We start from the raw sequence: 133,409 nt of genomic DNA, 5'->3' as shown, positions 1-133,409 counted from the left end.
ATTCGATGGAGACCGTATTGGTTTATAAAATGCGTATCATTTTAGATGCACAATTTTAGTGCATCATTTTTAGATTATTCAAGTGACCCTTGAACGTGACCTTTTCATTCTACAAAGATATCTATTAACCTGACAATGTTAATTATGTAAGTCTATGAATTCTATGACTTGGCAAGATTAGGCGACTGGCAAAAGTAGATGCGTTGTACAAATAGATGGAAGAATTGTTTGGAAGTAGAAAAGAAAAATCAAACTCCAGATAAGAAAGATAAGATAAAAAGGATATGAATGGAACTGCAAAAGATTGAAGGGAAGTGGAACTGTATGGTGGAATTATTAGGCCAGTAAGGCTGTAATAAAAAGGACGTACGGTGTGAGTGAGGACAACTTGAGTCAAGAATAAATAATAAGCGAGTTAAAGAAATTGCAAAAAAACAAATGTGACCACTGCAATCGTAGTGGCACCAATGAACTGCTCCATTATTTAGAAAAAAAATAGAAGGAATTTTTTTATAAAAGTTTTGAAGCAAACATCGTTAGGTTGAAATGAATTCTCACTCCGAAAAGAGAAAAGCATCTGTTTAATGATTTTAGAACTACTATTTTAATTTCTCAAACAGTAAATTTAGTAATAATAATTAGAAAACGACGTTAAAGAGAACAAAGCACTAAGAGTACCATCACTTAAGTTTTAATAAGGGAAGTGGAAAACGTAATGCCGTAGTAATAATGAGACTATTGATTAGAAAAATATATGAAAATTGTCAATATGTTTTGGTTGCCATCGTATGCTTCGTGAGGACGTTCTTTAAGGTAAGGGGAAAAAAGTCAATGACATTTTTGGAATATATAGCATTCCGAAATAAGAGGTGACTTGTTCAAAATGTCCATTTAAATCTAATTTATGTAGGCAAGGATAGCGGATGGAGGGAGAACCAAAATGGCAATCAATAAGACATGGTTGTATGTTATCACCTGTGCCACCTTACCTGTATACAATAAATATATTTAGAGAAATAGTCATTCCAAGGGCTGGGGTTAGGGATGAGAGTAGGAAGAAGAGTCTTAGAAAGTACGAAAGGTTAGGAAAGGACTAAAGTATGAGTAAATAAAGTAGAGTAGATGAAACACGTTCATGTGCATTACAGCAAATGAAATTCCGCATAAGGGGCGTTTCCTGATTGTGATTGAATATGGTAAGGTTCTTAGGGAAGAAGGGTGGATGAACTGTATGTGAATTTGGCACGTTAGAGAAGTGAGTGAGTAGGTGGGCCATATTCGAAAAAGCAAGAAAAAGTCGACGGTGGAGATGTTGAAGGTATATATGATGAAGTATGAAGGTACAAGGGAGATCTTTTGAAGAGAGAGTAAAGGAATAAGAATGTTGAATGGCATGAACGAGGGTAGAATTTATGATTAAGTGAAGAAGGATGCAGTGTAAACCATAGTGCAACTCAGCGAGAGCCCATAGTACAGGACTCGTATTAATAATTTTAAGTTAAATTGATAATTTTCGATTTCATTTGAAGCGTAGGCTTTTTCGCCCCTCTTGGGAATACATTTTTAATTTCCCACTGTATAGCGTCGCATGCAACAGGTTAATTGCAAGCATGTACATATAAAATAGAAACGTAGAATTATGGAATTGGTACTGAGTGCACTTATGTATGCTGAGACACTCCGTTGCTATACCAAACGTGAGTGTTATTTTTTAGGCAGATAAATGAAAAATTGAGTCCTAATAGTGTCCCCGTCAAAGGCTTATTTCCCTTACAAAAGATTCTTGAGGAATGTTCATTGAGTAAACTTTCAATGAATTTGCGTGAGACGACATTGTTATGTTTTGGCGTAGAGATTTTTCCTGAGGTAAAAATGTTGATACGCTTCATAAATTAATGAGGAAACAGTATTCTTAAGTGGATTTTCTGTAGTGTGCTGCCCACCGAAAAATTATAACATATTCTCTAAAAATACTGCTATAATAGGCAACTGTTGAAGTCTTCGTTAAATGAAATTTAATTTTCATTTTACTGGAAATCGTTCAGCCATATTTTCCGATGAAATTCAAAAGAATATCATATCCCCAAGTGATATCTTCATTATTTGGCAGATGTAAAGAATAAGCTGACTTTAGTGCCCGCGTCAGATATTTGGAATGATCAAACAGATTTGCATCGGGAGATGGATGAGGGTAAAACTTTTTTCGTTTCTCCATCCTAAAAAATGACAATGGAAAGTCAAGAAATAAAGATGAAAATCCTGTGCCTAAAACTTCTCCTGGTCATGACACTTCATGAAGACTAGAGAAGTGTTTCTTCTAAATCGGCGTGGAATCCCGTCTTTGCCTCCCATTCCACCCTTCTCTCTGCCACTCCCCACCATCCCCCCGACTCTGTCCTGCCCCTCCTGTTCCTTCGCCGCACTTCGAGGGTGCCACTGACATTTAATTGGGATGCTCGGACGTCTTGGACATCATGAGACTGAAATGGTGCAACTTCCGAACGAATCCTTCTCGAAATGTGTTCTCCGACTGCCACTTTCGGGACTCTCAAGCCCGAGGAGGAACCTGCTCCTCGAGCGGGAGCCTCCCACCCCCGGAGACCACTTCGCTACCATCACATCCTCCGTCCGTTAATGCCACCCATACGCCCCCGCCTCGCCTCTGCCGTGTCCTGTCCCCGGCATTATTCTGGCCATCAAAAATGTACTCTCCCTCCACCCAAATCCTGCCACTCCCCTCGGAAGCCTCTAACTCCTCGGTTGCCCTCGTCACTTCTTTGACTCTGGTGTCATCTCTTATCAGAAACCACTCTCAAACATCGTGTCCCTTTCTCCCGTTCCATTTCCACTGTTCTGCCATTCTACTCACTCGCTTGGCTCTCCAGCGCCCTCATTACCTCCCTCCCTGTCTTTTCTCCCCAACTTGATTACCCTTTCTCCCCTCCTTCCACTTTGTCAACCACACTATCATCCCTGCCTATAAGGTTAGAAATGTTACACGTCATTGCGCAGTACTTTCTGTTCTCTTCGCCTTTCTCATCTCTTCGTATATCTGGATATAAATAAATAAATATAAATAAATACATATATATATATAATTATAAATAAATATATGTTTATATAAATAAATATAGTACGAGTATATATATACGAGTGTGTATATATATATATATATATATATATATATATATATATATATATATATATATATATATATATAAAGTGTATTATATAATGCACTTCTTCGAATGCCGTCCTCGATTCGGGCGTCGTCACCTCTTGCGTTTTTACTCTTCTTTCCCCTCCTTCCCACAAACCCATCTGCTATCCCCTATCTTTCTTTCTCCTTTTCCACACCCAAAGCTCTCGTATCCGTGGTGAGGGGACACGCGGAACATATTTAAGCGTTATTATTTTTCGCGTCTGCTACCAGATAATAGTGATGGATTGCCTTGCCTGGGAAAGTTTTCTAATATCCATCAGCTGCGTAGGAGGAGAGGTGGGAAGACGGGAGAAGGGAGGAGAGGGAGATTTTTGGAGGGAGAATAAGAGACAATGAGAGAGACAGTTGGGGTGGGGGGGTAGCGGAAAAGGAGAGATATATATATACAGAGTGAGTGGATGGGCAGATGAGATGTTGGGGGTGAGGGCCGGAGCAGAGAGGAGCGTGTAGGCGCCGTCCGTATTGGTTAGGGGAGGAGGCGAGGAAGAGCTTGAGTGGAAAGATGGAGGGCGGGGAGAGGTGGTCAAGGTGTCGAACGGGTCGTCGAAAGGGGTTGATGTTAGCGTGTACGTATGAATGTGAAATGAAGGAGGAAGTTGAGAAAGGGTGAGGACGGGAGTGAAGATGAAAAAGGAATAAATATAATAATAATCTAATCATAGGTGATTGGAAAAGAGAATGAGGATGAACGTAGAACTAATATTTTCGGTTTCGTAATTATCGTAGAACTCAAATAGCATGTGACATTAGAAGTAGTGTTACGCTCTAATATTTTCGGGAACATTATTCCCATTACATATTATGATATTGTTAATTATCGCGGCGTCTAGACTTTCTTGCCTCCAACCGCGAGTATCCTTGTTCGATCCCTGCATTTTAGTGTTTTTTCAAGTGTCCTAATTCGAGGTTACTATCGAAAACGCTGTCGAATAAGAAGACTAACTTTGAACTTCCTGACCTCTACTACAGAGGTTATTATTCTCCCGTACTTTTTGTGATCAGATTCCATAATAGTAGTGGCAGTAATATATGATGCTAAGTAATGGTTCACTATGAGGTTAGAAAAAGGAGATTTAAATGAAGGTTCTTGATTGTATTTGTGGTTGAAAATTTTCAGTTGAACAATAAGTTTATTAAGGATTTCATAAATGAAAAATCCTACCCATAAAAACTGCCTGGTTTAATAATAAGCTTTTTCAAATCGATTGGCCTGGAAGATTTTAACGTCATACCAACTCGGCGATTCCGTTGGGCAGGGGGGCGACGTTTTAACCCCGCGTACCACCTGAATGCAATGCCGGGTTTGGGGTCAATAAGGTTGCCGATTTTCTTTAGCTAATGATGTGTCCCAGCCTACTAAAAACCCAATTAATAACAGAATTTTGAGACTTCAACTAGACCAGATGTCGTCTTTCAGTTTTTTCGATTTTGAGTTCACCTCTTTTCTTCATCTCCAGTTGAGTTTTCATATTTTATTGTTGTATTATTCCAGTTGATATATCATATTTTTTCTACGCATCTACGCTGGATGGTAATCGTTAAAATATTGAGAGGACAGGATGAAAACATTTTAACATCAAAACTTTCTTAATCCAAGCACAGAATGTGGAAAAAGAAAGATTTTTAACATTTCCAGTGTTGTATGAAATATGGGTATTTCGTTAATGTTTATATTCGCACGTTTTTGTAATTCCTGTTCTCTAAGGGTTTCGGTAGCCACATTTACTTGGCTCTTGGTTCTTCAGCAGCGGAATTATCGTAGCTTACATATATCTCGTGCTCTAAACTGAACTTAAACCCGCGATATTTACGTTAGTAGGCAGACCAATTAGACTTAATGGTTTTCGAAATAGTTGACATTTTAATAAATAATAATCCATAGATTTGTATTCTTCATTATGCGTATAACGTTTATTACGATCTCTGATTCGTCCAACTATTATCTTTATGTAAGAAATGACATAAATTCATGAAAACTGAATAAAATTATATTTAATCCCATCATATTGAATACTGCGTTGATGCAACGCCGTTCCAGAGGATTTGATGAAAGATAATGGAATTATTTAGTTTTCTATCTAGTTTTCCATCTCACCTAGCAAGATTGCTTAGGTTGATGAAGATGTTAAGTCACTGTAGGGAAATTGATGGGAATCAAAGGAAGAGCCAGAAATAAGGTGGGAAAATAAGTAGAGAAGTGAATTAAGGTAGAATATTTTAAAATTTGATATTTTGTAAAGGAGATGGCAGAAAGAGAACGTACAATAGAAAAAAGAAGGTCAAACCAGAGGCGATGCTAAACTAGAGTGTAAAAAAAATGAAAATTGTTAGGTTCGGAACAATAAAATAAATGATAATCGGTTTAAAAACATTGCGTAAGATATAGAAAAAAACAGCAAATCTTATCATCTCTTTTCTCGAGCATTAAAACTCGGTTGAATGCTCTGGTTATCAATTATCAGGTAATATAGAGCAAATTCATTCGGTGTACGAAATGTACTACTCCAATCTGCTTGTTAATAAATTAACGACATAAGTTGACGTGAAGTGGTCATTCTATTTTCAATATTGCAATTCCTGGCTACTGACCACATTAACTCACCTGCTACAGTCCCTTAAACTGTTAAGGGGCTATACAATTTGTACAGGCCAAATAACGTAAGTCTGAGAGACTGATAAGACTGAGAGTTGTGAAACAGCATCTATAAACTCTGTTGCTATACTCATATAAGTAACTTATATGAAGAGTTTGAAATGAATGTTTCTCTCAAGAAATAGGATGGTGTTATCAAAGTTTGGGATTTTACATAATGGATTAACTGTAAACTTTTGAGAGTCCAGTTTTCGAATATTTTTATATTGGTTCATTATAAAATTAACAATGCACTAGCGTTTTTAATCACTAAAGTTTTTGCATCCTTTACACCCACATACTATTAAGCTGACTCGTATCCGCTAGTGAGTTATATAATTAGTTGCTAATTATGTGATTCGCCTACCTTATAGAAAATTACCAAGCATAAAATCTGTCATGCATAAAGTAAAGTAATTTTGTTTTAATGATATGATTTTTGTGAAATAAGCAGGTGTTGAGGGAGAGACTGAAATTAAAGAAAGATAATATAGGAATGACTATCATTGAAGGAGTGTTACTATTTTAATTATTTCGTCAATATTATTCCTTGCCTTTAAAGGAAGATGCATAAAGGTGATCAGAGGTAAAGTCGAGTTTGTATGAAAAGAAGGCTTTCGAGGAGAAATATAATTTTTTACGTCAAACCCTCAAGCATTTATTAGGTTACGTTTCCTTCAAAATCACCAGTGGATCTCAAATTAGCATGTATAAAACCGAAAATTTTGGTTTGGAAAGGAATAAACGAAGATAACGGCTGAGATTTTCCAAATTAATTTTCTTAGCAAGTTAAAGGATGGAGACCTTGAGAAAAAAAGCAATTTAATGTAGAATCCAATGTTCAATGTTTTCTTGGGAAACAAATGTGATTGTAACTGAGATGATTACAAGTGCTTGTGTCATTTCAATTGAGTAGGTTAAAATACGATGAATTTATTATGCAAATAAAGTTAATAAAAGTAATTACTTCAGTAATCACCTAAAAGTTGAATTTATACGCAATCATCAAGCATACATTCATTTTGAATGTATTCTTGATATTATTAGGCTTCATATATCCATTTGAACATTTTTTAAGTTGTTAGTGTTATCTAATTTTAGTTTTTTTTATATGGGATGAATTAGGTATCTTAAGTTATATCTATAGCCATATTGCAAAAAATATTTTGTCTGTATATTAATATCAATCTACTCATCACTTTGAAAGTCTCCATTTACAATGTAACTCTCTCTCATTCTCCATTTTCGAAGTTGATTTTTAAATTTTGCGGAATGTTACGGTTTCGCGTTGGCGCGTGCTGTGTCTCATAAAAATATAGCATTTGAAAATTTTATCTTACTCCCAGCTTAGAAACGGTATCGCAACTCTTGCGAACAAGATACGAATTACGCCTATATTATGTGAGAGACTTTTAAGAGGATGAATTTAATCTCCTTGTCTGATGAATATCTTCCTTAAGTGCTCCTTGTTTCCTTGCCTCGGTATCTTTTCTTTTAGCCGCCGTCTTAGGGCGGATTACTGTATGCAGATATTTTTTGAGGAAGAAAAATTTTCCATTTCACTAAATAGAAATACATTGCGCCTTGCTTCGTATCTCTCTGTCTAATCGCCTCACCTTCTGGTCGCACGCATTTTTCACTAAAGTGCACGACTTATCGCGTGTCTCATCTCAGTCCAGCTATGATCGGGCGGCTTCGCTTGTTCTTGGTTGCTGGCACGTTTTGAGCCTTTGGAATTTTCTGGTTCCTATTAATGCTATAGTCATGATATATAAATTATAGAAATGTATTTTTACATATGTGCGTTGCCAATCTGATTAATAAGTGTTTTCATGGAATACTTATTTTTAACGTTTTTCATGGAAATATTATGCCATACATTTATAGACGAAAAGAGCAATGTGAAAGCGTAATACTTTAACTGGCATCCAAAGGAACCTACTTTGTGATTAACATTTAAATTAAAACACATGAATGAGTGAGATTAGTTTAATTTTAATTTTTAAATTTTAATTGAAATGATCATTATTTCATATTTTTGAGGTGCAACTATAGGAGTAGCAAATTTATATATTATCTGGAGTGACATAGTATGATGGTGCCGAGTCCACTCTTTGAGGAGGGGTATTATCAGATGTTTATCAAAGTGAAACGTATTGTCTAAGTGAATTGGGTCGGTAAATCGTTTCATATCATTTCTCGTTTTTAACGTTTAGCAGTAACCGAGTGATGTTTTAAAGCTTGATCGCGCACTGGCATTTTAATTTAAAAGGAATAATGCCTACTGCTGCAACAGCTATACCTTCCTATTTCTAAAACTAACCTCTTATATTTATTTTTTCCAAATTTTTTCAGTAATCTCTAGATTCAGCATTGCACTGCGGTACATAAACTCACAAAATATCAACTATATTCACCTTTTCCATTAAATTAAATTTGGTTTGTTTTGTGATCGTCACAAATGTTGAAACCATATTCATAGATTCGGACGTTTTACTTGCCTTTATGCACCACGGGACTCAATGCAGGGCCTCTAAGCTCTCAGGATCGCGTGGTTTTATCCATCGGCCTTGCCACCCGCCGTGAGGGAGGTTAGTAGGTGGGTGGTCCATAGATGGCGGTGGCAGATACGATTGATCCGAGATGTCTGCGGCGGGGGACCGTGTTGTATGTACGTGTCTTGCTCCACAACACGTTGTCCAAGACGGAGCTTTGTCCAAGACCTCAAAGGAATTTGCCCCTCTCTTGGTCTCTTTGTGTTTCCCATTCCTCTTGCCGCACAGAATCGCCGCTTCTTACGGCCGTGTCTCCGTCAAAAATACTTTTGAATCTTGCCATTCAAATCGAGGCGTCTAGATTTCAATAGGATAGCAAATCGCTCATTCGATGTGAAATTTCCAAACTTGTGGAAGTTACAATATCAATACCTACATCCAAGGTGATTGAAATACAAATGGATGCTCGTGTCGCGTGTGGATATATAAAAAAGTAGGTAAGTGTGCAACGGTTATTAATTTCGAATCACTTACTTCTGGATATTTTACGTTCCAGTTGCCCTATCGAACCATCTCTTGGACACCAATTATCTCAGGCTACGGTGAAAGACAAAAATAAATGAAGTCCTTTGAACTTTCAATTATGATTTGGTTTTTACTGTATTTTTTATTTCTTAGGTAATGATGTTAATTGGTAACATATTAACTCGCGAATTAGTGGTTGCGCCTAGACTGTAAATGTTGGCTTTCTAAAGTTGTTCGTGTGTATTTACAACTAGCGCATCCATTTCATCGGAACATCATACATTTGCGTATTTTATTAGCTTATATCATCATCTGTAACGAAAAGTATTAATATTAAATACCTCCAAGTGTTAAATGAAACGAATGAAAATACTATATGAGTTATTAGGGGAGCCGACCGACAGCTAAGGTTATTTGCGCCTGTAGGGATAGTTGGGCCAATCTGTTGGGGTACGTTGATCAACAAAGGGAGGAAGAGTGGAGAGAAACGATCGGTATTAGCCTATTCCTTAGCGAAAGGCGGTCGAAGTAGTAGTAGTTTTTACGAGAGGCGACCGACAGCTGAGGTCATTTGCCCCATTATGGATGGACAGGAAAGGGTGAAGGGTGGAGAGAAACCCGGCGTCAGCATTAGCCTACTCTTAACCAAAGGCGCCAAGGGGTCCGCAGCTTAACGTTCCATCCGACGGAAGGCGTGATCGCTCAAATGGCTCTCCGCAAGCACCTCAAGTAGGGATCGGGATACCCCGGAAAAAAATATCTGCCGCCTCCGGGACTCGAACCCGGGCCCTCTGGGGAGTGAGAAGCAAGCACGTTGGCTACCGCACCATCCCAATCCCCCACAATATGCAATAATAATAAAGTTCTTCTCAATTGAAAGGCAATTATCTGGATTACATTTTCCAATATTTTCCCTTAACATTGCACATAATTATTTTATCATGAAAATTTCCAATTGGTACAACTCAACTTAAAAAAAGTAAATGTAGAGAGTGAAATAGGTTAAAAAAGAATCTATAATATGATAGTGACGTCAGCATTCTACCATGAAGATGTATAGATGATGAACATTCAATTCTTTCTATCTGTGCAGGATTTCTACATTTATTGCTACGCATTACTCCGAGATCCTCGACGTGGGCGTATGATGGGCAGTGCTAGAAAACCAATCATGCTTACACAAGTATGTAGGAAGAAGTCTGTAAATGAGAGATAAATAATCATTGGTAGATATTTATTGCCTGATTTTATTCTATCTAACTGTCGGAGTCTAGAGAATCGGAGCAAAATGATGAGTGTATTATATTAGGGGTTCTTTGTATATTGGTATGCTACTTTGAAATTATAAAACTTAATACTTCATATACATATTTCAAATTAGTCGATGGTTTATTTATCGTTGTACGGCTTTTTGAAAACTGCGGCTTAGGTAAAAAGCTTAGTCTCAGATCTAAAACGAATACTACTCAGAATAATAAAAAAATATGTAGCAATATTGTTCCGATATAGTTTAAATCATTTAATTTAAACTAAAAGTTGTATAATGGTTACTCAATCAACCATATAACACATTGCCATTGGAAGTTACGACGCCTTTCGGGCACATTATGGACCACTCGTTAATTTCAGTTGCTACTTTTGCAAATATCCCCTCCGTTACAAGGTGGATAATCAGCCCTAATAATTCACCGAAACAGTAATGTTATAGACACAGCATCACTGGAATTCTACAGTTAGCCGCTGCCAACTCTAGGAAAACCTACGATGGAAGTCATATGTATACACTAGACCAATGGAAAGAATCATAGCTGCTAATTATTTATATTGATAAAATAACGATACGACTAAAATTTATCTAGATAATTTTCTTATCAATGTCAACATAATGCTTAATCAAGATGCTAACCTCATGCTAAAGCACTCGGGTGACACAATTTTTTACGTATAACTTTTAGAAATACTTTCTTAGAACTAAGCCGAGGTAAATTTATAATATTCAATTTATCACTCTTAAGTAATTATTTTTAATAATTTTTTGGGTTTTGAACTTCTAAGTTTACTTGGAATATATTGAGATAAATGTGAAAGGCTGAGAAATATATTTTAATTCATGCATTTAATAAATAAAACACTTCTCTTGATACATATTTTCATAGTTTCACTCAGACTCGGAAAGGGACACACACACATTCTTCCTACACTACTTTATTCCTCACACATTCTAATATAATTACGGAATCATGTTATTTCACAACAGTCCTTGACTGTGAGTTTTTTTTACACATTTCACTCACAGGATCCGAAATGTCACAAACCCAAATAAAAAATTGGCCTTTTGCTCGAATTAAGGAACGTAATTTATGAGCGCATTAATTTTATCTGGAACATTCATCTCAAAATCAGTCCAATGATTTCATTTTATCACATAAAAACCAACAGTGTGTATAGGAACATTTACGATTACTTACTCCGTTACCATCAGCCATTTCACATCAGTGCAAAGAGTACATTTCCACCAAATGACTTTTTCTCACGGAAAGTTTATTTTGTCGATCATAGTTACTAATTACAAGAAGATCAATCAATTACAGAAGAATTGGTGGTGAACTTTTCCTTGAAACTATTCAGCGAGTTTCTCAGTCACTTTAGGTATTGATGCTTGTCTAAAGATCAAAGATCTCATTTGTTTATTTATTCACTGAGAATTCCCTGAGATTAATAATACAGTCTACAAGTCTTGTATTTCCAACATCGTCAATGTAGTATGGTAAGGCGAAGAAAAACAAATGCCATATTTAACGTCGTAGATTTTTGGCTTACATTTTTTGCACCAATGAATTTTCATACTAAAATTGACAAAGCGGCAAATACTCCTGAGATGCACTACTAAATATTTTACTCAAACTAAACTGAAAATGTATATTATTCAAAGAGATCATCCATGGGGTGATTCTATTTCGGAATCTAGACCAGAGATCATCTAGGAACACTTGGTTCACACACACACAAATATCATCGTAGATAACGATAAACACTATATTAATCCTGGCGTGAGGAAAGACGAATTAATAGTACACGCTTCACTCACTTAAATTTGCTTGAATAAAGCATCTCATCGACTGATGGGAAAATTGGCGTCCATTCATGCTGGACGATAATCTTTCCTCCGCATAGGTCACGTCTGCCCCATTCTCGGCGAGCCCCTTACATCATTCCCCCCCGTGGACTGCATACTCCCATCCGCCGTCTCCGCAAATCCCGCCTCCAACTCCACCCCTCGGCTGCCCTCCACGTGTCGGCCCCCACACCCTGCCGGGGAACTGCTCGTGCTGCTCGCGCCGCTCACGCTGCCTCCTCCCCCACCCCCTCCCGCTGTGGAGGAGGATGTTATGGACGTGGGAGAAAGGGCTGGCAGCGTCCCGGGGCCGGATAGAGGTGGTTCCGGTGGTATCAAACCCTCCTTCATGCGTTTCTTCTGCTTCATCCTCCTGTTCTGGAACCAGATTTTCACTTGAGTCTCGTTCAGTTGCAGGGCGGAGGCTATTTCTATCCTCCTCGCCCGCGTTAGGTACTTGTTAAAGTGGAACTCTTTCTCAAGCTCGGTGAGCTGCTTGTTTGTGAAGTTGGTGCGGCCCGCGCCCGGTGGCAGTCCTGCTGCCCCCAGGACGCCGCCTCCGCACATGCTGCCACTCCCAGTCACCGCGTTCCCTCCCCCCGAGCTCCCGAGGCCGTTTCCAGTGGTGCACGTGGGCCCGGCTCCGCCGAGGGGACCCATACCGCCGCCGGCGATGACCATCCCGGAGCTCCCGTTGCTCGACGGAGGTTGACCCAATGTTCCGCCGCTTCCGGTTCCATAGCCGTAATCAACTACAGCCGGCTTAGGAGCTGAAAAAAAACGATTGAAAATTTGATTGTGAAACTTGGAATACTAGTTTCAGTTTATTTGATAAATGGTGTTACATTTAAAAAACATACTCTGATATGTATATTTTTAAATAATGAGGCGTATCCGTGAAATATGGGGGATGTTCTATTATAATAAGAATGAGTGAACGTTCATCAACTCTCTTTGCAACGCCTACAATCAAAAGTCAAGATGCTTCTCTAACTATCGACCATTAAGTTTTCAAGTTCATCATTCTCATTATTTTTCCGGTGTTAATAGGTATTTACTACAGGGTGAAGAAAAAAAAGACCATTTGATAAAATAAGATACTAAATTAATGTTATCCAATGATAATCTAACCTCAATACATGATTTTATTACAAGCAAATTTACGAACAAAAGAGATTTTTGAGATGAATGATGTTCGTAATAAGATTTTTAGAGTAAAGCCTCATCGGATTATCTCAACACAGATTGTCTTTCCTTCTCATTGGAAATTAAGGTATTCGGTGAACACTGGACATTCAAAATGAATGAGGTTGAAATTTTATTATCACGTTTAGATGTAAGATGTTTACAATCCCGAGGTTAAATGGTGAATTTTTTTAACTGAAGGTCTTTTAACTAAAATTGACAAGCGGATCTGCATATATTATTATAACATTTCATGGAACCCGCTACGATTTCCAATTAACTGTGCTAATAAGCATAAATTTCCCTGAGTTTCTCATGCATTGTATGAAATGGTGGCAGTCAATAAAGTAATGCGAAAAAAGTAATGATAATCGCTCAGTGTTATAGATACCGATTTGAAACACTAAATCGCAATTTTAAAAATCAAACCGGATGTACTAGAAGGCACTCGCAGGTTGGACGATATTTTAACTCAATGGAAGAATATTCACGGAAGGGAAGATATTAATGGCTATCAGCTAATGTGAATCCCGAAATATCAAAGAACCGAGTTATAGCCAAATGTAATTTTGAAAGTGATATTTATCGTAAATACAGAACTATGAAAACCATTATTGCTGTATTAATATAATTATTTATATGAAGTTTTAGATTTATTGGAAACAAAATACAACACAAATATGTTATAAACAAACAAATGATAACACAGATGAAAATATAAGACTTAATTGCCCAAAAGCCATTTTCACTGGATAACGAACTTCGATACACACTATCGTGCCCAAAAGGTTGGACATATTTTCACTAAAGGAAGACTAAAAATTGGGTATCATATAATAAGCAAGTTGCTAGTTCGCATATCGAAAATGCGTCACGTTGCCTCCAATAATTCTTAAACTTATCCTGGCATTAATCTGACTAGCTATTGACAACTATATCCTAAGCAAATGGAAAAGCTAAGTAAGGAAGAGTTATAAAAAGGTAAAATCAACAGAACTGATAAAAGTTCCTTCAAAATGAATAACATACTTATTTTGGTAAACTTTCACTCATGGATAAAGCACCGGAAAAAACATTTGAAAGGCCAGCCGAAAATAAGAAATCTCATGCAATCCACTCTTCGCAACTTCAAATTAGCATTTAGTCTTGTATAAATGCTTCGGAAACTACCCGATGTCTTATTGATACAACAATAATGGGTAGAGTTTAAGAATTTAACTGTTGAAATGCTTATGTAGTGGTGAACGGCACACAAAAAGCGATGGTTGTAAAACATTGTATTCCAAAGATTTAAAAATGCCGACCGATGAAAATTAGTGAAGGGCTCCTAGCATAAAATCACTCTTACGTCACCTTAATAGGTCATTCAGCCTTCAACTATAGTTTTTTTGAGCAAGCAAAAATCGATGACGGCTCAAAACACGTCCAAGCAAAACAGCTGTCAACAATTAAATGAACATTGAAAATGGCCGAAATTTTCGGCATGAGTGAGAGACATAAGTACCAACATAACGCCACAAAAAAATCGTAAATCAAATATACGTAACCCGCGAAAATTCAAAATTCACGATATTTTTTGAACAGACCTCGTGGGTATTATATATATACACAAATATACATATATAAATTCACATGGAAATAGATAAATCTATTTCCATGTGAATGAATATTTTTCGCCATATGGGGAGATTTAGTGTTTGAATGTATGTATATATATATATATATATATATATATATATATATATATATATATATATATATATATATATATAAACATTGGTTAAGAGTTTTAAAACACAGAAACATAAAGAAAGGACATATGTAGTTTTGACGTTTCCATGGCACGGCCATCATTATCAGAGTCTTGAAAGAACTTTGGGGTATTTCCGGGATTTATTCATTAGCCAAGATATAATAATTTCATCCTTTTTCTCTGGCAAATATTATCATAGGTATGACTTTTACTATATTCATCAAAAATTGAGAAGAAAAGTATTTGTGTGGGCCTGAAAATGTATTTCGGCAGGAAGCTGGGGAAACAGAAATTTTCAATCATTTATCGACTGAGTGAAAATAAAGTAGAGGAAGAAATAGCCGTTTTATATGGAGGCATATTTCCTTATTCGCTAATGAATTTCCAAATAAATCCCTTTATTTTAACCAGAAATATCGACGAAGATATAAATGATCAATAGCCTAAAATTTCAGCGCGCCCTTCAGGCCTCAACGTAACGTAACATGTGAGGTAACAGTACTATAGAAAAGGTACAACAATCCAAACTACAAGTTCAATCACAAAATCAAAACAAAAAGTTGATTTTCTCGTAATTAATGACTTCGCGTAATAGTAATAGCAAACCTTACTACACAGGGAATAAAATATAGTTTTAAGTTGTATTGGTAAACCTGAGGGACTCATTGGGTTAAGGATTTAATGGTTCTCTTGACTTTAGTTGCTCAATGGAACTACAGTGCAATCATCATTCACATCAAGTGGTCACCTTTAGCGGCGCAATACTTTACGTGTTTATCGCAGGTACACCAAATCCACATTATTTCATGAACTAACCATTACAAAATATTCCATCTACTCCCAAAAACCATTCTGTCGTCATTTGTATGTCTTTTCTCTCATTTGATCTACTTTTCCCGGAATCGTGCCTACACTGTTTCAGTCATTCGTTCGAAATTTCATACCAAAATCCATACCGCCTTCCTGGTCCATGTACATGAGTATCGCACAAATCGCCGTTTCCTTCTGGGCTCTCTCAATGTCGTCATCATCTAGTGGAAGACAAACTGCAATTTAACATTTTCAAATGTCAATATTCATATGATTCCAGAAAAATACAGGAGACACTCGAATTTCCTTACATCTTAACCCTCATATTCAGAATATAGTGTGCGAGACCCTTTACACCCTGGCTGCCGTTTGCACTACTGTGAACTCGAAAGTATTTTATCAATTTCAACAACATAAAAACCCTTGGCCTTTGTTTCCCATGTACAGGGCATCCATTCGTATTGCACTAAATATTATTCTCCAACTCACATATCTCACATTCTAGACCAGTAATATGGCAGTTAGATGAACTAGCATTATTATAGTATCGATCTCGAATTAAAATAGTCGTATCTTTATGTAATGAATATACCTTATACGACCCAAGCCATCCATCATAGCTGCAGACGTCGGAGGCATTATTTTTACTTTTGTGAGTAATGGGAGAAAGGATATGTAAGATTACCAACTATTTCAGGTCCCGTGCCTCGTGCAACACTTCCTCATAACAAACACGGCCATCTGCTGGTCGGTTTTGGCCCATTTTCACCAGCAACCTCCGAGTGAAATCAAAGCTTAGTAATACCCCAGCCACGCTTCCATTATTTTGAAGCTTTTATCCCATCTTAATAATCAACATACCATTGGCTGAGAATCCCCTCTAGGAGGTATATGCAGGGTGCTGACAAATCAGGACGCACGTGGTCAAGCAAGGATAATCGTTATTACCATTGATCTTTCATTTGTATACCGAAAAAGCAATAATAAAGCATACATCTCCAACTAAAAGATCCCTTTGGCGATATTGAACCCAATTGACCGTATTAAAAATGCTATTTTACGGTTGTCTTACTTTTCTTCTTTCAAGATATTATATGTGGACTTAACCGTCCTTACATAGATCATTTTACTAAAATGAACAATAGTTTTATTATGTTATTTTACTAAACATTACATTTTTTCGGTATTATTTTAGTTAAAATCCCTTAGCTTAGTCAAAATGATAGTCAATAAAATATGCATTTTTTCTTCCCAAACTAACTTCCTAAGTTTAATATAACAGTGTTCGTTTCCGATAGGGCACAAGGAAATTTCAGTAAACGATATCATATTACAATATTGGATGCGACCTATAGTTTATGGATAGCGATTTTAATTACTGAAAAAATGCTATTATATTTTTGATTTCAATAGATTTTCTGGGTAATTTCTGTTGCATTACTCCATTATTCTATTTCGAAGATTACACGATCTGCAGAATAAATTATATTCGTTGTTGGTGCAATAAACAACAAGTTATTGGTCCACAATCTGTCAATTACTATTAACTAGGTAAATGTATTACAGAGATATTCTCGGTTTTACAGAGAGCTCAGAAATTTGATACTGTTATTTGTAAGTATGCTCAATCATTTATTCGCCACATGTAATGGGGATGAATACGGGACGCAAATTTCCATTCATGTATTTAAAAATACACATGAGTTTATTATTTAATAGCTCAAATTTTCCTATTATCATAGAACTTTTGCAAGTTTCCTTTACACTGTAGTGAGGTGTGATAATCTCCATAGACTTCATCATACTGAATTTTATAATAGCATTAGGTATCTTGTGCTGGCCCAAAGTAGGTTTTCGCATTCTTCCTATCTTTAATCAAGGGGAGAAGGCATTTCGGAGCGTAGAACGTATCAGAGACCGTGTCCTACGCCACCACTCCCTCTCAAATCTACCTTATTTAAACACCCATCAGCTTCCTCCTCCCACCCCATTCCCCCATCCACTCCAGCAGAGAAGCACGACAATGCACACACACACACTCTCAACTCATCCCACAGAGCTTCCTTCTTCGGAAGATGGATGGCGTCACACGAGGTGAAAAAACAGATTCATCCCGATCCGTCTTCCTCGGAGCTTCATTTAGGGAAGGCCATCGCAACCCGAGGGATATCAATATAAGGGAGGAGGGAGGCGTGTGGACAGGGGGTGGGCACGCGAACTTAATTGGCAACGTCCTGCGGGAGAGAGTTGCGTCCAACTCCGCCGGCCCCGAGGAAAAGATGGGGAGTCGAGAGGAAAGGGGGGAGTGCTCGGAGTGGGAGAAGGAAGAGGAGATGGAAAGAGCCAAAGCTGAACAAAATAACCTCCGGACTATAAAGCAGAAAAAGTGCTAATTTTGGGTTCGTTGTGATGATCCATATATACACCATACATATTTTTCTACTAAGAATTTAATATTGAATAATATTCCCTTGATAAGTACTCCAGGTAAGAATAATATATTTCAGTTAGGACAGTGAGTTAAGGTAATTCATTACAAGTAGGGAGATCGGAATTTGGAGTACCATTTTAAATTTGCCATAAATAAGAAGTTAAAAAAAATTCGGGTAAGCAATCCGCCTGAGGGCAAACATAACGTAATTTTGTTTCGTTAACATTTAAAATATCATAGTCATCCCAAAGTTCCCATCAAAGAAATTATAAATACAAATTCAATGAAATGATTTTGATAATCAGATCCATTTTGATCAGTGGTGTCGGATAAATATATTTACCGTAGAAATGATATTTTTGTAAGTAATTATGCTTCCCTATGCCATTTAATTGAAACGTTTTGATCCATTTCACACCCTGGAATTTCATCAAATTATTAGATAGATTTTTATTCACACTCATAAATACTGATGAAAAAATGGAAATTCAAAATAAATCTGATATAACGGATCGTTAGTTTTTCAATTAATTCAACTTGAAACTGCGACAGAATTAGGAAAGGTTTGAACTTTTTTGAACGTATTTTTTAGCCCAATATGAACTCAGTAAGAAGTGAAATTCCTAATTTCGTCGTCGCTCACTCTGTTTGTTTGTATCACACACTTCGGGAATCTTGTGTTTAATTTTCTAAAAAAGAGGTTACAATTTTTTTTATGACCATGCGCATGAAATGCGCTTACCTATAAGGCTCTAGAGCCATGATCAGGGAACAGATATATGCCTAATTCATAAATATTTAGGACAAGTAGATTTTAGTACATGAAATTATTAGTACATTTTCCCCGCTAGCACATAGACGCACGTAGGTAGTGTATTTTTACATCTAACCTGATAAAGATGATGGAAGTTCATTTACGAAATATGTGATTAAATGCTGGAAATATAATTTCTAGAATACCTTTAAAGAAACTTTTGTTAATCACTGTATTAAATGAAGCTAACGGTTATAAGTCTGGCATCATTTAAAGGATTCTCGAGAAAACATGATGCAACTGTTTTATACTTTCAATGTTGCTATGAGTATACTATACTGCTGGGTAATCTCAGTAATTATGGAAACATTTTTTTTCACGCTGAAATCTCACCAATCAGAGGTTAAGCATTAAGTCCTAACATTATATTTCGCTAAGGTTTAGACCAATCTTCAAAATAGCATGGAATCTAGTCATAATTCAACCTCGAATTCAGACTTAAATGGTGTAAAAATGGTAAATATTAATTCATATAATTGCAATGTACCAGAAGAAATTAGCAAAGAAAGCTCAAGAAATATCTCTCTGGTGTCATTTTGACATCAGGCCAATTTGATTATACCGACAGTGCGAAGGGACAGAGTGAGAACGCTTCTCCAAATTTTGTGACCTTCTTTGAAAATGTCCATTGATATAGATCTGCGCGGTGGGAAGTGAATGAAATCTCTTGTAGTTGGAATCAGTAAGTATCTGAAATAGTTCAGTCATAAAATTATTGAGTAGATATTTATACCCACTCAATAGGATTTTTATTTTATTATCACCAAAATTAAACAAAGTTTTCTTATCCAAGGGATTATCTAGAGTTGGATTTATTTTCCATAGCATAACTTCTTAGAGGATGGTGCAAAATCCTTTAGAGGAAAAACCATTAGTTTTCCCATTTTCCCTACATAGTTTTTCGAGGAGCATAAGCTTCATTTATTATTAAAAAATAGTTGACGAATAATGCGGATTTACGTTGAGTCATGGTTCATTAAGCACAGGTTGTATTAGATTTTGAATTGACAAGATTGGTTCTAGATATATGTACTTCACTATTCTATTCTAGGTCTACCAGACCCGGTAAACCTTAAATGGGAATCACAATAAAATCATGTAACGTTCAAAAGAAAAATATACACAACTTTGATTTTATCGATGAAATATAAAAACTTTATACTTTTAACTTTTATTCATTTGATTTCATAGGATTTCTCCATTCAAACCATAGTAGAGAAGAGTTAAATTTGCTGAGTTAAGAACTTCATTCTGTTCAATGGCAGTGTAGACAAATACTTTAGCTCAAATGAAAAGATTTAGGCTCGAGAAACCCCTTAAGCGACTAAAGATAAAGCAATTCTGATTCCATGCTTGAAGATTCAATGACGTGGTTATGATTCCGGTAGACCTTGCGATACGGCTAAAAAAATGAATAACGCTTCTTACCACTATGAGAGGAATACAAGTATGGAAGGTTTGGAAGGTCCGGGCGGCGCCCGGAATGCTGCTAAGCTCCCTCGTCACGGCCTGTTGTAACACTTCCACCGAGTCGTGGTGACGTCCTTTCAGCACGGATTTGAGGCGGGAGAAGAGGAAGAAGTCTGGTGGGGCATTGTCTAAAAAATTTGGATCCTCACTCACAGAGTCAAGAAGCTCCTGGCAGGGCTGTGTATGATTTTCCTTTTCTTTGTCCAAGAGCACTCGCGGCACCAACTTCGCCCACACCTTTCTTATGCCTATGTTTTCGGTCAAAAGTCTATTTATATCATTTTTAAGGATGCCAAGTTCATCAGAAACCATGCAAACACTTAATCTGCGATACCTGTCCAACAAAGCCAGCACTCTTGCAAGATTTTCGTCACCTTTTGAGGTCTAAGGGCCTCCTGAACGTCCAGCGTCTTCAACATTTTCTCTACCCTCCGGAAAAAACTTGCGTCACTCAAAATCATCCGATCTACCAATAGCGTTATCACCATAAACTGCCTTGAGCATGTCATGAGTCTCTTTCACGGTTTTGCCCAGTTTCCAGCAAAATTTGATGGTGCAGCGTTGTTCCATGAACCGGATCATGAAGGACCATAATGAGGTCATGTAATTGAGGTTTGCAAAAGAACGATCCGCACTCCGCAAAAGCTGGGAGTCCACTGTCCTCGGCTTTCGGTCATTCCTGAGACTCCCCTCCCTCGAACTCAGCCAGAGAAACCGCTGCCGTCTGTCTATCCAGGAAAAAGTAAGTCCTGCTACTTTTGGGACAGACCTTGTATTTCTGGAGTTGCATGATTATCCTAGGCTAAAATTCAAGGCAACGGTAGAAAATTAGACTAATAGTTATCGTATCAATATTGAACCTCTTTATTTATTTTTTAAGCGATAAATGAATACATTAAAACAATAAAATCCAAGCGTTGGTTTAGAGAATCGCTAAATAAAATGTCACACAAGCACTGATGTCCCCAGGCTTAAGAAGCCATCATGAGAATGAATTGCATAATGTCGGTATTTTTAAGAAATGAAAAGAAATGTGTTGAGTGAAATAAAAGGTTTACTCCCGCACCCACTATCTTGTAAAATACTCTAAATTTATTTGTAGACTAGAAAACTGTTTTAAATTTGGTTCTTAAAGGTGTACTACATGCTACATTTGTTAATAATCCGACTTCAAGGCCGCTATTAGCGAGTCAATTTTCCCCACCACCGAAGAGGTCATTTTTTTTGCGGCGAGAAAAAACCTGGAAATTGAATAATAAAAAAAATCCTCGCTTTCAATTGATTATCTTCGCTCATAAACTCTAACGCTATAAAGGGAAGGAAGCGAAAGGGTCAGGGAGGGTAGGTGGACGGGAAATAAAAATCTATCGAGGAAGGGACCCGAGTACGTTGCGTGCTTCGTGCCCCGAGATATTACAGCAGCAGTATTCCCGATAGAGAGAGCTACTGTCACCCACACCAACCGCTAACACGGCACTGGCAGCGGCCCCTTAAAGCGGATAAGAATCGGGAGATGCGGAAGAGATAGGCTCTCAGAAATGGCTGACAAGCTGACTTCCTGTTCCCCGACCCCATCAGAAGTTGAAAAAATGGGTCTCCTCCAGCCAGGCAATTCCACCACCATTATCCTCCTCCAGCACGTTCCGAAAAAAAACTCGTCTAACACCCCACTCTCCTACCCTTTCCCACCCCTCCGCCACAATTGCTCCCCCTTGACGACGGCGACGTTTGCATCCGCCTCTTTCGCCCAAAATGCACCTCGGAACGTGGCGTGCCACGTTCCTGCCACTTCATTTGTTCTCACTCCAGGAAGAGTTGAATGAAAATAGGTTCAGGGGCGGAATATTAGCCGCGTCTATCGGTTCGTTTGAGGTGGCCAGTTCATATTTTCTTTTTCTGACCGTGAGAAACGAAATTCAGTTTCTTGCCAGGAAAAGTCATCGTGGAATGCATAGGATTTTTTATCGGATCACATATGACTTCTATTTTCCTTAACCGAAGAATATCCATAGCTAACGCGTTAATTCTTAAATAAAATCACAATTTTGGACGAGATTTTGTGACTTAGTTGTACATTAAAAATAACATTTTAAAAGTCTTATAAGGTTGGAATGCACTTGCAAATGGCGGCATAGAAAGATACGATTATTAAACTAAGATTAATCGTGGATTAATTTTCAAAAATAGCAATACTTATGTGTAAAAAAATATAAGGAAACTAGTAAAGGGAAGTGCACATGGTAGAGCTTTTCTTTCGATAATGATGAAGAAATGCTTCCGCTATGGCGTTTTAGCAGCGGGATTTGAGAACATGCAATCAACAGGAAAATTTAAGTTTTCATGCCTTAATTAGGTCATGCTACTCGGCCATGTCATTGATATTCGTATCATGGCTATGTTTATGAATTGCATTGTGAAAACGTGTTTCTACCATTTCCCTTTTATTATTAATTCCAACTAGTAGTGTCTCAAGGATTGGAACTGACTCAGCCAAGCGTCTAACTAATTAAATACTTCCAGTGTTGACAATGGTTAATTAAAATACCTATAGCGTCTTTACAGGCTAAATGACTGGGTACCTATTAGATAAATTGGTTGGGTAAGCACCAACTCACGCCAGATATTATTGCTATGGGCCAGCTTTCCTCCAACTCTCCGTATCGCGTGAACGTCTTCGCCGCTTGCATGTCTATAAAAAAGCAAGCCATTAAAGGTAGCGGCAGTAGTAGGGGTGGGAGCGTTTTTCGATTTCTTAAGGACTGATTTTAATATTCTCGGAAATCTATATTAAATGAGATCCTTTGATATTAAGGGCAGAGCACGCGGAGCACAAAGGTAACGTAGTAACTAGTATTGAGGATATAATTAACTATGAAATATAAACTGTGGGGCTGTTTTGGTTTATGATGCTAGGATCGAGCTTCACAAATTTTTATTTCCCTATAAAGTTGCCCAGTGAAGTTGGAAGTTCTGAAAGTGGTATTACTGGTAGTCTTCAAAGTTTCTACACTGTCCTGCTTTTATATTGATCCTGTGTGATCAAGATGAACCATTGTTTGGTATTGAGAGGTGGAGGTTATTCAAGCCAACACTCCGTAATATGGAACCTTACACGTTTGGAATGAAAACCTATAACTAATCTGAAGATGCTGATAGAAATACGAAGGATATTTCCAGCATTACTGGTATTAACGGCAATCCTTGATGAGATTTGATATTTACATGATTTATTTTATCGTTTTCCTTCGTTCTGTTACCATCTTGACTAATAGAGCAATACAATCATTTTTTCTGTATGCATCGATTTGCCGCTGCACCCTAAATTTTAGAAACAAATTAATTTTAAAAAATGGAAGCCTACCTTCTGGTTCATATTTAAATTCATTTTGCTACTTGTTTAATGTTTCGAATTTTCTCCATTGCCAAACTGATTTGAGAGATAGTTGAGACCGATACTTTATGGAAATCCATTTTAAAGCACGAAGAAAGAAACAAAGAATTTGCGTTTCCACAGGAAAGAATTGATCACTGTTGACTAGTTTCGTTACATTGTAGCATCACCTGAACTTCTGAACTGAATGATTACCATTAACACAGCAATAAAATTGTCATAAATAAAATTTCGCTTTTTTTAAACACATTTTTCTAATTTATTTTGTATTTTTCTAATTGCATGTATTCATAGTTGGTCTGATTAGAGAGGAAAATGTGACAGGCAGTTGAGGATGCGCTTTGGTAGAAATATGATTGTATGGGAGTTAATATTGTAGTCACTCTAATCTCGGAGGTTACTTGTCATTGTAACAACCGTGTAAATAAATTATCAAGAAACTATAGTTTCAGGTCAGAAATGAATATGGAATCATAATAAATAAGCATAATTTATAATTGGAGTTTAAGGAAACCCTTTAACATTTCAGACTGAGTTTTTTTCTGCTAAGTTGAGAATGAATTTGTCACCAATATTATACGCTGATAATTTGTATGGTGACTTATTCTTGTGTATAAGGGGTAATATATATAAGCGGTAGTATGTAATATGTATGTTATATACATTATCGTCATTGGAGTGTGGAAACGAAGTAAACATAAAATATGAGGAAATATATTGGTCATAAGAGTCAGGTGCCCGTCAGAATCATTGTATAACCAAGATTTCCATTCTTTGAGAGTAAGTACTGAATACGTGACTTCTAGCATCCACAAAGTCTGAGAATTTACCTTTCTCTCTAAATTCTCTCTTAATGCAATATAGTATATATTATTTTTATTATGCTTAAATATTGAAATTAAGGATTGTCAATGCTACAAGGAACTTTTTATATAGCCCACAACAGGAGATCCAAAAATATAATCAGTATGTATGTCAAACTATATCTCTTGAAAATTTTATTGGGCCAACGAAGGAAGTCATTTTGAAAGCGTTAATTCATCGTAACACTCGTTATAAAATTCGTTATACTGTCGGAATATTTTTGGAAATATTGCAATTTGTGATGTTACACTTCTAAATGAATTCAAGGGGAAATGATGACATAATCCGATTTTATTCAGCATCTTATACGCCTCTCCTATCTTGGTCCAGGATTTCTTTCTCGATTTAAAATCACCTGAATAATTTGTAAAAGTAGAAATGTATGTTAAGGTTTTGATTTTCAGTGCATGAGGATACGTGTATTAAGTTCTTCTAAAGAGTGTCGAGGGTCGATAATGTGCTTTCCACGGAATAGAAATTTTTGGCAATCGGTAGAAATGTTCGGATTATGTATTTTCAAATTTCGCGTCTTTTCGTATCCCTCCCGTCCCTCTTTGTTTTGTGCCATCCCATCTTGTGCACACACGGCATGTTGTCCCAACTAAGCCGACTGAGGCGGCGCACTACAACTATTGTTCTGCGGACCTCTCATGGGCAGCTGTTACGGCATCTCTCCCCTTGCTTGTTAAGTCGGCCGAGAAGATCAAATAAAGGAGCAAGGGTTGAGGGAAAGAGTTGAAGGCAAACGGGCGGTGGCGTGGGGTATAGGGAAAACGGAAAGGGGGATTTGGGAGAGAGGAATAGGAGGGGGTGAACGGGGAGAACAGAGGAGGTGGTGTAGTGGTTTCAAGTGGGGTGGAGGGGCCGGCGACTCGAGGGGGAGTTGAAGGGCTCCTGAATGACGTCCGAAAGAGGGAATCTTCGTGCGCAATAATCAAGTTGAATGGGTGTGGGTGCTGTCCGTCAGGGAGGCTAGTGAGTCATCCAGATTCGTTAGCCTTTCGGATCTCTGCGTCCACCTTTGGCTGACCATGCCTCGTGTCCAACCCCTTTCATGTCCCCGTCTCCATCCTCCCTATGTTCGTAATAAGGCATGCTCGGATGTCCGACAAATCGCCCCGTTTGAGGCGGCGGGAACGGAAACCTTTCACAGCACCCTTCTTCGAACCTAACTGTCCGATTTCCTATTATTCTACTTATGACTTTTACTGATCCTAAGATGGTGTTTTCACACAAAGATGTGTCTGACTAGAATCCCTAATTTGGTAATTTCAGAAGAAGGTGATAGTACTCAAAGATTCAGGAGAAAGTATTTCTGTTGAAATACGAGGTTAAGGAAGATAAATTTTCGGCACTACTGACATAACATCCTACGGTGGTATAGCGTGGTGACTACCCACATATTACTTAATAAAATCGGGTGATTTCAATAAATATATTATGACGATTTTCAAGCACTGTTAATGAAATTAAAATCTTAAAGAGTGGATATAAGTTAAAAAAAGTATTATGTGATTTAATTGAGTACATACTAATATTGCTATGGAGTGTAGATAATGGATTGAATAAAAATGAAAATCACGCTTATTAAATTACCCTCGTACGTAAATGATCCAGGTGAAATTTTCATGTTGAAAACGAATCCTGGCCAGTTGCGACACGAAGAGAGGACAATATACATAAGCCTTGGAATTATCAATTTAAATACAAATGAGGCATGGAATTTGGGTGTTGAACATAACTTTGTCACTTTAATGTTTAAAAATACCAAGCGACTTATAAGGTACGCCCGAATATTTATAGTTCTCGTTCTACATTAGATGAAAAAATTTGACCTACATGATCTTACGAACTTTTGTCAGATAATGCTTTTGCGTTAATGATAAAAGTTAATTTCTCACCATTTTTTAAATAGTTTTCTTCTCGCAAACCCACTAAATATACGAACCTTGAGCAGTATACTATCCTAATTATAGTGAATGGTTTCAAAAACTTGTTCAAAAATTATTTACGACCACTGGAAAAATTGGGCTATTTTTGTTCTTGATTTAATTTTTATTGGTATTGTTGCTATTTACCGCTGAACCCTTAGCTCACGAATATTACTGGATGCTTATAACTAAATATATGGGTGATCTCCAATATTCAGTTATTTCAATAATAGCTGTAGGCCCCCAGTAATGAATTAAAACACGCCAGTTACGGTATTACGGGAACAGTTCCTAACCCAGAGTTTAACAGACCTCTTGGGAATGCGATATATTTTCGGTGTCAGGTACTAGCACTATCTTCATATTGTACTCTTTTTCATCCACCTTCTTACCTCTTAACGATATGGCCATGGTTGCGATAGAGTATTTTTAGAACCAAAAGGAAACCGGTTGGGTAAGAATCACGTCAACGTGCTGTATTTTACCATGTTTTAAACGTCCACGCATTACATTAATGCTTACTGCATAAATTGTTGACTTAATGATGATATTTAGGCATCCAAAATGAGTATTACTTCTGTATCAAGGTAACTTCGCTTCGAAAGAAAAGCTGATGTTTAAAATAAAGCCTTAGGCGTTTTTGTTTGAGTTTTACATTGCCTTTTAAAAGTGATTTCCCGTTTGGCCCCTCGGACCAGTTATCATTTTCCCTTTCCATTTGGCCGTTTTACCTGCAAACAGAGGCAGCACTAATGCATACATCTTGTTTTCCGTTTCCCCTATATCTAGTTTCAAAACCCTTTCCTTGTTTTGTCTGTCTGGTAAGGCCAGGTCCAAAGATTATTTGGCTTCGAAGGTCACAAACTCTACATCTATTCTTTCCTTCAACGTGTAATTATTTTTCGGTCTCCGAGACTTGCACGTTGGACGTTATCCTTACCGGAGAATAGATTTGTTATTTCAAAAGAATTATTAAAAATGAGGAGGTTTGAATAAGTTTACAAACTATTTCTCTCACCAACTGAAGTATTTTTTGGTCATGGAAATTCTCTCTCTTGGGTCGTGGCTGTATTTGGCGTTTTTGCTGTATTTGGACAGTTTGTTAACTAAAATATAACTTTGTAAGTAAAGAGGTATTCCAATACAAAATAACTTTTCAATGAGGAAGCTTGATGCTAAAGGTCTAAAGATCGCTAGAGAATTTAAGCTCCCTTATTTACCCATAGAATATTAATCCTTCATACATGTTAGACTGTCAACATTTGCCCTCTATGGATATTTGATCCAATTCCTTGCCAGCTCGAAATTTTATCGTAACCATGGTTTGCTAATGAGATTCTTGCTTGCTTTCCGGTTTTGGAGTTTTCCCGAAGAATTTATATTATTTTTATCTAAAACTCAATTTAAGAGAGTGTGACTCAGCCGGTTAATTCTTTTGTTTGCTTTTCATCACATTCTTAGAGGATGTGGCTCATTCTAGAGATTTTCATACTGATGTTTCCATTGAATCCTCCTCGTCTGTGACTTGGACTATGTCCGGGAACTCCGCACAGTGGAATCTTTTCGCAATCGAGATGATCAACCAAATGAGCGTGCTTCGTCACCTCCGGAGGACGTTGATTTTCGTTGTTTTTTTGTTTGAACATTGCGAAATACGTGGTTGGATACCTTTGCGATTGAATCTGAGGGAATGGGGCGTTCTTTCAGTTTTGTCGGCACCCTCCTGAGCAATCTTTCTACTTTTCCCTGTCTCCTGCTCTCTACGGCTTTCCTGGGAGCCTTAGGGATTTCCTCCATTTTTCCTTTCTCAGGGAAGGTTTTGTGGGAAAAATGGGGTTGGTGCGATGAGCCCACGGTCCTGTCCCCTTCCGCACGCCTGCGCTCACTTCCCTTTTTCTCCTCTCCCACGCCAATACAGCAGCCCCCCCCCGTTATCTCTCCTCCTTTCCTCCTCAACCGATTCCTTCTCTTCCTTGTCCTCTTTTTCCGGCTCGATCAGTGACGATCGTTTACTCTCTTTGCACGTCTCTCTTCATTTTTTTTGCCTTCCTTTCCGGAATCAGCTCGGGCTTTAGCAGCCGTACCACTCCTTCCGCGCCCCTATCTTACCACAAATCACCAGAACTTCACTTTCCCGTACCCACCGTCCTAGATTCATGCATAGGTATCACTCAATTGTTCTCATCTAATCTAGTCCTCCCGAACTCGACGGTGGGTTCACCCGTCGAATGTACGATAACTACTCGAACCTTTTTCAGAACAGGACAACCATAATCAAAATTTGATTAAAACAAAACGACTTGCTAGTCAATTGCAATGACTGGACTTGTGTCGTGCAATTTATCATTCGTGGACAAAACTATACCTCAGGACTTGAAAAATCTTATTAAAAATCGCAGTAAGTCTATGACAAAGGTGTCAATATGAGACGTATATTCGTTAATATGCTATTATTTAAGAACGCATCAAAGCAAGTTTAAAAAACACACCAAAATTCTTCTTCCTGTAATATTTTACATGCATGAAAAGTAAGCAATCACCTCACACTACACTTTCAGATAATGCTAACCATATGTTCGAACACCAACGCAGGAGTTTGGAAATTAATTTGAATGAATTAGTTATCTTATTAAGACAAGACAGTCCCTAAAAACGATACTACTGTATTTTGCTTGCAGAACAAAGACAACTGTTTCTTCTAGACAATATCAGGCCTCTTAACTTTCAATCAAGGACTGCGAACAAGTCCTTCTCTAAGACTGCTCATCCAATGCCCATCTGGAAGGAGGTACACTTGAGTTACTGGTTCGTCATTCTATTCACAATCAAAGTTATTATAACATTTTACGATCTCCATGTTATTCGTGAGAGCTGAAGTACAGGTTGAGAATTCGAAAACGAAATCATGTGCGAAGTAGTTTGTCGCAGGGTGTTCTTCTTGCACGCGTTGAAAAAGATAGTAAGTTATAATTATCTTCAATATTATTATTATTAGTAATCTACCGGCTAAGGTAGGTTTTGGTTGGACTCAAGTTATCAAATAGCACAACAAAAATTCCCTTGTCTCTTTTAACATAACACAACTCGACATCTCACTTTACAATAAACCTATCCTCAATTCCGAATAATTCCAGGAAGTGTAATGAAGCGTGAAAATATTGGCATATGAGATACCCATTGCTATTGCAATGGATTATTATTAATTAAAATTGTAGCAATAACGTAGCAAAAGGAAAATGACTCATTCTTCTCAAGGAAAATAATTCTCTTCTCCAAACACTTTTTCTGCTCTTCTACATTCTTGCCGTTTCAGAGTCCCCTTCGAAACTATATTAAAAACACAGGGAGCTATGAATTGCTCTCACTTAAGTAATGCTGAAATTTTTCCCATTATTTTTACCAACACTTCCTAAAATAAAAAGGCGGGGATGTTCTAAAGCTGCTTGATGAATTAAACTTCTGCCAAATTATTGTAAGAGGGCTGCTTAAAATTCAACCTAGTAATTTTCATGGCTAAAAATAGAAAAAAGTTTCCCTATCGCCACAATATCAACATTCATCTGCTTTAAGACTTTTTAGCCCGAAAAAATGTAATAGGTTGGATAAAGCTCCATTGACTAAAATTTACCTGAAGGTGGCATAAACTGATTGATTCACTTTGTTTGCTCATTTCTTAAAAACGCCAACGAATTTTCACTTTAATATGGAAAATATTGATTTAACGATCCCGGAAGAAATTTGTGCTTCCATTTAGTTAAACCACCGTGCTCTATATCTGAATTATAATCTAAGTAAAGATACGAAAAGTGAAGAGTCAGGCGTGATATTGTGGAATCGAGGCATAATGAAAACTTCGTTGCAATTTTCCACAGTTAAAACTTTATTGCCGACCATGGTTTCGATACACTGTATCATCTTCAGGACCTGAAGATGATACAGTGTATCGAAACCATGGTCGGCAATAAAGTTTTAAATGTGGAAAATTGCAACGAAGTTTTCACTAAGTAAAGATGTTTATTTTAAAAATTAATGTTCCCCGACTATTATTCTATTGTTGAAAAATCTTGGGATAATAGTGTAATAAGGGTTATTTCTGAAAATGGCAACCCTATATGCTTAATAGAATGCAACTTATAATAATTTCATTGCATTGAAATACCATATCTGTCACTGTTGAAACATACGTTCCTTATTCCAAGATTATATTTTGTGTACAATCGTTGGCTGTTTCTCTCTGTCAACGTTTACTATGGACGTCGTTTAGGGCATCGCCTTTGGTGTTTCCTGTAGATGTCATTCTTCCCTGCTAAGTTACAATTGAAAAAGAAGTTTGAAATAGCCACAAATTCGAAAATAGTTGCATAGACGGTTTTCTATGACATACGTCATTTGCTCTTCAGAGCACACTTTCCAATTTAGCTGCCGTCTTCTACGTTTCCGTTTGTTATCTTTCCTTTGTTTTCCCTTCCTTCTTCTCCCCCTCTCTTATTCTTCACTCAAAATCTTTCGGTGGCTTGTCTCTGGAGAGTTTCTAAACCCATCCCAAACACTTTCCTGAGCGCCATCTTTGTGATTGCTTCGATCGCCTCTCAATACCAGTTTCAGAACTCCCTTATCCGTCCCTCCCTCCCTTTCAGTCTCACCACCTCCGGAACCGTCAAGCTGCCAGCCCTGCCTTTCAGACTAAGACCTTCATAGCATCTCTCCCCCGCTGTATGCCTGCCTATCTCCATGAGTCTACCTCTCTTCTTCTATACTACTTTCTCATGATATTCCTACTCCAAACTTGATCCCTTCATCCCTTTTCCCCCTTTAAATTTTTAAACCTTAGATAGTTTCGGCGGTAGCGGAATTGCATTGCTGAATTGAGGCAAATACAACTATGGAACATCTTCAAGCAGCAAGCCAAAGCTAGATAACAGGGCGGATTTTCTTTCGGCGAGGATGACATTTTTTCTTTTTAAGTGAATTGAAGAGAATAATCATGTTCCTTATTCCCCATAGCTGATGAAAATGAACCTTTTAGAATATTCCACTTGAGATACCACGGGAAAGTACCAGAGTTAATTAATTATGGGGGTTATGGACTTCTAAAGAATAATGTCAACTTATATATGTTTACTCAGCTTATTCTACGTACTGAAATTGTACTTTCAATGGTTCTTATCAGTGTTGGACTCCATCATCGGAAGATATTTTCTTTATCTGTCTTTGTAGATCTAAAATTTCTCATTGCTGATCTTAGCTCGTCGTTTCTTAGCAGATTCCTAAGTCTTAATATATTTAAACTAAAAAAAGCATTTTATATTTCTTAAAACCCATTTTAGAAGTTAAGTTTGACGAGTTATATTGCTTATAAATCTCTAAAAGACATTCGTTGGTCATTTCTTTACGTGACACTTCTCTGCATTCCATAATATGAGGTACTAACACATCCATTGAAAGTTTTTATCTTCATCAAAACCCAGTTGTACTGAATACTACCAAAGCCATTTAATGACAGTATATTCAGGAGTAATAATCGTGCTTGAAATTTTATGGTTATAAGATTACTGAGATCATATGACACCACAAACTCACATTAATAATTTCCTGCATGAAAATCTGACACAGTATTCGAAACTGTAACCTTGGTTTGAGCATTGGCCACTAAGCTCACGGGATCAGCAGAAAATATATGCGTAATAGTTTCTCGCTTGAAATGTCTGGTGTTGTTACAAGAAGAATGCACTTTAAAAAGGAGTGAAAGGTAGTCAGAAACCACTAAAAAATTATTATTTACTGGAAGAAAAAGAATTCAAACGCTCCGCAAGGCAAGTAAGTTTAAATGAATAACATTCAAACATTTGATGTAGATTTTTTTACCAATGGATATCTTATAGCTGAAAAAATGTTTGATTATATGAAAAAATATGAAATTTAATGATAACCGTGTGGTTAAAAATTTAGTATATAATATTACGGAGGAAATAATGCAAATCCGTCAGTTTTTATGGACAAATATTGAATAAAGTTAGCCTAAAAGATCAAATGCTGCTGCTTACATTTTGGCTCTCAGCGTCGTGACCTCCATATCCAAGACAAAATCTGAATCCATTTTATCCCATTCCATCGTCCTATAGACATTTGAAAGAATGGTTCGAACACAGGTCGACTTTTTTCTCTTTTATTCTTATTCTTGAAGAAATCCCACGAACCAATCCCCTATCGCCACGTGTGGTCCTAACACACGCAACCTTAAACATTCGCTTACCCATCAATCCACCGCTTTTTCACTCCTGGGCCTTTTAGTGGGAGCGACGTCTTTCTTGGCGTACTCCGTTCCTCACTCTCCCTCTGACATACCTTCTCTTCCCCTCGTCATCTCCTCTCTCCTTTCACATCCCCTCTCTGCACGCGTTCCCAGGACTTCTTCATCCTCCTCTATCCGATCTACATTATTCCTTCCTCTTCCTGCCCCTCCTTGGTACCCGAATTCTCCTATCCTCCATTTTCTACCAGACTGCTTTAAATCGCCCAGCCCTTCTATAAAAACAAACCCTCCTCATCTCCCCATATCCATATCTTGGCTGGGTGACTTATCGGCATTTTTTTTGAGGAATATCAGGTTGCATATTAAATTGGGTGTTATGGGGGAGAAGGTATTCGGTGGGCTCCCTTCCTTCCCGGTTTTTCTCTTTCCATTTGACTAATGGAAAAATTGAAAAGCGGATGTGGACTTTTCTCTATCCGAGAGGGCATTCGAAGATAGTGTGTTGAGGAAATTATTTTTAGGAACTAGCTGCGGACTACCACGCTCGCACCTACATTTTTCGCCATTCCTTTGGCAGAGGCTCTGTCAATGGATGTCTTGGAGAATTAATAAGTCTTGCCAAATAACGGAATAATGTATTTTCCTTTTGTTTTCAAAGACATTTGCGCAATTATCATTTAACAAAATAAGGGCTTATATACTTGCTCGTAATCTTTTGCAATGTATTTATGCATATAATTTATTTTTTTGATTGGCTAGTTAGATTAGCCGAGGTAGAGTCTGTAGTTATTCATTTTGATTTGTATTATTCAACGGGCATTTACATTAATGTACATATTGTAATTAAATAAAGTAGAGATACTACAGGATATCTGTATTTTACAATGCAGGTTTACTTTTTTGCGGCATAGCTTAAGTGTCATAGTTAACTTCTCAATCATCGTAGAATTTACAAATTCGTGGAATTTTAATTTGCTTGAATTCGTTGGTAGAAAATTTCAATCTTTTACTTTACAGGTGTTACCTGTATATGGCATCTTTTCACCCCGTTTCGCCGAAGTCCTCACTACGTATTTTGCGTTTTGGGTGAAGATTATGGGATTGAATAAAGGTAACTTGTGCAGCCGTATAATCTAATGAATTTATTGAAGCATTTAGGCATTCAAGTACGTAGTTAGGTTCTGCTACCAAATCCAGTGAGAATTAATTAATACTGTCATAGTCATAATGATGATATACTGCGTGCTGAGCTTTCATTTACCAATTGATTGATTAAACGTTCGTTATTTATTTATGCATTAAAATATGAAGGAAAGGTTTCACAGATTTGCTACTATTATTTGTATAACTTAGTTGGTGATTGTACAGACAGGGACTTAAATATATTGGAGTCTTACTACGTACAATAAGACGTGGTGTAATAGCGAGATAAAAGGGGTTCGGCTATTTCCGACTCCTAGTCTTTTGTTGAGTAAATACCATAAATTAAAATTCATGTACCTCACATTTGTCTGTAAATGTTAATTTAACAAATTTATTGGAATTATTTCCACTGAGGTATTTTTTACGTTGCTAGCATGAGGTCCGTGAACATTCTTCAGTGTCCGTTAATTCACGCTTCCTTTCCAGTAATAACTTATTTTTCATCCCGCAGACATAATAAAATGATTTATCTAAGATAAGCTTCAGAGATAATCGTTGGCGTAAATGTCCGTAGGCTATCTGGGAAATCTCTCATTGCATCTCTACTCGGAATACCCCTTAAAATATTTACCCATGAGAGGTTTCGAACCATGTCATAAGGCTTACTTCTGATTACAATTTGGATACTCATTTAACATATTTAGGGTAAACTTGTTTGCTTATACCTTGACGTGCTGCCATGATCGATAACCTTACTTAATTACGTTTTTTGGCCGCTTATGATGCAGCAGATGGTGCCATGTTTGGTGGCCGCCCAATTTCCTATGCTGTTTTCCATTTTCCTCCTAAATCTAGCCTCAGCATTTTTGGTGGGGGGACATACGGCGCTCATGCTCGATGGATTGATCTTGATATATTGTTTTTTTTTCGCTTCTCACAATTCATTCCGCGTATCCTCACGCAGTCCAAGCTCTTGGGAGAAGAGGGAAAGCAAAAACATGGGATAAAATTCCCAATCACACTCTTCAGTCTCTTTCACCCCACCCTGAACTCCCTTCCGTTGGACGCCCGCGTGTATCCCCAGCCGGTTACCATGACAACACAAAGAAGAAATCTGTGGGCGTCGGCCATCGCTCATCCGAAATTTTCTCCGGTTGTGGCCCGCTTTCGCCCAATCGGCCGCGTCCTTCCCCCTTTCACGTCGCGCGCCCGTCTACCAATCGGTGGAAATGAAGGGAAGGGACAAACCGCCGCCGGTCCCTGCTTCTCTCCGGTGTAAGTGTGAATGTATTTCGTGTTTCCCATGGGAGGGGAGAGGAGGGTCTGCGGTGGGATGCCTTGAGGGGTCCGGACAAGGAACCGTGAATAAAAAATAAAGAAGCCGGACGGAAGGGAACTGCGGAGAGAGAGAGAGGGATGGAAAGGGAGGGATCGGTTGGAGGGGGTGGGGTGAAACTAGTCCGTGGAACGGACAGGGAACTGTGGGTTGAGGGGAAAGTAAAAGGGAGACAGTCAGAATAAGGAATCATGAATGTGTATGCGCGGGACTTAGCGAGGTGGCAGTGTCAAGAGGGAGTCAGAGGGAATAAAGGCCCACTGTGGGAGGAAATTTAGCTGTCTCCCGCCGTAGATTGATGTGTGTATTTGTGCTCTCGCCGAAACCTCTTTTTTTGCCTCTCTCTTCCTCGCCGCCCTCCGCGCCAATGAGCCCACACGGTTTTCCTCTCAATCCGTTTCTTTCCGTGGCTACTGTAAGCACACTACGTAACATCAGAGAATACGCGAAGTACATATGCGTATCTTTACCTTGAGGAGGTTCCGTGTTCCTAAAATGTGACGCGTGGAGATTTGACAGTGACATTACTGACCCCGAAGCTTAAATCACCGACTGCAGATTGGGTAATGAAGATTTTGGGTGAGGGTTTGTTCGCCGGTAGTCTTGGATTATTCTACTCTCGCGTCCATTGCCTACTTCGAGGATAAAAAAAATAAAAACATTTCGTCACTGTTCCTTAGAAATGAGTGGAAGTTGATATTATTTTATAAATTTCCTGATTATTATGCCATGGTTTGATACTCCAAGTTTTCAAGTTCCGTTCCTTCCTAGATCGGCTTCACAGAGACATTGCAGCATCCTCATACTACAGAGTGTTTGGATTCTGGAGTATATTTTAAAAAATAGGCACGTGCCATTGCCATCCAATTAAATGCATCGCAAGTAGGCATAGAGATGAAATAATTAATCGATAAAACCATTTTTTCCTTCGTAAGGTATAAAACACCATTAAATCCCAATATTCCACACTCATATCCATAGAAAAATTGAAAAACCTTTTGCTGCGATATGCTACTTGCTAATTTCGTCAATCCATTCAATTTAATTGCCACTTGGCTTGCAGTATTATCAGGTTTTTTATTTTTCTTTGAGTTCTAGATACAATTCATTTATATTTAGCATTGCTTTAAAGACTAGAAAAAATTAAGTCCTATCCATATTTTTGTAGTTTTCGTTTTAATAAATTAAAAATTTATGTATATTCAATTGCATTGGGAGCGTCTACAAGAAATGTATTCACGTATCCATTCTAAGGTATAAACATATATTAAAATTCATGTATCGTAAATGTTGAAATATTGAATACAGCAAAATAATTGTGAAAAAATGAAGAAAATCACGTTAAAGGATTTTGATTGGCCAACTGAGGTTAAAAAATCTTAATATTTTTAACTTATGATACATATATAGCAAATTCAAAGGTATAGATTGCGGCTATATAGTTAACTTCCAAATATTCATCGTAACCTCATATTGCTCTAATAAGTATCTCATGTCAGAAAATTACAGAGGTCACTAGGGTTTAATCATTAATACTTGGTAAGAAATCCTCAATATTTTCATCTAATAATTTAGTCTCAATTGTATCTAATTTATATATTACTACTATATATTAATTCATGTTAACGATTATTTAAAATTAATCTTTTATCATTATTTATTCTATAGAGAAAGGGGTATTCAATTGAGGTAGAAAATCCTTTTAGTAAATCAAAATGTAGGTGTACTACAATTGTAAACCTTACATTTTTCGCAAACTATAATCACTCCATCGGAGGGTTTAAAATAGTTTTAAACGAGTCATCCTCTAAACTAAAGTTGTTCCATGGGTATCTCCTGACTGGGCTCATATAATCAAATGACACTGCAAAATGAATTTTGAAAACGGCAGTGATTGAAGTTAATTTCTTTTTAATAAATAACTTTATGCAGGTGGCTAATAGGTTCATAAATTAAAATAAAAACAGAGAGAGGCAGATTAATTTATTTAAAAGACTGCTTCCTATATGGTCATAAATTGTGTTTCGAAAACTGTTGTATTACATTATACACATTTGTTCCATTAACCTCCCTTTAGCATTTGCTGGTTTCTTAACCTAATATTGAACTTGTGCCATTGCGGTGAAAATGAAAATGTGTTTAGATTATCCTTCACGCTGTCAAAGGATAAATTGGCATTCGGATTATACGCTAATTTGCGCTTAAAGGAAATATATTTGATGATAGATCTATTTGTATTTTTCCGGTTTTCATCCGAATACCGATTTTTACTAAAAATAGCTATGAGTGGAACTTTAATTGTAGTATTTACATACATAAAAAATACTGTTACTCATGAATAATTGTTACGATATTCGGAGCTGACATTGTTTGCACCGTTCCTTTTTGGGCTAGAAAAAGTCATAAAAGACTAATATTAGGTTACTTCAGAAAATTGATGCTTCCATAATACCCTCTACTTAAAAACATCCTTTCTCATTTGTCGCATTCATAAATTGTTTCTTCCATGCGTTTTCTTTCCTGATAAATCGAATATTCCTCGTCTTGCGCATATTTTCGACCACAATAGCCGACTTTTCTTCCTCTCCAACCGTTTACTTTTCCCTAAGTTTGGTGTTTCGACTCTCATCCATGTTTTCAACATGATCACGCTAGTGTAGCACGCTTTCTTAATACTTGTTTATTACTGGTGTATCAAATACACATTCTTTCACGACCCACTCTTTCCTCAGCCTATCTATAACTTTTTACCACACACTTCTTAAGCACCTACAATATGCCCAGCATCAATATCTAAGTCAATGTATGCTTATGCTGACATATCCTTGTCGCGACTTCATGCATTAATCTTTAGAAGGAGTAAAATTTTGAAAATATTTTCATTGTGTTATTTGTTTTATAATTCTCTACGAACTATGGACTTTTTCTGACAACATTGGAACGTCTTTTTTCCTCTCCATCCATTCTACCAACTATGAAGATTAACAATTTCATCTTCTTGTCCAATTAATTCGTCGTTCGTACTCAAGATGCATTCATTCTTCTCTTCTTCCTTGTAAAACGCAATATTCGCCATTGGGTGCATTTACATTTGATTTCATTATATCTATTATCCCACTGAAGCTATCCAAGGGTGTCGGGGATAGGAGTGGTACGGTGGCTAACGTCCTGGCTTCCCACAAAGAGGGCCTGGGTTCAAATCCCGGAGTTGGCAGATATTTTTCAGTGGAATCCTATTTGAGGTGCTTTGTGGAGGGCTTTCTGAGTGAGTACGCCGTCCGTCGGATGGGACGTTAAGCTGCGGAATACTTGGCGCCTTTCGTTAAGAGTGGGTTAATGCCGACGCCGGGTTTCTCTCCACCCTTCACCGTTTCCTGCCCATACCCTAATGGCGCAAATGACCTTAGCTGTTTGTCGCATCCCATAAAAACTACTACCGTTAATAGTACTTGAAGGGTTTCTAGTGGACTGTCAACCAGCAATACTACATCGTCGGTGTAAAGAATGGGTGCATTTGTATCTCCGAGCATTACACCAACCTACTTTATGCATCCAAATCTCACACATTCACCTTTTTAACTTGGAACAGCCATGGTCACATGGACACATCTTCGTTTTATACAGCCATTTATTTAAAACTAGTCTCCAGGTCCCATTCGATTTTGTACTCCGCGTATTAATTTTATTCATCAATATTTGTAAAATTCGATAACTGCTTATTCGCTTCAATTATATAAAAACCTTTTACAACTTTCCTTAGTTTCTTCTTCCGTAAGTCTTCTTTCAAACAAATATTCGTGCAATAACGTTTCTTTCGATCAGCCATGGATTTCTTAAATATTCTTTAAGGTTCAAACAGATGATCCGTCCACCATCCACTAGGCATATTGCCGTCCCCATATTTTGTTCTATGGTTCCTTTCTTCACTCGTTCACCCTCTTCACGCTCACTTCCTTCGGTATCATCAAACGACTAATTGCTCTACATACAATCTTACTTTCCAACTAATTTCCATTTTAAGGATTAACTTTTAGAACTATTTCAATACTTTGATGCAGATGAAGTTTGAAAATATAAAACAAAAGTTCGTACAAACTAGAAATAAGCCCTACACTTCAACATATTAATTTATTCAAATTTCTCACTTCTGCTAAGATCTCATACACTCACTAATTTCATCATAATTCTCAAAGGGGGAACTAATTTGAAGTCTTATCAACTTATGGCTAACCATGCGACCATTTCGTTTCACAACTAGTGGTCTATTTATATACTCTCTGATCTTAGTTTAGTGAATATTTGTACAACAAGGACGTAATAAATAGATCATGCTTGCTCTACAATATGAATGTTGCAAATTTTTAATCAACATTTGAAATGTTATTTTTACGTGCCAACCTGCTGCGACTATATGACTTTTCCAAATATCTGTAAACTGAATAGTGGGGGAACATTTTCAAGTTTAATAATTTTTCTTCCGCCTTCATCGTTACCATGGAAATGGGACAATTTTGGCCTTTGGAGTAGTATGGGATTTTCTGACAGCGGAATTTTCAGAAAAATGTCGAGCAGCTGTCAAGTAAGTGGGAGGTCGCGTTTACTGCGAGTGTGAGTGAGGTGAAGGGAGAGAGGCGGGGAGTGTAGGGATGGGTTGGCGAAGTGGTGCTGGGGAGGAGTGAAGGGAGTTGAGGAGAGTGGGAGGGGTCTCCATTCTAGAGGAAGCGGGGGAAGAAGGGGGAAAGAGGAATACAGGGTTCGTAGGGGCAGACGTGCGCTGTTCTCCGAGTTGAAGTCAATGCATTGGTGGGGGACAACTAGGCGGAGTTATGCCGCAGAATGCTTCGCCCGAGGAGCGAAACCCTAAGGGTTGATTCTGATGGATGAGGGGGCGGTGGGTGGAAGGTTGGTCATTTCCCGTGCCCAGGGCCCATGCACCCGCCCTACGCCACCGTCTCCTCGTCCCCATTTCAAATCTTCCTGCCTCACCAATACCGCTTCATTCTCTGCCTTCGTCATCCAAAACATTTCTCAACCCCTAAGCCGAACGTGTTTCTTCCAGACTACTCATTCACTCACATTCGTTTCCCGAAAAAAAAATCAAAATTACACACCCTCTTTCTACTCCCATACGACTGCCGTTTGGCCTTCCATTCTCACCTTTTGCCCACCTTCCTGCCTTGCTTAATATCTCTATTTTCCTCTGTCGCCCAAAAATCTTGATTTTTTTTCTTTCTTCTTATTTTAGTTTTTCTTATTCGTGTCATCGTCACGTTTTCACGCTCTTGCAATTGTCTGCAACCACTCTGTGGTTTTGTACTACAGTTAAAAGATATTCAGGTACACAAAAACTCAACGAAAAACTACCATATTTATTAAGGTCGGATAAAATATGCTCTGTCTTACTAGCAGCCTCGTGAAAAGTACTTTTTTTGAAAATTATTGATCATTTTGGCAGAAGAAGACTTAAAAAAATTTCGATTTTGTTTTGGATCATAAAGACGTAAATAGCGAGTTAGAGTAACATGGGTTATGATGAAGTTAATCATAAACTTCGTGAAGCCATTTGGCTGCATTCCTTGTACGTATATTGCTGATAGCACTTCGGAACTATAACCAATCCTTTAATATGCACCAAAATATTTGAATGCCAAGCAAATCCGTATTTTTAGATGCATTAATATATTAAGGGCGTGAATAACTATGCTATCTATAAATAAATACTCATCCAAAATTACAAAGGTGAGTGATGTACTCTACTTATTTTTAAGCGAATAGCTTGACAAAGACATGTATATACAATTACTTTTTATGTCTTTATTACTGGACTTGAATCATGACCTCAATCCGTTAAAGATATATATCAGATTACTGAGCTATGTACCTATTTTTACATCCATCAATTTTTCCTCTCAGACCGCCATCTTTCCGCGAAAAAGGCTCTCACCTCGTCCTTGTATTGCATATCATATTTTTAATTGCTTTGTTGTGCAATGGTGCGCTTGTTGAGCTCATGTGGCAGCGATGATATATAATAGAAACGATCTTCTTTGCATCCCGAACACCTTATAACGTATCCCACAGGGTTCCTTTAATCGGATCTCTTATCTTTATTTCCTTTGGCTGACCCCGTAGGAGGCTCCTTCCACCACTTCCTCTCGCAGCGCCGCGGTCCCGCCTCCTTCATTTCGTTTTAACGAGTGGTCTTTGATCACGCTATCGCGGCTTCATTCGTGGTGACGTGGGACGGGGTTAAAGTGTGCCCAGAATGTGTCGGAGGGTTTAGAGGACTGGAAGAAGGAGAAAGCCGTCGTCGTTGAGAACAGATGAGCGTTGTGAAGACAGTAGAAAGGGTGGGAGAGTTGTGTGGTAACTCATTCCCAGTCAAATAAGATGCATAAACAATCCCAGGCGGCTGCGTCAAGGTCTGCTTGGTAGTGCGGACGGTAACGAGGACACAGATGGCTAATCAGGGAATGAGGTGGTCATGGGACCGATTTTCCAGAGATTTTTCGAAACTTCGTCAGTCTTCTCTTAAAATGAAAATGGTTCCTTTACTTGCCCATCATGCTGCACGCGAGCTTCCACACACAATACAAATTTTAATTAATGACGGGAAGATTAAAAATGTTTATTTGATCATGCAATCATTAGATTATTAATCAGGCAAACTATTTACGTCGGGCCCACACATTTGAGCTCTCACGAGAATTTGACACATTTTCATTAGTCCATCATAGGATTAAGCGGAAGTGGGGAAAGTTAATATGAAAAGATAGGCCGCTAAATGTCTGGAGTGAGTTTCCTGTGTATGTGGGAGTCGCAGTATGCATCCACAGTAAATTTTGAAGATGCAGTTCTTATTTAGGGACGTTAACAAAGCTTTTTTGTTTCTGGTTACTAAATCCAAAATTACACATGGACAATCTTTCAGGGAATTTCAACGATGCTTCGTATTAGTATTCTGAAAACTCTCGGGTTCAACCGAAAGCTTCATTTATTGAAAGAAATGAATATTTAAGGTAAAAAGCGGGATCAAGTTTATACTAGTTCTTGCAGAGTCGTCAGAGTTCAGCTTTGTTGATTGGTTATGATCTAAATGGTGGGTGAAAAATAATTTCTAAATACGAAGCCTTCGTCAACATTTATTTTGGGTCCTTCAACGATACCGAATTTGATATTTATCTTTATGAAAATTTAATGAGCAAAATTTTAGTTTGTGAAATCACAATAGTATTTGGTGATTTTCTTTAGAAACTACATTAGCATATTATGATTTATTAAACTTCATAAGTGATTATAAGCGTATGTAGTAGTATGTACAAATATACGAGTACGTAGTATATATTCCTTTGACGAAAAATTGCCTTGCCATTAACACTGCACTTTGTGGAATCACTTTCGTAAATAAGTAATTTATGCAATGAGTTTCGGCCTCTTATAAGATAGAAAAAATTAATTCATCGGTAGTTCCTGCAAAACCTGATTAATTTTTTGTATCCTATGGGAGGCCGAATCACAGTGATGATATTATCACCATCATCAGGAAAATTACGACTATTTATGGTATAGATCTATGATTCTTTTTGAGAGCTAAATGGTCAGCTTAACCCGTCCACTGATAATAGTGATTCATTGTGCTAGGCTAAGCAAATGAAAATAACTATGAAATTTCAACACTGCTGTGAGATTTTTTACCTGAGAAGCTGCTTCGATAATTTCCTGGAATTCCATTGGCTCTAATAATTTGCCGACTTTGGACTATCAAGCCATGCAATCAAATTAGACTTTCATCCTAGATTTCAAAATGGTCAACGATTGAGAACTGTTCTCCAAAGATAAATAGAGTGTATTTTGAAACATGTCGTGTTTACGCTACCTAAGCTGAAACTTGATTTCTCTTAAATGGGAAATCTATGGAGCGGGCGCGTGCAATTTTCACTGATTTATCTGCTTCCTGCCTTCGAAATTGAATTATTACGGCTTTTATTTACGGTTTCTGCACTTTCTTCAGGGTCGCTCCTGGAATGTGCCTTGGAGGATGATGGATTTTCTTTTATATTCCTGCGGATCAAGCGAGCACTTATTTGCGCGTCCAATGCAATTTAGGATAATTTTCTTCACTTTGCTCCATCGCTCCGGCAGGTACCTCTCATCAATAATCGGACGGTAATTTTGACTAACGCGAGAGTTGGGAGCAAAACTCGATAGAGGTAGGTCAAATCAAGGCACGAACGGAGTGTGTTTTCCTTAGAACAAACAAAACAAAGGAAATATCAGGACCCAAAGACCAACACTTTTTCCATGACAACGAAGTCCCTATATAAAAGTCAATGGCATGGGCAATTCATACGTGTAAGTAAGAATGTTTTCCTGCTAACGCTGAATTTTTCCGCTATTATTTCGATTTATCGAATGATTTTTTCAGTTAATAATTTTCTTTTTACTGTGACTATATGATTTTTCTTGTGTATTCTAAAGAGACTGATTCGTTGGTCTCTTTGTCATCATGGAATTTATTGAGAACGGAATTTATGTAGACTTGGCGTTATAGGAGATAAAATTTGAAAAAAAGATTTTCTTTTTCGTCCCACGAGTCCTGACCAGAAAGTAACTTACGCATAGCATGAAAGTGGGTAGGGTTAGAGCCACCATCTTGGTTCATAAACGTCCCTACTCTCAGTATGCATCCTGAGTATTCAGTATGTCCTGTCACATGCAGTGTGCAGATTGTGGCTTTTATACTTTGCTCACAGCGAACTTTTAAAATGCTCCCTGCAATAGAAAATCCCGCGAGTTGTGAAGGGCGATCTGTGATTAGATTTTACTGGTGAAAACCCACAAGCCAATAACAATTCATAGGCAACTTTGTGAAGTGTACGGAGATGGAATAATGAGTGAAGGCGGAGTGAGGCAGTGGTGTATTCAGTTTAAAAATTGCCAAGCTAATGTTCACCACGAGGACCGCAGTTGTCGGCCTAGCCTTGTGACAGATGAACTGAAGGTGAAAACCAACGAAAAAATTCGTGAAAATCGCCGGTATACGAATGCGAATCTCTTGCTAGACGTGACTTGCAACAGAGCGCTTCGGCGGTGACGCAGAATTGTATGCTGGTGTTAAACAGGTGGTTAAAATATTAGATGGTAGATTTCTTCAGAGACGGAATTTAAAAGATTGTGTATTGTTATGATAAATGACTCCATTTGAATTGCAACTATGTAGAAAAATAGTTTAAGAATGTACCTGCCAAATATAAATAAATAAATATAAATAAATAAATAAATATATATATATATATATATATATATATATATATATATATATATATAGTGACAGAACAAACTTTCATTTTATACATATCGTGTGCATATATATATATATATATATATATATATATATATATATATATATATATATATATATATATATATATATATATGTATATATATGTATATATATATGTCCATTCGCTAGGATTATATTTTATTTCAAAACACTAGTTACTTCCTGGATAGTAATCACTGACAACTCGCGGGATTTTACATTGCAGCGCACATTTTAACAGTTTGTTATGAGAAAAGTATAAAAACCACTGTCTGAACACTACCCCTGCTGGATGCGTACTGAGTATAGGGACGTTTAGACACCAAGATGGTTCTAGAACATTCCCACCCACCGCCACGCCAGGCCGAAACGTAAGTTACTTTCTTGAAAGCCCTCGCATAAAGAAATACACCATTCGAGTTAGGTAGCAAGGCCTTAAACAGAATACATTCAAAAGTACATAGTACAGTGGAACTTATTAAAAGTTTCACAGCTGGTTTCATTTACTATAGGTGTATTCATTAAACTTCTGGTGATGTTTCGTTGGATAACGTATATTTAGCGATTAAAAAGAAAGAGTATTGTAATATATTCCCTTCAGAACTGTTATTTGATTACAATTAATTAATAATTTAAAACCTCTGAGTAAGTACGGCATAAAATATATTACGCTTTTACCCCTTACCTATTTCACGTCAGTCAACTCGCACTGATGACTGCAAGATATATGTATTGTGTCCAACATTTCCACATAGTTTTGGGTCAAGGATTGCATTAAATAGTGCTCGGTTTTGAAATAAATTAATCAGAAAATAATGAGGAGAAAACTTACCCTATACCAATGGACTAATTGGTTTTGTAGCTGTTCAATTCGAATTCTTCAGTCATTTTAATATCAAATCATTTATTTCACTGTCGGTAAGTTTTGTTTTACAGAAACTGCTTTTTAACGGTTATTCAACTTTGAGTAATTATTTCCCTATAAGGACATTTTGCTTAATTTTTATGTTTTAGAATATTTTTTCTCAATTTTCTAACTAACTTAGGAATGTCCCGGCCAGGTGACAAAAACTACTTATGTTTTTAACCTTAATCCATAGTGAAACGAAAACATAGATACAGGCCATACAGATACATGTATAAAGGTCATAGACATTAACTGAAATAATGAGTTTATTATAATATTATCAACCTTTTATACCAAAATATTAAACTTTATATATCGTTTTCACAAAGAAACTGGCTGAAGTTATTCGGGTAGAAAACCATTGGCCTAAAATATTTTCCACATAATCCAAAAACAGTTCTACTGGATAGACACATGGCGTGCAGTATCCCAAAATAGAATAATTGATAGTGAGAGCATTTAATAAGCGTATGTTGGGCAAGTATGTCTATTGAAATTAGAGGGCATTTAGGTAGTTTTGAGTTGACTCAAAAACTAGATTTATCATATAGATGATTGAAACCAACTATCGAGTCAACGTGTGATAGCATGTGTTGGAAAACGTTCTTACTATTGTGAGGCAAAACTAAACATTTTTGCTAATAAGTTGAATGCATTACTAGGCAACATAATTAGGAATAACCTAAGGAGATTCCGGATAAAGTAATTGTAGCTTTACTGCCACTAGATATGAGTTTTGGGAAGCGCGAAAAATCGATTTTACAGAATGTTTTAGACCGGAACTTTATGAAAATGCAAAGAGGAGACTGGTGCCATTTTTTTCCATTTTCTGAATGAATATAGATGTTAAAATTGAAGCATAGGCATGAAAACTTTAAATTGATTGGGAAGGAGGATTGCGAGGCACGGGGTGTGAGCTCTAAGAGTGCGCGCATGGTCTCCACAGGGCGCTTCGGGCGGCACCACTTGTCGGCTAATGCCCCGCTTCCTGCGGCGGAGCGCTGGAGGCAGAGACGGCGGACTCTCAAATGGGCATCGGACATGCAATGAATTTTGCGGAGAGGGAAGAGGTGGTCGAGTGGAGTGGGAAGGTTCAAGAAAAGGGAGAGCAGGAGCCACGTATTCGTATTACCTAACCTTAGCTGCCACTTACAAATAGGACACTCGTAGTTATCAACTTGCCATACTTTTCCCAACTACTATAGCCATATAGTTAAGATCTTAAAATGTAAGAAAAAGTAGTCGTAGTAGTTAATAGGGGAGAAGAACGACATCTAAAGGTATTTGCGTATAAGTTATTGGTGGTTCATTTGGCAAAAATAGGGATTTTCAGGGAGTTGGAGAAGGGTGGAGAGAAACCCGACGTCCGCATCAACCTACTCTTACCGAAAGGCTTCAATGTCTCCACAATTTAACGTCCCATCTGACCAATAGCGTACTCTACTTGAAGTGCTCTCCACATGGCACCATAAATAACGACCGGGATACCACTGAAAAATCAGGCCACCTACAGAATCCGAACCCTGAACCTAAGATTTCGAATTTATTTATGTACCTATACATAAAAATGTTTGTGTATGTATTGTAGTAGGCCTACACGTAGGCACTAATACGATGTAGATGAGAATTTGAACGTAACGTTGATTTGTTAACGAGAGAAATAATAGAAAGAGAAATTACTGAAATGAGCCAAAAACCTCAAAAAAGAACATCAAATACGGTCACCGTGCATCTAGGATACTCTTTTTCCAATCATTAAAAATAGTAAACAGAAGGAATCGTGCGGATGGTCAAGTCTAACACTTCAATAATGATAAATAGAAATGATAAACTACGACGCTAAAATGCAGTAATTAGAAAAATGACAGGCACGACTGCAATATCCTCATGCTTGTTTAGGTATTAAAACTTATTATTGATACTTAATTGTCTCCGTAAGTAGAATACTTACAGAATATTATTTTAAAGTAGATCATGTTGGTGTCACCATTTATTTTACATTGTTATTTTCTTCCATTTCAGACGTTAACTTATCTGTTCCTCGTCGAACTATTGGTACCTGGGAATTTTTTTGGTTCATGAAAAAATTCAGTTCCGCTAGATGATATCTGTGCATAGAAAAAAATCACTATCCTTATAATATTTTGAGCTAAAACTAAGACTTACCCCTAAATTGCATTATTTTGTATTTTTTTAAGAATACTTACTGCTGGTAGCTTATCTGTACTCCGTTCCTTTTCAGCGCCATCTACAAAATCTTTTCTTTCCAATCTTGTCATGCAGGTAATTAACAAGGTTATCCCTCATGTCCTTAATTAATGACTATCTTGAAGCGACCTTTCGTCCCCACCCTCTTTATGCATCCCCTTTTACGGCACACGAACATCTTAACCCCTTCCAAAATTTCTTCCTCATCCCACCCCTTTATGTTTCCACTCATCCACCCTCCATCATCGTCAAATTCTTCCTTGCTGAACGGAGCATCCTCGAAACCAAGTCTAGCTTCCTCTCATAATTCGATCTAAGGTCACCTTTATCCCACCTCAAGGATCTTCCCTAAAGGAAAATACATGGAATAAGCTCTGATGGTGGACGTTAACGTAAGGCGCAAGGGTACGCCCATCTCTGCGACAGGGGTGGAAGATTTTCAAGGAAGTTGTGGGAGAACTTTCCAAGTGTCTAGAATTAAAATGACTGAAGACGAAGCACTTAATTGATGAACGGTATTTCATAATTCGCTGTATCGCAAAGTTACTGAGAGTAAGTGAGAAGTGATGGTTTAGCCCGTAAAACATTTAATCAGACGTTGATGGGCACTACAGAAGATAGGAAATATATGTGTGTGTGTATACACACACATATATATGTGTGAGTGTGTATACACATACACACACATACATGTGTGTGTATGTGTACGTATCTATGCATATCATAGGACATAGACTACACATCACCTGGAATGACCTATGTAGTACAGAAGTAGTTGACGGTCTAGGTAATGGCGGGAGGTTTACGTCCAAGTCTGTTTATGAGGCAGTCACAGGTTTAATGCCCGCATATAAAGATTTTTTTCATCCAATGTGATCTAGGGAGTTAATTATTTCTCTTTTTGTCATTTCTTGTTTTTAAAGCTAATTTTAGGGCCAACATGGTTGTTATTGCATTATTTCTCAATTATATGCTAAAAATATGTTGACAATGGTGGTCGGGTTATTGCCCACCAAAATCTTATTACGTTAGTCAAACAGGATAATATTGAAGAAGTACTGGAACAAATATTTATTTGTAATTGAAAGTTTTCATATTTTTCAGTGCAAATATACGAGCGGTAATCTAGCGGTAGTCTCGTATACATTTCAGCTACAGATAATTTAGCTTTCTTACAAGGATGGATTTGCATTATTTTCTAAGTCAAGTTCAACATATTGCTATGGCAGTTGGGCTGATAATTTTCATTGTTAGATTAACTTGCGTGGCTCTTATGCTCGACGCAAGAGCGATTTGTGAAACTGAGGTACAACTTCTCGTGTTCGGTCTTATTTCTCTCTCTATCGAGGATTAAAATTTTAGATATACGGTATTTGTTTGGGTCGCACTGCAGTACGATACTAGAACGGTTCCACTTTAGTTTGACTTGAGAATAAATATTCGTTTAGTAGGCTGTTTGGGAGCGAAAAAAAATTTATAAGGTCTTTGAAACGGCAAAAATTAATATGGGCTTAGTGAAAAGCAAGTATAACGTCCAAAAGTCGTTCTATTTCCTTTTCTGTGTATGCGTAAATATTTATCTCACCTCCTTTTTTCATTTTCGCATCGATATTTACGAACACACTCAATTTTCTTTGCTAATCATTGGAATCGTCTCTTTTTTCTTCCGACCGAGGCGGACGCGTGGAGACATCTGCGCCTCACCCGAAATCATCCGCCGGCTCGTGCCCCCGGTTCCCCACAGTGAAGCGTTTAAGTGGTCCCGGCTGCTATGCGTGATTAATGACGCGTCTGTTTAACCCCGACGCACTCCTCTGTGGCTGACTCCTCCTGCGAGACGAATTGCCACCATTGAGTCGAATGCTCATGTTGGTCGCTACTTTCCTCACTCCTCCATGCACCCCTTCTTGTCAGCAATTTTGTTTCCTTCCTCCACTTCCCCTTATTATGTCTGTTCTGCTCGTTTACCCCACCTCGCCTTTTGTGTTCTTGGCTTTTTCTCAAATCCTGGTTCACCCTTTAATCTTTTATTTCGATTTCCGTCATTTTCCTCTTTCCTTATTCGCATTTATTCAACTCACCTTTGCCCTTTCATTTTCTTACTTCATGCTTTCGTTTATTAGATATTTTGAGGCTAATGGAAATACATGGCGAAAGTCGGAAAATATTAAAAAAAAGGACGCCATATGATTTTTTATGTGCATTTATAACTAATGCATAAAAGCGTTTATTTTTCATTGCAAGGACATTTCCAAATAAAGTCAAAATATGGCTCCACGTCCTTAAAAAAGAGGACACAAGTCGGGGAAAATTGGACCTGTGGATACAAGTGATGGTTAATTCAACCACCTCACTAACGTGTAGAACTCGCTAGTTCTCTCTAACATGCATACCGCACGTATAAGCCATCGTAGGGTCGAAACGACAAACTGTTCCGGACCTAAATTCCCTTCAGGGCAATTTCCTTTGCTGCGGTTATTTTGCAAAAAACCTTTGGAGATTTCTGTCTCCTTCATTTTCAATGTGGTTCCCTGAATAGATTAATTAATATAGTCCAACAAAAATGTCCAAAAACCAAAACCAGTTGATGAGAAATTCATACACGATGTCAACCTTATGCGGTATTTTTGCTTTAATAACCAATTACTAATACTATGTCACACCCAGAAAAGTTGACACAGATATACAGGCAAATACTTGATAGAGTGGCGGAAAAACACTAAATTCTATTATAACACTTTGTTTTTCACATATTTCTGTAGTTATTGCCTACAAAATATATCACCATTGAATACAGCTAAGAATGAACCATTCATTCAAAACCAATAAACATTATCAGCAATTAAACACAACTGTGAGGCGTTAAACAAAGCCATCCCTGAAAACACTTCGTGCAAAATATGTCTGCTCAGTAATTCAGCATAATATATGTTTAGTATTTCTCTCTGTTTTTTATGATAGTTCACAAAAAAGAACAATTCATTTTTTTGCAAATTTGTCTTATTTTGTCTTTTTTATCCAGCTTGGTTTTATTTTTGTTTGCTCTTAATTAATATTTGATCCCGGCTATTTAGCTGCTGTACCCTTATTTTAGGAATGTGATGCCCGTGAAGCCCTGTGCCTATGCATATTTGAATAGTGCCCTATGCATACTTAATCAATAAATATTCCAATATTTTGATAATATCAGAAATGTAGATGTATTCAGTTTTTATAAAGTGTCAAATATTTTCCATCGGGAAAAGACACTGGAATTTCAACTATTATATTCAATATTGCTTCCTGGTAGTAAGAGCATTTTATAGCTGCATGAACATTATAAATAACTGAGAAGGAAAGGAATGAATTACTAAAACCTAATTGGTAACTAAAGATTAATAGTAGTAGTAGTAGTATTTAGGGGAGGCAACCGACTGCTGAGGTCATTTGCGCCATAGGGGATGGGCAGGAAAGGATGAAGGGTGGAGAGAAACCCGGCGTCGGCATTAGCCTACTCTTTACGAAAGGCGCCAAGGGGTCCGCAGCTTAACGTCCCATCCGACGGACGCCATACTCACTCAAAGTGCCCTCCACAAAGCACCTCAAGTAGGGATCGAGATACCACTGAAAAATATTCAACAACGCCGGGATTTGAACCCGGGCCCTCAGGGTGGGAAGCCAGTACGTTATCCCCCGCACCCTCTCGATCCCCCTAAAGACTAATTGGACCTAATTTTATTACTATTATTTTATCAGAAAATTGGGTGTTGATGTTTGAATCATCCTCATGCTGGAACATATTTTAATGTTATTTCTCATACAGACCAATATTGTTACAAATGCTTCAAGTATTTGGCAAATTGCAGTTCAAATCTTATGTTACTTACTTTTGGACACCCTACTCAACATGGGTTCGAATAATTTCGGGCTCGGTGAGAAAAAGGCAATAAATGCTAATCATAAGTGGCAAACCTAATAGCAATATTCTGTCTCCGCGTGCATTTTAGAGGGCCTGTAGTCAATAGTAAAACAAATAAATGTAATCACCAAGAGTTCGTAGAAAAAAATTTTCATGAGGACGCATTTCATTTCACGAGTATGAAAATAGGATAATTTTCAACCAATGTGTAATGTGCCGTTCAAATTATGGTTGGTATAAGTTAATCAAGTATTTTACCCCAAGAAATTCATATTTACATTTAGCTACAATATCTCAAAGATTGATAATTTATACTACCTATTAAAATTACTTGCACTTGCAAGTCTTATTGATGGCGTCTGTTTTACAGGTATTATATAAAATCGGTATCTATAAACAAAAATATACTAATATCCCTAATCAATTGATACATTTTACTCATTTACTTACACATTCTATTAGAATGGTCATCATTTTCAAACATTACCACAAAAGTACGCATGAGTACCCTGGTCATACACAACCTGAACGTTTAATTCAGGTTGCGCCGCTCATGTCTAAAGTATGAAGATACCTCGGTACAAAACAAGTATCCTCTTAGTTGGTAAAAACTAAAAGTCATCCAAACTTTTTTCCCTCAATTTTCCCTCATTTATTTATAGTCTCTCTTTCTTTCCTTAATGACCTTTCTTCTCTACTTAGCTGCTAGATTCGTCTGGACTGCGGCCACCTTGTCTTGTAATCTCCTGATGGCTCTAAATGTTCCTTCTCCCTCATTCAATTGAGCCGAGAAAGAGAGGGCTGAATGAGCCCTTGAGGCCGCTCAGTGCTCCTACACTTGTATTGATCTTTTGCTCTTTTAACAATTGATGAAGAGACAGAAATATCATCTCGCGCGGCGTAGCCCTGAGAATCAACTCCGTGATTTATCAATTCCAAGGAATGAGAGTGGTTTAACCATTGACTCAGAGTCGCAGTGCCTCTTTCACAATTGTGATCACAGTCTGCAGATGCAGTCACTCATTCTATTCCTCATACAAACAGCAGACTCACAATGGAATTCGTCCTTCCTTTTTTAGCCAGAAAGGCGTCATTCGCTTCAACTTAAAAAAATTATTTATAGAGTGTTATCGACTTTATTATAATATTCCTTTTTTGATTGCTGTAAAAGTGCTTTTTGCATGAAGGGTTTCTTTTCAATTAATTGTATACTAAAAAGCAACATCAAATTCACTAGGCTGAATTCCATGGCTCGGAAAATTTCTAAGAAGAGAGTGGTAAAAATTATTTATAAAACTGGAAATAAAACAACGAATATGGCTTGAAATTAATTTATTTAGACTGCAAGGAGGATGGTATAGTTTTATAAGTCAATTACGTAAATTGGAGGGCATAATTCATGTTGAACTGATTGCTTCCGAAAATAAAGGAAATAAACTATGTTTAGGCCAATGTAAATATTCATTAGGGAACAACCTCAATAAGAGGAATAGAATCAATCCATGGATGAAATTTTCATTCTACCATGAGTATTTAGCCATTTTTATGGCAATGATCTTGATGCAATAGAGGTGATCTACTTTTGGCGCTGGTGCTGGGATTTTATATCTTCATCTGTTTGTTAATTTTACGCTAGAAAGGCTGTCTCTATTTCGCCTTCCTTTTACTCTCCCTCCACTTTGCGGCAAAAGGAGGTCCGAAGCTAAGCCGCCTTCTTTCAAAGTTTGACCTCTCTCTGCTGTGTTGTGTTTGCACTCCCTTCTAATGCTGTAATACTGTTTGCGTTTCCAGCGGTGTCATCTGCTTCCTCCTCCGAATAATATTTGACTTCCATGTAGACGAATTTCGCCGCAGAGGCACGAGAAAAAGTGGGGTCGTGGGGACGAAGAAGACCGGGATTGTAGGTTAAAGGGGCCTCGGATTCTTCTCTCTTCCCCCTCGCTTGAGTGGGTGTGTGGCAGGAGGGCGTTGGGTTGGGGAGAGATGTGTTTACTGTGGTTTAAATTTACCGTGCATTCACCTGGATGCCTGCTGCTGTTGAAGTGGAACCTTTTACTTCGGCTGGCAAAAAGAACAGGAAGCTTCATGGCAAGGCTCTTTCATTTTAATTTTCTTTATTTTTGCGTCAAAGACTCGGCTCATTTTATTTTGGGATGGACGAGTGGAAAGCATCTTGGTGTTTTTTTCTTTGTCGCTCTTTAGTCAAGTGACCTGGGTCCGCCCTGTTTAGGGAGATGGTATTCTTTGAGAGACGGGGATGGAGAGAGCATCTTCGTCATCGCCGTGGGAGAGTTGCCTCCCGAAAGCACTATTTTCCACGGTTTCCACTTTGCGTGGGCGGTCTGGGTTTTTCTGTGCCCTTGTCTTCGCTTTCGGATCACGTTTCTCCCTGTGCTCCGAGTCCGGCGTGAGATAGCGGTGGGCAAACAAATGCGACAGCGACGTTTGAGCAAAGGGATTTGAACCCGGAGATATGACCAACTTTGGCCCTTTAGTAGAAGACTCTCTAAATAAAACGGCTCAACGGTATCAGAAGTACAGTAGGTTATTTTTATTTTAATAGTACCGTAAAATTAAAGTATCTATTTTTAGTGCTTGACTTCACTTGGCTATCAAATAATGAGTTTATAATAAAAACTGTTAAGAAGAATTTTAATGTTTAACTTTTATATTTAGAACAAGCATAATTTGTGACTACACTCTTAGTTTTGAGTTTTATTATGAACAGTAATATGATATGTTAAGTGAAACATTTAAATTTCCTTGAACTTTAACAACTTCGTTTTGGCCAATCAGCACGAAGTTCCTAGTTCATTTCCTGGTTCTGAAGATATTTTTCTGCCCAAATTGACAAGAAAAATATTTTCTAATTCGATTTTGTATTTTTATAAAAATCACCATTTTCATGACTCGGCTTCAGTTAATGTAATAAGTTAAGTGAAGTGGTGACTGAAATAGATTGTATAATAAATTATGTTTTTAGGAATTTTGCGCTTACCTTAATTAATGCAAATCCATTGAGTCTCTATTTAGTGCTTTCATTCTGTATACTTACCATTGACTGGTAGTCAAAATGTTCCTGATCTTATTCGGGATCGAGTATGCAATAAAAATAGCCATGGAGGATCATTGATTATCTTAACAAACTATTTGAAAGAAATCATCTTTAACGAAATGAAAAAGTTCATCCGGCAGTGTCATAGAGATAATGGATGCGGAAAGCTCAAATCTTAAATAAATGTAGTCAACAATACCATAAAATATCATATCAAGTAATTAAACGATATCTCATTATATCATTTATGAGGAAAAACTTACGTATATACTTACAGGTAGATCCTGTTTAGGAATCTCAGGGGCTGGGCCCCATGAGGCTTTCCCTAATCGGTCAAATATTTTAAAATAAACTTCTTCATGTGGCTAAATTATTTTCTGAATATTATAAAATAGTCACTTTTAAACTTCCATTTCTAATGAGCCAACAATATCTTGCATTTTTACCTTCTTTTAATGAGGAAGATAAGGTTTTTAATTCTTAATTTGTAAACTGTGAAGCACTACATATTGTGACTGTAAATAGCAGGTCTATTGTTCATTTGTTAATTTTACGAACCTGTACACAAACTTATTTATCATAAAGAATACATTGGTTTTTCGTTGTTATTGCTCCGCAGTTCGATGAAAGTCTAAGACTACAATTTGAGTACGTAAACAAGGATTTAAAGTATTATTATTTTCATTTTCATCAAATATTATGCAAAGGATATTATATCACAGATTACGATCACGATAAGTGAAATACATTTTTCATTTTAATTCTTCATATGGAAATAATGAAATATACAATACTTTTTTACTAACAGGTTTACCTTTGTGGTGAGAGCGCGTACGGGCTATATTGAGTACCCTGCACACGAGAGTGTATTCGGAGCATATGGCCAACTTGCCCTCTTTCTTCTCTCATTTCTGTTCCCAGATGAGGTGAGTACATTAATAATTATCGACATTTGAGGATGCATATATCCATACTGAAGAAAGCATTTTCTATCTTTCCAAAAAAAAGTAACTTTATTACACTGAAATTTAAGCAACCATTTTTGGGCGCCAAGTTATTCTCTGATTCCTGCAGATTTTGTCTCGTGAAAAATCAATGCGAAAAAAGTAACGATGCTTGTTTTTTGACGCATTCTCTGACTAAATCCATATCAATTCATTTACACGAAGAATTGCGGGAATACGAGCATACAAGCAATGGTGTAGTAATGAGTATATGCTCCTTGCTGCACCATGCAAAGTCTTGAGATATTCCTGAGTTCTGATTGTGACATAAAAAGGGATTTCAGTCACATAGATTGATCTTTGACCAAACCTAATTAAGATTCTGCATCTGGTAAGTGGGAAAGAGCGATATTAACTCATCTGTCTGCTAGTCTAGATTAATCCTTTAAGGACTTCCGGTGAGTAAACAACTCAAAAACAGCTTTATTTAAAAGCTATTTGGGAAGTTCAGGGAGAAAGATATTCAAAATTTTAAACATCATTTTTCTTGAGAGGACTACAAAATGTTACATTTCGTTGGACATTATATGTTCATTTTGTACAGGTTTTGGGGACGACTATAAGTGAAAATCATTCAAAACAAGGATTTCCATCCTCGAGTGACACCATCACCCTTATCACATTTATACAAATAGTTAGGAACAAAATTCCTACCAACATGGAGTAAAAACAAGCCCCAAAACAGAGAAATTAATGAAGGGTTAGAAGTTTTCGTGGGCACCGGGAGGTTGGGAGGTTGGACGAGGGCGTTTGTCGTAAGACTTAGGAAGCCTGGCGTTTGGATTGGGCATTCGGGCTTCTGTGCTGCTGGATTAGACAGGGGTGGAAGATGTGGGTGGGTCTGCCACATCATCAGTGCATTCTCTGTCCAGAGTAACGCCCTCACACTACTCATTTTAACCCCCTTCCAAGCCCCTTATTCTGCCCCCCCATCTCCAACCTCTACAATGCTTTGACTACTTCCACTCTGCCGAAGGCGGGCTTCCCTCGTCTTCCTTAAGGACTGCTTTGCGTGTCTCGCTCCCTTTTTCAGGGATCCAATTCGTACCTTCCCAATTTCCGACCTCAGCGAGGTAGGAAGGGGGCCACACGGGTGGGGGAGCAGGGCGCGAAAGGAGGGTGGGGTTATAAATATGCTCCGCACGAATAGGAAGTGTTGAAAGAAGTTGAGTCCTTCTGAAAAAGAAGGGAAGAACAAGAGTCTCGAGCATTTTTTTCGAGGCTCGAGGTGGGAAGAAGGTGGCAATGCGATGGAAAGAAAGGCTTTGGAGTTGAGCGCCTTGTATGAAAGATGAGGGGTCAGGTGGGAGTGAGGAAAGAGTAATAAAAAGAGATCGAATGTGGGCGATACCGTTTTCGTGAAAAATGGGATTATAATTGGCGGCCCTTCTCTCCCTTCCCCTCCCCGTGCTCAGAATTGTCCACGAGAATTAAACTTAAAGAAAAAATGTGTCTCGTTTAATTGATTGTGATAGTACACGAACTTGGCAGAAAGCGAAAGGTCTTCGGCGCTTGCAGGCTTTGGGCGATGAATCTTGAGAGCTCTCAAGTGCGTGTGTGTCGTATGAACACACCCGAGTACTCACATAGGCGTTAGTTTGTACGTGTGGGTGTGTATATATATATATGCATACATATATAAATATAAATAAATAGACACATATTTTTTTACATACACACATATATGTGTGTGTGTCAGTTGATGATGCCATACGTGTACAGTGGTGGAACCGTGGTAGTCAGTAAATATTAACTTGGAATAGCTGTGTTTCTTTTATCTCTAAATTAGAGTGTGTATACATTATATATATATAATTCTATAAATATGTAAATAATGAGTCAATAAGTACCGCTTAATTATAATTGTAAAAATTGATCCATTTTATGCAAAGAAAAATCGTATTCATACAGGACTATTTGGGCGGGTGTAATTCGATCAGCGACGGTATTTTTCACGTTAATAAAAAATGTGTCAATAGAAAAATTATTGCTCAGTTCTCATGGAGATTGGAAATCATTTATTAGATACTATTCCCTAAAACAAATGGTTGCGAAATATGTGAATTGCTTATGTACATCATAGGTAATATTCACTTGAATGTGTTATGATGTCTCGGAAGAATACACGTGGAGAAATTATTTCCTTCGTGTCATATATAAGTTTCTGTAAACTTGCATTAAATCGGCCATAATAGAAAACCAGTCCCACCTAAGAACACCTAGTTTCTGCATAAGATCGGATAAATTTCGTCGTCGATGCCCTCTAAATAATCTAACGGTAGAATGACACATATACGCTACTAAATCTCTCATATTGGGAGCACAATGCAACGTGCACCTAAGCACCTATTGAGGAAAACCTCCGTCTTCACAGGAGTGGCTACTGTAATGTGGCCTCCTCGAAGGACGACTGAACTCGTGGGTGAGAACGTTGTTGACGCTTGGGGATTCTGTGGGTTTAGCATGCGAGTGGATGCAAATCTTTGCGGGGAAGAAGTGATCGGAGGGAGTATGGTGGGGGCAGAACCGGGGAATATGGTAGAAGGGGCAGAAGGGTAGCGTGGTGTCGTATTCGAAAGACTTGAAAGCAATAGGGCGAGGGTGGGCATGGGGGTGGGCTAATGGAGCGGTAGACAGGATTGACGCCACACGGAGAGAGGCAAATTAGGGTAGGATAGAGAGGGTTACACCCAGCGGAAGGGGGTGACATCGACCGACTGGGGACGGGTGAGTGAGAAGGCGCAATATTAACTCGCAACGACTTTTAGGGAATTTTAAATGTTTATTCGTAAGTAAGGCATGATCATTTAAGAAAACGGAACGTATGGTATGCCAAATACGCTTGTCATGCATATTGAGTACCCAGCCTTAACATGTTTGCTGAAGGTAATGCAATCTAGACCCAGAGTAAATGAAATAAAAGGTACATAATAATGAGGTTTAGGATCTTCTACGAGTGTGGAAAGACTAGGATGATTCAGACCATAATAATTGGTGAGAGAGAAAGTTTGCCTGGAATTGAAAATTAGGAAGTAATCATTGAGTTCACCTTGCTTCCTTGATTAATAAAAACAGATATATTATAAACCATCCCATTGAAAGCTTCAGTCCTAGAATTGATGCAAAGCTGTTAAAATCACGCTTTCAAATCCTTGATAACACTCATTACGTGGAAACGCTATAAAGTGTTATAGATAGTAAAATTTTACGGACGCTTTCTTAATGTATGCACTTAAGTATTATATTAGGATTATAGGTAGGTTTTGGACAGACGAGAACTGAACAGCCATACACATCTTTGCCTCTAACAACCCTTCTTTAACTTCACATATTTCCTTTCTTCCTTTACTCCGTACGGCATGCCAATCCATTTCCTCCCTTCCTCCCTTACTTCTCCTCGTTCAGCGCAGTATTCAAAAATATATCGCATATCAAAGTTCTCTTCATCCATATTTCCTGCCTCCTTTGGATTTCTACCAACAATCCCCACTCCTACTCCACCATGTCTAGCAATTCCTCGCTTGTTTTCTTTCCTGTCCATTTCACCTTCACCATTCTTCTTCACACCCACTTTTCAAAAGCTTCCAATAAAATCTTATCATCTTCATTTAACGGCTTTGTATCCCTTCCGCACAAAATCCGCACTACAGGTATATCAATGCGTTAACGAGTATTTTCTTATCGTCCTGACTAAACATCCCTGTCATCAATTCCCTCCTTGTGCAAGCTTATTTGCCTATCGCAATTCTTCTTCTTGTGTACCAACTTCTTTGACCATATCGGCCAAAACACTTCCCAGATAGGTAAGCTTCTACTTACTCTTAGTTTTTCCCATCAATACGTTTAACTTAGCCTTACTCTTTATCGGCAACCTCATAAACTTTGTTTTGTTTATATTGAATCTCACCCAGTACCTGTCACAGTGCGCCATCACAGTCATCTAATGCGCCAGGCAATGCTTGCCACCCCTTGGCTGACTGAAAAACTAAATCTTGATTATTTACAAACCTAACTGATTCCAATAATTGTCTACCGACTAGCATTCGTATCTCGAGCTCTATCTCTATTCCTCTTTTAACGTTTCAACCAGGCATGCGTTCAAAAGGGAGGTAATAATGGACACCCCTGACTTAGTCCTCTCCAACCATTGCCCATCTCGGCTCTCCTTCCACCATTCGGACCCGAGCAGTCTCATTCATGTACAAGCTGCAAAAAAGTCTCCTATACCTCCAATGTACTCAAATGTTATGCAATGCATTAATGAAAATGGCCCAATTCACTGAATACAACGACTTCTCTTACTCTTCAAGAAACAAACAAATACATCCTGATTGAATCGAATATTCATTTCAATTAGTTACCTCATTATTGCTATGTCATCATGCCGGTCCCTCCCCTTCCTGAACCAAACTGATAATTCCCTAAGTAATTACTTGCCATCCTTGCCATCCTCTTTATTGATGATTATGAGTACCACTGTAGCTACGAAAAAAATCAGACTTTTTGTTTAATAGTTCTCACATACGGACAGCTGCCTTTCCATTTTCTAGGGATGGTAACTAAAAGTGACCTAACGAAATTTTTCGGCCAAATTCCTCCCTCATAAATGCTACGAAATAGTCAAAAAAGCTCTTTCTTCCACGTTTTCCCAAAATCATAAGTAGTTCCGCGGGAATGCCATTAATCCTCAGGGTCAGTTTCATTTCACTTCCTTTAATGCTCTTTCTCGTACATCGCAATCAAGCATACCTGGGCTTAAGCTATCTCTGTCTTCGTTATATTCTCTTTCTATTTCTAAGCTTGCAGTACCAATATCTTTACCATATATGTGTCTGTCTTACTGTCCCAATATCTTTACCTTGATGTATTATCTCTCATGAATCTTTCCTGGCTGAATGAATGATTCTCCTGACTCATTGTTGTTTGCTGGCACAGATTTTCTGATTTTAATTCCTGACAGTGGTTTCACTTTCCTGTGCAGCCAACGAATTTCGTATTTATTTTGTTAACTTTCTATATCCTCGCACTGTGTGTTATACCACGCTTCTTTTCTTCTTTCGCCATATTATTTTCCCTCCTCAGTTTATTATTCAACTCCTCGTGCACTCTTCTACCTATCACTTTGTTTACAGTATTCGATTTCCTTCGCTCGCCTATCCTCATGATCGCCTTTTCTTTATTCTACGGTTTTTGTGTCATTTTCCTCTCTACGGTTCATTTTGGTTTTTTTGCGGCTTTCGATATCTCTTTTTTATATGTTGCCATTTTTCTTCTATTGTATCTTTCTCCGTGTCATTACTTATAATTTTCTCTGCTTCCTGCAACTCTTTTCTTTTCGTTATAGTTAAAACCTTTGCGTTCCATTTCCTCTTATATGTTTTACCCTCTTGAATCTGACTTTAAACTTCATTACTACTAATTATGATCAGAATCCGCATCCTCTCACCGGAAACTGCGAATGAGTAATCACGCTGTTCCTAAATCTGTACCTAACTATAATATAGTCACATTGATATCTCATTGAAACCCCTGATATTTTCCGCGTATACCTATACGCATTGTGGTTTTTTAGCTAACTTCCAAATATGATATAACCCTCTCTCCTAAAGAAGTCTTAACTAATTGCTTTCTCCCCACTATCATTCCTTGTTCCTAAACTGTATTCTATTCCCTCACTCCCCTACCTCCCTTTGCCAACCACCGCGTTCTAATACCTATAAAATTTGAATGACCAAGTTCTTTGGTTTAACCTTTGTCCATGATAATAATATTCTATCAGGTGCTTGCTCAATATGCGCTTCTTACACATATTTTGTTCAATACTTTTGCCACCCCTCGCTGGTTCTCTTCTCCTTTGCTGCATATTATTGTTCAACTATCGCTCCAGCCATCCCAACTATACCTCTATTCTACCTCGTACATCCCTAAAATATGTATCTATATTTCCTCTCTCCATCTCTCACTCTTTATTTTCTAATTTCCCCTTCCTCATAGAACATTGTCCTTACATTGAAATCCCCTATTCTAACTGTTTTGGTCCTCTTCTATGTTCTCTGTGTTGCGTCTGTCTATTTTTCTTTGCAAGGATTTCGTTAGATGACGATCGCGAAAACCTCGCCTATTCCACTGCCGAGAACGACACACAGCTCAGTGGGCCGAGTCCCCAAGTGGCCAGGACCCTTACTGAAAAATGCATATGTCCATCAGTGCTTCGTGAGATAGTCAATTGAGATGGTTACCCGTTGCTTTCCTTTAAAACTGTTTTAACGTGATATCATTCCTCAAATTGCCGCCCATTATGGGTTAGACGCCTTTGCTGCCGCCTCATTGAGAAACAGACGCTGCGCGGACTATCTTTCATCTGAATATTATTCTTTGACTTTTTGGTATTGTAGCCAGTCATTGGTGAACGTACTGGGAGCATTTATTATTGCCCCCCAGTATAGTTGTGTGGGTCATTAGAACGCACAAGCCCTTCCACCATGTCAAGGTCGCAGCTCATGTGGAGGAAGGACAACTCCATCACTTATGTTTCTATGTTCGGTAGTCTTATGATTAATTTGATTTTATAATATATTTTTTCTCAAATAATTTATTATTTACATCCTCGAAGCTAAATGAAATACTGAAGTAGATAGGAATAAATTTTCCAAAAGTTCATGGTGCGTAAAACATAAATGTCTTATAAATAAAAGGGAAGCAAATTTTTGAAAAATTGGAAACGATCTCAAGAAAATCAAATTCCGACATTTTGTAACCCTTCCTTTGACATTCCAGCATTAATGTAATAAAATCCACTGAAAGGAGAAACGAAAATGTTATCCAATACAATCTTCAGAAGTGTATTGCATCATACTCAACCTAAAAATATGTATGGGTGCAACGCTTTACCCTAAATACTTAACCGTAAACCTAAATACTTGAAGAGTTACCAATTGTAATAATTAAACTCGATTTAAAGAGACAATGATTGAAATAAGAAACATCATCATGCCAGAAAAATTAGCTAAAAGTCAGGAAAAGTTAAATAATTCAATAAAAGGTTAGATTATTAATTTTTTATTATTAACAGTAAGATCAACATTCACGTTTGGTCTTTATACAGGTCGCTTAATTTCTTTATCAACAGTATGGCTAAAATATGTTTCCTCTTGCACACAAGGGTTCGATGGTAATGAATTTAGTGCGTTGATTTCTAGTGGAAACGCCTTCGTCGGCAAAGATTATTTTAGCTTAATCTCTTTATACATTCTTTTATTTCGAAAGTTTAAATAATAAATTACGCCCTTATGGAAATGAAATCTTTATTTATATATATTTTTGTAGGATTCCAAGAAACTGCGGGAGATGCCGCAACAGTAACTTTTAACGGAGTCATCCGCTAATATGCATTTCAATGCAACAATTACAAGTTTAAAAATTATTCGCTTTACCGGGATTCGAACCAGGATCCCTTGATGTCCGGCCGAATTCTTTAGCCAGTTAAGCTATCGAGGCGTCCTCTTAAACTCTGATCGACATCAAGGGATCCGGGTTCGAATCCCGGTCAAGGCGAATGCTTTTTACACTATGAAATTGTCGCATTTTTGTAGGAGTTTGCCATGGCCGTTAGGCCATAGTAGTGCAAGGTTGATCTTAAATTTAGCGTTACACCCTTTTTGATGCGTTTTGAATATCAATCTATTATATACTAGAGTTAGCACATAATTACTTAGTTTCCAGTTAATCGGATTAAACCCTGCAGTAAAGCACCCTTAAAAGTGCTGAATATTCGACATTTATGTTATTATTGGGATCAGTTTTTTGGTATAACCACTTCGGAAACGACAGAGTTTTTAGTTCGAATTTCAAGTCAAATATGAGAAATTGAATAAATGAAAAGACTCCAATAGCCGTAAACTGTTTACGGCTATTGCGGCCTTATCATGTATTCAATATTGCTAGCCGAAAGAGCTCAATTCAATCAATATAAATATGAGGAAATCTTAAGAAATCCTCACATGTTATAAATACTCAATGATTTGATGAAAAGGTAATTAGCGATGAACGAATACCGGCCGAAGAAATGTATCATTTCACCCGTGAGTTTTCCCTAATTATACAATACATTCGAAAGCTGAGTGAATCGTCACACGTTGTTACCTATAGCCATTTCTTACCACCTTCCCATTTAGAAACCCCTTCTTTTCCCTTCATGCGCTTCGGAATCCTTTTGGCACGCCTAACATCGACGGCCCTTTCATCTGCGCTCAAGTGGCTAACGCACCAGGCCGTCCCCAGCGATTATCCCCTTCATCGCTGCCGGTCCCTCTCCCTTTTGAACCCCCTTCCGTTTCCTAACACAATCGCCGTCCTACTCCTCCTATTTATTTTCAATAATAATTTTTTCACAACTTTCTTGCAAGGGGTTCTCCCCCTTGGTACGAATGCTTGGGGAAAATGATCAATGGTAGTGATGATCTATGATCTATTCGGGTCCAACCCAATGGTTTGCAAATCGACGATCCGGGAGTGTCATGCCCACCACACATCAAATAGTCGTTATATAAACACGGGTTTTTTAAATCTTTCTTTGTACAGTTTTCGTTCTCTCGAAGAACTCATTTTGCTGAAAGGGTAAGGTTGAATGATCAACCCCTTTGGGCTCCATCCAATTCAAGCTGAATTTATCATATCTATTGAGGAATGAAAATTTTGTTTTAGGTTATTCAAAATATTGAGAGTAAATATAAGTCTTCCAGAACTTGAGGTAACATTCAGTAATACGATTTAGAGTGGTAGAGCATTAGAATGTAAGCTAGAGTAATAGGAGGAAACATACTTTTTTTGAAAAAGAGAAATTAGGATTATTTTGATTTTTTTTAAGTTAACTTGATTTGCTAATGCGTAGAAGACTTGGGTTCGATCACAATGGTAGGTACTTAATTGATCAAATATTGCTGCACATTGAGAACTATGCAGCCTATTAATTTACGCGATATAAATGGGAAGTATATAAATGCTTATATATTCAAAATCATTTAGCAGCCATTTAAATTGGAGTGTGGATTAGAATGCTGTGACAAGGAACTGATCGTAGCATTTTTCCACTTGATGATTTTATTTTATTTTACGACCGGGTTTTGATGTATTACATCATCATCAACCTGATGATGATGTAACACATCGAAACCCGGTCGTAAAATAAAAAAAAATCATCAAGTGGAAAAGTGCTACGATCAGGTATTTGTTATGTTCCACTTCCACCACATCACGCCTGAAGCTACTCAATTTGTTTGTAAGAAGGAGTTTTCATTTTGTAACTATTTGCTGCCTATAGGTTGATTAATTATTTTTTTTGACTCTCAACGTGTTTCGTAGACTACATACTACCAATGGATACCGAAAACTTCGATTTTTATTTAATTATAAATAAATACTGTTTTTTAGTCCTTTAATCATTTACTAACAATGCAAATATTTCAAAATTATTTCCGCAAATCACATTACCCCTGAGGTTTATAGATTTTGCTGATATTAAGAGAGAAACATTTGGAAATTGCCACAAAGTGTAGAGGATGCGGGCTTTGGATGCTGGATATAGTGTAATATACAAATTTTCATGGGCCTGGCATATTTTTAATGAAAGAACATTAATGGTATGTCGCCATTACAATCTAGTTGAGTGAGGAAACTAAATTAATGGCAACTATGATGGACTTCTATCCGACCGGGTAACTTTATTGAAATATTTTAGCACCTTGGCCGATAGGGTTCTGCTATAATTATCACGAGAGAAATGTATTATGACTTTACACTATTGGGAAGACCGGATGTACCTACACTAAATGGAAATATGAATGCCTTTTCTTGTTCGAGAACAAGGTTGCCCAAACTCTCGTTGCTTTGATTGTTGCATATTAAGTGGCAATATTTGCCATTCAACTCTACTAACAGAACAATTCCGAACCGCCGTCGTAATTAATTACCAGTACGAATTTGACTTTATCGAGGCATGGTTTGTGAAAGCACTTGAAATAATGAAGAGTATAGTATGATGTACTAGATGATGGCAGACAGTTGGGGAACGTTTTTTTTTAATATAAATGGAAATTACATCATATAAAAGGAACTAGAGGTAATAGGGACCAAGAGGATTTTGATTAAATATCAACTATGGTGAATACTACTCTATTGAATAGTACTATGTTGGCTAGTATAGCTGCATATTAAAATTATGTAATAGCGAATTGGTTCTGCATTCTTAAGTTATGTTCTGTCAAGACGAGGAAAGAATAATAGTAAATCCTCCTTCATATGAATAAAAGTTTGAGAGTCTATACTGTATTCCTCTAACATTTTCTGTTGATCGGGAATGTAGAAACTATATTTTTTTGCTTCGGACTGAATACTTTTCTTGTAACGTACTGCAAAATTAAACAATATTGTTATCATACGCGTGGATAATTTACTTAAAAGGTTTAGTTTTTATCACGGGGGCACAGCGAAAAACCAGACAAAGAAATAAGACGGTTAATTTAGTTATTTTATCCTTCGAATGAACATGGCCTCCTCTCGAAGAAGGTCACAGCACCAAAATATCATTTATCAATGTTCGAATCTCTGATTTTGAGTGCTGGGAGTTCGTGGTTCCATGATCGCGTGCCGCCATCGCTCCAATTGAAGACATGAATCAAGCAATATTAGCGCCGAAACATCGCTCACTACCCTGCTCCGTGTAACTACATTGAATGGAGACGCAAACGCTTCTCCTTGTAGAACAAGATGTTTGCTTTAACTCTCGCTCCTTTTTATTCATGCTAAGTGGTAGTATTTGTCGCATCATTGCAGTAATGGAAGATATCTGAATCACCAATATTATCAATGCCTTAACGAATTTGACTTCGTAGAAGCATGCATCGTGAAAAAACTTGAACCAATGATAATGAATCCTTGCAAGGTATGAAAATATTTCATATTTAAATAATTTACAGAATTGCAAAATGCAACTTGCAAGGACAATGCAAAATCTCTTCAATCAATAGATATAGCAATCAGATCTGCACCTTTACACGCCGGGCTCTATCACCACACCTAAGCCAATTCATTAGGAATCGTCACTTAACATCATTTTAAATTCGTGTGGCAGTGTTTCCTACTTCGGCCGGTGTTACTTATAATAAGAATATATCCTTTGTAAAATGACGAATGTAGTGTTAGTATGTGGTAGTAAGAGAATTTTCGGGGAACATCGACGGAAAAACTTTACTGACCATACGGACTTAGAACAATTATTAATGAAGGAGGAGATTCAGTAAATTTGAAAAAAATGCGGAGCAGAGCTTGATGATTAAGTGCATGAAGTGTAAAAGTAGTACATGTGAAGTAGACCAAAATGATTAGAATTAACTTCGTAGTTTCAAGTCTGACTTTGTGAAACTTATCAATTATGGAAAGAAAAAAAACAGCTATGTTAAATTAGGTGGAATTACCATAGCTGTTTTTTCTCTCCAAAAATGGTTAGGTCCAGAAAAATAGATGACTAGATAGAAAAATCACTAAGGGAAATAAAGTCGGTAGGATGAGATAATGTTCCTGCAGAATTACTCAAAGAGTTCAGAGAAACTTGAAATGATGGGATGCGATTTAATTGATTTTTATACACTACCTTAATATGAGGAAGTAGGTTAACGAGGACACTAAATGGAATTCTTTTTCGATCCCCATTTCATAAAATATTGGGCTCCAGCATGTGAGGAACATGCAGCAACAGTAAGTTCCAAAACCATGAGAAGGTTTCATAACGGGGCATGCAAACCACATAGGCGGAGCTCAGTTTGGACTTAGAAAGGAGATGGGAACGCTTGATGACATTGTATTAATGAGAACGTTATTAGGAAGAAACAGAATATAATCAGGCAGTCTTCGTTTACTTCGTGATTTTGCGACGGCGTTAGGCAGGGTAGAGTAGACTAAGTAGTAGGGTGGACTAAGTTGGTTGAAGTTTGCGGAATATAGGAGTAGATTGGAGAGGGATTACAAGACTTATTCAAAACCTGTGCATGAATAAGACAGCACTAATAAAGGGTATTGGAGGGAGAATAGGGATAGAAAGTGATAGGCCAGGAGGTAAGACTCGATTGGCCGTTATCGCCAGTGTGTTTCAGGACGCTACTGGATGCATGCTGAGGAAATGTTAAGAGTGCCTTGGAAAGGGCATTAATTAGCGTACGGGAATGAAAATGAATTGAGAAAGCAAGTCAAACAGAGAGGGAGACTAACTACGACGTGTTTAATATGGTGGAAAAAGAGAAGTTGCTTTGTGAAATCCGAGGAAGTAATAGGAGGAAATATTGAAGTTGGGTGGGATGTTTAAGGCTGTGATAGAAGAGAGAAGATAAGTGGAGGAGAGGAAGAAGGAGACTAGGCTTCTTAGGCTTCATGAAGGTAGAAAGAAAGTACAAATAACTGCAGATAGCAATAGCTCATGGCACATAAAGGTAGTACTCGCGATAAATAACAGTAAAGTTCCGATAGGGACCGTCCAAAATCTTAAATATGTTGAGTATCTTATATAAATGATGGCAATTAGTTAAATGATAATAATGATAGTTATTGTCCCTTTTAATATTGTATTAAAAAATTGTTTTAGCTGATTAAGTTTTCATGGTTTGATACGAATTGAATCACTTTTTGTTTTCGCAATTGTACGTCACAGTAGTTGGTTGGGATGTAGCGGATAGTGATTAATACATTTCTTGATCCTAATGCATGGTAGATACACTAAAACTCCTTTATGTTAGCGAAGCATGCTATTATACAAGCCATAATGAAATTTCGGATAATCAGTAATTGAAGGCACTTAAGAGGATGGAGAGGTACCGGCCATATGTGTCTAGAATGTCGTTTTAACGTGCCAGTCATCGGACGATGTAATATCTATGAAAAATCTGCCATTTGAAACTCTAATGGGGACAACTAAAAATTCCGTATTCAGTATTAGAATATGGTTTTAAGGCACGGGAAAAGAGAATACATTGGTAGCTGTCCAACAAATCCGATTTCCTATACTGACAAGGATGATACGCAAAATCAGCCATCTCTGTATTAAATGGCTCTTTTTAAAATACATTTCTCATATCTATGGTATACTGAGATGAAGTATTATTATTCTTACAGGCACTATGCAAATCATTTCCAATAAATTAACTCAAAGACTGACGTCACAGGATGTCATCGATCCTTAAAAATATTTCGAAGAATAACCAAATTAGAAGCAGGTAGTGTTTACACCAGAAACTTAAGTTACTTTCAAATTAATCATCATGAAAAATTGATTTTCTCGCAATTTCTATAATGTTCACTCATAAAATTAACTAGCGCCAAAAGAGTTTTCAGCGACCAAATATGCATTAAAATTTTTTTCGACGTTATATTCATGGGAAAGGTGTGGCAATATATAATTCTCAAGGGTGAATTAAATACCTAAATATCTTTACATGAATTTAGAGTGGCATAAAATTAATTGGAGTGATTGTTTCTTTATTTCCACTTTTAGAATTAGCTAAAAAAATACGTTTTCTGGGCTTAACATTTGGTTAGATTTTTGCTATTACTTTAAAACATCTTATTTTATGATTTCCTTTAATTGTAAGAAAAATCACCCTGTTCCATCAGTATCAATATGATAGTCGGTGTGAAGCAACCCTCTAAACTCTCCTGTTGCTTGCCAATCTCTTCTTTCCCTCAAACCTTCTTACACCGACATTTCCTATTAACTGCTTCTAGTAGTTCATCCTTTAGAATTCTTCTGGTATTCCTCACCCTACATGGTACTTTCAGTTATGGTCCTCAATAAACCATCGTACCTCAGGTCATCTCCAACCAATTTGCCTCTTTTTCTTGTGAGTGTCCTTCATAGGCTTCTTTCTTCAGTCACTCTTCGAAATACTTCATTTGTTATTCTATTCATCCATTTTAATTTTAAAGTCTTCTGCAGAACTATACTTTCTTCGTCTCTAATCTCCTTTTCTCTGCTGCGCCTATTCTCGTAGTCTCACATACATAGAAATGTAGGCTCTATGCATAACTTTTTAACTTATGTATTATATTATTTTCCTCATGTCAATAAAAGTACTATTCGCCGTTAGTAGTTGCTTGTTTTTGATACAAAGCTTTTTCTGCCATTCATATTGTGCTTACTATATACCGCTTACTTCTTCCATTACTATTGATGCTAATGCTAATTAGTGACACACTTCCTCCATTTTTAGTCTGTTTGTCTCGAGTCTTACTTGGACATTAGCTTCCCTGATGCAACTTTCATTGATCCTTTGTAACGTTTTATGAAATGCAGAATTAAATAAGACAAAATAATAATAATGATCTTCAAAAAATTTGCTAAGGTGATATTTAATTTTGCAGTCATTTTAAAAAACGGAGGAAACTGAACCATTCAAAAGATGATAACTTTGAAATTGAAAACTTTAACAAATACCTATGTCTGATGTCCCTAATACCACCGCAAGATACATTACGGTGTACTTATTTAAGGATATTAATTGATTACCTCTAAGCGGACAATGAAGTGCAATAAGCAGATTACCCTTATTTACGGTTAAACGCTTTGTTGAAATGTACATTAGAGATTTAGGTGTGATGTAGTGGAATCGTTCCATAATGACAGAAACAGAGAAAAACACTTGCAATTTACCACTTTTTAGTGGAAAAAGTGGAGAGTGGAGTGAGTTTAGTGGAGAGTAAAAAGTGGAAAATTGCAAGTGTTTTCTCTCTTTCTGCAGTTTCGTTTAAATGTAAAAATGTGCGTTTGCGTACATCTCTCGAATAACAATGAATGAAATGAAACCACTTATTTTATAAACTTTAAGACAATGTGAGCTCAGTGGAGGAAGACCAAATTTCAGTTTTCTAAAAGCATACGAATCTGGCAGTAATGAGAAGTGATAACTATTTCAATGAAAATGTATGCATGATTTGAGTGCACGTATTAAAAACGTTGGATACCGTTTAATCAATCTGAACCTCCACACTACATTTGATATTGTTTTACGACTGTAACTGATATTCAGACACTAAACAACCTTCATCATTCATAATGAATAACTGATCGAAGCACTTTTCCACTTGATAATTTTTTTTATTTTACGACCGGGTTTCGATGTATTACATCATCATCAGGTCTATTGGTCCTATTCATGGAGTAGAGGATTTCTTACATTGTCAATTTTATATTAAAAACTCGCTAGCATTACGTTCTCTATACTGAAGTTTTATTGGCCATAATAAATAAAGGCAAGATGGATCACATAAAGCGAGCTGGACTGAATTAAGGAACAATCGAATTTTTTGTAATATTTTTATTTTCACCGGTGCATCATGTGATTTCATTTCATTATTATTATAGATATTCCTTTTTCTCTTTGATTCTAGGCCCTCACTAAAGTCACATCCTTAAAGTCATATATGGAAATATCATGTCTTCGATTGCACTTTGCCTTTAAAAATGCGCTTTGACTTCCTTCTGCGAGAGAAAATATTGCTATACATATGTTTAATCTTATCGAGATTGTTTTCATAGCTTATCATAATCTGTGTTACCTCTGATTTACAACCCATGTTATACTCGCACAAGCTACTGGAAGCCTGTAAAATGGTTCTTTTTTCTTATGTATTGGTAACTAGAGTCTGATTAGTATGATTGAAAGAACTTCATAATTTATCAAACATTTTGGCATAACTGACAAGACGTAAAAGCGTTTGTAAAATCTGCTGCACCATCAGGAAACTGGAACTGCTTACTCTTGTCTCGAGTGGCTCTTTTTAGTCTCTGTCGAAATGTTTACGCATGAACAAGACTTCAATAACTCTTAACAATTTGTTTAAATACTAAAAATATTATTTACGATAAAAAGTTTTCGCGTTGATATATGCATTCTAATTTTAGAATTGATGAATCAAATTTTAAATACAAAAAAAATTACTATATTGCTAAATTCATGGATTTTTAATTATATTTTTATTGAAATCCCTTCAATTATATATCTGGTAAACTTTTCTTTTTTTGGATATCAGAAGGCAGTAATACGTCATTTGGGGTTGCACAAGTGAATTTGTCTCACTGAAGAAATACGTTGCGTCATTGTTCATTAGGACGATAAGGAGATACGATTTCAAAAGATGTTCACTCAAGAAAACTAGCAGAATATCTTATTGAAAATTGGCAATCGCGTTTAATGTTGTTTTTATTTACTTTCCAATACAACTACGTTTAATTTACTCCCCTTAAATGTCTTTCACGCTAACATGTCCACCTTTAAGAGTTTTTAGGAATGCTAGAGGAAACTTGAGGATAGCGATTTATTGGTACATAAACCAGAATTCTTATTTTTATATGATATTTGATAATCGCATAAAAATATTGTATCTTTATCTCGATACCGTATTGCTCTCATTAATTTTTAAAGCTAAATTTAAACCTCGAATCATAATATTTAGAATTATATTAATATCCTGTGAATAAAATAGTTCTTTTAGATTAATGATTTCGATTTGGACTCGATTAATGACAGTTGAAAGTTGTCTTAATTTCATTGCTAACATGCATTGCCGTGGTATATTAAGTTTTTCTGTGTGTTGAACCAACTTATTCCGAAAAAAACTCCTCATGTATCGCTTTTAGCATTCAGAAGCGAGGCATAAACTAATTGAAATATCACCAAAGTGTTATGGTGGTTTGTTTCAAACGTCAGAACAATTAGTTGCGCATTATTATTTACGGAATCCGTTCACGGTTAAAACTATGCAACTCGTTACGCTGTAATGTCATTTATTCTTCAGTTTGTCATAACGTGAAGATATTGTATCTTCGTTAGATTGTGGAAAATGAAACCCAAATTAAATGACCGTTTTTTTCTAACCTTAATTATCTAACGTATTTATTAAGCGTTACGTGCATTGGCCTGGACGATATTCTTTTTTCGGAATCCCCGAAAATATTAACTTGGAAACTGTCCTTTTCTTTCGTCGAATGTTTGAAATGTACTGTATGTTAGCATTCTTCTTTATTTCATTTTATATTGCTTCAATCTATTTTAAGATCCGTAATATGTAGCAATAAAATCTATCATAAAATTCTAGATCCATTCAAAAGAAACTGCGGGAGATGCCGCAACAGTAACTTTTAACGGAGTCATCCGCTAATGTGCATTTCAATGCAACAATTTCAGAGTGTAAAAATCATTCACCTTGATAGGGCGAATGATTTTTACACTCAGAAATTGTTGCATTCTAGATCCATCTAATAAACAAAGAAATAATTGAATAGCATTTATATACATTGGAATCATGGTGTGTAAGATCTTTTTCATTTCTTTTGAATTCTCAAACTTCATTAACGGAGTAGGTAATTGAAGAAATGCATGGAAAATTTCGAAAAAAATATCTTTATGAGTATTTATTAAATTTCTCGTGTATTGAGAGGAAATGACATGCCACACATGTTAGGCGATTGGATGTGTCGCATTTTCCCATTTTAAAAGTTGGGTGATCTTCACGCGACAAGATCTGAAGCATTTTTTGAGCAAATATTTGGTAAATGAATATTGACAATCGTGGAAATATTCGAGTGAAGTTTTCGTGTGGAGATTATTTTGCCTACGTAGAAATGTTACCCATTTAACCATAGTTGTTGTTCTAAGCATTAGAGAAGGGCATACCCCTTGAATTAATGCGGCTTCACGCTCAAACAGAAATTAGGCTGTGACAAAGATAATACTGAGCCTATCAACCTTTGAATGTTTTAATCCAATGATCCTGTCAATTTGTGGGCATTGCCTAAAGTGCGATTGCAGAATCAGGATGTCTTTACTGGACGGCTCCACTCTAATCGAGTATGGGACGTCTGAATTCACTCTGATAGTGTCCAAAGGAATCAATTGCACCTTGCCGTAGGGGCCAGGGTTTGCCCTGACTGATAAGATAGCGGCAAGGGGTTGAGTGCCATGAATAGAAGGTTTGAGAAAGTTAGGAAGCGGAATTTGGATGAAAAAGGACAGTGGTGATCATGAAATCTGAAAATTCGAATGACAAATCAAAACACTACGAACAATTCATTAAAATCAGTTGCAACACACTTGTATTATATTCGTATAAAAATACGATGAATACTAAATTTTGTTAGAATAGAATCATGAAAATACTCTTTCAAGTTAACAATGATGCGAACCTGCTCCACAATAGGAACTGAAGTTAAGACCATTAGAAAAGTACAAAGGATGTCAAAATACGAAAGATTAAGTCATAATTGTTACAGAAAGTGCATACCTGATGTTACTGTACAATTAATAAAGCGTGATGAATTGAGGAAGGAAGTTTTATGAGAATCGGATTGGAGAAATCAGTTTTCAAAGGTGGTCAATTTAAACAAGTGGATCATCATTTACGTCTCTTCCAAAGGATTGACGGCTATTTTTGGTTCGCAATATTACAGTACAGGTAGGATAATAGAATTCAACTGAAAAATGTATAAAGGTATATAGTATGTATGTACATAGCAATCTAACTCTTGCCATTTTTTCAACTATTATGGAGAGGCAGCGGGGAAATTTGGTGACTAAATAACTTAAATGTGCAACCAATGGAAACAAAAATATAAGACCGAGTTTTTTTGGAAATAAATGACATTTAGACGATCAGGTCAAAAAGATCAATCTATAGATTAATTAATTAGCAGATTTCCTTATGCACTATGATAAGCTAAGTGAATGTTGGGCCATAAATTTTCATTTAAAGGAACTGCCCTCAGTTGAGATCCAAACTCTGTGTTAACCCTAAAGCTTTATTTTTGTCAAATGAAACCACTTCGAATGTCTATGACACAACTATTACTACCTTGCTCTTACCTGGCTTGGGTACGTTCCGTTTAACCTGCATCCACTTGTAAGTTGGAACCGCCTGAGCAGTCGCGTTTGTCTGCTGTTGTTGCCTCTCCTGTTCTGGCTGGCTCGACGTTGCCCTGATGTGACGCATGTGCTGCTGCGGCTGTTGATGGAGAAGATGGGCTGCAACCGCCACCGCCGTCACGGCAGCCGTCGGATGAGAATGCATGTGGTGGTTGTAATGCTGCGTTTGACCACCACCGACACTGTTAACGTTGTTACCGTGGTGTTGGGGATGGTGTTGATGGTGAGGAGAAATTTGATGCGCAACAAGGTGTGGTGGCCCTTGAGGGTGTAGGACGGGAGGATGAAGCTGGGAGATCTGCATTGTGGATTGCTGCTGGTTTTGCGACATTTGAGCAACAGGGATGTGGTGGTGCTGATATCCTCCGCCAACTCCATTAATTCCCCCACAGCTCAGGTCGTCGGATCTTACTGCATCAGTCGTTGGATGACTATGCTGGTTTCGTAAGGTATGGTGAGGCATTGACGGAGAGGGGGTCACGTTTGGACCTTCCAGTGGATATTGGGCGCTCGGCATTGTCGTCGTACATGGGGACAAGGTGTTGTCGTTGACAACATGCATGGGACGTTCATGAGCTAATCTTTGGGGACGGTAGGAGTCGTACGTGACGGGAGAACCTTCACTACCTTCCTGCGTCGGAATTTGGTGGATCGGGTGGTGAAGGGAGTGTTCGTGCACATTAGGAACTTCTTGAACATAACTTCCCGGGGTATAGGGAGGAGACACTGGATTGTGATGCTGCTGCTGCACTCCGGTGGATACAGTTTGCTGCTGTTGGTGGTGTTGATGAAGCCTACCGTTGTCATGATGCCCTGGGACGATTGCGTCTGAAACTGACGTTTGGTGTGCCCTAGTAACTTCGCTGTGCTGTTGGTGGTGCTGAGGATTGGTAATTCTGTAGTCGTTGGCGTCCAAATTGGTGTAACTAAGTCCGTTATCCGAGGTGATTATATGTGAGGTCTCCTCGTGGTTCGAATGAGACCTTGAAATTTCTGTCGGTTGCTGAGACTCCTGAAGGTGATGAGGAGGGTGCTGATGGTGTTGGTGTTGCATTTCTTCGGTCGCCGGAGTCTGGTGCTGATGAAAATAGGAGTGGACATGGTGCCCTCCCGTCGTCGGTGGTGTCGGTGTGGATGCAGCGATTGCCCCGACGTAAGTCCCTCCAGCGCCCTCAGCGTCGTCCCCGAAATAGGCGGCGTGCACGGCCGCTACTGGTTCACCCGTGGCACCGTGGTGGTGATGGTGGTATCCCTGGTGAACAGGGTGTATTGACGGGTGGTGGAAAGGGTGCGTGTGGGAGTGGTGGTGGTGGGGTATATGGTGTGGGTGGTGGATGTTATGGTGCTGTGGAGTGGATGTATGCCCATAACCTCCACCGACTTCACTCGCACACATTCCGTATGCACCCGTAGCGCTCGTCAGGTTCATCGTCATCATCCCGGAAATATTATTAAATGTTTCCCTTTCCTCTTAATCTCTTTGCTATAGCAGGAAGGGAAAATTGTTTTATTTTTACACACGCTTAATACTTTCACACATACCACTAAGTTCTAACGAACGTTTTTCTTTCGATTTTTCTTCATCTAATTAACACCTTTCATTCTCTTTTCCTTCAAATCAAATTATTCAATTGGCCTTGGATCGCACAATTTTACAATTGACACTCCATTTACCATTTTAAATATCACTTTCAGAATTGAGATTTTATGTACACATTTCTGTGCAATGTCCCCATTATTCTGTTTTTTTTCACACTAGACTTCCTGCGAAAAAATGCTATTTAACACAAACTGAAATATTGTAGGAATCGTTCCCAACTGCTTTTGTGCGTAGGACTTAGGACTGCATTCCACACAGGGTTGCGAGACTCAATATCCACTATCCCACGGAGCGATGGGTTCTCGCGGTTATTTTAAACTTCCACATGACGTTCGTTTTCCTGCGGGGCATTAAGCGTAATATCTTGCGTTCCTCACCGATGACCGCCGAGTTCGTCCGCCTAGTTGAGCCGTCGTGCAGCGGTGAGCGACACTACGACTGCCGCCTTAGGCTGCCTCTCCTCGGCCTTCGCCTTCTCCGTCGCCCGATCCCTCCCCACTCCTCCCCCCTTCTTCCCTCCCTCGACCTCACGCCGCACTCGCCTCCTCTCACCTCCGTCGTCCGTCCTTCCTGCGGCAGCCGCAGCGCACGTATGGCCGTGCCGACGGCCAGTGTCGCCCATTGGCGGCGGCGAGGGCAGTCGGAAAATCTTTCTCCGGGATTCAAGAGCGCAGACGGCGGGCGAAAAACCTGACAAGGCTCGGCGAGGAGACGTGACTATCGCCGAGGCCGCGATCATGAAAGTGCGGCTTGAGTTTTACTCGTCTTTGCCCAGAGAGGACTTGCGGATCGAGCTTGGGAAACACTTAGTAGCAATTTCAAGAGGATTGCACCGAAATCATTGACAAATGCAAAACTATAAAGGCAACAGCCTCTGTAAATATAACTTAGAATAACTGGATGACAGCGCCTTCTTAAACACGTGCTGCTGTCTCTCCAATCCTCCTCGGGACTTCCTCAAACACTTTCTTCTCAGTCATTATCCCTTTTGGCCATGACCCCGCCCTTTTCGAACGAAAGAAAAACCCTTTACCCTCCCGGTTTTTAACTTACGTCCTTCGCACTTTCTGAACCACAAAACCTCTCACACGTCCCCTTTTCCCATCCCGTAATGAATTCCCACGGTTCCCCTTGGTCGTCACCCCCACACACCCCTCGACTGAGTTCTCAGAATCCGCGCTCTCCGAACACTAGACGATGGTCCCCTCCACTGAGGGTAGCAATGTCGTGTTCTGGTGGAAAAGAGTGAAAAAAATTCCACGCGCACTTCGCGTGAGGCCTCGTGCGACTCCCTCTCGTGCTTCGTGTGCGACTACTGCAGCCCCCGTGAAACCGTCGTGCGGGGATCGTGTGAGGAATGGAGGGAATGAGTGTGTCGTGCAGCTCTTTGAGCCACAACTGCGTGTGGCGGGTGTGAGCTGCGGAGGGAGTGGTATGAAGAGAGGGGGGTTGGGTGGTGGTAGGGGGAACGGGATAAAGGAATAAAAGGAGGGGTATGCTGGGAGGGGGCTGCTTGGAAGGGATGGATGGGGGCATCGGAGAGAAAGAAGTGTCTCAGTCGCCGCCCCCTGTTACATACGAGAAAGGCGTACTCTCGTGGGGATTACTTCAGAGGAGACCGTAGGGGAAGGGGTGTGTGCTTTCGCCTGTACTGTTGTGGTGGGATCGTTGGAGTGGGGACGAACAGTGGGCGGTCGTTAGAAGCGGGAGGGCTTAGATAGCGTCCTTCGAGGTGTGTGTGGGTGGGGCGTGAAATGAAGGAACGGGAATTCCTTGTGCTCTCGGATGCGATGGCAGAAAAACTTTGCTCCTGAGGAAAATGCAATGCTAAGAATCCACCATGCGTTGCGAAGCGGGGGAAGAGAGATATATGCGTAGGAATATAATAAGAGGCATTGCGTGTCTAGTTTAGATTTAATTTAAAATTGCGTGATTAGGTAGTTTTTATTGATGAATAGAAAATTATACTTTACAATCTTAAAGAAATAAATTTCTGCAGCTTTATTTCTTCGCTGTTCTTATATTTTTCGTTATTAGGTAACATTTACGAATACATTAGAAATTGTTAGTTCTGCATTGGCTCGAAGATTGTAATTCGTTAATGTATTTCGTCATCATTACATCTGTATCACTATGATATGATGTCTCTTTATGTGATGAAATATGTTATAAAAGAGGATGGTTAACCCAAATTGTATAGATAATGCTTTTTATGATCGGTAATTATTTTTGCAGAGTTTCTTTGGGGTAACCATGTACTTACTGAGGATAACATGAGCTCGGATTGGGAAATGGAAAAGTTGACGTGTATTGAACGATGAAAACAATTGTCACGGGGTAATAAATAGGACAGAAAATGTGATCTCGAATGGTGTTAAGCTCAAAGTTAGCTCTATTGGGGTGGGCAATCGAGACAGGAAGTGAGGCAAAGAAAGGGCGGTAGTTGAGAGGCGTGGGGGAGAGATTGGTGGAGAAGGAGTGGAGACATGTATTGGCAATCGGAGAAGGGTGCCTGCTTAGATGGACGAACTGGGAGAGACCGCGTAAGGGAGGACTGGCTGCGTATTTCCAGGAATAACGCGATAAGTGTAAAATCCAATGCGGGGATGGCAATGCAATTAGAACTCTTGGACATTTGGAAAAGAAAAAATAATCAGATTTTTCAGAATACTGTTTACAGTTTTCCTTACATCAAGCGTGGGATCAAAACGAAGCATAGAAATGATGTGTGGAGATTTAAAAGGAAATTGAGGCCATTATAACGATAGTTACTCACACAGGACATGAATACACAAAAGTTTAATGTAGGTGCCTACTGCACGCATATTGTAATTGTCTACAAGCAAAAATACCTAGGTCTCTAACGAAAGAGTACCATAACTCCATCACAACCTAGCGTTACCTAATTGGGGCTCTGTAGGGATACCATTGATGAACGGCCCTATGAGCCGCGTTTGCGGCTCATAGTGGCGTTCCAAAAATAAAGTGGATTCCGGTGAATTAAGTATCATCCCAAGGACCAACTAACTCCGCAATGTACCTACAGCTCCAAGAAGTGGTCGGCAAGGGCTCACTCTAGGGGATTTTTCGACAATCACACTATCTTACTAATGACTCGTAGAAAAAGAAACAGGGGGATGTCAAACTTATTAACCAGGTTGTGGCCTTAAGTCGGTATTGGGGAAAAATATTGACGTGAAAAAATGGTTTGAATTCAGGTGGAAAACAATGCTACTTATTTGTGTGCTTGTGTTCGGCGTGGGAACCAATTTTTTTCGCAAGTCATAGTGCAAGATTTAGATGCTTTCTTTTTTATGCTTGAAGATATGGATGTTTCCCTTTTTCAAATGCCACATACATTTAGGAATTCTCCCCAGTATTTAAAATTCGTAAGGATGTATGAGCTTACCCTGGGTTTGTACTTAAGCCAAGTACTTAAACTCTCTATTTAAAATTAATGTTCAAGAAAAAAAATGCCAATGGTTACTTGTTAATGGAAAATGCAAAGGAAACCTAAAGCCCCTAAGTTGATGTTTACCATTTTATTTTCTCTTAATACACTGCATTCTTTCTTATTTTCCACAGAAGTTCCTGCCTTGTTCGACACTTTCCGTGATATTTCTCTTATTATTCTTTTCAATCGCCCATATCCTTGTGTCTAATGTTCATCCTCGTCGAATAAATAATATAATTTCCATATTTCCTCTCCTGTTTTTGTTAACTTCTGTACAGCATATATCCTGTCTCTAATTTGTCAGTATTTCTTTTTTATTAGTCAATTTTGATTTTTATGTGTGTTTCATATCAGAAGGAAATTAATGACTGTTGAAACTACAAATTTTGAATGCATTAGAACCATCACCTCACTTTTATAATGTTTATGTTTTGCTACCCCGCTTCTTTTACATCGGAGCTACAATCTCTCTGATATAATATGTTCAATTCAATGAATTGCATGGTCGCATTTGCTTGTACACGTTTTTCTGTTGCATCACTCCTTTTCTGATGGTATCCTGCTTAGTATTTTGTGGAAAAGACTCAGAAAATAGAAATTAGGAGAAGTTTCTGGAGGTTTTTATTAGTATTAAACGATCCCGCATATATTCTTTCCTGAATACCTAAAACTGGTACTTTTTACCAGCAAAAAATGTCATTTTTACATTTTCACATCGCTAATAGCAATTTATTTTGTTGACAGGAAATGTAATATTTTTACCATAAAAATGGACGAAATAGCATAAAAGAAATAGTAGGTAGAAAAAATGTATATATCTCGATAGTTCATTAAATCATATGCGTATAAGCAATATTTTTCCTTGTGGGCATTATTAAAATATGCACGTGAACCTCATAACACTGAAGTAACTTAGTTCTTCATCATTGTAAATTGTGCAACTCAAAGTAATCTCTCCCCTCAATTCGTCAAAGATGTGTTATAATGAATGTCTACTCCTAAAAAGTTCCAAGATTCCCAAAAGTCACAAAGCAGTATTCTGGTTTCAAAAGTTAGCCTTCCCCATGCATGAGATATGTATGTCAATAGCAGCGGAAATCATTTTTTCTCCGTACCTCCTGAACCACTTGCCAAGCACTTTCCTCACCTTATTCCATCTGTTGACTTTTTCGCCAGCGGGGGAGACTGGAAGTGAAATGGAGTATGATGGCAGAGGTAGGTCGTGCAAAGGAGCGGGCTCTCCGGACCGAGTACGGGAGGGAGAGAATGGGGGGCTTCTCCCATAATCCCTCCCGTACCCCCGCCCCCTTTGTGTCCCCCTCTCCACTCATACATTTTCCTCCTCCCTCCTCGCGGTAGGTGGAGGGGACTGTATGCTTGTGAGTGTGGGGAGGACTATAGGATTCTGGGTGGGTCATGTGACTCTGGCCTACGGGCCAATCCGGTGGCCCTGTCGGCGAGATGTTGAGGCGGAAGGGGGTGCCGGGTGGGTGCCGCTATTCGGGGTTGGGAGGAAAAGGAGAGGACCGCGAAGAGACGGCGAGGGGTGAATGCGTCGTCGCGAATCCCGCACGCCTCGCTTTGTGCATTGAGAAAAGGAAAGCTCTCGGCCGAGTCCTGAAAACTGTTGGTGGCTAAGATTTAACAATTAAATGTACAACATATGCTATATTTTACGTTCAGTTCACATTCCCCTGCTTTCAAGCTTTCGATTAGTATTTCATCATAAAATGCGCATCTGGCAATAATGGCGTACTTGGCTGACGGAAACTGTTCGAGTTGCCGACGGAAGTATCCACATGCATAAAATGCACCTAATTGGGATACTTGATGCAAGTTAGGGGCACTTTAAAGACTTAAAACAAAAATTTGCAGTTGTTGCGTTCGGATTGTGAATTGTATTACGATCGCCTAAACGTGGCGAAGACTTACCCGTATATCCTGTTAATATGTGATGGCTGACTGTCGCATTCGAATGCTTCCAATTATCCTCAATACAGACCTTTCTTCCTCGGCATAAAATGAAAAGGGCCCTGTTTTTAAGGGTTTTAATTAAGCTCATGGCCTAAAATAATAGGAAAACTTGTTCCGTGTATTTAATATTGATATTTTTAAAAGCTATGAAACTAGTGAGATTTTCTCTGTAAAATTATTCATGGATAGGGAAAGGGAAGATCCTCCCTATTTTTCGGTTCTTTTCTGCTTGTATTTTTTTCATATACATTATTATAGAAAATTATATTCATAACACTGATCATTAAAGGGGTTTGAAGGTTCTTGTAGGTATTTCTAAGTTCCGCCTGCGATTTTTAATTGAAGATGAAAGGTAACCGAAATCTAAATGGCGTCAAGAGACAATGGTCGTATACAATTGTGTATCGGTAGTTATAGGAAAAATGTTACCACAGTACATGAATTTCACAATGACCGACATGGCATCGCGCTACAACAGAAGTAACTTTATCTCGTATCCTATATGGAAGGCATCGACTGCAGCATTGTCCCCTCAGGTTAAATTAGTGGAAGAATAATGTAGTCGAATAGCCATAAGTATTCCACTGATTTACAATTCAAATGATCATCATTCATGCCCTTATTTCCTTTTAATCATAAATACTTTCACCGAGTAAAGCTGTGATTATTTTAAAATTACCCTCCATGATGAGATTCAGTGGTTTCAAAAGTATGCGAGAGATATTTAGAAGTCCTATTAAACTCGCATTATTTGCTATCTCCTACATCCCTGTGGGGGATGGAATATTCCCCCACTCCCCACGTGGTTTCACTGTTGTTTAATTACAGGGATTATCAAAACATTTAGGTATCTTAAAATATTAAATTCAATCAGTAAAAGTATGTGTTATAATATAGGTCAGCCTAAAATGAAGTGAGAAATTGCGTAACGAAAAATAACAAGCCATAGGTCAAAGTCACATACATTCTCCCGTTGTTGCAGAACTCATTTCACATATGATTTAGTCTCGTGAAACGCTATTTAGTTGAAATAATTGCGTTGCTTGAAATAATTTAACTTTTTCATGGATATAATGGCTTAGAATATAAATTCGACAGAGTAATGTTCTGACTAATTAAAGTGGCATACATTTGAGGCCATGAAACACATTAAAAATGTTAAGCAAAAACATTTTAATGGTAATCACTCCTAGTGTCATTAAATTTTATCATTTTATAGATTTTTAAAGACGCACCTCTTGATTGAAGTGCATATAGATCAGTTGGATGTTATTTTAGAAGGTACTCACAGTAGACATCATTAGAATCAGTTGAACATTGGCATAATTTATTGTTTATCTTAGGAGTATGAGTAATTGTTGAGAGTACCTCTTATTATCTGATTCATGTCAATAACATATAAAATTTATTTTTCATTAAGTGTATTGTTTACTGTTAAGTATAATGATTAATAAACCTTTAGCCGCAGCTGTCCATTAATTTCTCTCTATTACTCACGCAGTATATTCGTTGCTAATAATTTAATTAAATATTGTAATGTATTCGGGACAGAACTACTCGACCACTGTTAATGGAATTTATCCTGCGTCATGCCTCTTCAAGTATCAATGAGATAAAATTTCTCCACATTTTTCATTTCTGGAAGATAGCTTGCACACAACTACATATCTTTTTCCGAGGCTGGTGTTCAGCCATGGAAGACAATGGACGGCGTTCCACTGTCAGAATTCACCCATGCTCCAGTCTATTGGTCGTGAAGGTAGTTGCCCCGAGCCGCTAACCCCTCGCATACTTTTACCTTGACCACTGCTCGGAATTCTTAGTTCTATACACGTGGCCACTGCTCAATCCCAAGAGTCTCCCGCAAGAATACCTGCCTGTCCGCGATCCAAACTGTCACTCCCACTGCACGGGACCTCTCCAGCTCCTTCCCCGGTGTCTGTCAATTCCTTCTCTCCTCCCTTCCCACTTCCGTTCTTCCACTCCACCAACCCTCACGTGTTTTCTCCGCTTTGAGAGTCATGAACATCCTAATAATTCCCAGTGGGTGATACCCTGGTTGGGTTTTTACATGGCGAGGGCAGGGCTCAGCGTATGCACTAAGGCAAGCCCCTTATGTTTGAAATAGTAATTTTTTAAGTTGATTGAAGAGTGCATGCAAGAAGCAGCATGGGAAAGAGAGAAGAAAAAAGTTAAAACAAGAATTTCCACGTTATATTAGATTTTTTTCTCGATAGGATTTCTTGTTATGAACGAAACCATCTTGATCACAGAAGAAGCGTCTTTTACGTAAAACTTAAACATTCTACGATGTAGATAAAAGGCTAACCATCACTAAGAGCCACAACTGTACTTTTCACATACTCAAGCCAGCTTAATTAAATATTCCACAAATAGTCTCTTAATCCCTGTTTCTTTTATTTTTATAATTATTTTCCAAGAAATATTGTGGGGATAATATGAACTCATATGCAGAGAAGGTATGCCTTTATCTGCATAAAAAATTAGTCATCATAACAGAGGCTGAATTGAAATAATGAGAGCAACCTTTCAGCAACGCTTAATATGAACTCAGGGCGGAGAAAGTGCAAGAGTACATGTAGTAATATGGAGAAAAAAAATCTTCAAACGCAGATGCACTCGAGGAAAATCGGGACGAACTGCAATTTACAAAGATGACAAGACTGATGAAACGTTAAACATATTCATGTGAATTTCCTTTTCATGTGCCTTCTATGTTTGATTAATGACTTTTTGTGTTGTTATATATACTCGTACCTGTTAGAATACTTTACCTCCTTATGTATGCATTAATAAAAGGTAATATTGGAGTATATTGAGTTTTCCAGTAAACTTAATGTAAAAGCACTTCGTAGCATTGACCAGCTATAACATTTTGGACTTCCCCATCCAATTAGTTGTATTTCTATGATACTCGTTGGTGGGGAACAACTTCGTGTGATGTCAGTGGCGGGATATTTTACAGATATCACGACATTTTTATTTGTATCGATTGTTCTCTCCTCGGTCTCCATTCCTCAAATAGACGCTAGAGTCGTTGACTGCCGTGCTGTATGTTCGTCGTGTGTTTCTTTCCCCTTACAGTTCTCCCTCCTCTTTTTCACTAGCATTTCATTTTATCGGCGATTTTCGACGGAATTTGACTTAAAGGTAAAAGGGGTTACTGGTCATTTTATTACCCTAAAGGCAGCATCAGATTTTCGTCTTTAAGTCTAACATAGCGGTCACGCGAACGGGGAAACGTTAAATGCGTATTCAAATAAATAATATGAAACAAACCTCTATGTGATTAAATTGAACAATTTGTATTTAGAATAAAGCGTTCGTGAAAACATGTGCTCACAGGAAATCACTAGATAAGTCATTGAAATGAGATTATTTCAGCATTAATTGTTTACCAGGGCCTTCTGCTAAATGTACAATAGAATTGGGACCGAAATGATATAATTTTCATTCATTCCGTAACGAGAGTGTTAGTACCTGAATTATGTGTCTTGGTAAATAATGAGTGCTGTTTGGATAAAAAATAATGCTTTTTATAAAAATTTAGTCACTTCTTTTCAAACAGAATATTTTTCGAATTTCAAATAATGTCGTAATAATATTATGGGATATGGTATTGCATTTGACAGTATGGATGCATTGATTGACTAATTTCGATAGTCTTTTTCCGAAGAGCATCCAGGCTTGCAGGTATTTGATTATTTTTTCAAATCTAGTTCAAGTCTATTTGCAAATCTAGTTCACTGCTATATGTATGACTAAATAGTGACTATATAGAGAGTTTAGTGAACCATGGTTTGGATATTTGGGCCCTCAGATCAATTAAGAGTGAGTGTGGCTTCTTGTATATATTTTATTGCATTGACCGTAAAAACCTTCATTTGAATGGCCATGTTCAAGGTTTACAAACAATTTAAATCCCCCTCTGATTTTTCGAGGATTCTACCGTGGTATTTTACAAGATTAAGGGATTTTTTAAGGGATTAATTATTGTCATGATATATGATATAAACTTTGGCAAAAGAAAAAATATCGGCTCTCCGGTGGATCAATCGTTGAAATTTTACTTAAATACCCTTTAATTACCTTTGTTGACCTCCACAACCTTGAATTCATTAGCACTTTCCCCTACTCACTTCTACATTTTTTGCCACCACGTCAATATCTGGAATGACTCTGAAATTTAGTTCTTTGTCCTAGAAATCATGGAAGGGGACCAATTTGAAATTATATAACTCCTTTTTCAGATTGCTTTTGTTTTGTCTGAAGGAAGCATATTCGAACCATTTCATTGTGTCAAAATGAATTAATCCCCGTTAAACGCCAAGTGTCGTGGGAGGAATGATATAATGAGATATCATTTTCCTTCTCTGCCAACGGACAGGATGAAAGCAATCGCTGTCACCGCACTAGGCCATATCGCCTCTAAATCTGTATATAGAATTGAGATTCCCTTTTTTCCTGCCTCAGCAGTCTTCCAGAGTAGTCAATGTCATTTTTAATAGACAGAGAAACATTAAACTCCCTTTATGGGATACTTCAATATTTTAACTACAGGGAAAGTTAAAAGTGCCATATATGAATTTAAGTTCTTAAGAATCAGCCTATTATTAAGAATCAAAACAATTGAAGATTTTTCCATCTAGTTTGTTTATTTGTGCATACACCTTTGGAAAAATGTAAGCTCAAAGCAAAGAACGAAGATATTTAATAGCTCAAAATGATGTTTACAGTTCAGCAAGTAGTGTCTAAATGAATTGGTATTCGAGTAGGAAACTAGTGCCAATTTCCTTCAATCGGAATGTTTGCTCCGAAGACTGACTCAGTTATATGTTTGCCGGTTCCGGTGGCGGCGGGGTAACTTCCTCACCTGCTAATTCCGAGGTCGCGGGTTTGATTAGGTGGATTTTCCTCCATCTAAGGTCTGAGTGTTTGCAATATCCTCTATTTTTAAAAGTCCGATGTAAAGGCAAAAAAAGTTCTGTTTTATGATTAATACTAAATGAATAAAATAAATAAACGCCAAAATCATAGCAATAAGTATTTCCTTGTAAGCAAATAGACATTTTTGGTTTTAGAACTAATATCTATGAAGTCATGCATCATCATTAGATATGTTCCGTCTAAAATAAATGCCAGGCATCATTGAGGCTACCCAAAAACGGGCGTATACATTCTCTCGAATATCATTTAGTCTAATAAGATTCCTGGTATCACTAACAGATAATTTCGTTTCGATCACTTGCTTCTGATTCGCTAAGGTTCAGTTTAATATCAGATAGATTATTGATACCGATTTTTTTGTTTAAATCATCTAGTATGTATCGGTAAAGGAATTAGCGCGCTTCATCTGGGGGAAAAAATCACCAACTTGCACCACTACCCTATAGATAATATCACTGATTTGTTCATGCCTTTCGATACATTTGCAACTGATACGGAAAAATAGCCAAGTATTCTTATTTGTTCAACAATATGTGTAAGGCAGGCTTTGATTTTAGTCCTTTAATACGACTTTGGATTCTATGTAGAAGAACGAATCTAAATCCATCCAAACATGCGCCGTCACTGTGGATTTCTTCGTTCACCAGCATTTTATTTCGGAAAATCTAATCCTCACAGTATATGATTACAGTCAACCTTCAGCTTCGAGTCGCTCCACTTAGTTTTGAGAGGACTTGCCTGGAGTCTACTTTATTTGAAAAAACTTCTTGGCGCATTAGTTCATGATTGTTTGAAACAATTATGGCGCAACTTCTCTTGGTCTCAATACGTGCCTCATAAGTGAATAACGCGTGCGTAGTTAAACACATTACTTCAACCAACCACTTTTCCTATTTAACCTCTCGCATATATCTCTCGATATCAATGCATACTGCTTGCTGGTCCTACATATGGTGATACATATGGTGGTCCTACATAGTGGTTCTTGCATATGGTAGGACCAGCAAGCAGTATGATGACATTTTTATTCCGTCAAGTGGTCGATATCCTTATCTTTAGATTTTCCAAACAATCTATACCTCCCATCCTTTTTGTCGTATAGAAATGGCAGAACAGGTGAGCGGAAAGCAGGTTGACTCTCTTCACTATCTTGCTCCTGGCCTCCACCTCATACCTAACTCTCACTCCTTGTCTCAGTTCCTTCGTACTTATGCATACCTATATCTTCGTCTCCCTCCGTATCTTCCTCGAATGGACCGCTCGTCACGCAGAAGATCCTGTCTTCTCACTCACCCACATCTCTTCCCTCGCCTCCTCATTGGAATGGCCTCACCCACTGTTTCCCTTCTCTATGTCTGTTTCCTTCTCTCTTATTCCGCCGTCATTGTCTTAAACTTGTTCCGTATCTTGTAGGGAAAATAGTAGAAGAGGACAGGAAAAATAAGCGAGGCGGAGGCTGGACACGACTCTTCGAGACTTCTGATGACTCGTTCGCTTCAAATCGATTCATCTTGTCTCTTTCCGGTTGCGTAGTCCCTAAAGGAAAATTACTATGGCCCTCTCCTCTGTATTACTATAGCTCTCTATTGATATCATAGTTTTCTTCTATATCTATTATAAACCCCCATATATTGAACCTATTTATTAGATGAATAATATATAAAATAAATGAAGTTTATATTGGAAAAATTATGGTTTGAATTTTATCGGTTTCAAATACATAAATTTAGCTATCCCTGATAGTTAATTAAATATTAGAAAATTCTGTGTGCACCAGTTAAATATTGATCTTGAATGGCATATCGAAATTTACTGTCCAATCCAACTCATCATTTTCGTTTTCATGCACAGAAAGTTTTGGTAAAAATCCGGTCAAGTAAGCAGTCATAGCCGGCAGGATAAATCGTGTCTGTATGTGTAGCTAGAGTAACTGGTTTGAACCTTTTCTTGGAAGCTTTTAGGGTTAGGTTTATCTTGGTGAAAATCAGGATGAAATAGTTCTTAAATTTTCGGAGGTCTGGACATTAATCCCCATTCGTCCTCTACGCTCCGCTATTAGATATACATTAATTGCCTTTTAGTCAACCTTTTATATAATGAGAAGTCAAAATTATACGCGTACATGATACTCTTCTACAATCGTAAATCATGTATTTGACACATTTTCACATTTAGGTTTCTAAATCTTCCAATTTTCACGTATCTTCCTCCAGTACCCATTTGTTCAGCGCAACTTGTCACATCATAACATATATCTTTCTATTCTTCTTAGGAAGTAAAAAATTATATTAAAAGAGCCTAATGCATGAAAAATTAATCTTGAGAAAGAATCAACCTTTCAGTGCGTATGGTATCCACAAGATAAAAATTAAAAAAATATTCTGGGGACTTTTTTATTACTCCTATAATTTCCCTTTCGGTTAACAGAGGAGGAGAGTTCACCTGGCTTTCATTGAAAGTGAGAACACCTGCATAACCAGCGTCCAGGGCGAATGGTCAATGATCAAGTATTTCAAAGATCAAAAAGTCCCATAATAGGTAACGAAGGTACGCGCTGATAAAAGGAGAGATGGATTTTTGAGGCTTTAAATTTGTATTCATTTTAGTACTTCAGGTCAATACTTTTTATCACAGTATACTGGCTTAAAAAACAGGCAATTTGAAATATGAAACTAGCAGTTGCCATGCTCCCCAAAAGATAAGTCCTGCTTTTATTTATGAGTATGTATATAGCAAAGAATAACTGCGGATGAAGGATTTTGAGCAATACAATACTTAACGTGTATCTGTATGAACTTCATTTAGTGACTTTTAAGTACCTAAATTCCACCAAAAGGGGAACACTGAGTATATTATTTGGGAGAAGAAAACAATTTTCTGGTTAGAGTTCGTATTTACATACACACCTGGCTAAATTTGAAACACAACTTAACATCATATCTTGAGTGGTGACATTTTGAAAAATGTTTTAATACTCGGGCAATATTCAGGGATATCGGGATATCCTGAATACTGCCCGAGCGGAAGAATTGGCGAGAACGTTGACACAATTTAGCATTTAACTCCGCCCCGTTAATCAACACATGTCACTGAAAGCGGACTTGATCGTGAGAGAAAGGGTTTCCCCCCTTCCCATGTGTCGACCCTTTTCGATAAGTTGACTTCGATATGCTCTGCGTCGTATCTGTATTTCGGAGGAGAGCCAACAGCGAGTGGGCGTGCGATAGGGAAGGGCTGAGTGGGGGCTGCGAGTGGGCGTGCGATAGGGAAGGGCTGAGTGGGGGCTGTAGGGGAGCGAGGAGAAGGAAGAAGAGAACTCAGAGAACAGTTTACTGGAAGTGGGCAGTGAGGAGGGGTAGAAGCGAGAGGAGATAATAATCAGCGGGATCTGTTAACTGGTTGTGTCCTAAGATCTGGTTCAGAACCAGCACCTCCTGATCCACCAAGTGGCTGCGTGTTCAGGTGCAATCAACAAGGTGAAACTCCCTCCCCATATACCTCGATCCCCATGAAACTGCCTAAAATGCAGCACTTAAGCGCAGTAACCACAAATATTCTTGATGGATATCTAATTTTTCACCAGAAATCGAAAATCGTAAAGCACGAATCATTAGCTTTTTCACTCAAAAGAGGTTTTTTCCGTTTGCGATTGTAAAAATTTCATGGTGTGTTTATATCTGTTGGTATTAATAAAGAAATTCACCGGGCGACTGTTGTCTCTAATTGCACCATTTTATGGCTACTTTACGTTACTTAGTTGGAAATTAGAGTGGAAAGAAGTGAAGAGAGTCCCAATACTCCAAACATTATTCATGTACATTAGGCTAAGCCTACAGCTACGAGTACCCTTTAGCGGGTTGGGGATGCTTTTAATATTGAAACGATGAAATCGATTGCAGTATTTTAAGATTTTAATCCATCTCGACTCTCTGGGATCATCATAAATTTGAATTGCTATTTCCAGCAAATTATTTAATTCTATTTCATGTAATTTATTTATTGAAGAATTCACGAGCGATAATGGAGTAATTGGACAAGGTATGAATTTATGTGCATAAACGAATAGTAAAATAACCAAAAGGGCTCACTCAAAATTTCCCTTGAAATATTGTGCCGTATTGTCCTTCCTTGTTTACTCATTTCCTCACTCATCTTTCTATTTATGTCTTTAAAAGCAAAATATAGTGTCATTCTAGTGAAGAATTTTTCGACGCATTCTGCATGCTCGGGATGTTTGTTTTATATGGTGAAAAACACAATTACTCGAATAAAAAATTCTTTCTTGCCTACATTGATCTGGAACAAGTAATTTTTATTTTTTCAATCGTTCTATAGAAGGTAAGAGAGATTAAAATAGCTTATTGACAGTTTTAATCAATGTCAGCTCTCTTTAAAGATTATTTTATTTTTGTCTCTATATAGTTGTTTATTTAATATTTTATGTTTTCCTGTCTTATTCTATTTTTATTTTTTTAATTCAACGAGGATGAAAAGGTATTTAATTTTAAGCAGTTCATACTGACGTTTGCAGCCACTTGCTTTGACCTAATTACGGTGCATGTATCAAATTCTTTCTGGCAGAAATATTTTATTTCTCTCTAGGACACGAATCAGCCAAAGATTTAATTCGCTGATGTCAACTGTGATAATGTATGTGTATTTCAAAATTCAAGTCATACATTAGTGTTTCGTGTTATCAGATGTTAATCAATTAAAGAATAAAAGATTCTGGTGAACTGAATGATGCTTTCATGGTAGGGTACTACTAAGTACGAACCTGCAAGTTAATACGAGCCTGTTCTGGCGACATTTTGTCAGCATCGACAAAGTAATCTTGATGTATTGTTTTCATCTGAATCATCTGCCAGGTCAAAGTTGTCCGAATTTTCTTTCCGGAAGTTGAAAGATGGGGTGATAATGCAGATATAATTCAGGATGTTAAATGGAAATAAAAAAAAGAATTACTTGTTCAGAATTTCGCTAAAAGAACTTTTTTAAGATGCTAAATAGGATATTAATCAGTTTCATTTTTATAATATAAATGAAACGGTGCAGGCTAGTAAAATGTATGGTGATTTTAATCTACAGCCGATTAAGTGGGGCACCTGTCGAATAGATGAGAAGGTTTAGATCGCGATTCTTGTGGGACACTTTTAAATACATTCGCCCGGTAGAAACTTGGCAGAAATACCAAATAAACTGAACTTGTAACCGAGATGTCAGATTACAGGCATCATTATTCATATTAGCAACAGGCAAAGTAACTAATTTTCCTCAGTTAGGCGAACAATGCAACTAGTTTCACCTAAACCAAGATTTTTATTTATATTTTCAACCAAATTACTCCTGACAGTGTTTATTTTAACTTTGCAACTATTAATATGGTGGTGCAAAATGATTAAACGGTTATAAAGCGATGGAAAATATATTTAGGAGAGTTGTCAAAGGGGAGATACGTCAGGTATTCTGAGATAGGAATGACTTCGATAAAAATTGAACAAGTACATCCTTCAAGTCACAAAATAAGCACACATCGCAAAAAGGGGATAGCTGGAAGATGAATGAATGCCAGATCTTTACAAACATAAATGCAGGATCATGTATTTTGGCAAGTGCATTATTTAGAAGGAAAAAAGCAGTATTAAAGAACGGAAAGTATGTATACAGACCTCACATGTAAGATTATGGATCGGAATTAAACAAGCAAGGAATAATGCAGTCCGAATGTAAAAATATTTTTCAATGAGTATTGAAATAATTCATCAAAATAGAACCTCTCAGAGTATCGGTTGTATGTGCAAGAAGATCATTAGTTAGGCACAATTTACATTCAAAAGCAATCTAACGAAGTAAACGCTTATGAAAAAGCGGAAATGGTCAAGTTTAGAAATCGAAGTGCTCGGTACGGTAAATGTTTCACAAATATTGTAAATAAAGCCGGAATTCTGAATCCATGTTTCCAGAATATACTAAAAAAACGTTGACGTGCGAAAGGAAACCTCATAAAAACGTAATGAGTCAATGTGATGCATATTGAAACTGCATTATAAATTCATACGAAAGAAATATACAACTAGATAGTGTTTAATTATTTTTCACAAAAACTTCGATAAGGTCCCTCTTAACAAAATGATACACAAACTTAATTCTTACGACGTTAATGAGAAATAATTTTCTGGGTTACGGACTTCTTATCTCGCCATAAAATAAAAGTTAGTCATTAATTATAGGAACACAAAAGAGGTAGAGATGACTTCCGGGGAGTCAAACGAGGGTTGAAGAGACTTATTTATTCCTAACACACACTAGGGGTATAAGTTCCCACGCATTCAGTAACATACTTCTCGTTTCCGTAGTCACAGTAATTAAAATCACTATATACCATTCCGTAGATCACCTCTTGCACCTACATGCTCTCTTTACAGTTTAGGTCTTCAATTCTTTTGAACATAATCTCTCTCAGTCTATGCTTGATATATTCCATTCTTCACCTTTCTCAATAGTTCGTAGCATTCATTCTTTCTTTTAATTATTGTATTCATTTGATCGTACGCCATAGAATATGCACATTGAGCTTTTCTATTTATTTTTGCATCGTTTTCAGCATAATACTTCATTTCCCCATTCTTTATTGAAATCCTATATTGACTTTAGCATCTGTCCTTGTCATTTCACTATTCTTATTGAATTTTACATTTCTATTGGTTAAAATTCAATTGGTTATATTCAAAATTAGAAAAGTAACTGAATCATTTTTTTGGTAATATTTAGATACTTATCGACAGACAAAATATAATATAAATTTAATCCTCCTTATTGTACGTATACTATTTTGTTTTTAAGATCTTCATTTTCTTGGCGATCACGAAAAGTGGTTTGGCCACCTTTAATAAAATAATTATCAGAGCAATGACATTAATATGAGGTATCAACGGGAGCTCTCGTTCCTTATTGGAAATTAGTTAGATGCAATAAAAAGAAACATAATTCCTCTTGACGTTGTAATATAACTTAAGTTTAAAGTAATTGAAATTATCTGGCATAGAAATACTAATTTTTCAGTTCCAACTGTAGAGCAGTATGATGTAGGGCAAAGGAGATGAAAATATCTTGCAGTAATTCAATGGGAAGTAGTGTTTCGCGATAAATTATAACACCTTATTTAGGTACAGAAAAATATAGGTATTAAAATGTTGGTGGTAATTTTTTAAGAGTATGCGTAAATATTTATTGAATAACAATCTACAAAGGAACCATAGGTAAAAAAGAGTTTACCTCGGTATAGTTTAATCCATGGAGTATTGCACAGAAATATGCCTGTTACATTGAGTGCAATAATCCATAGCATACTATTAGCGCACAAAGAAGAAACTATAGTTTTTTATTTGGGAACTTAATTATCAACAAGGAGATGAATTCAGAATTGGACCTTCTCAAATGTAATGAGATATGCTGGAGAATGATTCCTAGATGAGCATGTAACTTGACTAGAAAGCCCTTATAAAAAATTGAAATTTAAACTGGTCAAATCTAATGTCGCTAACAATATTTACGATTAAAAATTATTAATGCTTTTGGAAAAAAATTCATTTGAATTTTATGTGTAAGCTTTTCTTGAACGTATTGTTAAGTTTTTTCTATGCAACTGTTTTTCCTTTGTGAATAAAAGCCCATTGTTGATGGCTATTCGCTCCCTCATGCCTTGTTTTCATTTCCCTCTAGAAACGCAGCAAGACGCCGTCCCTGATCCCGAGAAACATCAGCAACCCGTGCCCGCCTCGCCCTGCCGGATTGATGAGAGGTTGCCGTGAGTCCACACCATTTTCTTTCATTCCTCCAGTTTTCTCATTACTTGGCGGGCAATTTTCCCCAGTCACTCTCATTTTGTCTCCTGGAAGGCGGCGTCTTTTTATTTTTTGTTTTAGAAAGGAAGCTGCCGCTGTTGTTTTTTCCACGGGAATAAAAATGGACTCTCTATGAGAATTGTCGAATTGCAATGATTTTCGTTGCTATCGTCCCTCTGAATGTTCGGCTCTTTTACCCTGAGATTAGCGCGTGCTAGTGTGAAGGTCTATTGAGTGACTTGCAACTTCATTTGGGTGACCGTTTTTGACAGAGTTTTTATCCAGTGCATTTTTTGGGTATCTTCTGATGCAGAAATAAGCATTTGGAGAGGATAATATAGTCTTGCTAAAATATCACAATAATTACACTAGTATTAAATGTTCAAGAACGAGCTGCGCGGCACATGAAACGGGTACGCAGCGGAATTATTAAGAAATAGCTAAATATTTTATGTAAAATAAAAAAACGAAGGTCAATTGTTGAAAAATCCGTAAAAGAAGAATAAAAATTACCTCGGAGGTCTTATTGCGATCTTATGGGATGCCAACGAAAAGAATAATGTTGTCAGCGTAGTGGGTTTCTTTGTAAAATTTGTAACCAATACTTCAAATCCGCTAAGCAGAGAGAGAGGTTGTAAAAATTTGATTAATATAGGTTGAAAATAGAGAATTAGAATAGATAGACGTAAGAGCCTGAATAGCGAAACGTTCAGTTGTAACTTGAGCCACAATACATATGAGATAAAAAAGCCTATTGGTAAAAATAAAAAAAAATACGCGACTTATATTTCATTGGTTTACTACTTTTTCCTCATGGATCCGCTTTTGCCTCATAATCCCTTCCAGTCATCCATTCATTACCGATTTGAAATTACCATCTTGGGAAATGTAATCAGAATGTTTCATCTCTTTCAATTACCATACAGCTTCATTGTTATCTTTCAATACAGTTTTATCCTTCTTGTATCAAATATCCTTCCAATATATATATATATATATATATATATATATATATATATATATATATATATATATATATATATATCCCTCCCCGGACTACAACCTTGACGTGGTGGAAGGGCTTGTGCGTTCCGATGACCCCTAGAGCTGTGCTGGCGGGAGTAATAATTATTGCTCCTGGTAGGGTCACCCATGCCGGATAGGTCGAAGGTTAGGAGCCAGACGAAAGGTAGTCCACGCAGCGTCTGTTCCTCAGTGAGGCGGCTGCAATGGCGTCTGACCCCAGTGGGGCGGCCAGTAAGTGATGGTGTCACGTTAAAAACACTATTGAGGAAGGCAACGGGAAACCACCTCAATTATCATTCCCTAGAAAAATATGATGGACAATAGAGATATTTTGAGTCCTGGCAACCACGGGCTCGGCCCAATCGGCCGTGTGTCGTGCCCGGCAGCGGGGGAGGCAAGGCTTCCGCGGTCGTCATCCCACGAAACCCTTGCAAGGGAAAACCAGCAGCAGCAGGACAGAAGACGCAGGAGAAGAAGACAAAATTAGTTAGAATAGGAACGTGGAATGTTAGGACAATGATGAGGACAGGGAAATTGGAGAATGTTAAGCGAGAGATGGAAAGGGGAAATATAGATATTTTAGGTCTATGCGAGGTGAGATGGAAAGATAGCGGGGATTACTGGAGTGATAAGTATAGAATAATATACAGCGGTGGGGACGAGAGCCAACGAGGGGTTGCCATAGTATTGAATGAAGAGGTAGGAAGAAGCGTAGTCAACATAGAGCAGGTAACGGATAGAATACTACTAGTGGAGATAAAAGCAGAACCGACGAACTTAGTTATTATTCAGGTATACATGCCACCGAGCAACCATAAGGAAGAAGAGGTCGATAAGATATACGATCAGTTAGAGGACATGATCGCGTGTGTTCCTGCAGGGAAACATTTGATAGTGATGGGGGATTGGAATGCGACGGTAGGCGAAGGAAGAGATGGTGATGAGGTGGGCGACTACGGTTTAGGCACGAGGAATGACCGCGGGGAGAAAGCAGTTGAGTTCTGCAGGAGACAGGGGTTAGTCATCACCAACACTTGGTTTAGACACCACAAAAGACGCAGGTATACATGGAAAATGCCAGGTGACTCAGGAAGATACCAGCTAGATTATATCCTGGTTAGACACAGGTTTAGGAATAGTGTGATAAATTCCCACAGCTTTCCGGGAGCATGCGGACTCAGACCACAATTTAGTTGTTATGAAATGTAGCGTACGTTTCAAAAAGATAAGGCAGGGGCGGCGAGTTAGAAAATGGAATGTAGAAGCATTAAATGGGTTGAAAAGGAAGGAATACAAACAGGCGGTAGAGAAAATCATGGAGGATGGTAAAGGGCTTATTACTATCGAAGAGAAATGGGAAATGATCAAAAAAGGGTTGTCTAAAGCCGCAAAAGACACTATTGGAACCGTTAACGCTAAAAGGACTAGGAAACCATGGATCACGGATGAGATGATTACAAAGATGGATGAGCGGCGAAAATAGAAGAATATAAATACAGAATTAGGCAAAATGAAGTACAAAGAATTGAACAATAAATTGAGGCGGGCAACAAATAAGGCAAAAGACGCATGGTGGAAGACGCAGTGCGAGGATATGGAAAGTCTCCAGAGGAAGGGTGAAATCGGTGCGCTGTACAGCAAAGTTAAATCGTTATCGGGAAGTAAGAAAGGAAGAGCTATGCTAATAGTTAGAGATAAGGCGGGTAAGGTAATAGTTGACGCAGGAAAGATCCAAGAGAGATGGAAGGAGTATATAGAAGAACTGTATAGTAAAGAACTCAGACCAACACAGACATTGAAAAAGAAAATGACGTAGAGGAAGACAGCTTAGGTCCAGGCATACTAGACAATGAGATAGAAAGGGCATTAAGGGAGATGAAACTAAATAAGGCCGTGGGGGTAGATAACATTCCCGTGGAACTTTTAAAATGCTTAGGAAAATGTGGGAGGAAGAGGCTATATGGGCTGATCCGTAGCATTTATGAGGAGGGAATCTGGCCGGAAGATTTTGTGAGAGCAGTTTTAGTTCCGATTCCGAAAAAGGTAAAGGCCACGTCATGTGATGACTATAGGACAATTAGTTTGATATCCCACGCAGCTAAAGTTGTACTCAGGATCATAAACAAAAGGATAGAGAGTAGGGCAAATGATTACTTAGGGGATGATCAGTTTGGGTTTAGGAAGGGGAGAGGTACGCGTGATGCCATTGCAGTAATGAGATTATTAATCGAGAGGAATATAGAACACAACCAGGAGGTATTTGCCTGTTTCGTAGATTTCGAAAAAGCGTTTGATAGAGTGAATTGGGACAAACTAATGAGTATATTGCAGAAAATAGGAATAGATTGGAGGGAAAGGAGGCTAATCCGCAACCTGTACATGTCTCAGACTGCTCAGGTGCGGGTGGGAAACGGGGAGTCAGGATGGGCAGTGTTAGGAAGGGGTGTAAGGCAGGGTTGCCCATTATCACCGTTGCTGTTCAACCTGTATGCAGAGGAAATGATCAAAGAGGCATGGGAAGAACTAGAGGTAGGAATGAAAGTGGGCGGGGAATTCGTAAAATCAGTTAGGTTTGCTGATGACCAAGCTTTAGTTTGTCAGTCAGCCAAGGGGCTGCAAGCATTGCTGAGTGAATTGGAAATTCAGTGCGACAGGTATGGGATGAGAATCAACATTAATAAAACAAAGGTTATGCGATTTTCTAGAAAGAAAAAGGGCAAGCTTAACATTAAAATAGGAGGGCAAAAACTAGAGCAGGTAGAACAGTTTACGTATCTCGGTAGTGTTTTGGACCAACACGGTCAAAGTAGTAGGGACGTAAGGAGAAGAATTGCGCTAGGCAAAAAGGCTTTCACGAGGAGGAGGGAGTTGATGACGGGGACTTTGAGTAAGGATGTTAAGAAAAGACTCGTAAAAACTTTGATATGGAGCGTAGCTATGTACGGCGCGGAAACGTGGTCATTGAAGCAGGAGGATAGACGTAGACTGGAGGCTTTTGAAATGTGGGTGTGGAGAAGAATGGAGAAGGTGAAATGGACAGAGAAGAAAACAAATGAGGAAGTACTTGGTATGGTGGGCGAAGAGAGGGGTTTGTTGGGAGCAATCCTATGGAGGCAGGAAAAGTGGATGAAGGGGGTGTTGACCGGCAGTGGGATGTTGAAGACTGTGATAGAGGGTAGAATGTTGGGCAAAAGAGGAAAGGGAAAGAACAGGATAGGGATGTTGGACGGGATGAAGGGCGGAAGAAAGTACTCAGAGATGAAGAGGGACCTGGTGTAGAGTAGAATTTAGGGTTGTGTTTTGTTAGTAGTCACAAAATATTTGTTTGGTAGTTGTGTCCATCGAAAAACCTACCTTAACCGGTAGATTACCTTAAAAAAAAAAAAAAAAAAAAAAAAAAATATATATATATATATATATATATATATATATATATATATATATATATATATATATATATATATAAAGGAGAGTGTTTGTTTGTATGTATGTAATTTGTTTACTTTTTGCTGTCATAGAAACAGCATTTTTCCAACTATGCCAGCAGGATACTTTTGCAAGAACACTATTGTATTCAGAATTGCCAAGATATTATACGTGGAATACATCAAGGAAATTCTTTTGTAGAAGAAAAATGGGCAACTTTGATCCTGAGAATAATATTTATTCATGTGACGCATTGGGCCGAGTCTACACAGTCCATCCTAACAACGCCGAATGTTATTTTTTAAGAATGCTTCTACATACCATGAGAGGACCTCGCTCATTTGCCAAATTAAGAACGGTAAACGGAGAAATATGTGAGACATTCAGAGAAGCTTGCCAGAATTTAGGGTTGCTAGAAGGAGATCAACACTGGGATGACTCACTGCGAGAGGCCAGTTTGATTTCTCTTCCAGGACAAATCCGAATTTTGTTTGCCATCATAATAATCTCCTGTAATCCATCTAACCCAAAAACAATATGGGAAAAATATAAAGAATCAATGAGTGAGGATATACTGGCTAAATTTCGAAGTGAAAATCCTACATTGGATATTACGTTTAACTCCGACATTTTTAATAAAACTTTGATTATTTTGGAGGAAAAGTGTATCACCATGGTTAACAAGACTTTAGTGGAACTCGGTCTTTTTGCACCTGTACAAGATCAACAGGGTGTATTTCATCCAGATTATATACGTGAAACTAGCTACAATGTCTTAGACTTAGAGCATACATCGCGGATAAAAAGCCACTTCTTAATGAAGATCAGAAATTCGCGTACGAAACAATAATGGATCAAGTAGATAAACAAGAAGGAGGTATCATTTTTCTTGATACTGCTGGTGGCACGGGAAAACATTTTTGATTAATTTAGTTCTCGCTGAAATCAGGGTTCATGGAGAAATTGCTCTAGCCGTTGCATCTTCAGGTATTGCAGCGACATTAATGGAAGGAGGAAGAACAGCCCACTCTGCCCTTAAGTTGCCCCTTAATATTTCCCGACAAGAAAATCCCACATGCCATATAAATAAAACAAGCGGCCAGGCACAAGTTCTTATAGAATGTAAATTGATAGTATGGGATGAGTGTACGATGGCTCATAAAAAATCTCTTGAGGCCCTCAACGCAACACTTCAAGATCTTAGAGGAAACTGCAGTTTAATGGGAGGAGCTCTGGTACTCCTGTGTGGAGACTTCCCTCAAACTCTGCCTGTCATTCCAAAATCGACTCGAGCCGATGAAATTTATGCCTGTTTAAAACATTCTGTTCTATGGAATCATGTCCAAGAAATTAGCCTTAAACAAAACATGCGAATCCTCTTAAGAGATGGGAATGCTCAAAATTTTGCAAATAAACTTTTGGAGATTGGAGAAGATAGATTAGTTATTGAAGCATCTGGTATGATAAAATTGTCATCAGATTTATGTTTATCGGTGAAAACTGTCCGCGATATGATACGAGCAGTCTATCCTAACGTTAATCAAAATTATAAAAATTTAGAATGGTTGCGAGAAAGAGCCATTCTTGCTCCTAAGAACGATTATGTTAATGAAATTAACAAGGAGATACTAGCCATGCTGCCAGGAGACGTGATTGAATATAAATCGGTTGATACCATAGTGGATGCTGACGAAGCCGTCAATTATCCAACGGAATTCCTAAATTCACTTGATCCAGCTGGATTGCCACAACATTGCCTAATACTTAAAGTAGGATCTCCAATCATTTTATTGCGAAATTTAGATCCACCAAAACTCTGCAATGGGACACGATTGTGTGTGACAAAATTAATGAAAAATATAATCCAGGCAGTCATTTTAACTGGAAAAGGAAAAGGTGAAATAATTTTTATTCCACGGATACCTCTAATCCCAACTGATCTTCCCTTCAACTTTAAAAGATTACAGTTTCCAGTCCGGCTAGCTTTTTCAATTACCATTGATAAATCACAGGGACAGTCTTTAAAGTTTTGTGGTTTTGATCTAAGATCGCCATGTTTTAGCCACGAGCAACTTTATGTTGCTTGCTCCAGAGTAGGTTCGCCTAAAAATTTATATATTCTTTCTCCTGGATATGAAACAAAAAATGTAGTTTATAAACAGGTGTTAAATAAAAAAGATTCTTAAATTTGTATGAAGTAGTGTATTATTTTACTTTATAATTTGTTGTTTTCATTTATGTAGTATATTTATATTAATGTTTCTCCCTAACCCGTGCAAAGCCGGGCATTCAGCTAGTGTATATATATATATATATATATATATATATATATATATATATATATATATATATATATATATATTCCTTCTTGTGTCCTCATTTAGTGAAAATTCAAAGGTTGAATATGAGGAGATGCACCCCGTAGAAATGTTTATAATGCGAATACTTGCTGGTGCAGATACATTTGTGTAAACGCGAAAGTACAGTACTCAATATCAGGGATTGATTGCCGCATCATTTTAAAACTCCACAAGGCTCTTAATAAATTAATCAATTTGGTATAGAAAACCTATAAAAAATCAAGTTTCACATTTTTGCTCAGTATATCTGTGGTTCGTAGGTGATATCCTATCCCATTTTGAATTAATGTGTAGTGCTGTTGCATTGTTTATTTATTAATTTTATTAGTGAATTGTCTTTTTTGATTCTCGGAAAAGCTATCTAGGAGAAACGTTCTTATGCATAGAAAAATGGCATCAAAGGTGAATTTAGTTGAAAATGGTTATTTTTAAAAATTGTTCATATCATCTCCTTGCCTAGATCATACAGGATCCTATATAGGATGCTACAAACGTGGCTATCTATTGAAGTACATATGTTCAATATTTTGGCAAATTTAGGTGCTTTCAGCTAGTTTTGTTAAAATTTCACGCATTTGTCTATTAATCAATATTCGGATTTTTGAACAGAATCACACACGCATTCAAATTTACAGCGTAACCCTGATCACGGCCATATAAAATTGCGCTTCGAATGCACACAATTTAATTGCGATAGGGTAATTTTCAAAGTTTCCTCAATAAACTAGCAATTCGTAATGAATAACTGATCGAAGCACTTTCTGTGCTTCGATGAGTTATTCAATATGTTCGACTTCCACCAGATCACGCCCTAAGCTACTCAAACCTGCAATTCGTCTAATATTCTAGCTAGTTGATTTGATTTATCATCAGATGATTCTTGAAGCTGGAGTAAACATTCTAGGATAACATATTTTGCCTAATGAACTAGCCAATGGCTGTTCAAAATTAGATACACACGTACAGCGGAAAATGATTTTAGTCCGCTGTCTTATGAGATGGAACATAATTAGTAAGGAGGATAATCCAACTTTGCTCGTGAAAGGTTTTGTGATTGAATGAATTCATTGCAATTTGAAAGAAAGAAGGTTTGATTTCACCGCTGAAAAATGGCAGATATTTTTCATTTCTTCAGAAATAATTCCTGAAAAAGTGCAGAGATATCTTCTATGTACATGTATCTTCTGCTACGCCCGTTGCGATTAAACTCGCACTTTGCTTAATCTACTGCTATAACAGATACTTTCTCACCTGTAAGAATTCAGTTAGTAAGCTTAAATACATTTCTAGTTATTCCCCCTTAATTTCTATACTCCACGGAGTTCAATCAACTCTCTTAGCATTAGAAGGTCGGAATGATAAACGATCGTTCCCGTGGGTTCCACTGTACGCCAAAATAGCAGGAAATGAGATGACCAAAAGAAGGGCAAAGAAGCACTAAAGAAGTAGCTTATTATAATTTACAAGCAGTGGCATACACTGCTTGTAAATAATAATAAGCTTCGGGATGTATACCGCGAAGTCTCGAACTTGGACGTCTTCCATCAGGAGATGCCGGCGAGGAGGTCATCACCAGGCGCATTAGGACAGGGCCCAGCGCCGAAACTCTAGCGCCCTAACCATTGCTTCAAAAAAAAAGGAAGGTGTACTATTGTGCGAAGCCAGCAATCCCTTGCAGACTGTTTGCCAAATATTAACAGAGGCTTAATATTATCCATGGTGATAACCCTGAAGGATATCCTAACTTATCACCGAGTAGTTTTGATTTTAAGGAAGCACATGGCCTGTGTAATACTTTTTACCGTAGATTTAAGTGTAAGATATTAACGTGTGATTGATACATATTCAAAAGAATCAGCATATTCTACACCGTCTCATTTTGTGCCTTTTTCTTTTTTGAATATGGGCCAGGTAAGGTTCAAATGACCTCTGTCGTCAAAGCACATATAAATTAAATTTCTTCTATTACTTAAATCGCGTCAAAATGCAATTGGGACGAATAGAATTAAATTCTTGACATGGAAACCAAATATTGCCAGGAAATTGATTTGTAATCTATGACAATCTAATCTATCCACAGCAAAAAGGCTGAGAATTCAGCTGCCAGAAAAACCACTTGCACCTCACTCGTACACATTAACTCGTATTCGACTCATTATAGAGTCATATGGTTTTCATTGCAGCTGAATTTTCAGTTTTTGCTGTATTCGTTGATTAATAATTTATTTCCTGATAATATATTATTGCCAGGAAACTTTTATTACATAGAAATAATGAAGATTAAATTTGAATATTAATTATCTTCAATATAAAATCTATATTTTTAATAACCTAAGCCATGAGAGTACTGGCATCGATTTATCATAAAAGAATACATATGCATATCAAAGTATAACTACCAAAGTAGACACTGATACTTGATTAGGATAAGTTACATTGAAAGATAGTGGAATTTTTAAAACATTTAATTGATTTTCAATTGAAAGATGTCCATTTAAAAGACTATTTTTATGTCAATTATTTTGAGTACCCACTGCCAAATACACTTTGAGTTACTTTCAAAATCTATATCAAGGCTAGCGGACAATTCGTCTAATCAAAAACGTCCGTTGAGATATCTAGTTCAAACGAAGTTATCCACCGTCTAGTATACAGTCTATCTATACAATTCTTTGGTTCACATTGCATATTCCAGACTATCACGCACAGTTTATTAAGTTCCATGAATTTAAAATGTCTGGAGTTCATAGAAATCTGATGAAAAGGAAGTGCTTGTAATGAAATGAATACATTTTACAAAGTTTATCGTTATTTTGTGGGTACATGTAGCATTTCCAGTACTATTTGTTCTTTCGTTCTCACAAATGTCTTGCTTTCATTTAGTTGACATATTCGGTGCCAAATTTTACCTGTACATTTATTACTCTCCCTCTTCTTCTAGAATAGCAGGTTTAGTCTTAAGGCGGTATCTTACGATGAATTTATCCATCAATTAATTCATGAATAATTTACTTAATCTCACAGAGGTGGAGTGCACACGTACCAGCCATAATTTCATGAAATTCTTTAATTTAGGGGACTTTGTTAATTCTTGACGAATTGACGCTGTTGATTGACTTTTGTTCGCGCAAGTCCACGGTCGGACGTTTGAACTTCAACAATAGAATTATGTTGATGCTTCTGTGTACTCTTTTGAAATAACGATGTTTTATAAATCGTCAGTTTTCAGAATCTTCTGAGATTTCTTTCCTCGCAATACGTATATCTAAATCTCCTCTTTATTAAATGAGTTATAATAGTAATAATACTCATTGCGATGCAGCATTGGCTTATTTTCCTCTGAGGTGACTACATTCACGGTATTTCATCATATAAGCTTAATCTCAAATGGCTTAATTTTCTGTGACTAAACTATTTTAAACTCAATGATTTTCTAATTCATTGCTAGAGAACATCATAATTGTTTCATTGCTCTATATGCTTATGAATATTTATCACACAAGAACTTATGTCTCTTCATTATGTGAACAGTTTTTCGGTGTAGACTTTTTTAAATGGACCTCTTCATCTTCTAGACATTATATAGTTATAGAAATTTTATCATGGACGTTTGTAAAAGGACTAAATTACATAGGCTTTTTGAAGTTGACTAAATTTTGTAATTCACGATTTTGAGTTGAAGAATTCATTTAGAAAGCTAAATCAGTTGTCCTGAGATGAAAACCTTAGGACAATAGATACCTGCGCTCGAACAGAGAACATTATAATGGTGCGCGTTGGAAAACAACTTTATTTATTCATCCATATTATCTGAAAAATAGTTTTGCCTCTTTTCCAAGAGTAATCATTTCTTCTTAATAACGACTTCATTAAAGTCTTATCGTATACTCTTCACTGTTTCACTTTATTCTGGTGCTCACCTGATTTTTCATCCATGCTGGTGTTTTCTATACTATTTATTCTATTTATGAGCCTGACTCACGTATTCCTACTTGCCGTTCCTCATTCCACTCCCACCATGACTTTTTTCCGGCCGTTAACCATTACTTTCCTCTTCCTCTTCGTGTCCCCACCTTAGCCTATTCCTTCTTTCCCATCCCGATTCCGACTCAGATTCTGTTTAAGATTTCTGTAGTCAGCGGAGCGGTCATGTGAGAGTTGGGCCGATAAGTGAGCTCGTTAGACGCGCTTAATAACAAGGAAGCCACCCAGTGACTGTCATTTATTTCTATCGGTCTCCGTATACTTTTTTCTGAGAACACACCACCGCATCTATTTGTGTGGCTTAGTGTATAGTGGCGATAGGTTATCACGTGAGTAAATGTAAATGAGTTCGTGAGCACGCATAGTACCCTCTCACAAAAAATGAGACTGCTCTTATGTAAGGAATATTAAGCAATAGAACGGTTCATTTTATTTGGCTTCCTCGGGATCTCTCCACTTTCCGGTTCTTCGCTCCATGCCGTTGTGATGAATGTTGACTTTTTTCTCCGTCTTCCTTCCGCACGAACGTATTATTCAGAAATGAGCACCGAGCAGCCTTGATTCTGCCAAGATGTCATGTCCACGGAACATCGTTTGCGCCAAATATATATGCATATGGAAATCGCGTTTTGTTGTATCTCCTCTAAAAAATAAAGCGAACTTTTTTCTCTCACTTTAAATATTTTTTCTTCTTCACTCATGAGGATAAGGAAATTTAACTGTCACGAGAACGATAATCAGAATGTTCAGCACCATTAGTTAATTAAAGAACGGGTGAGTAATTGTGTCAAAAATTTAAATACTCCGTGAGGAATTAAAATTGAACTCCACCTGCTGATTTTCCTCACGTATTTATCCTCACGTGACGTAGTAGGATAAGTTGAGATAATTTTAGAGTAATTGCAGTAGTCTCTATGAGGGAGTAAATGTTTTATTGGCTTATTTAAAATAAAGGGCAATTTTTACCTCTTGAACTCGCTAAACGTATTCTGTGCATTCATTGATGGTATATTACGTTTGTTCATGAATCAGCTACTGATTTTACGGATTGAAAAGACCGTCTCCCAAATCTCACTTCTTATTATAATCATTCATTATGAGTATAGCGCCAAGTCTCCGATTTAGTTTAAATAACGCCTTAAATATCGCAAAGAAGGATTTACCATGCAGTCATTAAAGGCAAAATATTTATAATATTAATTATGAAACACATTCCGAAATCGTTGGACTTTCCCTTAAATTTGTTCAATGCTACCTTTATGTATTTAGCACAAACGGAAACTGACTTATGGCTTAGAAGATGATAAATCTACCAAGAACCAAAGTGATGTGGACAGTAATATTGCAACAATAAAAATAAATTAGGGGAAAAGAAATCTAATTGGCCCTGAAGCGAATGGCATGATGAGGACATGAATATGTATTTTCTATTTTTTCTTTCAACAATATATACTTCATGGCAGTGTTCGCGCAGTAAACTTTTCTCTACCCCTTCCAAATCGTATGAGATCTGTACCATTCTTTGATTAGCCGTGAGAAATAAACTATGTCCTTAACTGAAATCAGCTCTTGTCCATTGACGAGGTGTCACCACCGAGGTGTCACTTTTCCCGTGCCTTTCTGCTACCATTCTTCGTCCCTAACCCTTCGCTCTTTTTATTTTTCACTTTCGACTACTCAGAAATCCGGGCCCACCCTAGTCCACCCCCCCTCCACGTTCATCCTCGTACCTATCCTCCTCCGCCTCGCTCCCCAAGATCAGTCACCCCCAGAGGACCCAAAGAGTGTTTGGCCGAACATCTTATCTCCCCATGGGTGAAGGCGACACGGCTCGGTAGGAGAGAAAGAGACCCATGGAAGTCTTGGGGATAAGGAAGTGGGAGTGAAGGAATAGCGGGTGGGGGTGGGAGAGTGGAGGAGGAAAGAGAGGAAAGAAAGCGCCCACGGGATTCCAAAACTCAGCAGAGGGTAAGCCCGAGACAAGGAGATCGCGTATCTGCATGGCAAACAAGAGGCACTGATATTCTCCCTTCCCCACAGACACTGCTATCCCAATTTTCCTCTCTCCTTCTTCAACCTGACTTCGGGATTCTCTGCTGCCATTCTTTCCCTCATTGCGTCCCTCCTACCTTTGCCGTTCCGTTACCCTGCCTTCGTCCGTCGCCAATTTTTCATCTTTTGGTTCTGATTATGATGCCTACTCATCTCAGAATCTCTGAGTAATGGAACGGTAATTGTTAGGACTCGGAGCTAGAGATGGAAGATGTTCGCAGTTCCTAGGGGATGGCATTTTGAAGATAGTACCCCTTTAACAAACCTCATTGCTTGTATAAATTCAATTTAATGGCAAATGACAGGTTTTAAAAAATATCCTGTCAGTTTCATAATGTCAACATCTACAGAATTGTTCTAAATTTGATTAGTGCAACTGATTGGAGGATGTTTGAGCGGAAGTCCCAAAGCCCCATTTTCGTAATAAATTGTAAATCGTTTTCCTGAATTCTCGGTACCACTATTCATTGAATTTTATTCATGTGCCACACACACACACACAAATATATATATATATATATATATATATATATATATATATATATATATATATATATATATATACACACACGTACATATTTATAAAATCAGCTTTATAGTCCTTAAAATATGCAACAGTATCCACTGTGAGCTATTTCCTCTTAGAGGTCAATTATTTTAGAATTAATAAACATCATATCTCAATGTTTGAGAAGCTCGTTCGAGAAGTTTGTTTTGCTTGCGCGAATTGGTGTTCATGAATATATTTCTGATTAGGATTACACCCTAGTATTATAAATTGTTGTGTTAAAAATCCTTATAAGCGAATGGTATCCCGAACAATAATGTATTCATCTTCCCTTAATGTTATTTAAAACTTAAATTAGATTGATATTGCCATAGATGCGTAAAAGGATTGATGAGTTCATGTCTTTGTCTGGGAATACTTGCATGAATATCGGTATTAAGTTTGAATTAATTAAATTATATGCTATATGGATACGCTGTACCTATAGATATGCTGTATCCTATTGCCTTGTTGCTCTCATGAAAATAAATTTAGCTGATAAAGTAGTTGATAGTTTTAAAATATTTTTAGTGGATTACATATGAGTCATTCACTCGGACGTGCTTTTGAAGATAAACCAGATATCTAAGAAAAAAGGGACATTTAGAGAGCATCATAAATGGGAACAAGGATGGTGAATTTCCAAAAACTGGCTTTAGATTTACTCTTCTCTTCTTCGTTCACTACTTTTTCTAATTCATCGACCGATTTTTTTTTCTAATTTAAAACTCTTGGCAGTGAACGTCTACGTATCAATGATTTTTATCAATAATGTTTGCGATTCCTCTTCTTCCACACGGCTTGTTCGTTGCCTATGTCAATAGCATATGCCTACCTTTAAGACGTGATTTGACATTCGACACAGATTCTTACGCATAAATCGTCCATAAAGTTATCGCAAGGAATGGACTCCAGTTTTATCTAAGATCAATCGATCCATTTCCAAGCGTTAGAACGTATTGGTATGCTTTCAGGTTTCATTAATAGTTTTGGTTCACGTTGCTTTGAATTGAGATGATTAACCTCGTTCTAGTTTTCTGCTAGTGTATTGAAGAAAATTTATCCATAGTTCAGAAACACATAATAGTAAATTATGAACGTTTTCAAATGAACATTTATTTTTTCAGTAAAAATAATTTGTTTTCATCTATTGAATTGAAAGCATGACAAGATTTGGCACTTGCATCAACATTATTTTTCATGCATTTATCATTATAAACATTATTGAGCCAAGGCCCCTTATCAATACTGATAAAATCCAGTGAGGAGGTGAATAAGTTAAGTACTATGTAGCTTATCTATTTTAAACATATATGTATATATGTGTATTATATATGCATGTGTATGTATATATAATACACATATATATACATATATATATATATATATATATATATATATATATATATATATATATATATATATATATATATGTGTGTGTGTGTGTGTGTGTATGCATATGTATATAAAAAAACAATAAACACAATAATCAACCCGAAGGTCGGTTTGGTAGGTGATGGTATAGTTCACCTAATACTAAGTCCGACGGCGTGTGAAATTCACACATCAGGGTTGGGGGGCCAGTTCCTTTCCCTGGTATATCTATATACTATATATATATATATATATATATATATATATACACATAGTATATACAATTTAATTTGAAACTTAGTTGGTAAAATGTTATTTTCTTAACATTTTTTCACGCGAATTGCTAAGTAGTTAGTACTTCCATTTCAAGCCATGGTGCAAGCAGGAAATGAAAGTCGTCGGGAATCATTGGTGGAATATCTCCTCTCTTCATTGGATGATCTTTTCCACTGCTGGTGTATCGCGTCTTTTAAAACCCTCCTGACCCTCACATTCTCTTTGCCTTCATCTCCCCCCTTTCGTTTCCTCTCCGTAAGCTCTGACACCCAAAGCTGTGCCAGCCTCCATACCACCGAGGCTTAGACGATCGAATACGAACGTCCTTTATCCTGCAATACGACCGACGTATACCGAGGGAGGCTTCCGATTCCAATGGTAGATACGAGCAGATTTCCCTCTCTGTCCAGCATACAACATGTATGTGACTGAGCTGGAGGAATGGGAGAGATTCACAGCGGGGTGTTGGTCGAAGAAGGAGAGGCAACGGGAGATTTAAATGACTGGAGAATCAGATCATGGGTATGTAGATATAGCGGGGAAGAGGGGGATAGGGTAAATTGTACTCAAGTGATAAGGACTTAAAAGTAGGTAGGTAGTGTTTATCCGTGTCACTTTCCTTGATATTGAACGTTATTAAACCTTTAGAAATTGATTAATTATTCTATCGATTCATAAACTAATCTGAAAATATTATTTTGCATCTTTGAACTTGTTAATATTTCCTGGCAGTTAAATTGGAGCCTGAAAGAGGATTATTCCGGGGTATCTAAAAAGTAATTAAAGGTCATTTCGCAAAATACATTCAAATGTACCGAACCTCCTCCAACCGATAAAAAAGCTGAAGTTAAAGAGAACCCAAGCCCTCAGTTGAGACCTCACTTTAGTCATTTTAGTTTTTTGATTTTTCAATGCTCCTTTAGATGTTAATATCTAAATTTCTAAACCCAAAGTACTGTGCATAGATACCTTTCAATCGTACGTACAAACGAGCATTAGCAATACTTTGGGTTAAAATTCTATATTTTTTTCGTAGATCTCCTTTGTAACAAAACAGATTTGTAATTTTCCTAAGAGCTGATATTAACCATATATTTTCTTTTTAAACGGAACGATATGGAAAAAATATAGTTATATCTGTGATAAAGTAATATGTACTTAAACTTTAACGATTATCTACTTATATCTGAAAATAAATTCCCGCCAATAGAAATAGAGTTTAACCGGATAGGATTCAATGACATCCAAACTTCACGGAACTTCATTTTTTTTCACCATAATTAAGGAAATACACTCTTGTTTCATTGGCAAGCACAATATTCCTCAAGCGGATTAATTTTAAATTTCAAAACTTTTCCATCTCATTTCAGTAATGCATATAGTATCAAAATTGCGAAATCGACGAGCTCACTTTTTAAATACTCAGTAGAGATCATTTTTTAGATCTTCTGTATTTTGATAGTTCCCTTATTATACTTAAACAGAATTTGCACTTTGTGGAAAATCCATTTTTTTCCATATTTCTTCAATTTTCTCGGAAATTTTCATATCATGCGAGAATATATAATTGATTTTCGAATATAAAAAAACTTAAAGACAGCATTATTTATTATATTTTCTCAGTTAAGAAAGGTGGGAGTAGGGAACTGTCGAAAAAATGACCAATATAAACATGCGATAGGCAAAATATAGGCAGTTCGGCAAGGAGGAGAGGGAAGGCTACGAATTGCTCGGAGCTGTGATTATGAGATTTTAGAGAAGGGATATTAGGCAATAAATCGACTGTGTGAGGAAGAAAAGTGATAAAGAATTTAATGAAAGAAAAGTGAATACACGAACCGAATTCTACGAGCAGGATCATACCGCGAGGAGTTGAATCTCACGAAAAAGATGGTATATATATATATATATATATATATATATATATATATATATATATATATATATATATATATATATATATATGTATGTATGTGTGTGTGTATATATGTATATATACATATATATTTTTTGCAGTAAATTTGTTTTATAAACGTATATACGAGAAGGAAAGATGGGTTTGATGGGTGAGTGGCTTTGGATGGGGGTTGTGTGGGTAGGAAGAAGGTGGATGGGGTGGGTGGGCATTAGGGCGTGTGACTTTTTGAAGACCTCATGGAGCTCCTCGTTAGGGTCACTCAAGTCGAGACGGGCCCAACTGTTCTTTTTCCAAGTGAAGCAGAGGAATGGAAGGGTGGATGGGGGAAGATGTTTTCGTAGTCTCTCGAGTAGGTTGGGGAGAGAGGAAGCGGGGGAAGAGGAGAGAGGTTGGGGAGGGTGATGGTGCTGGAATGGTAAATGTGCAGGGGGGTGAGAGTAAAACGGTTTTGGAGAGCGTAGGGGGATGAGTCCGCCCTGGAGTCCACCCGGCGGTTGGAGGGATACTACGGAGGAGAGTCGGTCGGGTGGTTGAGACCGACGATGCGATGTTGATAGCTGTCGATGGCCTCCGATAACCCGTTTTGTAGGCTGTCGCCTCGCAGAGGATTCGATGCCGCGCGGCCAACGAGAAGGTACCGTCGGCGTTCCGAAGAGTGGCGCCACGGGTCGTGCTCTCTTTCTCCTATTATCAGTTAGCTCTTTCCCGGGAAATGTCAGTGCAGTGGTTGGAATGGGAGTTTTCAGTCTGCGTGCATAACGGCAGGACAGGGTGCCCGGGAAAATTAGTACCGGATCTAGGTTTTGGATTGACTTGCGCTTTCAAGCCGTTCCGTATTTAGAGATTGATAAATTGGCATAGGTGACGCCACGAAGCTTGAATTCTGGTGAAATGGGGAAGTATTTTTTATGGTTGGCTTAGTGATGATTTTGTCATAAGACCAATAACTATGACAAGAATTGTGGAGCGAGATTTTAACTTTAATGAAATTTCAAATGCAAAAATGTTGAATAATCATTGATTGGTTTTTAATGCATGCTTTCCGTAACAATGTATTCTTACAAACCGAAAATTATTTGATTGCATTGGATATCTTACTTATTATGTAATAGCATAGTATTCGAAGGGAAGTACTGGCACAGCACTTCGAGTCGTATGCGTATAAAAAAGACTCTCAGAATCTGCTGCTGTCATTTTCATGCTTATTTTTTGCTCTCGATTGCACCAAAAGAATAATTGAATTTTTAATGTTGATATTTTTTGATGTGATTGCTAAAACAATTGTTTACAATTAAATAAATATTCTATTTAAATTTGAGCATGACGTGAGGCCTTTACCTCGAATCATGACAGGACTTTCTCTGTGGTAATTGACTCTGGTCTATATCATCTAACTCACATGAATAAAAAAGGCGTCATACGGTGGAGTTAAATTACCATGAGTAGCAAAACTACAATTTTTGGCAAGAAAAAACTTTTCATTTATAATAGTTTTTGCTGACTACACTAACATACGTGGTCAGCAAGCCCATTTCAGTTCGTTTTACCCTCGATTGTACTTATATGAGTTTTTACTAACTACATCATAATCGCCCGATGAATTGAAACTATCATGAGATAACGATGCAATATAAGTACGTATGTACATCAAAGCCAAGTGGTATATCAAAGCCAAAGCAAACCATATTTGATTTGGGGGTCTAACCTTAGAGTTGCTTATGCCTCCATGCTTCATTTACTATATTATCATTCAATTTTCTAAATAGAAGTTTCAAAATTGGTACCTTTTTCATAACAACACCATATGAACTGCGTTCGTTTTCCCCAAGCTATGCCTGGTGTGGTTGCGATAACTATTACGTGGTCCGTAAGCCCATTTCAGTTCCTTTTACCCTCGATTGTACTTATATGAGTTAGTGTGCTCATTTGTTTGTCCATCCTTTTAAGGACTGTATTGTTGTAAAGTTAGCATTTAGTTCTGGATTCTATTCAGGGCACCATTCGTCAATACCGTAAAAACAATTTTCAATTATTTGCAGCCGTCGTGGTCCGTATTACTAGCCGTAAGAGCTCAATTCTATCAATGAAAGCATTTATGTTTCTTAGTTATATATATGGTTATGCAAAGTCAACGGCTACCGATATTCTGAAAAATTTGTTTCATTTTAAGAAATAATATTTTTTAAATAATATTTAATATTTCCATTCTGTTTAGCAGAATTCTACAAACACTCTCCCAAAGGACTCAGTTAAAAATTACAAACCAACAGAACGAAATTAAAAAAAAAATCTTCCGAGCACGCCTCCTCCTCTATTCCTAATTCTCTTTCATGTATTTTATTTACATTATCATGCACCGAGTAAACCACATTCTGCATACTTCTCGATGAATTCTATGTCCATTACACTTAAGCTTTTGCCGTAACAAATCTTTAAATATGAATTGTAAAAGAAAATTGTGGCCACCGTTGATATTTCTGTAGAATTAATAACTGCCTTGGGAATCGAGATGAAAAAGGAGCGTTGAAATGTACCTAGTTATTCAGGAAGCTTTTATAACTTTAGATATTCATGAGATTACCAGAAAAATAGTTAACCACAAGTTAAGAAAAGTTTAAAATATTGAAAAGTCAGATAAAATAATGGCGCATAAGTAAATAATATTCTCCATTACCTTACTTAAGGAATAATAGGCACGAAACAGTAAATATTTGTACGACGAATACTTGAAATTATTAGATGCAATGAGGCAGTTGAATGAGTCAGAATAAGGGAGTTTATGAGTTTTAATTATAGAGTTTTAAAGGGAAAAGAAAGGCCATTATTCAATAAACCAGATTGATGAGTGTAATTATGTTGGAATGAAAGAAACTAAGTCCCCTCAATGTAAGAATAATGAATGTTAATTGGAATAAACCAAATGTTTAATTTGGTAAAGGAAACATGGACGTCCAGCGCTCTCTTTCAGTGAAACAAAAGGCAAGGGAACGATAAAATCGTGCACTGACGAAAGGACGACTCAACTGTAAGTCTCGTATCCGTCAAAGGATCCTCTCCGTGTAGCGGAAACGAGGAGAGGGAGGTGGAAGGTGAGGACGAGAGCGAATGCTTTTGTGAGCATACCTGAGTTAAAAAAAAGGAACTGGAACTAAAAAATACATTTTTGACATTCTTTTATGAACGTAACACCCATTTCGTTGCAGAAATAAAGAAAATAGCATAATGGTACAAGTTAAATAAATTATATGGACTATATGTTAAAATGAAAAGGATATAAGAGGTTCATGTTTTTAGTGTGCATTGTATTATTTCAGAAAAATCCATTTTTAACTGTGAAATAATTACCAAAAATATGATACCTCGCCAAAGTATTTAATGGTGTGTCCAAGATTCCTTTACTAAGTGTATAGATTATTGTATCAACTATTTTCTTTCATATACTCTCGACTATTGGAAAATTTCTGTCTTGAATGGGGCGATTTCATATTATGTTTGAAATTTTGCTGATTAATTTCGGCAAGCCTCTAAAACTTACCCATCGAATCTGCTCAGTCTGCCGCTCCATAATCACTTTGTCGTGCGTTGGAGTAATGATCTAACCCTCTCGGTCTTTTCGTCTGTGGTTTCATGCTTGTAGCTCTCTCTTTTATTCCTCAAACATATCAAAAATATTAAATTCATTTGCCTTCGACTTTTACAAATTTACGCTTTAACCAAATTTAAACCTATCCATATTCCCATGGCTTTCCTCCGAAAGATATATCTATTTTTATCCAAACTGAGACGATAGCCCAAAGATAACTCTTTTCTAGTTGCAGGTAATTGATATTAAATGCTTAATATAAGATTGGAAAAATGTTTAAAAATGAAATTTTGGCCAGAGGATTAAAATTTATTAATGATTAGTGGTTATAAAAATATCCTTTTGCATGCTTTATGTTTTTAAATGCCAATTTTTACTTTGCCATTAATTTTTATTGAAAAGATAAGGAATGAAGGTGCATTCATAAATATTTTGAGTGACACTGGGTTTTACCAACTTATTCACATAGTGCGAATATAATTCGTGCCTTTTTGCGTGAGTGGCGGTGAATGCGATATATTTGTTAAAATTTATGCTTAACTTGGAGGAAGAGAGTTTCTGAATCTTCCAATATACCGTTAAAGGGAAAGTAATCGTTCTTAGATCTCCACGACACCAGCCTATTGAGGAACCTAAATTACTGCTAGCATAGGTTTTTGCAACGCGGCAAGTCGGTAGCGGCTTGGCTGCTGACTCACCTTTATTAGGATTATTGATGGAATGGCAAGTACACATCAGTAAAGAGAAGCTTTGTTCAGTTAAGTTCAGCTTTATTATTTGAGTTTGTTTCATTTCCGGGATAAATAGGAGCGTGGTTGTAAGAGCATGGAATTGAAACTCATTGGAATAGCCATCGCCGCCCTTCAGGGGAGTGCCTAAAAGGTGCAATCAACTGGAGAGGCTTCCTCTTGGGTGGCATGTGACGACGTTGCACCTGTTCGACAGAGGGAATAGGCCGACTCTCCTAATGGTAGGCTGCCGTGTTTGAGGAAATTAAGGAAGAAGGTGTAGAGAATACGAGAAACGCAAAGGGGAAAGAGGAAGTAAGGTGAACGCAATTACATATAAGGGGAAAATAGATTAACTGAAGCACTTAGATGCACTATGCCACATAATAATTCAGTGGTTCATGCTCACCAAAGTTTGATTCCATTTTGATTTATTATCACCGATGGAAATATTTAGTATGTCTCTTGTACTCAAGATAAGTAGTTAAGGAAAACATAAGTGCATAAGCTATAGAAAATTCGGAGACAGTGGACAAAAAATTAGAGTCATATATTGCAATGCAAATTGTAAAGAATTTATTTGCATTACACAACTCAACATAATAGCTCTCATATTATTTACCTACATGGTGTTTTGAAATGTCTGAAATTTGTAATCTCAAGTAAATAGAACACAAGCTATATTCATTTCCCATTAAATTTCTATTGTGTGATAATTATTTATTTTAATTGTGATATTTACTTGAAAAAGAATGAAAATAAAATATTTTATATTACTTCGGACTTGTTAACACCAGATTATTGAAAAATCAAGAGTTTAAGAGATTTTAAATTTCGGTTTCAGTTAAAATCCCAAGTGATGCCGCATCCTGAAATGAGAAGGCTGAATCAATGTAGTCTTAGTTAACGGCTACATTTTTAATACTGCGCGCTCATCTCTCCAAAAGAGTTATCCAATTCGCTTTATCAAATGTATGTCACAACTTTAATCAATTCTTATAGAAATTTAATTTTAAATTGCGTAGCATAGGTTCTCAGTGGATAAACTTATGTGGCCATGTGATGCTAAAACATACCTAAGGTGACAAGTTGGGCGCTTGGTTATATCGTGGCCTCACGTATCTTCCAAGCAGTCTGAATTTGGTTTTAACAGGAAAGAGGGGTGGTCGGATTTTTGGGTCGACCGGGAAACGATCATGTTATAGGCGGATATGCGGGCTAGTAGACATACCGAGCCCAACTGACATCGCATGATACGTTGAGCACGCACGATTCCAGCTTGGCGAGGCATTCATCGAACTTGAGGGTTGTTGAGATGGCGACGGGGGATAGAGGAAAGATGTCAATGCAAAAATTGCTGATAGTGGGAAATTAAGTATGAAAGCTCTATAAGATATACGTTGGAAAGAATATTCAGACTTTGAATTGTACCTTAATGAAATTTATTATGATATACGCCTTATATATTGCATGTATCATCATTTCATGAAGTAAAACAGAATTTAACAACTAAAAAGGATGGAAATTGATATTACCTAAATGATTTATGCGCTTAATAACGTGTGCGGCCAGTTCATTTATTTTATTCACTCTGCAGATTAGGGCACCTACAATTATGGTGATGGCTCAGATTCATAAATAGCATTTAGACGGCAAAATAGAGCACAACAATTTAAATAGGGAACACGTAGAAAGACACACATATTTCAGAAAGTTAAAACTTTCGGACTTCTCTGAGGCCTTATCCAGGTCACTGCCCTATATATTATAAAACTATACACGCAGTAATCAACTAAACGGTCGATTTCGCAGGTGATGGTATATTTTACCCAGTACTACCCGACGGCGTGTGAAACTCACACATCAGGGTAGGGAGGCAGTTCCTTTCCCCTTGCCAGCTATGGTTACCCAGGAAGACCTGGTACCCGAAAAATTAAAGCTTGGGTGGAGCTGAGGGCGTCTAGAGCAGCTTGATCGGAAAGCTGACCCGGGCCCTCCGGTCTGTGGTCCCTGGACTACCGCGACCCATGTATATATATATTATATATATATATTATATATATATATATATAATATATATATATATATATATATATATATATATATATATATGTGTGTGTGTGTGTGTGTGTGTGTGTATACATGTGTGTGTATATATATATATATATATATATATATATATATATATATATATATATATATATATATATATATATATATATATATAACCATAAACACAGTAATTAACCCGAAGGTTGGTTTGGTAGGTGATGGTAGAATTCACCCAGTACTAAGCCCGACGGCGTGTAAAATTCCCACATCAGGGTAGGGGGGCCAGTTCCTTTCCCTGTGCCGGTTATGGTTTCCCAGGAAGAACTGGTACCCGAAAAATCACATAGCTTGGGTGGAGCTGCAGGTGCCCGGGAAACGAACCCGAAACCCTCCGATCAGTACTCCAACGCTCTACCCATTGGACTACCGCGACCCACGAATATATATGTATATATAAGGAAATATTTTTACTCTTGTGATCCGTTCGATTCCGCCTTCCCCACCTTTATTGTGTTCGTCCTTTATATGTGTTCCTATCCCTTTTCCTTATATCTGTTTCTGTATATATGAGTATTTATTCGCCGTTTGGCGGGGTTTCGTGTTTGAATGTGTATTTGGCCAATGTGGCTCATTTCTTTCTTCTGGCTATGCGTGCCACGATACGCACTGTTCCTTTCCTGTATGATGTTGTATGAATTCTAAACCACTGTCCTTTCCTCTTGTGTACTGTCTATTTCTCCTTTGGTGGGTGAAACAGTCCCCTGACGTCATCTCTTGGCTAAAGAATCGGGGCGCTTGGCGACATATTAGACCCACGGATCTCAGGGTAAATTACGTTTCCTCGATAGCTGCCTTGATAGCAGGACGTGCCTGTGTTCACCGAGTGTCTAAAATCGCCGGCGTCCGAGGCTTCGGTCGCCGGGGTTTGGAGAGCGGCACTGCCGGACTCTCTCGGAAATCGAGGTTCCGATCGTGTTTTGTTTCGAGCGGCGGTTGACCGCCTAGTTCATCAAGAAGCGCGCAGTTTGACTCTCGACTTCTTCCGCCGGGAAGGCCGTACTTTTGTTTTGTTTAGTGGATCAAGACTGACCTTGACTCCTGGTGTAGAGCTTAGGCTCCTTTTGTTTGCTACCGCCGGGTGCGTGTGGCGGGGAGGGAGCGTTCGTGAGTGTTTTATTTCCCTTTAAAGTGCTCGTTTTTTTTTGTTGCGCTTTCCTTCTTCATGCTAGTGTGCTGAATTTGATTTCTTCAAATGGCTGTGCGCCGTTGAAACACGCTCGCCTTGCAAGTTGACGAGAAGGCGAAGCCCCCTACCCCGTTGGAGGTCCACCTCTTCACGTTAGAGTCGCTGGGCCTCACACCCGAAGAGATAGTGGCGATCCAATTTGGATACAATCGCCATTTGATATTCCTGAAGTTGGCAACCGAAGCTACAATGACTAGGATGTTAGACAATACTCCGCGGAAACTACCGTTTCCGTCTTTAAGTGACAAGAGGACGACAATAACAATTGACGAGACTTCCGGCAGCCCGTGTAATGTCAGGGTTCTTTGTCTCCCCGTGGAGACCCCATTGGAAGACATAACAGGCGAGCTCCAACGCTTTGGTAAAATACATCGCTCGTGGGAGAACAGGTGGGAGGGAGAAAATATGGCGCGGGTGCTTACTGGCACCAGGGTTGTGCGGATGACGGTCGAGAGAAATATCCCCTCGTACCTCCACATCGGCGGCAACCGGGCCATCATCATCTATGAGGGTCAGCGCCGCACTTGCGCCCGCTGTAATCAAGAAGACCACGAGCGCAAGACCTGCCCTCGGAACCAGGGAGGTAAGAGCTATGTGGAGGCAATGACGATGCCCTCCAACCCTAACGCCGCCGTGGAGATGGACGAGCCCGAAGTGGCTGTGGAGGAGAGAGCGCGGTCGCTTCTACTCATCGAGGGTGCGGTCCCGGCTGCTCCCGTTGGTCCCTCGCATCTCCCTTCAATTGGAGGGAAATGTCAGCGGGAGCGAAAATCGTCAACGGAGGAAAGGGAACCGAAAAAGAAGAGGACAGACAAACCCAAGCTCCTGGTCTCGAATACCGTTCTACAAATGGTTCACATACCTACCACCTCGCCTAATATCACACGACCTCCAGCCCCCGTCTCCGTGAGCTCGTCAAATGAGGAGGGATGGTCTTTCGCCCCCCCTCCTCCCGCTCACGCCATCGACGCCCTCGCTACGCAATCCTTGCATCACGGGTTTCAAACACCCCAAGAACCTCTGGTGACAGGTGAGGAGGATGCATCTGATTGCGATCTTTTCCAGTCCCCAACAGCTCATCCCTCGACCCCTTTATCATTGACTGTAAAGGAAGCGTCACCGACCCCGGAAGTCGACCCGCATACAAGTTTCCCAAAGTCAAAAATCCCACATACCCCATCTTCTTTCCCCATTAAGGACAGTCAATGTGTCGGCGATCTTCCCAGCGCTTCTCAAGATACGGAGCACAAGCAACTATCTCCCCTGATTTTTCCCGACCACAACCCTTCCGCAGATGAGCCCCAGTCCGCCACTCCGACCCTCCCCGAGGGTGCGTCCTGCCCCTTGGCGGCCCCCAGCGGTGCTCCTTCGAAGAAGGCCCCCTGTGGAACGCTGCCGAGTTACCCGGTCTTCGTGGAGACCACGGCTGGCTCTTCCTCTTCGAACGAGGCCGGGGGGGAGGGATGTGGCGAAATGCCGCGTCCTCGCTCGTCGACCCGTTGGACGAGGCGTCCCGGGAAACGGCGAAGCACTCGTCGCCCGGGGTCGAGTCGCAACCGGAGCGACGCTAGCCACGATCAGAACTCTGGGAAGTGATGTCCGGTAGCCACCCGGTGCCGGACACACTTCGTCCATCGTTGAAGAGTTTTTTTTTGCTGAATGACTGATTGAATCGATAATTTCAACCCTGCCATTGATAATTTCTTACAATACATAATTTTCCATTGCTAGCTAAAATCTCCCTCCTAATATCTGTGGACCTTGTCTATCTTTCTTTTTTTCTTTCTAAATGTTAATGGTCAAATTCACGAGTATGCGTCTGTATGCATATGATTATGTATGTGCGTGTGGATATGCATGTGTGCGTATGTATGTACAAGTGGATATGTGTGTGGTATATGTATCATATATGTATCCATGTATACACTTATACTAAAGAAAAACATGATGTACCCATAATCTGTGACCTGATATTATGCATAATGCTAACAAACTCTGTAATATTCTGAACCGAATAAAATAATTTATATCATAGCTCAAGTGGTTAAGAGCATCCGCCCGGCAAGTGGAAAGATCCGAGGTTCGAGTCCCGGTCAAGGAAATATTTTTACTCTTGTGATCCGTTCGATTCCGCCTTCCCCACCTTTATTGTGTTCGTCCTATACATATATATATATATATATATATATATATATATATATATGTATATATATATATATATATATATATATATATATATATATATATATATATATATATATATATGTATATATACAGGGTTCGTCCGGAAAATAAGTGTACTGAGCTCAGGAAAAAAAAATTATCACACTTTTACGTATCTTAAGCTAATATTCCTCAAAATAGGACCCTTGTGAGTCGATACACTTGTTCCAGCCGCGTTCCCATTCCTGGAACGCTCCCGCGAAGGCATCATCGGGAACCTCTCGAAGACACGTCGTCACGGCCTCTTTGACGGCGTCCAAAGTCCCGTATCGCGTTCCTTTCAAACTCCTCTTTATCTTCGGGAACAGAAAGAAGTCCGGTAGTGCCAAGTCCGGGCTGTAGGGCGGGTGCGGCAGCGTTGCCACGCCGTGCTTGGCCAAGAAGTCCGACACGACAAGCGCGGTGTGAGACGGCGCATTGTCGTGATACAGCCGCCAGATGTTTTTGATCTCGTGCACTATTGTTTTTGGCACATTACACTGCTCTGCTATCATCCGAACACTAAGACGACGATCAGAGAACAGTACATCGCGAACCTTTCGCACATTTTCGTCGGTGAGTGTCGTTGATGGGTGTCCAGGCCGTGGTTCGTCGTCGACCTCTTCTCTGCCCTCCACGAACATCTTGTGCCACCGAAAGATCATGTTTCTGGACATGGCTGACTCCCCGTAAGCCTGGTTAATCATACCGACAGTTTCGGTAGACGATTTCCCAAGCTTTACCGCAAATTTGATGGAATAACGTTGCTCCAAAAACTTCGGCATCGCGTTCCGTGACGTGGGTCGAGCGTGGAGGTTCGCGTTAAGAGCTCCTCACTACACCACAGCTCAGAGCCGACTGCCTTTTTCAGCGTCGCTTGCCAGATACCCCCCTCCAATCGCAGCCCGTCAGAGCGGTGCTGGGCGCGCCTGGAGCGGCGGGAAAAAATCAGTACACTTATTTTCCGGACGAACCCTGTATATATAAATAAATAAATAAATAAATATATATATATATATGTGTGCATATATACATGTATATATGTGTTTGTGTGTATAAAAATGTGTACGAGGGTCATCCGGAAAGTAGTACCCGTTCGTGCCGCATGAAGTGCTGACGACGCGAGTAGCCGCTGGACGAGGTCAGATAGCTTCAGTGGCTTGTCTGCCTTCTCTGAGCCAAGTTGCGTGACGCTAGCATTGCCTGTGTTGTTTCTGTGATTGTTTACAATGTTTAAAAAAATTGAGAACGCCGCCAGTTGTGAAGTGAGGGCAGTGATTAAATTCCTCAATGCAAGAAACGTTCGCCCATGTGATATTCATCGCCAATTAAAGGAGGTGTATGGAGACAATGTAATGGACGAGTCGTCTGTTCGGCGGTGGTGTCGCAACTTCAACATGGGGAGGGGGAACACACACGACGATGAGCGTTCGGGGAGACCGTCTGTCATTACAGACCAACTGGTGAGCTCAGTTGACGAATTCGTGAGGAACGATCGGCGCGTCACAATTGATGACATCTGTGAGCATTTTCCCAATGTTTCTCGAACAATTGTTCATGAAATTGTTAAACACCATCTGCATTATGCAAAAATTTGTGCAAGATGGGTCCCTCGCGTATCTCAATGAGCTGGCGGCGAAGGACTATGCAGCAGGAATACAGAAACTTGTCACACGTTATGACAAATGCCTTAATTTGCTTGGAGATTATGTTGAGAAGTAGTTTAAAGTATCCTCTTTCAAATAAAATTTTTTATGTTTGTTAATATTTACTTTTGTGTCTTTATTTCACGAATGGGTACTACTTTCCGGATGACCCTCGTGTGTGTATATATATATATATATAATTTCATCGAAATGGATCGCTCTTCGGCGACGCACAAATATATAAAAACACAGATGTAGATTTTTAAAACATATAAACACAATATTGATAGAAATGAGCTCTTACGGCTAGTAATACTGAATGAATGTAAAACTCCAATAGCCGTAAACAGTTAACTGTTTACGGCTATTGGAGTTTTACATTCATTCAATATAAACACAAAGAAAGGTCACTCATTCTAAACGTCAAAACTACATATGTGAGTGTCCTTTCTTTGTGTTTCTATGTTTTAAAAATCTACATGTGTTTATATATATATATATATAATATATAATATATATATATATATATATATATATATATATATATATATATATATATATATATATACATAACTTTGTACACGCACTCACAAACACATAACCATGTGTATACTGACGCATACATGCACATTCGACTATTAACACTGTGAAAACAGAAAAGATGTTAAGGTCCACAGATATTAGGAGGAAGATGTTAACTAACAAGAGAAAACTATGCATTGTAAGAAATTATCGATGGTAGGGTTGAAATTATCGTTGGTAGCTCAGCCATTCTGCAAAAAAAAACTCTTCAACGACGGACGAAGTGTGTCCGGTACCGGGTGGGTACCGGACATAACTTACCAGTGTTCTGGTCCTTGCTAACGTCGCTCCGGTCGCGACTAAACCCCGGGTGACGAGTGCTTCGCCGCTTCTCGGGACGCCTCGTGCGACGGGTCGACGAGCGAGGGCGCGGCATTTTGCCGCATCCCTCCCATCCGACTTCGTCCGAATAGGAAGAGCCAGCCGTGGTCTCCACGAGTAGCCGTTAATTTGACAGCTTTCCACCGGGGGGCCTTCTTCGAGAGAACACCAATGGGGCCGCCACGGGGCAGGAGGTGGCCTCGGGTAGGGTCGGAGTGGCGCACTAGGGGCCATCTACCGAAGAAGTGTGGTCGGGAAAATCAGGGGAGATAGCTACATGTTGTTCGGACCTAGAGGAGCGCTGGGAAGATCGTCGACACCTTGGCTGTCCTCAATGGAGAAGAACGATGGGGTACCTGGGATTTTTAACTTTGGGAAACTTATATGTGTGTCGACTTCCGGGGTCGGTGACGCTTCCTTTATAGTGAATGATAAAGGGGTTGAGGGGCAATCTGTTGGGGACGGGAAACAATCGCAAACAGATGTATCCTCCTCATCTGCCACCAGAGGTTCTCGGGGTGTTTGAAGCCAGTGATGCAACGATTGCGAGGCATGGACGTCGATGACGTGGGCCGGAAAAGGGGGGGCGAAAGATGATCCCTCCTCATTTGACTGGGTCACGGAGATGGGGGCCGAAGTTTGTGTGAGACTAGGCGAGGTGGTAGGTACGTAAGCTACTTGTAGATCGGTACTCGAAACCAGGAGCTTGGGGTCGTCTGTCCTCTTATTTTTCGGATCCCTTTCTTCCGCTGGCGACGTTAGGGTTGGAGGTCATCGCCATTGTTTGGCTATAGCTCTTCACTCCCTGATTCCGAGGGCAGGCCTTGCGCTCGTGGCCTTCTTGGCTCCAGCGGTCGCAAGTGCGGCGCTGACCCTTATAGATGATGATGGCCCAGTTGCTACCGATGTGGAGGCACGAGGGGATATTTCTCTCGACCATCATCCGCACCACCCTGGTGCCCATTAGCACACACACCTTTTTTTTCGCCCTCCCACTTGTTCTACCACGAGTGTTGTATTGAGCATGAAAGAGAGTGAGCGTTGAGTGAGTGTTGGAAACGTTATGTCTTCCAACGGGGTCTCCACGAAGAGACAAAGAACCCTGACATTATACGGGCTGCCGGAAGTCTCGTCAGTAGTTATTGTCGTCCTCTGGTCACTTAGAGTAGGAAACGGTAGTTTTCGCGGAGTATTGCCTAAAATCCTAGTCATTGTAGGTTCGGTTGCCAACTTCTGGAATATCAAATGCCGATTGCATTCAAAGTGGATCGCCAATATCTCTTCGGGTGTGAGGCCCAGTGACTCTAACGTAAAGAGGTGGACCTCCAACGGGGTAGGGGGCTTCGTTTTCTCGTCAGCTTGCAAGACAAGCGTGTTTATGCGGTGGTCAGCCATTTAGAAAAAATCGAATTCAGCACACTTGCATGAAGAAGGAAAGCGCACCAAAAGAACGTGGACTCCAAAGAGAAAAAAACACCCATGTACGCTCCCTCTCCGCTACACCCACCCAGCGGTAGCAAACAAAAAGGAGTCTAAGATCTACACCAGGAGTAAAATTCAGTCTGGAAACCAGTAAACACAACGAAAGCAAGGCCTTCCCGGCGGAAGATAGTCGAGAGTCAAACCTCACGCTTCTAGAAGAACTAGGAGGTCAACCGCCGCTCGAAACAAAACACGATCGGGACCTCGAGTTCCCATAGAGTCTGGCAGTGCCGCTCTCCAAATCTTGGCGGCCGATGCCAAGGCTGTTTGCGAAATCAGACACTCGGTAAACACAGGCATGTCCTGCTGTCGAGGAAATTTAATTATAATTAAATCTGTGGGGTCTTAATGCAAACAAGTGCCCAGATTCTTTCGCCAAGAGATGGGACAGCAGCAGAACGTAGATGAATAGGCTGAGTTATAGGAACTTGAAATGCTAGGACAATGTTGAGGACAGGAAAATTAGATAGTATAAAGCGAGAGATGGAAAGAGGAAATATAGAGATTTTAGGTTAATGAGAGTCGGAATGGAAGGATAGCGGAGATTACTGGAATGATATTTATAGAGTAATATACAGCGTAGGGGACGCGAGCTAACGAGGGGTTGCCATAATATCTAATAAAAAGGTAGGAAGAAGTTAAGTCAACATAGAGCAAAGCAATGGATAGAATATTACTGGTAGAGCTAAAAGCAGAACCGAGGAACTTGGTCATTGTTCAGGTATACATGTCACCAAGCAAATCTAACGAGGAAAAAGTCGATAGTGTATACGATCAGTCAGAGGGCATAATCGCTTGTGTTCCTGCAGGGAGACACTTGATAGTGATGAGGGATTGGAATGCGACGGTAGGCGAAGGAAGAGATGGTGATGAGGTAGGGGACTACGGTTTAGGGACGAGGAATGACCGCAGAGAGAAAGCAATAGCATTTTGTAAGAAACAGGGGTTAGTAATCACCAACACTTGGTTTAGACAACACAAAAGGCGTAGGTATGCATGGAAAATGTCAAGTGACTCATAAAGGTATCAGTTAGATTATATTCTGGTTAGGCACAGATTTAGGGAAAATATGATCAATTCGAACAACTTCCTGGGAACGGATTCGGCCTCTGATCACAATTTAGTTGTTATGAAGTGTAGCGTCCATTTCAAAAAGATAAGGCAGGAGTGGCGGGTTAGAAAATGGAATTTAAAGGCATTAACTGGATTGATAAGGAAGGAATATCAGCAGGCTCTGCAGAAAATCCAGAATGAGGGAAAAGAGCCGAGTACTATCGAGGAAAAATGGAAATATATCAAATAAGGGATATCGAAAGCCGCAAAAAACGGAAATGGGAAAAGGACAAGGAAACCATGGATTACGGATGAGATGATTGGAAAGATGGATGAGATAAGGAAATGAAAGAATGTAAACACCGAATTAGGATGAAGTAAGTACAAAAAGTTAAATAAAAATTTGAGACGGGTGAGAAATGAAGCAAAAGTAGCATTTTGTAAGACGCAATGTGAGGAAATTTTTCCGAGGAAGGGTGGAATTGGTGCGCCATTCAAGTTTTAAAACACTATCAGGAAGTAAGAAGGGAAGATCTTTGTTAACAATTTAGGATAAGTCAGGTAAGATAATAGTTAAAACAGAAAATAACCATGAGAAATGGAAGTTTCCAATATATGGAAAAACTTAATGGTAAAGAACAAAGGCCAACAAGCTTAGGCGTAGAAAGAGAACATGACGTAGATGAAGATAGCTTAGGACCAGGCATTCTCGACGATAGAAACGGCATCATGGGAGTTGAAATCAAATAGGTCCTTGGGGGTAGGCAACATTCCTGCGGAGCAACTGAAAGGTTTAGGAAAATGTGGGAGGAAGATGAGGGAAGGGGGAGGAGAGATAGGAGACTATGTGGAATGATTCGTAGTATATATGAGGAAGGAATCTGGCCGGAAGACTTTGTGAGATCAGCGCTAGCTCCTATTCCGAAAAAGATAAAATTATATCATGTGAGGATTACAGAAGTATAAGTTTGATATCCCACGTAGCTAAAGTTGTTCTCAGGATCATCAGCAAAGGGATGGAGAGTCGGGCAAATGAATGCATAGAGGATGATCAGTTTGGGTTTAGGAAGGGGAGAGGCACGCGTGATGCCATTGAAGCTATGAGGTCACTAATCGATAGGAATATATAATACAATCAGGACGTGTTGGCCTGTTTTGTGGATAAGGAAATGGTGTTTGATAGAGGGAATTGGGAAACACTAATGAGTATATTGAAGAGAATTGGAATATATTGGAAGAACAGGAGGCCAATTCGCAAGTTGTACATGTCTCAGACTGCTCAGGTGCGGGTGAGGAACGGGAAGTCCGGATGGGCAGTGTTAGGAAGTGGTGTAAGGCAGGATTGCCCATTATCACCGTTGCTGTTCAACCTGTATGCAGAGGAAATGATTAAAGAGGAATGGGAAGAACTGGAGATAGGAATGAAAGTCGGTGGGGAATTCGAAAAATCACTTAGGTTTGCTAATGACCAAGTTCTGGTTTTTCAGTCAGCTAAGGGGTTGCCAGCATTGCTGAATGAATTGGTAATCCACCTGAATGATACATCCACCTGTACCACACTCACAATAATTTCTTATAGACCTTAAATTCGTCTTTCACTGTTAAATTCACCTCTTCCATTTGAGAATCCACCATCACCTTTCTTGACACAGACACCTCACTTCACAACAACAAATTCATCACTTCAGTACACATCAAAGCCACTAACCATCATCAACACCTACACCACACAAGCTTTCATCCTCAACACACCAAACGCTCGATTCCCAACTCTCTCTCTATTCGCGGACACCGAATTTGCAACACCACAGCCACTCTCAACAAATACCTCGACAATCTACACCTTGCACTCCTCAAACGCGGTTACCCAGAAAAGCTCCTACAAAATAAAATCCACCACCCCACCCGACCACACACACCACATAAAAACAAGCCCACACCTGACGCAGGACTCAAACTTTGCACCACCTATTTCCCCGGATCAAAAAGACTGAAAACCTTCCTCAAAGAACTGTTTCCTATTTTACATGACAATGATGCGACCTCATCCTTACTACCCCAATGCCCATCTCTCGCACACAGACGACCCGCCAATCTCAAAAACCTTCTAAGATCCACGAGCCCTTTGCCCCCCCCCCCGCGACAAATTTCCTAATATTATCCCAACTTGCAACCGCCCCCGATGTGAACCTTGTCTACTTATTAGATCTGCTCCCCTCTCCTCACATCCCCTCATTGCCCCCTCACCTCGTTCCCACGCTAATTGCCTCTCAAAAAACATTATTTATCTTTTGTCATGCAAACAATGCACTTCATTTTACATAGGCCAATGCATTACCTCCTTATCCATTCGAATGAATAATCACTGGTACTCCTGCAATTCTGCCTCACTCTCTTCTCTTCCCATCCCTTCACACGTAAATTCCCACAGCCTTTCATTCGACCAGTGTTTTGCTCTTAGCATCCTAGAATCCCTACCCGATTCAGCCACCAATATAGAGGTGAGAACTCGAGAATCCGCGTATATATTAGCTTCCCGATCTTTCAAAATTCCCACCCTTAACTGCCATCTTTAATTTCCCTACCAGCATTCCCTGCACCTCCCCTCTCCCCCGCCCATACCACTTACCCCTCTCCAGCATATTTTCAGTCTCACTTGAAGAAGGCCTCTGAGAGGGCCGAAAGCTTAAACAATTTCCTTTTAAGTGTTGCTATTTTATTTGTGTTCCATTGTGCCGTCCTAACATTATACTGCTATTGTGAGTGTTTCTATATATATATATATATATATATATGTCATTACTATATATGGCATATTATATGTGTCATTACTATGAAAAAACATGTTTTTCTTCATTTTGTCGGTATATACTCGTATATATATATATATATATATATATATATATATATATATATATATATATATATACCGACAAAATGAAGAAAAACATGTTTTTTCATAGTAATGACACATGATTCAAAGATTAATAAATCTTTTAGGAAGCGTTTACTATTAATTTAAAAAATATTTAATATTTACTTTTTAAGTAGTTTTTTTAACGGTTCTTATTCGGCTAGAATCTGAAAAACACAAATTAAAAGGTCAAAAAAATATAAATAAAAGGCCGACTGTTTTCACGTCCATTGTCAACATCACAGGAAGTATTTTTTCAACTCGTCAATTTACATATTCCTTCAGGCAACCTAATAATTTCTACAGAGCGTGCAACTTCTTACAGGAAAATCGAAAGGAAATCAAAATCTTTTCTACAGCGTAGGATAAAACCCGCCAACAATTTTGATTCACTCTCATATTGATAACTTAATTGACCCAATACATACAGGTAAAAACAAGTTAAGAAGGGCTTATATCCACAGACACTCCTACTAATGAAGATTGCTTTTTCGTTGTCCAGCGATTAAGTATACGGAAACAGATCGGACCCTTGAATGACTATTAATTAAAAGGGTGCTGAAGGGTGAACTGTTACTTTTCGAGTGAGAGGTTAATGGCTCATTTTTGATTGGGTTTGAACTTATATCCGGTTAGGAAATGAGGAATTTGGCTTGTTTCCGGAAAACCATTCTGTTTGAAATACAATCTAAAAGGGAGTGCTTATATTCTTACAGCTGAAATTCTGGCAACTTATTCTGGTGGCAATCAATACTTATGGCATTGATTCGTCAAAAAGGGTTCTCGCTCTCTTATTCTTCATAGTCCTATTTAGTCGTCCATTAAAACTTGTTTACCAATCTTCACAGAAAATCATTGTTTTCGAGTCACTTATTAAATCAGGAGTATTGAGAAAAATTAATGGATTAAAATATTGTGGATGTCCCATACACATTTTATTTCCGACTTTATCGGTTCGTCCCTCAGAATACATCATCAGGTTACTATGAAATCTATGCTTAGGTTTATTTGACGAGTCTATTCATGTCTCATTTAAAATATTTAATGTAAAATACTTAATTTTTTCTACCTTTCTACATTTTTCTTAATGTGCTAGTTATCTTACATAATTTCCTTCTTTTGGGGTGAAATTTTCTTCAAGACCTGGTTCTATTCATCTCCCTTTCCATCACTCCAAACAAAAGGAGACTTCTTCCAAAAACACTTATATGATAACACTAGTGATTACTCTCAGTATAGTGATTAAAATTGAAATAAAATTATTTGATAAAGTTTCAATTGCCTTATCCATATTATGTATTCTGTATTAATAATGTCTTCTAAGAGAATAAGGAAAATAATAAAATTTTTTGACGTGAATTCTCGCGTAGATAGTGCCCCTTGATTGGCTTTAATCCATTAAAACTGCTTGAAGCTCTATATACGCTACATTGATTTTCAAATAAATGGTTGATAAAATACGTTCCCAAAATCTTACTTAGTTAGTAATAAGAACATAAAAGTCATAACGACAATTACCAATTGCAATGCATCAATTGTAAGGGCACCACTAATATGGATTTACAAATCCGTGCCTTATAAAGCTATAGTTTAGAGAAAGTATGCATACTTACGAGCATATTTTTATACGATTGCCTACTGTAGAATTGATTAAGTTGAAACATTCTCTTCACGATGAAGATATCCCAAATAAATGGCACCCTTATTTCTTAGTTATTAAAGCATTTCAGGATTTAGATTCTACTTATTGATGTATTCAGAAGATTTCCCCGATGCCGTGTGAAATTTAAACGCATAAATAATTTGAATAATTATACCTCTGATTTTCCTCTATCTAAAGTATACCTTAATACTACCTAGGTTTCAATGCACGTAGATAAATAATCATGAACTGAAACGTGAGCTCAAAACGCGCTAATTATAAGGAACAGGAGAACGGAAATTCCTAAGTTTATGCATTTTCACCTGCTTATTCTCTTGTCTAACATTTATTTGAGAACCTCCCTCCACAATCCTTCACCCTCCCTTCTCGTCTAGCCATTGAAGTGTCCACGCCTACAATCCTCCCCCACCTTCCCGTTTCCTGCCTCACTCCCAACTACAACTATGTATATGAGCGAACACTTGATTTCCCTTTTCACCTGATGATGAGATATCTTAATTGAAACCTATATCGCAGTATTATATATTTTAAATAGTGAAAAGTTGTAGTTGTATGTATTCAAATTAATAATCTATTTGGTGAAGTAATCGTTTGTCACCGGTGTTAGAATTCTTTAACCTATGATTCGTGTTCAAATATTGAGGTCCTAGAAATCCGACATAAATACACAAAGCTTAATAGCGAAACATTAGCTTTTATAAATTTAGAGTCGAAATAGGGACATACAGATTTGGGCAGGGCCCCTGTTTGTTATAATGTTTCTTAGTGGTTTGTCGCACCTTGCACTTTGAAATGCCATACATTAGAAGAGTCACTATGGAAAGTATGTATTCTGAGTCAAGGTCAGAATCATTGAAGGTTACCGTTTTGGGAAAGCTGAGCAATGCCATTCATTTCGCGTTTGTAAAATCCCTTGAACGCATGTATCCGTGAGCATAAGGTGGCTTAGAGCTTATTATTACACCCTGTATCATTTACCGATTGCAAAAGTCCTTCAAAGCTACATCCATTTATACCTGAAAATGTTTAGTCGCTAGTATGATAATCTTTGTGTAAAAATACGGATGGCATAGAGCGTACTAATGGTGTAAGCAGCAAGAAATTCAGCTTAAACACGTTATAAACAAAGAACAAGGGTGTGATCACAGATATAAATGATGTGAGCGTGTATCACGCCAGAAAACGAAAACTTAGTCCCCAATTTTCAAACTTCGCGCAAAGGAACCCAAGTTTACGTAATAATTAAATCTAGCACGAATTATTCTCGCTGGGGCCCAATAACTATCATTTAAAATTGTGGTGCCGATGAAAATCACGTTATGACCATTCATACTGCGAAAAAATATCCTGCTGAAAGCAAAGGTAGTGATACAAGCTTAGTATCGATTTAATATTTTAATAGATTTATTTTGGATGATTTTTTATCTAAATTCTGATAGATTAGCGTATTCCGATGTGGAGCGCGTGATGTTCACTGATAATAATATTTCAATAGAGGCTTAGCGCCGCTCATTATTCTCTAGGAATTTGTAATCACGATAGCAATGATTTGACCGTTATTAAATTTTGTCAGTATGACTACCTCGTGTGGTATAAAAAACAACTTAGAATACCAATTTTCGTCAGATATTTGCAACCCTATTTATTTACAATGATGAAACAACTAATTTAGCAAATGAAAACTGACTGAAAGGAGTATATCATATACTCGTATTTATTATTGCGATGCATGTTTGAAAAATGTGTTGTTTATTATGAAAGGACAGGGATTGCAACGCTTGGGCTAATCCGAAAAGATTGAATAAATGAATCGATATGTAATTAAATCTATATAACACATTTTTTCAAGATTTCATCTAAAATGTAACTGCATGTAAAATGAGGGGATTAAAATAATATTCCAACTAAAACTTTGTTTCTAAAGAGTCTCGCTGCAACAATGAAAAAAAAAAACGATTCATGAAAATTATTCTTCTTCACCCAGGAAGCATCGTCAGCATAAAAAATGGTTTTAAAATATAAATTTAGACTATTTGTTATCTATAGAAAAAAGAATTGATCTACTTGCAATAGTTATGGTAGGGGATGAGAGAGGATTGCAGGGAACAATCCAAAAGAGACAGGAAAAGTGAAAGCAGAACATTATGATTGGCGATGAAATTTTGAAGAATGTGATAGAGGGGAAAGTGTTAGGCCAGTGGGATAGGGAAAGGACTAAGCCGGCTGTATGGAAAGTGAAAGCGAAAGTAAGTTGAATTGAAGAAGGGCCTCTTATACGGTTAGGTGTAGCGATTTGTCATGTTCGTTGAGGGTTAACAGTGTAGCTGAGGTTAGCCGTCCAAAATCTCCCACAACCGTTGCATTGTATGATTATTAATAATAATAATTGATCTGGTATGATGAGATTATC

General features: G+C 38.1%; 1 protein-coding gene across 1 annotated transcript; it reads right to left on the bottom strand.

Moving 5' to 3' along the window:
* Nucleotides 1-12,050: 12,050 nt before the first annotated feature.
* LOC139689983 (homeotic protein labial-like) lies at nucleotides 12,051-76,159 on the bottom strand. The gene is made up of 3 exons (XM_071587143.1): nucleotides 74,665-76,159; nucleotides 15,873-15,974; nucleotides 12,051-12,760 (listed from the first exon to the last, which is right to left on the bottom strand). Exons 1-3 carry the CDS (start codon nucleotides 76,157-76,159, stop codon nucleotides 12,051-12,053), a joined length of 2,307 nt encoding a protein of 768 aa, XP_071443244.1.
* Nucleotides 76,160-133,409: the final 57,250 nt, after the last annotated feature.

The sequence above is a fragment of the Hetaerina americana genome, unplaced genomic scaffold, assembly GCF_022747635.1.
Source record: "Hetaerina americana unplaced genomic scaffold, ioHetAmer1.1.p SCAF_3, whole genome shotgun sequence".
NCBI classification, from domain to species: Eukaryota; Metazoa; Arthropoda; class Insecta; order Odonata; family Calopterygidae; genus Hetaerina; species Hetaerina americana.
This window is presented reverse-complemented; position numbering and strand designations above follow the sequence as displayed.

Bases quoted from the DNA above. Each gene is read 5' to 3' on its own strand.
- LOC139689983 (XM_071587143.1), bottom strand. From the start codon at position 76,159: ATGACGATGAACCTGACGAGCGCTACGGGTGCATACGGAATGTGTGCG. The intron at 15,975-74,664 runs GTAAGAGCAAGG...GTTAAATTGCAG, and splicing joins ACGGAACGTACCCAAGCCAG to TTTGTCTTCCACTAGATGAT. The intron at 12,761-15,872 runs GTATGAAATTTC...GTTTTTTTTCAG, and splicing joins GGAAGGCGGTATGGATTTTG to CTCCTAAGCCGGCTGTAGTT.